The sequence below is a fragment of the Peromyscus eremicus genome, chromosome 16_21 (genome assembly GCF_949786415.1).
Source record: "Peromyscus eremicus chromosome 16_21, PerEre_H2_v1, whole genome shotgun sequence".
Lineage (NCBI taxonomy): Eukaryota > Metazoa > Chordata > Mammalia > Rodentia > Cricetidae > Peromyscus > Peromyscus eremicus.
The window spans coordinates 32,041,648-32,185,826 of record NC_081432.1 but is presented as its reverse complement, the minus strand read 5'-3'; the positions used below and the strand labels follow the sequence as shown (position 1 = coordinate 32,185,826).

The following is a 144,179-nucleotide window of genomic DNA, read 5'->3' as shown; positions in this document are numbered from 1 at the left end:
GGACTACTACAGAAAATTCCATTTCCTAGTCTTCTTTTGACCTCTAAAAGCATTGTCTTTTTTTTTTTTTAAAAAAGATTTCTTTTTTTTATATTTATTAATGTTGGTCTACGTATATGCATGTATACCATGTGTGTGCTGTGGGCATGCGGATGGAGGGAGCTGAGAACTAAACTCAGGCGCTGTGTAAGAGCCGCAAGTGCTCTCCAACACTGAGCCATCTATTCGCCACCACCCTTTTAAGGTCTTTTTTTGTGGACAACATCAGTTGTCTGTGTTTTTAAATTTTAAATAGATGAACATTTTATTTCTTTGTGCTGTAACTTTGTTGACACCGCTTTCCGCTAGAGTTGCCCTGATTTCATATTTTGAATCCTACAGTCGGTAACCATAGAAGAGAAATGGTACGTGAGATAAGGTGTAATTAGATTTCCCCATGATGTGTTTTATTCTTTATTGCAGACTAAGATATGACATAAGTACCGCATGTGGAGGTTGGTGATAATTAAATGGCAAATCTATGTAACTATTTTTAAAAGTACTAAACTGGTTGAACATTAACACATCAGAAATCAAATCATAAGCAGCCTCTCCCGAGCCACAGTCTATACAACTGAGAGCATTCTGGCTGTCTTAGCAGAGCAAAGAAATCACTATGTCTATAGGCAGCTTATTTGGATGAGTGACTTTAATTACATTTTTATAACGAAATAAGATGTAACTAACTTTTATGCTGTTACTTTGCTAGACTGACAAATTGGGTGTCTCTGTGATGGGTTGTTCAAACCCACTTGTGTAGATGAAAGATGTCACTATCATAGGACACTCCATGAGGTGCTGGCATTCACTATGGACTTCCTCAGGAACTGGCATGGGTGGGCAGCTCACTTATATACAGCCTGACATTTAACATAGGGAATTGTGACTACATTGCTAGGCAAACTCCCCTCACAGTCTTTGATGTCATCTTATTTGGGAATTTACATCACTCAAGATGAGAGACTGCCAGTCTTCTGAAGTTTCTGCTGAAATGGTATTTTGAGGATTCAAATAGTAACTGTTTATTATTTTATAAACACGATTCTTAATTTTACAGTTGTATTTTTGAGAATAGCTTTTCTTCTTTCATTGTGCATTCTATACTGTCTGTAGGTGGGTACATTAGTGAAAAGAAGTGTGCACAAAACTCTCTTCACCATCCATATTATAATCAAGCCCACTAAAAAATATACCCCAAATCTCAGAACTTCCACACATCTGTTAATATTATATTTTTAACATGGGTTTTCACACAAGTCCTATTGATTTCTTTGTAACATTTTTATAGGAAAAATGCAACTAAAAATCTCAGTATTTTTGTCCAGGGCTGTTTTTTATTCTTAAATAACCATTTTCCCCTTCTCCCCTGGCTAAGATCTTTGAAAAGTATCAGGTTTGCCTCATAATGATCAAAAGCATTCTGTGATGTACACAAATGAAAGATAGTTTCTATTTCATTGGTTAATTCAGCCACAGAGGCAGCCGATATTGCAAATTTGTAACAAATTGGGCAATCCAAGAAGCTGTATTAATGGATGCTATGAAAGTAAGAATCATTTGTGTCAATTGAGTTGAAAAATGCACCTGTTGTTTGCGGTCAAGGAAATAATCATCCATCTAGGCCATAGGATAAGGCTTGCTTTTAGTTCACGTCCATTAGGAAACAGTACTCCATTGTTACTCTCCACGCAGGCAGCGGCTGCAAGCCTCAGGGATGGCAGGAAATGAGGCTAAGGGAACCTGTTAGTGCAACCCTATCCCGAGACAGGTGCCACTTTTAGACATTTTAATTGATCTCATTTGTTAGTTATACGTGTAAATCACACTGTTATCATCCCTGAACAAGGAATGGAAAACCAGAATCATCATGGACTAGAGATAACAAACCAAGTCCCCAAATGGACTGGCAGATAGACTTCCTGGCCGAGTTTCACAACAGGACATTAGATTGAAATTAGATACCTGGCAAAATCCAAATTACATGGAGGCCTCTTGTTTCTTTATATAACACTGACAGAAAACTGTTTAATATTGGGATAAGGCAAGGTTATGTATCATATACCATGTGTTTGAGTGTGTGTGTGTGTGTGTGTGTGTGTGTGTGTGTGTGTGTGTGTGTGTGTAAAGAAAACTTTTGAAGCTATAAGGGTCATAGTTACAGAACTGTCCAGTATCTAAAGGAGAGATATAGGCCAGGAATGTCAGTGGATGGAGAATAGCAAAGCATTCAGAGACTGTAAATGTCCAGGTTGTCCCCAGACTGGGTGGTGGTAGCTGAGGGGATTCTTCTTTTCTGTGTCATTAATGAATGGACAGGAGACAGCTGATTCTCCTGAGATTCTTGAAGGTGGGTGTTACTGAGAAAGCGCTAGGAGTAACTATGCTTTTAGAAGAGAGTACAATGCCAGAAATATTCAGGGACCTTTACTTAGCATAAAACTTGTCCTTTCAAGTCTAGTAACATGTCTTGGTTTATTGGATTCTTCAGTCACTGTATTGATGAGATCCTTTATCAGGCAATGGAGGTGGATTCCCACTCATGACTTCCAGAAGCACCAACTACCTACCACAACTTTCGTATTCTAGGGTTCAATTTACCTATGACCAACCACAGTCTGAAAATATTAGATAAAAATTATGAAAATAAACAATTCATAAAATTTTAAATAATTTTATTATAATACATACTTTGTTTTCTATTTTATCATTACCTATGACCACTCATCTCTTACTGTAGTTAATTTATAAATTAAACTTTGTCATATGAATGTACATACAAAAACTTTTTATATAGAGAGTTCAGTCCTTTCTTAGTTTTGTATTATTGTAGCAAATTACCTGAGGCAGGCTAACTTAATGGAGCAAGTAAATTTATTTAGTGCACAATATTGGCTGAAAGTCCAAATCTCCTTATAAGTCCCCTGTACCATCTCACGGTGGATCTCAGCGATGGATGAAGAAAGCTCTTCCATACAGCAATCCAGAGAGAGACTAGGGTCCTGAAACCCTTCCAAGACCACACCCTCAGTTGGCCTGAGGACCTCTCACTAAGTATTACCCCTTACACTCCAACTTCACCCAACACCTTGGCCATGGAGGCCATGTATCTGTAACAAGAACCTTGGGGGTGTGGCTAACCTGTAACAGAGGAAGTGGTCTCCAGCATCCATCACATCTTGAGATGTCTCCCCAAGGATAAGCGGGGAACACTCACTTTCTCTCTGTAGTTGAAACTCTGATACAGGACGTCAAATCCGGTTGTTTGAGACTGAACTTAAATAGTTGTGTGAATAAAGTATAGCGTTTGATCAATGTTAATTGGCTGTAGGGACAACTGTAGTTAATGTCATGAAGTCTGTGTTATTAAGTATTTTAAAGCTTTGTGCTGTGATCCCACTTAACAATGGCTGCTACAGAGAGGAAGTGTTAGTGTGACTGGAGTATGAGAAATGGCTAAATTTGTGTCAAGGTAAAGACACACAAAAGATGTTCTTTTGATCCATTCTGAACTTGCAATTATCACCTTGTCATGCTGCTGTTTGTCTCTTTGATTGCCAATTGAAGTAGAAAAAGGTCTGTTGGGCTTTTGAAGTCTTCCCTTATTTAAGGCAAGCTATCCATATTTGTAGATCAGATAAGCTGGACTATGCAAACACTTCACATATATAACTACAAAATCAAGATTTTGGATTATGAGGCCAAGAAACCATGGTGGATGCTAATACCTAAACAACTTGCAAAAAAACTATTAGGTCATCTTCAAACTAAAGATTCTCCATCTTATACTGCCTCAGAGCTGTTGAACAGGTTTTTTTCCCCAGTCTATCACCTCAGAGTGAAACCAACATACTTCCTTACTCATGATTTTATATTTGGCATTTGAATTATAAAAACAAGACGACATGGGGAAGGAGTGGCGTTGGATAGCTGAGATTCGTGTGTGTGTGTGTGTGTGTGTGTGTGTATTATTTAGAGGCAAAGGTAGTGAGTGGGTCAATGATGACAATTCTTCAACAGAAAGCTGTCTGAAGAATAACCTTACCATCTAGGAGTCTTAGATTGGGTTCATTTCTCTACTGATTTGATCAAAAAGAACCATGCAATATAGTACCTGGCACAGTGAAGGAAGAGACAAAGAGATGGCTTCCTGAAATGGGAGGGTTCCTGGTACTGCATGCTCCCCTCTGGAGGGTCTTGGTTTGATGTTTGGGGCTTGAGGGTGAGCACCCTTTTCTTCTCTCCAGCTTTATGGTTTGGGCTGACACAGGGGGTAGGATAACTTGACCAGTGATGGGGAGGTGGATTAATAACTACCCAAAGAAGCCACGGGTGGGAGATTCAAAAGTCCTGCTGAACATGTCTTTCAGGTGGGGGAAACAAAACCACCAGCACCATATTTATCCCCCATATCTTTGTTCTTATGGAGAAGACTCTGTAACATGGACATAAGTTCAACTACCATGGCCTCTTTCCCTGCCTGCCTATCAAGTGCTTTCTGTCTTTATACACATACATTAAATGTGCAGTTTATCTTCCTTTCCCAAAAGAGATGGTTAGTGATAGTTAAACTTGAAAGTTTTATTCAAAACTTTATTATGATAAAGATTTATTATAGTGTAAAGACTTGATTCTATTCCCTATAAAATGAGGAGTATACGTAGTTAGAAGTTAGGGCTTAGGGCTAGATGACTAAGAACACTTTGGCTGTATCTCTTTGAGCCAGAGGTGGTTATGTCTTCATTTCCATAGGGAAGAGGGTACTGTTATGCTTGCTAGGTACTTTTTTGTTCAGACGAGCTATTAATGGAAGAAGAATATGCCTCCTTTGTCACAAATGAAATGTCTTAAGTTATTTGTGTGCACAGCCTAGTTCAGTTTGAGCTACAAAGTGAGACAGTGTCTCAAATAAAGCAAAGAATCAAAACAAAACTAAGATTACTTTTGTATGCATATTTTCACCATGTGGCCCCAACCACATAAACACCTGCTGGCCATAACAAGTAGCAACACTGAAATAAGTCCATACCTCTTCATTGCAGGATGAACCACCATAAATGGCCATTTTGCCAGGCTCCTAGCAGTGTAGGCAACGTCTAGGAGGCATATGATTTCTCACTCTGGATGAAATTTGAACTACTGATACTGTGGAATGGAGAAAGGTTAAAATATACTTATGGTACCTGACTTCCACATATTGCACTCACAAACACCAGGTCCTGGGAAGATCTTAACTGAAAGGCTACTGAGGTACGGACCTGGCCTGTTCCCACTCTATCGTTCACTTTCCCAACTCTTTTGTTAATACTGATGCTGCGGTGTTTGCCAAGGTGTTTAGATTCTGTCCATAAAAACAGGACAGGATCTAATCACCCCTGACTCAAGTAGGAGAATGGACAGCTCTGACTAGACTCCTTGCCTCCCTTCCTTCTTATTTGGTCTTCAGCTTTCTTCCATCATCTTCCCTTTCCTACTTCTATTCTTCCTTCTCCCCTTCCTTTCTTCCTCCTCTTTCTCCTCTTTTTCTCCCAACTCTCTCTCTATTTTAGTTTATAACTAATATAATGGAGTTTCTACTCATAAACACAAAGTAGATCTGATAAGTAACTTCTTTTATTTATTAAACTTTAAAGTCATTCTTTCACCCTCTATTATATTAGTGATAATTAGGAAAGAGCTCCAGTTTGTCTGAGATTCAACCCACATTTTGAGTTGAACAGTTCTAGAAATATGCTTTTTCTTGTCACTTATCCCTTACATATAATCTTTCTGTGTCTTCACAGCCAAATGTACAAGTAGGTTAACAAAGATTATGGCTTCCTGTTAGTCAGTAAAGGTGTGGGGTTTCACTCTTCCAAATATGGAGTCCCATAGATGGGGACAAATATGGCACTGGCAGAGTTAAAATCTTTGAGTGTCTAACAGAAAGCAATGGATGCTGAGGAGAGATGAGGTGAGCAGGTCAGCACTGCAATCCGGCTTCTGAACTCTAAGAATGATTAAATTCTGGGACTTGGATCACCTTTGCTTCTGAAGAAGCTCCAGGAGACTTTGGGGCACAACAGCTTTCTACAGAGGCTTCATTAGGCAGATAGCAGCTCCTCTCTGTGAGAAGTCTCTCCCATCACTTGTGGGAGCACTACAGCTCAGAGTTTCAGAAATCTGGACAGCAACCCACCCCAGGAACAATACAGAGCACAACGTGAGAAGTGGTGCCAGTGGACACACTCTCAGAGCAAAGATCAGTTCTGGAGAGTTGACATAGACTAAGCTGACCATAAAGGAGACATTTTAGAAGTTGAGAACGGATGACTTTCTAGTATCAGTCTCAGCAACAATAAGAAAAGATGAATTTCTTTTCACCCTAGTTAATGGTCTGGGATGCAAATTCACCAAAACAAATCAGTCAGGGAAATATAGAGAGATCCATTGTGAGAGGTGGGCTTATCAGATGATGCAATGGTAGAAGGGGTGGGCAGGCAACTGAATACAGAGCATGTGACTGGAGAATGTTTTAATCAGACTTTTAAAAAGTGGGAAAAATTTACTAGATTTCTATACACACATTTCAGGAAAATTCCCAAGGAAGAACGTGAAACAGACAATGAATAAGGTAGCGATCTATTCAAATTTTATATCCTGTTAGGTAAGAATAAGATGGACTCTTAAGAAAAGGCCAGTGATCCTTGAAACAAAATCACAACCAGTTAGATAATAAGTACAATAAGCTGTTTGAGCAAAACTGAAGAGTTGGCAACTGGGAAGAGGAAATGAAAGTTTTTGAATATCTTTCTCAGGTTGAAGAGAGGGTGCGTCTAGAGAAAGGCAGGGATTTCCACTAATGAACAGATAGATTCTTCACATCTGCTATTCACGTTATAGAGGTATACTAGTCACGTAGGAAGCACTCAAGAAGTGACAACCACTTGGACAATTACAGAATCTTTAAATGAACAGCTGGAGTTCAGGGAACAGAAATGGGTAAAACAAGTAAAAACAGGGACGTGGTATGGAAAAGAGTAAACAGCAACTCTCAGCATTGCTTGTAACAAACCAAGCTATCTACTAGTTAAAATATGTGTGCTGAAATGTAAATATGTGTGCTTGGAAATAAAGGTAGAGAGGAAGGCACTGGGAAGATGAAATCAAGCAAAAGCACAGATGACTATTAATACCAAACAAAGTGAGCTTCAAACTTCTGAAAAAATGAAAAGGAGACACAAAGCAAGTTGAGTCGTATGACCTGAGGCTATGTCCTTCCTGGTGATATCTGGCAGTCTCATATGGAAAAGTTTTTGTTGAAGCTTTATGTATTTGCTCTACTAGTTTATGTCCAAAACATTCTGTATAAAGTATTTATTTAAAAAAGGCTCCCAGATTTGAAACAGGTAGATGATCGATCTTTCCATTCGCACCTTGAATTTGAGAAGAAAAAAAAAGAAAAAAATTTTCAAATACAAAATCATGTCAGTAACACACATAGCAACAGAAGGGAAAGCTCTTTTTAGGTGGGCTGAATACAATGTGCAAGGAACTTGAAAATATCGCTTTCAGAATCGGACAGGTGGAACAGCTAAAACAAATACAAGCGGGATTTGAGTAGCACACAATTGATTACATTGATTATTCATGGCTAAATAATAGTTTTTGTTTATGTCCTGAAACATTCATAAAAAGGAATCAATGTCACATTTGTCCCTGACAGAATTTAATGAACAAAATAGTATAATTGCCACAATATTTTTAATTTTAAACAATTTTCAGAATTTTATAGATGAGTATTGTATTTTCATATTTTCTCCCCCTTCTCCCCTACAATTAATCCAGTGTCTTCTTGCCATGTCCCCCAAGTTCATGGCCTCTTCTTCTGTAATTATTGCTTTACACACACACACACACACACACACACACACACACACACACACACACACACACACACCCCTTCCTGAGTCCATTTGGTGTTACTCATATAAGCGTGTTTTGGGATGACTACTCCAGATTGGATAACCTATTAGGGTGCTTATCCATGAGGAAACTGACTCCTCCTCTTTCAGCAGCCATTGATTGCCTGTTCCTCTTCATCTAGGGATGGTGTCCTGTGAGATTCTCGCCATCTATGTTGGCATATCAGCTGTTGTCATTATGCAAGTCTTGTTTAGGCAAATGCATTGTTGAGATTTCATCGGAACAGTTTCCTTGTTGTGTTTATAAGACACCGTCTCCCAGCAGGTACCATGGTCCTTTGGCTTTTACAGTCTTTCCACTCCTTCTGTGATGCTCCATGAGCCTTAGGTGTAGCACTTGCGTTCTAGATGTCTCAGTGGGGGGTTGGGCACACTGTTCTTCTCTGCACAATGACCACTTGTAGACTTCTCTAATGGTCTCTACCTTCTACAAAAATAAGCTTCATGATGAGAAGTGAGAGCTCTACTTATCTGCGGGTGTAAGTATTAAGAATGCAGTTAGAGATCATATTGGTTTAGGGAAGTGACAGCAGTAGGTTCTCTTCTAGGATCTGTGACTTCTCCAGCCACAGATAGCTGGCTAGCTTTACAGTACCAGCCACAAATTTTCTATTGAGTGGGTGTAGTAGTTAGAAGATTTCCTGTGTCCCGGCCTGCCAGCATTCCGGACAAATCTTTCCCACTCGCATCCCCCAACAAGTAAACACATAGAAGCTTATATTAATTATAACTGTATGGCCATGGCTCAAGCTTCATGCTAGCTAGTTCTTATATCTTAAATTAGCCAATAACTATTAATCTATGTATCGCCACATGTTCCATGGCTTTACCTCCATCCTATTACATGTTGCTCCTTGGGCGGCTAGCTGGTGTCTCTTGACTCAGCCTTCGTCTTCCCAGAATTCTCCTTGCCTGCTTATCCCACCTACACTTCCTGCCTGGTAACTGGCCAATCATCATTTTATTAAACCAGTGTATAAAACCAGTATCCCACAGCAGGGTGTTAAGTCCAATTAGCCCATTAGTCCATTGCTAGTAACCCCCAAGATAACAGTGCCACTATTGTAGTATCTTGCCATGCTGGGTACTGTTGTGTTTTATAGGCTTTGGTTACTGATTCCTTTCATACTTGGCAGCTTTTGATATTATGATAACTAGTTTTCAGGAGAAAGGCTACCAGGTCAACTCCCTTAATTTCTCTTTCTGGTGTGTGGTAGTGTCTTCAGCAATAGGGTCTTATCTTCAAGTTTCAGGAGGTGACCAAGGACAGTAGCAATAATCTTTATTATTTTGAGAGTCTCTTGGACTCCTATGACACCAATAACTCAAAGGAGGTTCCCCATGACTAGCACTGGAATTTTTGCTAGATAGTCTGTGACTCTAGGGGCAAGCATTATCTTGGTTGTCAACTTGACTGTATCTGGAGTCAACTAAAACCCAACCAGCTGAGCATGCCTATGAAGGCTTTACTTTGTTGGATTATTTGAAGTGCAAACAACCACCCTAAAACTGGGTCACACCTTCTGGTTGCAGCTCACATAAAAGGACGTGGAAGAAGGGAACTTGGGCTTTTTACCTGCTTGTCCTCACTCTTATTAGTCCAGTGATGGCCCTGCCAGCAATGGACTGGGTCCTGCCCAATCAAACACTCATTAAGAAAATGCATTATAGGATTGCGTACAGCTGGATCTTATGGAGACATTTTCTCAGTAGAGATTTCCTCCTCATAGATGCCTCTGCTTGTGTCAAGTTGACATAAAAGCTAGTCAGGGTATTCATTCCATCAATTCTGTTCCTTTAGAGAACCCTGAATAACACAGGGGATAAGATGGTAAGCTAGTTTTCACTGTTCACGGGGATGATCATTGAGAAGATAGGAGCTGAGTAGAGAATACAAAGAAAGTTACCAAGAGAGTGCTTGGAAAAAGCCTAGCCAGACTGTGGATAGACTGGGTTTAATAACATCAGCAACAGAAAAAAAACCAAAAACAAAAACATATGACTAATATATAGAAATGAATACTTGGGGACACAAGAAAATTATAGAAGATGAGACTGGGAGGCCATCTAGTCAAACATTTTTTAAATGCTACTAAATTTACATTAATAAATACACTTGATGTGATTATTCAAATTCAAGCAAGGTACTTGCAATTTATAAATAATATAAAATTAGTAGGAAATATGAATGGCTAAGGTCACTAAGAAGTCTATAAAAAGTGACATGGATGGAACAAAACCAGAAAATGCTAAAGGTGTTGTAATCATGGGGTAGCTAAGTAGGATTTGATGAATCAAGTCTAGGTACCAATGTATACGAAATTCAATATTTAATTAAGTTTTTCTTAACACTTATTAATCTTTGTGGATTTCCCATCATGTATCCCGATCCCACCCATCTCTCTGTTCCCCCATCTGTCCTCTACCCTTACAACCTCCCCCCAAAAAACAAAACAAAACAAAAACAAAAAAACAAAAAAGCAAACAAACAAAACAAACTCAACAAAACAAAACAAAATTAAAAGAACAAAAATAGAAGAATATCGTCATCTTCATCTACAAGTGCCATTGCAATGAGTCATTGGCCTTGTTAGAGGCCTCTGGCTTCTGTTACACCACTGATAATGGACTCTCACTGGGGCTCTTCTTGGACATCCTGTTGTTGTCCTGTGTCCTGGAGATCCTGCAGTTTTGGATCTGTAGGTTTGTCCCCTTCACATGCTCCAACTGTTCATAGATGAGGTGGATGTTGGAGTGGGCCAACTCATATAGCCCTGGTTCTGGGCCTGGGTGATAGCTGGGTTGATCAGCCCACCAGCTTTCCCCCATTGTCACGACCAGGTGAGCTCTCCAGCACTGCCTCAGCTAGCTCACCCATCACAGCCTGTAGCAAGGGGCAGGGCCAGTTCTCTTGCTTTCAGGCCCTTGGGTCAGTTCACACTCACACAACCAGGGCCAGCTCCACTGTCTTGCCCAGGCAAGGTGCAGGCTCTCTTTCTGGATTACTATAGGGGAAATCTGGTGGTGCTGGGGGATGGGGAGGCAGGGTCAGCTCTCCTCCTCTCATGCCCTCAGGGCTGACTCACTTGTGTCTCAGACAACTGGTCAGCTCTAGTGTGCTGCCCAGGTGAAGTGCATGCCCATGGTGAGGGGTGGGGCCATCTCTCCTGATTCTGGGGGCCAGCTCTCCTGCTGCAGTATCCAGTGAGGGTTAGAGCCAGCTATCCCCGGGCCAGTGAGGGATAGGGGGTAGAGCATGGTCCTCAGATTTCAACAGGCTTTGTTCCTATGACCCACATGGTAACATGGGCCATGGATATCAACACAGACCCCAGCTGTAGCAGGACCATGGACCCAGAAATGGCCCTTGGCAGCAGCCTGGGCCCAGGCATCACCATGGCCCTGGTGGCAGCCCAGGCCACCCAGATCAGTATGACCCTAGTAGCAACATGGCCCTCAGACATCAACATGGTCTCAGGTAGCTGACCAGACTCTGGGTATCCCCAACGCCCTTGGTGGTAACAGGGGCCATGAATATCAACTTAGACTCTGGCTGCTGTAGAGTCACAGACCCAGATATGGTGCTTGGCAGCAGCTCTGTCCCAGACAGTATCCTGGCCCCCAGATGACAGCTCAGGGCACTCAGATCAGTATGGCCCTGGTGTCCCCATGGCCCCTGGACACCCACATGACCCCAGGTTGCAGTTTAGACCCTGGGAATCCATGTGGCCTTTGGTGGCAGCATGAGCAATGGACATGAATAGACATTGGCTGTGGTAGGACCATGGACCCATACATGGTTCTAAGACACAGCCTTTGTTCAGATATGACTATGGCCCCAGGTGGCAATGTAGGGCACTCAGATTGGCATAGCCCCCATGACAGCAGGGCTCTCAGACACCAACCTGGCCCCAGTTGGCAGTGCAGACTACAAGCCGCTGTGTGGCCTTCAGTGGCTACAGGAGCCACAGACATCAACTCATGCCCCCTCAGCTGCTTCAAAGCCTCAGACCAAGATTGGCCCTTGGCAATAGCCCAGGCCCGATCATCACTATGGACTCAGGTGGCTAACAGGCCATTCACATTAGCTTGTTCCTCACCTCTTTGGATCTGCCTGTCCTCCCAACCCATGAACTGTTCTACCTCTCTCTCTCTCTTTTACTTCCCTACATTGTATTTGCTTACCATAATGGCATTTGGTTGAGTTGTGCCCCTGCCAGCCACATGGCATGACGTGGAGCTGTTGCTGTTGCTATATTTAATTAAGTTTTGAATTGAGTTTAGTAAAATAGAAAAAGATGTGAGAAGTTAATAAAATGGTAAAGGGGATCTTCTTAAGCAAGGTTGGTTACTCAGAAGCTATATAAACATACACAATTGTGTATATACGTGTGTGTATGTATATATGTATTGTTATTATACTATAAATATATATGTATATTTCAGTTGTATTTGTCTAATTGTTGTAGAAATATAACACACAACTATTTGAAGTTCAAATAAAGTGGATATTTGCATATATATACAAACATATTCAAAGACATGCATATAATACATGTATTTTTAAAACTACTATAAACAAAATCATTAGTGAAATAGTTTAATAAAAACCACAGGTCAACAACAGATAGGGGAAAAAAATCAGACATGGGAGCCAAGAAGTTAACATAATTAATCTAATTTTAAAGATGGTCTGTATCACCAAGTTTCAAAGGATGTATATGAAATATATAATTATTAAAAATGACACAGCTCTACCAAGTGTTTTGTTAAATTAAAAGGAAAACAGAAAACAAGATACAATGTGGGTTGGGGGTGAGTGGATAATTCAAAGACAAGATTTAATTTTCCCAAGTTATATGATGTGGAAATTCAAAAAGTACTGTAAATGCAAATTATAGTAACAATGTTTATTTTTTCATAACCATGAAACTGGAAAAATTAAAGCAAACTATTTGGGGCAGAGATGTGTCAAAGACTGTCCCATGATTTTGTTAGTGGAAAATTGAATTGTTAATAACTTTCTGGAAACCAGTATGACTCAAAATTATAAAGGATGGAAACAGATACACTGCTAAGTGCTTCTGGTCTTCTGACTTCACTTCGAAGTCTGCCCCTCCTAATGATAAGTAAAACGCCGAACAAATGCAAGTACCAGTTATTCCCACTTTGTTCAGAGACATGACGTCAGTTCACACTTTTGCCTGTCCTCCCCACTTGAGAGTCACACAAGTAGACACAGAGCCACAGCTTTATAGGGCAGACGTTCTCCAGCAGAGACCTCTATGGGAACCGGTGCTAGGGCAGAAAAATGAACAGATTTGACAGATTGCTTAGAGCTCTGTGTCAACAGGCCAGAGATAGGAAAAAAAAACATATCCTGGAATATTCAGCCATAGGGCAACCTGGTTGCAACCTGCCCAGCTTTAGGGATTGTCTTGATTGGGGCAATGAGGGGATGGAGACATGACAGACACCTGTACAAAAAATTTGGCATGGAGTGGGCTACATGCTCTGGTGGAGCCTCACCAGCAGCCTGGAAACTCGGTATATTCATTTTCTACATCTGAATCAAGGAAGGAAGTTTATTTATATAGCTGAACAAGGAGGCAGGTTTAGCTCATCTTTTTATGGGGCTCTCTGTAAACATCCTGGAGAATGGAGAGACAGTCTACACTTTCTGCATATACTGTCTACACCTGCACAAGGGAACATTGCCATTTTTCTGAGTTTGACCTGGGGTAGGATGAGCAATTCCCATGAATCTGAGAATTCGGGTCCTTGATATAGAGGTGATCATGTTAAATAATACACATTCACTCAGGATATGATCTGCTCCCCACAGAAACCTGACACTTTGATAGAATTATGAGTTTCTGAAACTCTAGCATCTTCTCAAAATTAAGATTGGAGAATTTTTCTCTGCTTTCTGGACAGGAAAGGAGAAGAGAGCACTTTTTAAAAATGGCAGAACACTGTTCCTAACAAAATAACTTCCTTCTGAGAAACTGTTTTACTAGAGCTGGATACACTAGGAAAGGACCTACCTTACGCATTAGGGGAGTGAAGTCTCTATTTGTAGCCCCCATTTTTTTTTAAAAAAGGAAATGAATAACTAGTTCTCACTGGCTACTCTATCTCACCCAAAGGAAGAAATTGAGAAGCTAATTTTGACAGGCTACAATAGATAGAACCAAGACTCTACCTTCCAAATAATGAAAAGGACCTCCACTGTTTGAAGGAAAAACTATCACCAAAGAAAACTCTGTAGCATGAATCTTAACAGGTCTTATTAATGAAATCAAACCTGATGCCAGGTGTTGGGGTGAATGCTGGAAGATCAGAGAAGCAGAACAAGCCACAGCCACCTCACCTTGCCAATCCCTCAGCTGATCCTGTTTCCTCAGGCTGGAAGCCTCTGAGTCCTCATCCAGAATGAATCTCAGCTGAACTGTTGCTCAAAAGCCTGAAAGCTTAAGCAGCCTAGTTCCTGGTTTTCATGCCTTATATGCCTTTCTGCCATTTCTTCCTGGGATTAAAGGCTCACTTCCTAGGATTAAAGGCTCTTGTTACCATGTCTGGCTGTTTCCAGTGTAGCCTTGAACTCACAGAGATCCAGGCAGATCTCGGCCTCTGGAATGCTAGGATTAAAGGTGTGAGTGCCACTATTTTCTGGCCTCTATATCTAGTGGTTGTTCTGTTCTCTGACCCCAGATAAATTTATTAGGGTGCACAATATTTTGGGGAACACAATATCACCCCAAAACTCTACCTCAGTATATATGGCATGATTTGAAATCTATACCCATGGCACATACAAATATTTAAAGAAAATGTAAACATGCATTAATAAAACATATTTCTATACCAGCAATATAAAAACATAATGGTGTAGTAATAGCACTCATAGAGGAAATTTTGAAAAGTTAATCCTTTGTCTATGTTATCTGGTAAGTGAAAATGTTTTACCAAAATAGAGCCTGTCAATGACTTTGACAAGCAAAATTCAGTCTTTTATACTTCAGTCATATTTCCAATTTAAACTATTCATCTTTTTCTGTTCAGACAAGAGTGTGGTTATATCAGTTGGGAATTTGCCATGGAGTTTACAGTGGGACATGGTTTTCTCCCTACTCTGACTTTTCCCTCTTCTAGGATGGCTTTAGCTTTCCTGAAGATGGAATAGAAAGAAGACTCAAGAAATTGGAATCCTTTAAAGATCACCTCTGGATGAATTTTAATACAGCCTTCAGCTTATGCCTGGATGCCATTCCTCACGGAAATCTCTTCCAATTGGCTCTGATGCTCCATTATGTTTTCAACTGCCTGCTCCATGGTATCTGTATATGGTCTAGAGCAAGAATGTCTGACTCCTTCCAGGTCAACCAGGGTATGTCTTTCTGACTCTGCTATCAGTGACTGGTAAGTATTTTGAATCCCTGGTATTATGTTTCTCTGCCAATGCAATAAGCCAAATCAAGCAGAATTAAAAAGACCTGATTTAATCTGAGCAAAGCATTCCCAGGTTATCTCAGGCGGGGGAGTGGGGCAGGAGAGAAATCATGTGGTAGGTCTATGGACTGCAGCTTAAACACCCTGTAGGTGCGGTCTTGAGCAGTTTGGGGAAGGAGCCTCCACTTGGCGGGCTTTCTGAGGTGGGGGGTTTGGGTTTGGAATGGGGGAGAATAAGGCTGGAGCAGATCTTCCAACTTAAACAGTGACCTACCAGAGAAAACTATACTTTTAAAGAAGCGTGACTCTGGGTCTATTGGGCTGGCTCAACAATGAAAGGCTCGTACTTTATCCCTAAGATATATATGGTAGAAGAGAACTGACTCTTACAAGTGACCATGTAACCATCACTTGTGTGCCTTGGTATGTACTTCTCCCTGTCCTAATTTGGCTTTTAATGCTGTGTTTAAATACAGAACAAAAGCAATTTGGAGAGGAATGGGTTTATTTCATCTTATTCTTCCAGATAACAGTCCACCAGTGAAAGAAGTTAGGGCAGGAATCAATCAGGAACATAGAGGCAGGAACTAAAGCAGAGGCGATGAAAGAATGATATTTACTGGCCATCTGAATTTGTTTTCTTGTGCAACCCAGCAGCACCTATCCACAGGCAAGCACAGTGAGTGGGCTGAGTCCCCCACATCAACCCTCAATCAAGAAAACACCTCCATAGAATTGTCTATAGGACAATGTGATGGAGGCAATTTTCAACTGAGGTGTATCTTACTAAACAGCTCTGGTTTGTATCTAGCTGACAAAAAGCTAACTAGAACCCCTGCCCACACTAAATAAATAAATGTAAAAATAAATTCAAAGAGACTTGATGTCTTAGTTAGAGTTTCTATTGCCATGAAGAGACACTATAAACATGAAAACTCTTACAAAGGAAAACATTTAATTGGGGCTGACTTACAGTTTCAGAGGTTTAGTCTATCATCATCATGGCAGGAAGTATGGTGGCATGCAGACAGACATGGTGATGGAGAGGAGCTTTGAGATCTACATCTATCTGGATCTGCAGGTAGCAGGAAGAGAGAGACACTAGGCTTGGCTTGAGCATCTTGAAAACTCAAAACCTATCCCCAGTGACACACTTTCTCCAACAAAGCCACACATACTCCAACAAGACCACATCTCCTAAAGCCACTCTCTAAGCATTCAAATATATGAGCCTATATGGGCCAATCTTATTCAAAGCACCACAACTGGCTGCGTACTTAAGTACCGGCTACTGTATTAAAGTCAGCTGATTGCTGGTCTTACATCTGTAAAACCCATTCTCAGTATCACCCAAATTAGTGGTTTACAGAATGACAGGAGAATTTCATACACAATGACAATTTCATACATTAGAAAAAAGCAATGGCAGAGAAGTAGATCTCAGAATTCATCCTGGTAGAAAAATGTCAAGCATTTTTCAAAACATTTAACAATTTTAATGAAATGAATTCATTTGTAATGACTCAAACTAGCTAAACTCTCACTTATGCCTTATATACGCAGTTCCTTATCTATAAAAATTTTTATGTATGGTTAAGTATTTTTGTCACAAAGAAATCTGCAAGCCTATATCACTTCAATGATAGTTTTTCAGTAATTAAAGAAAAATGCACTCTCTATAAACTTTTCCAAATAACCGTAAAGAAGGATACCTTTCTCATTCTTCTATGTGGGAAGCAATACTTCATTACTCAAACCTGGCAATATTATTCTAAGTTATTAAAACTATTGACCCAGTTGACTTATGAGTATTGATGTAAATATTTGCCAAAAGTTTTATTAAATTAAATTTGACACCCTAATACCAAGTCAACACAGCAAAGTGGATTCTATTGCAGCAACGCAGGACCTCTAATGTTTGAAAATCAGTCAGTGTGACCCCTGGTTCTGGCAAAACTTAAAAAAAAAATGTAACCACACTACAAGGGAAGACCATATATCCCAAAATATTGGGGCAGCACAAACCAGTCATGAAGGATTTAAAAAGAAAACAACAAAGACACAAAGCTGGGTGAGTAAGGAAAGTGGGGGTGGGTCTGAGAAGAGTTGGAGAAGGGAATGGATATGATATAAAACAAGTGTATGAAATCCTCAAACAATTGATAAAATAAAACTACAAGAAAAATGTCATCATGTGATAATCTCAGAGAAAGCATTTGACAGAATCTAACCCTTAGTCCTACTCTTTTTAAAAAGAAGGAAACAAAAACAAAATACTTCAACAATCTATGACTAGAAAGGAAATTCCCCCATCTGTGCATGCTAACTATGAAAAATTTTGATTCACAATAATGATGGACGTGCGTCCAGTATACAATTCACAATAAAACTGAATCTAGAGTTGATCTGGAAACAGTACCCTACTTGTTTGCTTTCACAGTGCTGAAATGTACATGAGGAATGCTGGGGCATGGAGAGACCATGGTAATTTTACCCAGCACTGGACCATGCACGCTACAATACTGACCTGCCAGGCACAATGTACCCACTAGTACAACTGTGGCAAGATTGTAATTGGGATAGAAACTGTTTTCTGATTGGATTTGAGGTCTTCTCAGGAGTTAATTAATGTCTGGTACTGTAAACCCGGAAAAAAACGCATTCCTTGGTAGGTCATTGTAGCAGGAATCTTAGAGAGTCTTATTAATAAAATCAAACCCGGGGCCAGTTATTGGGGTGAAATGCTGGATGGTCAGAGAGACAGAACAAGCCACAGCTAACCTCACCTGGCCAACTTCTCAGCTGGTCTTGTTTCCTCAGAGTGGAAGCCTCTGGGTCCTCATATCTGAATGGCTCTCAGCTGAACTGTGCTGCTAGAAGCCTGAAAGCTTAACCAGCCAAATGCTTAACCAGCCAAATGCTTCTAGTTTCTGGTCCTCATGCCTTATATACCTTTCTGCTTTCTACCATCACTCCCTGGGATTAAAGGCTCACTCCCTGGGATTAAAGGCGTGTGTCACCATGCCTGGCTGTTTCCAATGTTTCTATTCACAAGGACAGTGTTGTCTCTGTAGAAACTCTCAAGGAACACACACACACACACACACACACACACACACACACACACACACACTCAGAGAGCAGCATAAAAGAAGGACAAATACTTAACAGACATTTCATCAAAAATCTGCAGAAAACATAAAAACACATGAAAGAGGTTCAAGACTCTTATCTTTTGGAAACACAAATTATAACACAAGTGGACTCTATTATATATTCCATAGTAATACTTGAAATAAAAAAGATTACCATGGAAAGTGGTTTTGACATTGTGAAACACAACCACCATTTCCACTACTGGTGTGACTGGAAGTGGACACATGTACTCTAAATAGTATTTCCTGCTGTCATAAAACAGGAAAAGCAAGCTAGTCTTGACCTAGAAGTTTCATCCTTGCTGGCTAGCTTTCATAGCGCTGGAAGGTGCTATCCATGTAACTGGGGGAGAGAAGTAATTGACAGTCTTACCCAAATAATGAACCTTGCAAGCTACAACAATGCCTAGCCAGTCAAGATATGCCCACTGGTACAATAGCGGTAGAAAAGTTATGACAGTAACCAACCACTTCCTGGTTACATTTAATTCCTGCTGTATGAGACAGAATTCATGCCTGGTGCCATTAATTGGGCCAGGAACTGTTGGTGGGTGGTTCATAGGCCCTAGGTGAGAACCAACTACTCTTGTTCTACTAAATGGACATAGTGATAAACTGCCTCCTAAATACTTGTCTTTATACTTATAGACTAGTGAACCAACCCTCATCAGAGAAGCTTCTTTTAGCAATAGATAGTGATTAATACAGAGACCCACAACTAGTCTATTAAGAATTTGTGGAGTGTTTAGCCCTACAAGGAGTATCTATATCATATCTCTATCTGCAATGCTCAGGGATCATTGTAAAAATGAAGTTATAAGAGCCAAAACCTGCTGTGGGATGGTCTGTATGTCAAATGTGTTGCTCTGATTGGTCAATAAATAAAACACTGATTGGCCAGTAGCCAGGCAGGAAGTATAGGCAGGACTAACAGAGAGGAGAATTGAGAGAACAGGAAGGCAGAGGGAGAAACTGCCAGCCACTGCCATGACAAGCAGTATGTGAAGATGCCAGTAAGCCACGAGCCCCGTGGCAAGGTATAGATTTATAGAAATGGATTAATTTAAGATCTAAGAACTAGATAGCTAGAAGCCTGAGCCATTAGGCCAAACAGTTTAAATAATATAAGCATCTGTGTGTTTATTTTATAAGTGGGCTGTTGGACTGCCGGGACTTGGCGGAACCCAGAGAGAAAACTCTCCAGCTACAAAAACCCCATCATGGATGGGAGAGGGGCTCATGAAGTCCCACACCAGTTGAGGAACTATTCACAATTGCTTCTTGGGGTGAAAGTCAGTTTTCCTTAGAAATGAAGCCCCTGACAGGCTACCCATTCACTAGATGGCCCCACATCCATATACATACAGGCAGCACTGAGTAGATTCAGTAGATTTAAAAGAGAGAGATGAAATTTGGCAGACATCTTAGTCACTGTTCTGTTGCTGTGAAGAGACACCATCACCAAGACAATTCTTATAAAGGAGCAGTTTTAATTGGGGCTTGCTTACAGTTCCAGAGGCGTATGCCATTGTAATCATGGTGGGGAGCATGGACTCACAGGTGGCTCTGCAGCAGTAACTTAGAGCTCCATCCTCATCCACTGGCCAAGAGGTACACTGGGCCTGATGTGAATGTTTTGAAACATCAAAGCCCACTCCAATGATAAGCTTCCTCCAACAAGGCCACCTGTCTTAATCCTTCTAAGTCTTTCAAATAGTGTTATCCCCTGGTAACTAAGCATTCAAATATAGGAGCCTGTTGGAGTCATTTTCATACAAACTACCATAGGAATTAAAGGTGATAGTGAGAAATAGGGAAATAATTAAAGGAGAGGTAATGAGTATAGATTTGATCAAAACAGATTGCATGAATGCATGAATTCTCAAACAACTAAAGAAGAATATGGCATTAAAAATAATGTAAATGAAAACAAAAGCCCTCCAAAAGAAATGTGCGTATATTAAGACCCATAACATATACATTTTGTGTTTGTGTATGTGTATTAATGTACCATCCCAAAATATTTTTATGTTATGAATCATCTACTCTTTTATAGGTGTTTACCTGAGAGGAATAAAAATATATACCACTACAAAGGATTATAAATGATTGTACTTATGAAGAAATATAAACCATAACTTTACATATAATAGATAAAACCTGAAAATCATCAAATTGTGCATCAATAGATAAATTCATAAAATGATTATATATAGACATGCAAATTTTGTAGCTACTGTTCAGAAATGAAGAGGGAACTGTTGGTACATACTTAACAATGGGGAGATAAAATAACAATAACAACAAAACACTTGGGCAGAGCAAAAGAGCATGCAAAGCAGAGTAGATGGTATATGACTCCATATATCTATATCTATATCTATATCTATATCTGTCTATCTATCTATCTATCTATCTATCTATCTATCTATCTATCTATCTATCTATAACCCTCCAGTGTTTGAAACTGGTCTATAATGACATAAAGCAGATCACTGGTAAGGACACATGAGATGAAAGATGATGTCTATCGTGATGGTAGCCATAGTTTAATTTGGGCTGTATATGTTAAAACTCACCAATAACACACTTTAAAAATGGCCAGTCTGGATAGCGATATGTAGAAGAATGATACTAGATCCTTATCTCTCACCTTGCACAAAACTCAACTCCAGACGCATCAAGGACCTCAACATGAGATGAGATGCTTTGAAACTGCTAAAAGAAACTGTAGGTAGACATTTCAACATACAGGCAGAGGCCAAGACTTTCTGAGTAGGGCTCTCATACTACAGGGAGTATGGCCAACAATTGACAAATGGATTCTCATGAAAGTCAAAAGCCTATGTACAGCAAAGAAAACCGTCATTCTGGTGAAGAAGAAGCCCTCAGAATGGAAGGAAAGCTTGCAAGCAAAAAGAGCTCAAAAAAGTAAACTTCAAGGAAAACAAACGAACAAAAACAAAACAACTGATTAAAAAGTGAGCCATGGATTCTGAGTAGAGATTCTCAAAAGAATATATTCAAGTGGCTAATGAACATTGAGTCTTCAACATTATTAGCCACTAGGGAAGTGGAAATGAAAATTACGTTGGGGGCTGGCAAGATGGATCCGTGGGTAAATGCATTGCTGCCAATCTGGACATGCTGAGTTTGATCCCTAGGACCCACAAGGTAGAAGGAGAGAGCTGACTCCCTTAAGTTGTCCTCTGATCTCCACACACAGTGCTGTGGCATGTATCATATGTGCTCACAAACACAAAACAAATAAATAGTAAAAGTAAATGTCATAAATTTTTCTAGCTGCTTTGAAATTTCTTCTTACCAATGCTGTACATGTATTTTGAGCATATTCGTTCCCCATCCTGCTCCCAAACTTCTCCCAGATACACCCTATGACCTCACCACCCATCCCAACATTATGTCCTTAAAAATTGTGCTATCCATATACTCTTGGGTCTGGGGTTATTATCTATCTATCTATCTATCTATCTATCTATCTATCTATCTACCTACCTACCTACCTACCTGTATGTATGTATGTATGTATGTATGTATGTATGTATCTATCTATCTATCTATCTATCTATCTATCTATCTATCTATCTATCGTGTGTGTGTGCCATGTATGCTATGCTATAATGGCATGTGTGTGTGTGTGTGTGTGTGTGTGTGTGTGTGTGTGTGTGTGTGTAGGGTAGGTAGGTAGGTAGGTAATTAGAGGACAATCCATGGGAGTCTGTTCTCTTCCTCCATCATGTGGGGCTTGGGGATTGAAGTCAGGCTATCAGATTTCAGCCACAAGTGTCTTCACCTGCTCAGTGATTTCACTTGCCCCAATTTTGTTCTATTTTGTACATAATTCTTTTGTTCTTCATTCTCTGCTGTTCTACCTTCTTTTGTATTTAAATGCAAACATCCTGGAGTGCAACTTTACGTTCCTTTTCTTTTCATTTTTCTGCTGTATTTCACTTGTTATTTCCACTTTGGTCCCCAAGGTAAAAATTAACACACTGAGTTATAAAAATATAGTTCAAATCAACAGAAACATTTTATAAACATCAATAATACCATTTTACAAAATCATTGTTCTGTTTTTTTTTCATTGACTTACTTTGTGTCCTGATTTCAAATGGTTAAATATTTATACATGGCTGTGCTTTAAGGCATGTTTATAAATATGAGAGCTATATATCTAGCTCATTATGGTATTTATTGATTAGAAGATTGGGGTAGTGTTTGCAACTTGCAGTTCTTCATATATTCTAGATATTAATCACCTGTCTAATGTATAGTTAGCAAAGAGTCTTTCCCATTCTGCAAACTGTCTCTGCACTGCACTGGTTTTCTATGTTGTGCAGAACCATTTTAATTTCTTGTGATGCCATGAGTCAGCTCTGGAGGTAATCCCCTTTGCAATTGGAGTCCTCTTTGAAAAGACACTGCTTATTCCTGTCTTGGAAGATTTTGTCTATATTTTCTTCTAGCAACATCCACATCTCAGGTCTCTGATCCAGTTTGAGTAGGGTTTTTTTTTTTTGTGCATAGTGAAAGATGGATCTTGTTCTAGTCTTCTGTGTGTGGGAATGCAGTATAACTGGCATAATTTGTTGAAGAGGCTGTCTTTTTTTCAACATATGATTTTGACACTTTTGTCAAAAATTGGGTGACTGTAATTGTGTGCGTTTTAGTATGTTGGTCCATATGTCTATGTTTGTGCTGCTCTTGTGTAACTTTTGTTACTTTGGGTCTACAAAGATTTTGAGATCATGCCTTGTGATATTTCCCACTGTTTTTTTTTTTTTTCTAAACAGGATTGCATGACTGCTTAGGTGATTTGGGATATTAAAGTGTAAACTTTATGCTTACTTTTAGAGTTCTCTTAGGAGTGTTGTTGGGATTTTGATGGGGATAATGTTGAATCTGTGGATCTCTTTTGGTGATATAACCATTTTCACAATATTGATTCTGTTAGTTGCTGAGCATGGGAGAGCTTCCCATCTTCCTTTGTGTTCTTCAGTTTCTTTAGTGTCTTATATTTTTCATTGTAGAGATCTTTTACTTCCTTGGCTAAGTATTCCTAGTTAATTTTTATGCCACTGTGAATGATACATTTTACTAGTTTTTTTATTGGTAAGTAAATTATATTTATGTAGAAAACATACTTACTTCTTGTATGTTGATTTTGTATTTTGTTACTCCTTTGAAGGTGTTTATCAAATGCAATAGCTTCATAATGAGTTCATTAAGATATTTTATATATGGGGCCAGGTTTTCTCTATATAGGAATAAGTTGAACTCTTCATTTCTTATTTATGTTCCCTCTTTGCTTAATTAATTAATTGACTGATTAGTTAATTTTTTTGTGTGTGATGTGTGTGTGTGTATGCATGGGGTGTGAGCATATGTGCATGTGGTATGTGTGGTGTTTGTGTGTGCATGTATAGTGTGGGGTGTGGTTGTGTGTGTGTGTGTGTACTTGCTGGTGTGTTTCAGTGCAGGCATCCACATTCCAAAGTATGTATATGGTTGTCAGAGGAAACCCCTCAGGTATTGGTTCTCATCATGGCCCACTGTTTGAGACAGGATCTCTTCACAATGTGTGCACCAGGCTGCCTGGCTTGGAGCTCCTGGGGATTCTCCTGTATCTGTCTTTCACCAAAGGGATAGATAGATTAGATGTTCTGCTACCTACCACTTCCAGCTTTTATGTGAATTCTAGGCCTTTAAACTCTAAGTGCCAGGCTTGTGTGGCAAGTACATTCACACACTGAACCATCTGCCTTGTCCCTTCTTTTTACATCACTTTTAATTTCTTTTTCTCCTGTCATGTTGCTCTAGCTAATACTTGGAGAACTCTATTGAGCAAGAACTGAGGAAATGTATTCCCTTGTTTCTTTCATGATTTGAGATGAGATGTTTTCATTTTTCCCATTTAGTATGATGTTTGTTCTAGTATAATGACATTAAACAATTATTGTGTTGTGGTTTGTTCCTTCTGCTCCTGGTTTCTTGTGGGTTTTTATTGTGAGGAAATGTTGCAGATTAAAACAGTATTTTTCTGCGTCAATTGAGATGATCAGATGCCTCCCATCCTTACTACTGTTTATTGATATATTTATGTTGAGCCACTCATGCATGCTTACAATGAAACAGACATGGCCATTTATATGACTTTCTTATTGTATTCTTGGATTCATTTTTCAGGAATTTCACTGAGAACTTAGTTTTGTGTCCATCATGGAATTGGTTTCTAGTTTTCCTTCTTTGTAACGTCTTCATCTAGTCATGGTATCCAGGCAATGGTGATTTTGTGGAGTGCTGTGATGGTCCCCCACTTTCTGCTTTATGGGCCAGTTTCAGATGAATTTGTTTCCTCTTTAAAATGTGGGTAGAATTTGGCATGGCTCTGTCTAGTCCTGGCATCTTCTTTGTTAGGAGATGCTTATGTTTCAATGCCATAGCTTGTTATGGATAAATTTAAGCCATTTTTAATTCTCTTGAATTAACTTTTGAAGGTCATGCATCTAGAACTTAATTTGTTTTTCCTAGATTTTCAGTGTTTTTTAAAATATAAATTTTCAAGTTATTACTGAATAATCCTCTGTATTTCACTAGAATTTAATATAACATCTTTTTTTAACCTCCACTTTTATTAACTTGAGTTTTCTGTCTCATTTTGTTATTTTGGTTAGATGTTTGTCAATATTGTTTATCTTTTCTGAGAACAGCTCCTTTGGTTAATTTTATATATTATTTCATTAAGTTCTGCATGCTTGTTATGATTTTTTTTCTGTCTAGTGCTTTTGAGTTTGGAATTCTCTTATTTTTTCCAAGACCTCAAGATACAGGATTAGATTATTTGAGAGTTCTCTGTTTCTTTTTGTTTATTTGTTTGTTTGTTTTTGTGTGTATGCTCTATTTTTTGTTTTTTTTCTTTGTTTCTTTTTTCTGCAAGCACTCATAGATTTTCATAGTTTTCACTTTGACTTTTAGAATCTTCCTCACTGTACCCCAAAGGTTCAGGTAAGTGAGTTTTCATTTTTGTTTGATGATTGGAATATCTAACTTTCCATCCCAATTTGTTGTGTTTATATGTGTACAGGTAAGTATATACATATGTGTGTGTGTTATGTGTATGTATTTATACATATGTGTATGTGTGTATGTCTATGTTTGTGTGTATATGTATGTATGTATGGAGGTGCTGCGACTTCACTTCCTGTTTTTTTATGACCTCACATTTGAGATTTGAGGAGCTTCTTGAGTCTTTTGTGTGCCTACCCACATGCTTATGAATGGGCACATCCCTATTTTTGTATAACATTCTAGCTCTTCATAGGCACGACAATGATATTCAAAGCCCCTATCAGTATCTTACCCTCTAGATCTTCTTTGTGAATTGGTTAGTCTGTTCTCATCACCTCGAGCTCTCATGGCTTTAAACAATGGCTCTGATTATTTTTAAAAACTCATTCCAAGGGAAAAAATCTATCTGTAATAAGTACACTCTTGTGGACTTTCTGTGAGTGCTAGAAACAGCCCAGTGTGATCTATGTGCAAGGTGAGGGAGGGCCGGCTGTATTTTATAAAAGCCTCACTAATGCCCAATCTCTGAGGTGGCTGCATGTCAGGTGGATAGCTTAGTCACTTACCCCCTACAGCATCAAGCCAGAGTTCCTCACTTCAGAATTGACTGTGAGCGCCTTTTCTCTGAGGTATTTTGTCCTTGTAGAAGGACGTCTGTGAGTGGACCATAGGGCTGGTCTTCCCTCTCCTTGGTGAGGCCTTTTGGGGGAACTTCATTCGATGATTCTGAGAACCTGAAAGGGTTGTGCTAGCAGGTGGTGGGAGAGTTGATGACAGAGTGGGTTAGCCTTGGCCTCTCATCTCTGTACCCATCCTCAAATGCAGTCGATATAACTAAAGAAGTATTTTCACCAGCACCTAGCATGCTTCTCCTCCTAGCACACACATCTCAGGCAAATTATCTTCCCAAGTGCCAACATTTGCAGGTTTGTGTGGCCTTCCTTTCCTTTGCAAACCTGGTTTACTGACCAATCCAAGAAAAGCTATTGATTTTTAAAGTTTTCCAGCTATTTTTTTAAATATAAGGATAGCGATAATGAATTGTATTTTTTTAAAATAATATATTGGAGATTAAACAGGAAGTTCCTCTTTTATTTTAATATCTTGGGATTTATTGCGTTAACAGGTATGATAAGGCTCTGAGCATATATCATTTGGCTTAACTTGTATTTTCTGAGAACTAATACTTCCTGGCTTCTAGAATGTTCTTATTTGATGAACTGCCTCTTCCAGCTTCTTGCCCATTTTCTACTCTCTTTCATTTTTTTTCTCTCTGTATTTTAGCCGTTCTTTATATGCATTCTGGATATGAGCCCTCTGCTATTACATATACTGCAACATCTCCTTTCACTTTGTGGTTTCCATTTTTATTCTACTTATGGTGTCTTTGATGAAAATAGAAATTTAATTTTAATGTACTACAACTTATAAATCAACTCATGTATGGTTATTGCTTTTCATATCTTGTTGAAGAAAAATTTTCTACCTCAAACTTTTAAAGAAAATCTCCTAGATTTGTGCTGGGCTCTACAGGTCTGGATGACAAGGAGCTTTTTCATCGGGGGTTCTTTCATTGTTGACCCCCTTTTTTTGAGACAGGGTAGTGATATGCTGTGTAGGTTGGTTCTAAACTCCTGGCAAGTGTTTCTTCTGTCTCACTTCCTGATAGCTGATGACATCAGTTTGTGACACTGCATCTGTCTTTTGACACTCTTCTTATCCAATTGTTTAATGATTGCCACCACATTTTAAAAGTGCTCTTAGAATTGTAAAAAGTGAAATACAGTATTTTTAATATTTGTTTAATTTACATATTTTCAAAGTGCCCACTTTGGTGCGTGAGAAATCAATTTAAATAACGTCAGCTAAACACAGAAGATTCAGTAGTAGGATAAAATTCTCACACAGCATATATTGAACATAACAATGTAATAAATACTTTCAAGTGACTTTTGTAGTAACAGGGGAGTATGCACTTCTAAAACGAGGACAGTTCAAAATTGGCACTAGGGTTTTTGCATGTTTATTAATGACTATTTCCTAATAATTCTCTTGTGTTTTTTATAGAGATGGCAACACACATATGTTGCTATACATATATATATATATATATATATATATATATATATATATATATATACACTAACACTATAAATGTTTCATATTTGTACAGTTTCTTCCTAAATGCAACCAGTTGGTTGATAGCTCAGTCTATGGTTCTTTCTTCAACATCAGGCAAGTAAATGTTCAAGGTGTTCCTTTTCTAGGGGTTCCAGTATAAGGGCATTTCAAGGCTCAGTTTACTTTATGATACTTAATTGACCTTTGGCCAATATCCATCTCACCATCACTTAAGGTGTGACGAAATGCACTCTGCCATTTTGTAAGACTGGCAGCCTTGAATTGCAAAGACTGCAGCCAGTCTGAAGTGATCACTATTTCATTTATGAGTCACAATAGTTCTCAAATCATTTCATTCAGAGAAAACACCAGATAACTATTCACAGCCTTGCTGACTGCCTGGTGGACTGAAAGAATAATGTGTGGAAGAGAGCATTGATCATTTTAATGAAAAAATAACTTTACATAAAACTACTTACTTTTTAAAATATTTATTTTGATGTGTGTGTGTGTGTGTGTGTGTGTGTGTATGTGTGTGTGTGTGTGAGCCAATGTAAGTGTATGCTCATATATGTGCTGGTGCCCTCAGAGGCCAAGAGAGGACATCAGATCCCATAGAACTGGAGTGACAGATGTTCATGAGCCGCCTGATATGTGTGCTAGAAACCAAACTCTTGTCACCTGCAGAACAGCAAATAGTCTTAACAGCTGAACCATATCTCCAGCCCCAACTTTTCTTATATTTTAATTGCTACCTTCAAATGACGACATGCATAAATTTTATGTTATAATCAGTTGCTCTTACTTGAGACTTTAAAATTCAATAAAGCACATCCATATTTTCTATTGGCAAAGTGTTAAAAAATAGAATTCTTAATGGACTTTTGCAGGTTAGAAGTTTTAAACTCAGACATGGTGAGAAAGAAACAACTTCAGCATTTGTTAGTAAGGATAAAAATGGAGGATATAGTATCAACACGAGGATATTTTTTTCTCCCCTGAAAAGGAACAGATAGGCTGGCATATGCTTTTCTAAGTGTGGATCTGCTTGGTGCTGAGCAGAACTAGCACAACAGTGCAATCAGATGACTTAGCTTCAGAAATGCTCCCTACCCACACTTCGCCAAGTCAGGTGGCACAGAATTGAATACTGTGAAAAATATAATCATGGCATTGGATTGGCTTGGGATGACTTTTAATAGTTTGCAGTCAACCTTTTATTTCCCTGTGTGTGTGTATGTGTGTAGTGTGTGTACATGCATATGCATTTGCATGTGTGGACCTGGGTGACCATGCTTGTGTTTGAGCACGTGTGAAGGCCTAAGGTCATGTCAACATCAGGTATCATTGTAGATAGCTCTCTACTTTACTTACTGAGGCAGGGTATCTTTTTGAAATTGGAGCTTTCTATTTCAGCTAGGAGATTTGAACTCCAGTCTTTATGCTTACATGGTGAGACATTTTGGCCCATTAGCATACATGTGTATGCATATGCATCACATGTGTGCAGTGCCTGCAGCAGCCAGAAGAGGGCATCTGAACCACCAAAACTAGAATTACAGAAGGTTGTGAGCCACCATGTAGGTGCTGGGAACAGGACTCAGGTTCTCTGGAAGAGCAGCCAGTGCTCTTAAACACTGAGCCATTTCTCCAGCTCCACTCTAGCCTATTTGGATAGTTGAGTCTAGCCTTTTCGCTAAACAGTCATAGCTGATGTACTTCTGTTCTTGACACAGCAGACCCAGAAATTAGAGGACTCTGTCTTAGCACCTCTCCAGATGCAACAGTTGGTTTAACAAATGATTTATTTCTTCTGGGAAGAGTTATGCTAAGATGGGGGCTCCAGTCTATTTTGTATCCCCAGTGGATCCAGGGTTATCATAAGTAATCTTCATGCATGAGCAGCTGATATCTATAGACAAACGTATGAAAGCTGCCACATGCTTAGGACTCCTTGGTCCCATCATTCGATTTCACAGATTTGGGTACAATTAGCAAGTTCCCTACTTCATGGTAGTGTCCTAATTACTCCTCTTTTCTCTCATCTATCAGCTCTTCTGCCTGGAGGTCAAATGTTGCGATTACTAATCAAGGCCACTGGCACCATTACCATGCTGTGGTGCCATGTTTCCCCTGTCAAGGAGCATCTATCACTCCTCTCTGTGTCAGAAAGTAAATTAAATCAGACCCACACAAATCTCTATTTTTGCCCTGATTAAAGGCCCACATTTTCCCTAGGCGTTGCCAGATGCAATCCTCACTTGAAAGAGACTCAATGTTCTCAAAAACATCATTTGGAAAGAGTGTGCCTGTCTCCTTTGGTCATTATTCTTCAGAGTCACTTGCTTTTTATGGACTATAGGCTGATGACCTAGACCTCCTTTGGGGTGTTAATTAAGAAGTGTCCAAAATTAATCAACAGACTCACTAGGGCGAAGGGGAGCTGTCTGAAGGCCTTGGAATATAGCATGCCCCTGGTGCAGGGAAACCAGCCCTCGGCTATTGACAAGAAGCAAAGAAGTGTACAGACGGCAATGTGACATAAAAATTTATATATATGCAAATATACACTCATTTTTGTTGTCAGCTTGTCAACTTTAATTACAAAGGTTCATTTGCTATTTGGCAGATCTCAACATGGTAGACATTGGCCATTTGAAAAGCATCCTATGGTCAGTGTCCTAGAACAATGGAACGGGAAGACACAGCCTACGAGGCAGCGTGCTTATAATCCACACTGAGCAGAAATGGCTTTTGCCATGGCTCGGCTGCAAGTGTTCAGCTATTTCACCAAGGATGAGAGGATATCTTATCTCCAATACAATATTGACAACTGATGAAAATCATTGATTTAGAAGGAACATTTCCCATCATTATTTTGCCGTATTCATTTTTGTGTTTTAGGTTTTTTTTTAATTTAGTAGATTTCCATTTTATATGAGAAGGTTGAAATTTTAAAGTAAAAGTTATCAGTTTTAGCAAAATCTGGGGGGTTTCAAATGTGAAGTAAATGAGTAATCCCAAATGTTTAACAAGTATTATTTCACTGGTAATAACAGAATCCACTGTTTTTTTTTTATTGTGTTGCGTTGGTTAATAAAAATTTAATTTTCTTAAATGTCTGCTGTTAACCTCCACTTTTACAGTAATCTTTGCTTTAAAACTGAACCAATACAGTTCAATTACCCCATAATTCAGATTTTCATTATCATTTCCAACATTTGGAAAATAAGGGCACATGCTTTTATCCTTCAGTAATCTAAGACAGATTACTGATGGCTAGACACAGAGTTTATAGTCTCTGAGTTTGGAAGTACTGTCAGAGCCCCAGTAGTCTAGAAATGAATAAGCCATTTATTAAGACCATTCATAAATGCTTGGATCCAGTGTTACCTGATTCTGACATCTAAACTTAATCTTCCGTTGATGCAACATTCAAAACAAGAACGACAAACCTTGTGAGTCTGTGAAGTTTTTGTTTTCTACAAAAAAGGGGGGATTTTATTCTAAAACAACTAACAGGCATGTGAAAAGGGGGGAAAAACAAAATAAAGGAGGAAGAGAAGGAGAGAGATGGGAAGAGAGGGAAGAAGATAGGGAGGAGATAGTGAGAGACAGGAGGATGGGGGAGGGAGAAGGGAGAGAGGGAGAGAGGAAGATGGAAAGGGAGGGAGAGAGAAAGGAAAGAAGGGAGGAATGAAGGAAGACAGGAACAGAGGGAGGAAGAGAGAGAGAGGGAAGAGGAAAGGAGAAAGGGATGAAGGATAGAGGGAGAGAGGGAAAGGGAAGGAATTTAACCCTTCTTAAAGATTGTCACACTAATTGGTTGTTTGCAAAAAGAATCTTTCACTAAATTATATTTTTTGACATATCTTTATTTAACATTCATATTCATAAAAGAATTGCAATATGTCCATGGGATTTAACACCAAAATGAGTGATATTATTAAGATAGAAGTTTATTCAAAAGATTTTAAAAAGTTCCAATAATTAAGTTGAGGGAAATCCTACAAGTTTTCCCTTTGGTTTTTCACAAAAGACAGAGTGGTAGAGTAGATTTTAAACTTTTGTGCGTTTGGGTTTACTTAAATTCACTATTGGAAATATTGTCAACAAAAATAATTTTTGTGATAATCTTGTGTCAATTTTCTCTTAGTGTGGTTTAGTGATCTTTTCGATATTCTACCCCCACAGAGCCAAAAAAATTAATTCTTTTTACCTTCATTGTGCAGAAGTTACATTTGACCCAGAATATCTTCTGCTACAATATTACTGTGTGGCTCTCTCCTGGCCAATAGTGGAGACAGTCTCACAACCAAGCAAAATGGCCTGTGAATTCTTCCAGCTCTTACACTCCTTCCTTCAACAAATAGTTAAAAGCCTTCTGATGTATAGGATGTCATAGGAGTTACACTCTTCTGGAAATATTGGTTTCTGGTAGCAATATAAATGATTGTTTGAAGAATACCTTAGTATCAGATCTATAGGCACATGGAATCACACCATAGAGCTGCGAAGACAGATTTTAAGATCTATCTGAGAATAAATCCCACCCTCAGGTCCACTTTGCCATTTCTATAGTTTCTAGTTCATCTAATTTTGATTAGAGGCTGCCCTGTGGATAATTCAGGAGAGCAAAGAATTACATATATTTTTAAAGGTAGTAGAGGTAGAGAGAGAGCATGCATGTGCACACACACACACACACACACACACACACACACACACACACATTGCCTGAAAGCCTCTGAGTTAAGTCCAAAAATATGAGTTACATGACTGTGAATGAGGAATTATCATGACCAAGTATGCCTAGCACATCAGAGTTCATATGTCTAATTAGAACTGGACAAAGGAGATGTGCACTGAAGGCTTATTTACAGGAGTGACAGACACCTTACAGGAAGCATAACAGGGAGAATGCCATTTGCCAACTTCTCCTTATGATGATTGCCATATAAGAATGCAAGCCTCTTGGGTGTATATGGAATGGAACACCAAACAGGGTCAATGATCTGGCCCCATCAATTAGTGACCAGATTTCTCTGAAGATGGTGATGTTCTATCTACTACAGGACTTCCATTGCTACGTACACACATGTGCAGTCCTCGCTTACAGTATCCCCTGCTTTCTCTAAATATAAGATGAGGGTATTTAATGTTCCTGTAGACTTTCCATTCTTCCAGCATGTCTGTTTATCCTGACACCCTGAGACATTACAGATGACGTTATTATTCCCACTGTCTCTACACTTCTTTCAGTTCCTGCAGAGTTAGTCATATAGGCTTTAAAGCAATATCATTGATAACTAATAATAATTTTGACTATGAATTAAAGTTACTCTAAACAGAGAACTGCCATTTAATCTTGGTAAATACATTTAATATCAGGCTAGATGACTCCTTTTGATCCAAAAGTATGATGTAACTATAGAACAAGGTGTTTCACAGATGACTAACAGAGATGGATAAAAAAAATAGAAATTCCAAGTATTCTAAGCAAAAGCAATTCTAGAGTAAATGTGGAGTCTGCCAAAACGTTTACCATTAAGGCCTCGTTTGTTTTTTCTTGACATTTTGTTGATACATTTAAAGGTGGTCATATTTAATATTGCTATTTTGACACTTCTGTTTATAATGATTATTTCCAGAGATAGATCTAGAGAACGATATTTTATATTTATAAAATAGTCATTCCAGACTCCACAACTTCACATGAAATTTACTAGTCAATGATCTGTTGGGATTTCAAACTGGGATTCTGAGTACAGGTTCCCATTGTCCATGATCCTATTCCCCTTCTTGAGAGTGTCTTTCTCTCTCTTCATAAACTGTCTTTATTTTCACTCCTAAAAATAAAAAAAGCACATTATTTAAAATTTCAGAAGCAGTGTTTAACAATTGTTTTGTACTGAGGAAGTAAAGTGACTCTTACAGAATATTCAACCTTGAGAAATAAAACAACAGGAAAATACAAATGGGACAAAAATGGTTAAGTACATTCATTAATTAAAGATGCTTGTTAATGCCTTAATTTATGACATTTTAAAATATTTTTTCACACAAAGCCTACCAAACATAAATTATCTGCTTTGATTTTCACAGTGGGACGGGAACATATTATTAACCTCTTGTGGTTGTAGAACATGGGTTTAGCAAAAATTTCCTTGCCATCATCTTCAAAGAAACGAGCCTAGAAACTAGAGTAGGCCTTCTCTTCTCCCCCGCCGGACTCCAGTGGCAAATTTCTATGGTTAAAGTCAAGTCAGCTATTACGGTTGCCTTGGCAGTACTAGAATGCACAGTCCACCTGCTCCCAAATACATGTGCTACAAGGTGCAAACCTCATTCACAGAAGTGTAAGTAAAATCAGCTCATTTCTCTTGGTTCCAGGAACCCACTTAGATATCAAATTCCCAAGGCATTCAAGTGTCAAAGGAAGTGGCTCAGTGTTTGGGAATCTACACATCCTCCATACACTGTGAATTATGTCCAGATAACTCATCACAGTTAATGTAGTGCAAGTGTTCTGTAAGCAGTACTTACACTGGTTTATTTAGGGACCAGTAGCAACAACAACAAAAAGATGTTAGTACAAGTACAGCAGAAACTCATTCAAATTGTTTTGATCTAGGTTTGTCTCACTCCATGACTGTAGAGCCTGCAGATGTGGAGGCCTATTGACTCCTGCAGTGTGGACACAGCTCCCCACTTAATACCTCAAGGAGTGTTTGCTTGCACTTCCAGTCATCATTCAATTGCTCACTTGTATTTTAGACACCAAATCTGTGCTAGTCTGGAAACACCTGGCAGGATGGCTTAAAATACATTTCAAGATTTGTAAAATGTCAGAATTTACTCATTTATTTAGTGTTCTATGTGTATTTGATACTTTTACAACATATTTTCATGCCACTGTATAATTTAATAGTTTAAGATGGATATTAAGGTTAAAAAAATACCTTATTATCCACTGACATTTCTAAACCAAGATGGTTAGATAAGAAGGCATTAATACCACAAAATAAACTGCCAAGTTGTCTGCAAAATGTTGAACTAGTTTATCACTAGTTTGATAATTTAACACATAAAATGAATGTGAACACAAGTACCAGCATCTTTATTCTCATTTTTTATGGTCACAGATGACTTATTTTCTCTCAATTTTATTAACACATCTGCAAGCTAATTTTAGTGGTGATGCTTCTCATTCACAAAGGCTGTGCTAACTTTAAAAATTTGAGAGTAAATTTGTGAAAACTTATTTGCATTCACATTTGCTTTCAAACTAGACTTTGAACTTAACTAGGGAAAACAACATAGAAACTTTTGGAACTCTTAGAATAATGAGTTTTATATAATTTTCAAATTGGAAATTTTAAACACTAGTATTCTTAAACTCACATATTTCTTCAGGTATTTTTCAATTATGCTATGGAATTTTGTTACATTATAGCTCAAAATTCTGTTGTATGTGTTTATCAGGTAAAATTTGAAGTTTAATCTTATGTTTTGGACTAACAATAAAAATATGTATTTAATCTAGCTATATCATCTACCCACAAGTGAAAAGAATTTGTTAAACTAGATAAAAATGAGAAAACAGGGAAAATTGTAAAAAAGAATTCTTAAAAGTACTTGCAAAATTCTCGTAGGTATCTGTTCCTGCTAAATTTAATATAGAAAAATGCTACTCTGCATAATTAAAATTATCAACCATCAATTTATTTAAAAGCCTAGCATTACCCTGGAAGAGAAATGTGATTCAAATTCAACAACAACAACAAAAATTTAAATGTCAATATTCCTCATGAACATATATACCAAAATCCTCAACAAATTATTAGCCAATTGAATTCAACCATTAACAAGGTTCAGTCACCACAATCAAGGGGAGTCGTTCCATGTCTGAAAGGATGGTTCAACAAAAATATCAGACCACATAGAAAAAGCTGAAACCTTGTCCTCCAAGAACTGAACAAGACAGGGAAATCCACTTTCAGTCTTTCCCTACTAACACACTCAAAATTAAAGACTTGAATACAGGATTTGAGAATGTGAATTTTTTTTTTGATAAAACCTCCAAAGCACAGAAGCAAAAACTCAAACCAACATCTAGGATTGCAACCGATGAAAAACAAAACAAACTCTGAGACAATCTGCGCAGTGGGAGAAAAGAATTGCAAACTATACACTTAACAATTAACAATTCATAAAGAACACAATAACAGAAAAATAATGAAACATGAGCTAAAGAACAGAAAGATATTTTGCCAAAATAAGAAATACAAATGGTTAACAGGTATATGAGAAATTCTGCAATGTCTCTAATCATCAGAGAAATGAAAATGGAACATGCAATGAGGTGTCTCCTCACCCTGTTGGATCAACTACTTCTAGATACAAATAAGTGTTGTTGAAGATATTATGCATGTAGTGTCAATGGCAAAATAAAACAAGCATTACAGAAAATATTATGATTCATTCTCAAAAATTAAATGTGGAAGTACCAGACAATCTAGCAATTCCACTTTAGTGTATTGATCTAAAAATACTAAATTAGTATGTTGAAGAGATGAGCAACACTAATCACAAGAGCTAAGATATACTATTCTTCTAGTATTCAAGAGATGGATGGATGGATGGATGGATGGATGGATGGATGGATGGATGGATGGATATAGACAGTGTAGTAAACATACACACTGGATACTATTCTAATGAACTCATTTGAATTACAAAGGTTCAACATAGATGAATTAAATGTATTAAATGAATTACATCAGGAAAAAAGATAAATACTGCACGATCTTATTCATATAGAATTGAAAAATTTGATCTCACAGAAATTGAGAGCAGAACAGGAGATATTAGCAAATAGGGTGACCGAGAAAGCAGGGAGAAAATGGTCAACAGGTCTAAAGGTAGAGTGAAATTAATAATGCAAGTACTTTTCAAATAATAATAATAATAATGTACTTTTCAAAATAGCCAAGAAAACATTTTAAGTGTTCTTATCAGAAATAAATAATAAATATTTAAATCACTAGATATGTAAATCATCCTGATTTGAACATTATGCAACATATGTATGCATTGAATGAGACATTGTATCCACACATGCACAATTATGTGCCAATCTAACCTTCAAAAAGAAAAATTAAAAGCCAAAATGTATCAACCTGACATTAACTTGTTTTTAAATTCTCCAAGTAAAAATGTGGCTTGACATGGGTATGAGGCAGAAGTAGCTCCAAAAGAGTTCAGGAAATAAGGTGTTTTGATGTATTGATGATTTTAAGCTGAGAACTGGTGGGGATTTTTGAGTGGAGACAGGACCAGCTCAATGCCATATAAAATGGGCTTCAATGGGCAACAAGCATCCTGTTAGTGATCCCAGGTTGGAGAAGAACAAACAGATGAAGAAACAATAATGACAACAAATTCTCAATGTTGAAGTTGTCTTATTGCTATAAACACAGGTCCTCTGAAGGGGACTCAATGTCCATGGACTCCTCCTGGAACCTCATCACTTGAGATGGAAGGACAGGTAGCCAGAGGCAACACCATGACCACACCACCTGCCACCTACTATCTTGAGGTCCCCTTAGAGACAATTTTAGTCACTCTAGCATTTTTAGGTGCATATCAAGGCAGGCTTTAGTTACCTTAGACCCTTCCATATTGTGTGTTACATAGCCCATTTCTATTCTTTTTTTTCGTTTTTGTTTTTTTGTAACTAAGGAAGCCAGACAAACTTCCACCATCTGACCTTTCTCAGTTTCATATTTTGAGTTTTGAGTGGTTCATGAGCATATGCAAGTAATGAATTTGTCTGACTTTCTTTAAAATTTAACTTGTAGTCCAGCCTTGGAATTTGGAAAGATAGAGAATAGCCCTTTACACACATATAAAAACTAATTCATATAGTCATGGATAAGTCAGGGGTAATGGTTTCTTATGTTAGAATGGGATAGGAAGTACAGAAAGTGCTAATGCCACTTGATGACAAGCCTCTCTAAATGTAGAATTACCTTACCATAAAACAAAACCAAACACACACACACACACACACACACACACACACACACACACGCACACGCACACGCACACACACATACACAAGTGTGTAAAAATATCCTATGACCTGAGACCATAGGCTTTCCCCCTCACACTGGTTGCTGTAGTTAAAGCTATATTCTTGTCCTAGCTTGCACTCTTAATTATGAATTGTGTGAATTGCGTTCATTTCATGAGAAATGTGACTGAAGCCTCTATATGGATTGGATATAGTCAATCTGTAATTCCTTTTGAAAACATACATTTAATTTTAAACCAATCATTCTTAAGCAATTTACATATTCTTCCACTTAGCACTGTGCATTTTGCATCCTGCCTAAAACTGTGTGGATGCATGATAATGAAAGCACATTTGTAAAAAAAACAAAAAACAAAAAAACAAAAAAAAACAAAACTTAAATGCTTTAATGCATTTGTGTACATTTGCCTTCTACCTACGTTTCTTTTCAATGAGATTAAAAAGTCTTTGTGGTTCTAATGATTATTTTACATTTAAACACACAGGACCTTGACAGATTCTACATAAACATTATCATAATCTGAAATTAAGTAGGAAATAACCTACTTAGGCAAAAAAAAAAAAAAAAAGTAACTTGAGTAACTTGAATCCTACCGCTGCTCTCTGTTTTTTTATTTTGGGGATAATGTTAACATTAAATTTCATCTTTGAGCAAACAACACTACCCTTTGTCATGTTTAACTAGAAATAAATAAACATAGCGAGACACGATTTCTCTTCCCTACCATTGCAAGCAAAGACTAACTTGTTGCAAAAACAATGTGACCATGAAAGCTTAATGTATGCTTTGAGTAAAGAGGGAACCATCCAGAAAATTGTATTTATATTTCTATTAACCCTTTAATATATAAACAGTTCTGACTTGACAAAATACACCAGTTTTATGAGCTAAATTTCACTCATCAACTTTTCCTGTTTGATTTCCTTTCTGGGGAAAGCTGATGTTTTATTTTATCCAGCCAAAATAATTCTGGTGATAAAAAGTTGTATTCACTGTTTATAGCTAAACTATCTTTCTTTTCTTTTCTATCTTATCTCTCTTTTCCTTCCTCCCTCCCTCCCTTCCCCTCCCCTTCCCCTCCCCCCTCCCCTCTCCTCTCCTTCCTTCCTTCCTTGAGATGCTGATAAAAAACAAAACAAATGTATAATTATTCTGTGTACCAAAACCAAAATTATTTAACTTCTTTCTAAGGGATAGTTATAGACATTAACTTTTTTTTTTTTTTTTTTTACTACTTGTTCATGCAATGCTCTTTATAGTGAAATAAATCAATCAAGGATTATGCAAGGCACCTGTGATGCAGATTTTTCAAGTCTTTTTAAATCCGGGAAAGTTTCTAAATCTTTCCTTAAAGGATTATAGGGCAAACATATTATAGAATACCTACCAGTTTGGTTTGTATGATTTTTTTGATTAGACGAACAGTAATTATTTTAGCCTGGGCCATCAAATATGATTATCCCATGTTCTTACTCACCAGATACTAGTATATTATTTAGATTGTTTTAGATTATTTTGATTGTTTGATTAAAATGGTGTCTACCATATATCTCCATTATTACCTCCCTACTACTTTTATTTGTAACTATGGTTTTTTTGGGGGTACTCCAGTTTTACCACATAAAGTCTCATTTCAAAACAACATCTTTGTCCAATACTTTTACAATAAAAATTTTAAGTATTTTTGAATTAATCTACTGAATGTAAATCTTAAACATCCATGAAACAAAACTCACAAATGGCTTTTACTAGTAATCTTTTACTTAGTATTTGTGAGGATGACAAATTTGTGTTCATATGAAGGTAATAATGAATAAATGAAAACCTGTGGCAATTATTGGCATGTTCTTCTCTAATCCTGGTCTGTGTAACATTTTAATGAATTCATCGTGTATTGTTAATAATATACTCCTGATTTTTTTACAAGGGAGTTGGTATCACTTATTTGGAATCATCTACCTCTAATATCATCTGAAGTTAAGAAAGCTGCTGTGTGTTTGCCACATTGCACTCAGGTAGAGGATGTGACTTCTGCAGGCCTTGCCCTTCACAGTTCAGGAAGTCCTTCTAACACAGTGCATCCAGTGCCACAAATTCCTTGAACCTGGAGCTGCTGGCTAAATATTTATGGAGAGCAACCCTAGTAGACCTTGATTTTCAGTAACTGGATCTGATTGTGAAGCAAAACAAAAGAACAGTCCTTTTGTTCTTTCCAGACAGTTTCTGTTTGGATCCAAGGAATGGTGAGAAAAACTGATCTGGAAGATAAGGAATGGAAATGCAGTCACAACTATATGGGCATCCTCATTAATGTCCAACTCTGCCATCTAGACCATGCTATTGGGTCTGACCACTGTCCTTAGTCCCTTCACTCTGCTAACCTAGAGTGGAAAAGTTTCCACACACACTGAAAATTATCTGTTAGAAAGAAATTCTGTTAGCTTACTTGGTGTTTGTAAATATTACTATAGTTCTGTAAAATATAATAAGCTTATCTGTTTTAAATTCTTCCACACACTCTGTGGCAGCTTTGAGAAAGAGCATCAGGGATGCCTTGTTTGCATATTATGAAATCATAGCCTGCACAGAGGGGAATGTGTCCATCCTTACATGCATTACTCAGACCTCCAGATGCCTTTCTTCTGAGCTCCCATCCCTGTCCTTCACCAACTCCCAGCAGTTTGTCCCCTCACACGGTGACACTGTCAATCTTTGACGTGTCTACTAGTGTAGAGCCCCAAAGAGTTGCAAGAAGTCTTGTTAAAGATGCTGCCTATCTATGTTCCTTGCCCTCTTCTGGGGAAGCCTACAGGATGGCCAGGTTACAGGGTGGGAGGAGGGAGCTAAATGGAGGGTTCTTTTGTGCTGTGTTCTTGAGTGAGCACCTGAGTGGAGGAACCGGCTTCTTGTCATGTGGAAGGGAGAAATTTTCATTGGGTTTTCCAACCTGGGCTCTGCTGTTTGGGGAAAGGACAAGTGCTTTCCCACTCTGGGTGGTTCTAGTCCCCCAGGCTAGGGGTGTATGTTATTGAAATCTCAGTGATAAGGATGTGGGAAGTGGCAAAGGTACCTCAAGGAGAAGTGTCTGGACTGCTGTCATTGTCACCTGTGCTGAGATGTTTCTATTCCTTGGGTCCTCCTAGGGGTCCTCACACTTCCATGCGTGTGCTGGGGTGATGTGTGCAGTGCACAGGACGCAAAGAAGGGGCCTTCTTGTGGTCAAAGGAAGCCACTGACTCCTGGTTATTGTGAAGATATAGATGACAGCTGGGATGAACCATGCAGTGATGGCCTCTTCTGTCACTTATCTGGGAGCACATGCCCATGCATGAGTACACATGATGAATGCCCTGTGGCTTCCTGATGTCCATTTGTGCAGCTGGCTTCCTGACCCAGGGCAGATACTCCTTCACTATAGCTTTACAACAGCCCCACAGCTAGGCACTAGGCGGCTACCAAGAAAGACAGTGAAGTCTACTGATTTGCTGGAGGCAGAACTGGAGAAAAAAAAAATCCAGGTTAGTCTGAGACAATGCCTCAGTTCCCAGATCTACGGCTAGCAGCAAAACTTAACCAGAAGAATCCTTACACTTATTTAGGATTTGGGCCTCTGAAATATGACCCTACTGGTATTATCCTGGCACCTTCAGTCCTGCTTTGCTTTGGAATGCCATGGACCTAGCTCTACTTCGTAGCTGAGAAGACCAAGTTTTGGAGAAGATGTGCCTAGCTTAGGGTAGAGCTGAAGAGGTTCCTGCTTTCAATAAAAGCTTGTTTTCCTTCCTTGTGTTACCCCAACCCAAGAGCATCTCCAGAGGATGTAGTCTTGCTGAAGATCATGCCCTTTGCTTTGTAAACAGACTGTGTGTCAGGGCCAAGTCTCCTCCTCCAGCGGCACTCTTTGTCACTCAGCACCCTTGGAACTTCTGGCATTCTCTGTACTTGCACCTGCTTTTCTAGACACCCACAACACTGATCCTTCCTATTACTATTTCCAGATTTGGGAATATTTTCAGTGCTCCTTTTTTAGTGTGAATATATGATTTATGAGATAGATGTTCTTTGGTTTCTGATAGGCAAATCATTCATTCTTCATTCATTCATTCATGCACTAGAGTGATGAACCCTCATACATACTAGACACTTCAGATAGAGATAAATAACAACTAAGAAAACTCATGTGTTGGAGTTGGGGGAAGGAACATCATTGTTTATCTCCTTTACATTTTTATCAAAATAGAAAGAGAGATGACCATTTTTTTTGAGGATTCATTTCTGTTTTTGGCCCCATATTACAAAAATAAGTCTTTTAAGCTCTTTTTACTGCTCTGGACAAAACTACAGATACCTCTGTGAAGCCCTGGTTAATGGGGGACATAGTTATGTTAGCCTGATGACCACTTTCTGGCATGGTACCCAAAGCCAACCAGGAGTTGAGTTTGCTTGTAGCCATAGCATGAGGCTAGGCATGTTCCTACCTTTCTTGAGAGCATACCCTAAACTGTGAGACAAGGGTTCCCTATATAATTTATTTCAAGATTTTGAACAGTTTGAAGATGGAATCCATACCAAGAATGCTAATTCTTCTTTGTAACTTTAGTATAGTATGCACTAATACAGGTGTGGTTGTTGAATGGGAAATGTCACTCATAGGCTCATGCTTTTAAATACTTGGTAACAGTTTGCTACAGTTATGGGACTTTGGGGAGGATGGGCTTTGAGAATTCATAGCCTCATCGCACTTCCTCACACTCTCTGTTTCCTGTGGGTGGTTGAGATGTGATCTCTCCGCTTCCTGCTGCCAGGCATTCCCCACCATTGTGGACATCTAACCTCTAGAGCTCTGAGTGAAAATAAACTCATCCTTAAACTGCTTTTGGTCATGGTATTTTACCACAGAGACAGAAAGTAATACAATGTGTAAATAAAATTTCCAATAGAATGTTAACGCTATTATCAAGTTAGAGACCAAATAGACCTTTAAAAATGTCAAAGTTTGTAAGACAAACAAACAAAAGAAAATCAGAGTTATCACAAATTCTTGTAGCATTCACCAGTAAAAAAAAAAAAAATACCAATAGCTGCACTGTTTTCATAAATCTGGTGATTATGTCTAAAGAGTGTTTCTTGCGTGCTACAGCTGTCTTATGTACTTAAAGGATGGATTAAGAGAGTGTTAGAGCTAAGTCGCAGAAGCTTCCCAACTTCCTAAAACTCACATTCCCAGTCTCACTTGGCTCTTTATTTTGTAATGAAAGTAAGATGGCGTGTTATCAGTGAAAAGGGCCAAATATTACCCCAACACAGAAGACAACAATGGCTTCCTTTACAATGACATGGCCAGGTAACACATAGGGAAAGTAAGTGTGCATATTCTTCTGTCTCTGAAAAGTTCTTGCCATGAAATGATCATCAAATTAGCTAACCTGCGACTTAAAAGGCTCCCATCATTTTCCTTTCTCAAGGACCTCTCCACTTCTAAAAAATGTGCAAACAACCTGATCTCGAGAAGATACTTTGCTTAACATAAAAGTTAATCTACTTCGTCAGATTCACATCAAGGAAAACACAGAGGACTTTATGAGATTCCATTGCCAAAGACACGGAGCAGGTGATGCAGGTCAGTGGAGTGAAACCTGCCTGCCTGAGGGACAGACTCAGTCTCTCTCCCTCTACTAAGCTGAGCCTGTGACACTGCCTCAGGGTGCACATTTGGTTTTCTAAGTAGGCACATGTTTCCATGCACATCTCATCAGTTATATTTATGAATGAAATAAAATGACAGAGTTTCATGAGATGAAAGAAAGCATTAAAAGAAATCAATACAATAAATCTTTGAACATTTCAATGTTATCACATTTTAAGTATTCTTGACATCAATTCTAAAAGTATGTCTTTTCAGAATATTCACTGTTCCACTTCACATGGAATATCCTTGGGAGAGCAAAGAAGAAACCCTACTCTCAGAAATGCTTGTCATGGTCTACCCACAAGAAAAGAGAACAACTTCAAGAAGTTTATGGACATCTTTTGAAATTAAAAAATGCAAAAAAGATAATGTTAGTTTCTACTTTTAAAATTATGGTTTTATCTAGCATTTGCCGATTTCAAAATGTTAAGATTATTGTTTAAAATCCATTACACTCCAGAAAAATTATTTCTCTAACAACTTGACTTTTGAAATATTTTTAAAATGACATTTATTCATTGTGTGCCTGTGTCTGGTGTGTGCCTGTGGTGTGTGTGTGTGTGTGTGTGTGTGTGTGTGTGTGTGTGTGTGTGTGTGTTTGTAGGCACAAGAGCGTTTCAAAGGACAGCTTCCATGAGTCCGCACAGTGTGGGCCATTTGAGCCCATACTTTATTAGACTTTTTGTTTGTTGATACTTTAAGTTGATTTTGACTCAGTGTGCTAGTGAATTTGTTGTGTCAGAAACACAGCAATCGTCTGATCATGGTATCTTACTGGCCTTACCTGAAAACCAATGTAGTATGCATTGTGTTAAGTGAAGAAACCTGTTAAGGAATTAAATGCAGGAAATTAATGTTCACCTAAAATTTTATTAATTTTCCAAGTTGAGCTTATCTGGAGAAATAAATGTTGTTGACCGAAAGAATTTTTCTCTTTGTTCTCTATTGAATTGTTGCTTTTAAATGTTTGCTTTCACGATCCATCATTTCAATTGAAACTCTTAAGAGATCATTGACAAACATGTTTAATGACATGTATCAGTTTCTGAATTCCTTTAGCAGAGATCAGCGCCTTCCTCACACTCACTGTGTGCTCAGTCTCCAGCATGTGGAATGCTGTAATTGGTATCTATTCTCCACTCAAATAGATAAATTATTAATATGTGTGCTACTGTATTAAACAAGCATCACATTTGCAGCATTGAGATGCTGGTTTGTAAAGTACCGGGGGATGTAACTGTATTAAATAACAAGGCGGCTATGTGAGGGGGAAATATTCTTTCGAAGGGGGATCTTAATCAGTTTCATGCTGAGCAAAAGAAAATTGTAAACTATGCATTAAAAGCAGATTTACTGAAAGTTATTTTTGCAGGATCCACTGCATTCTAATTCACTGCTTCTCGTTCGCAGCTGATAATATAGGTAATCCTCCCGCCACATTCATGAGCGAAGTTTGGTGTGGATTTGCACTTGTAGAGCTACATTACAATGGGTAGACTTAAGGTATTATAAAATGAGTTTTTGGATTTGTTACAGAGGTACGGAGCCCCTCACATCCAGATAGAAAGGTTTCTTCACATATGGCAACCACCTTATTATAAAACAAAACAGTGCTAAGTCAAAGTACCTGATTACGATTCGTGACTGCCACGCAGCTCAGATAGCCAGGCTTATATTTAATACCTCGGAAACAGTATCATTTATTTTTCTGTCTTCTTTTATCCCTACGTTATTGGGTTTGCAGGCTCTGAAACCTTAAGCAAAAGGATAAAACACAAATTATAGAAAACATCGGAGTATGGAGAAATCAAATTACATTCTCTACAATCCTCAAAGGCTGCTTCCCTTTCCTCTTCTGCAGTCCGGGTGAGTCCCAGTCTAGGAAGAGACCTGGGGAATAATTAATAGTCTTGGGGTACAGGGAAAGAATCCACATCTTACAAGGAATGGCTGCTTATACTATTGGGTTAATTTTCAGGTTTGAAATGACAACCATCCATGTTATTTTTAATTAATCCTATTGAGAGTATTCAAGTAACATTTTATCAGTAGGCTGATGGAGTAGTTCTGTTTTACCTTACAAGAGTAGGTGTCCTTATTTTTAGCTGCCTCTACAAATTTCAAATTCATTTTAACATTGTAGAAATTCAGAAGTTGTTCAGGATCTGAACATGAAAAATAATATTTTTCACCACCAAATGGAATAGAAAGAATATTGCTTTAGTAAACTGTTCTAACAAGTCATATCTTGCAGAAACTGAACTGGATGACAAAAGCTATTCTTAGGCAGATATATTTAGTTAGCTGCAATAACTAGTTAGTTTATAACCAATCAAACCTAAAGTCCCATGGACTTGTCTCAGGCTTTGATTCTCATACATTGCTCTCTTATTAACAAGGCTTTAATTCCAATACTGACAGCCCAGAGCCCTGGACTCTAATGAACTGTCGGTTCTATGGAGAGAACCGGTGTTAATGTAGAATGGTAGTTACAATAATGATAATCTTTAGTATTTTTAGCTTGTCAGAACTTGCAAGCTAACAGCAACCAGTCTTTTACTAAAACTCTACCTCATCAAACTAACTTAATTAGCAATTCAGCTCCTTATTTTTGTTTTGGAGTCCCCTCTGGCTACTAATTAAAGCTTAATCGAAACCGCTGAACTGAGGTTGTAAAGAATTCATTAATATTAAAATTAGCCCCAACAATTTTTTTGGGGGCTGGTGCAATTTGTATTTGTTACTGTCAGGGGTTTGAAACTGAGTTGAATTGTTGGTTGGGGGAAAATACTAGGAATTCTCAGTCTGCCATACATATGAACAGAGCGTACATGAGAAATGTCAAGAGTTACACAGACAGATTACTTTTGACCACTCAAATTCAGTGCACTTGGGCCATTTAAAAATATATGTAGCCTAAATATAAATTAGGATTTCTTTTCTTCAGCCTTTCACATTGTTTTATCCTTCTAAGTGGTTTCATATTTTGGATAAAAAAGAGCAGAGAAAGGGCTCTGGAAAAAATTTCAAGGATTGATTTTTATGTATTATCTTGACAAGATTAATATGCTTGAAAAACGAACAGATTTAGCTGTTCACTTTGATTTTTCCATTTTTTTGCAACATCAAAGATCATGCTAGCAGTTGGACTGGTCATTCTGAAAAGTAAAATCAAATGAGTCCCAAAACCCAGGTCCAGGATACACTTTAAAAAAAAAAAAGTGAAATCTGATCTTTTATCAGAAATAGTTGAAAAGGAAATGTAATACATTTTTCTGTAATAAAATGATCATGTTGGTATGTGCTTTCAGTTTTCTTCTTAAGTAGCAAGTTAAAAACTATTAGAAAATTTGAAGCTCACATTAGAGCATCATTTATTCAGTATTTGGGTTTTTGTAAATATGCTCAATTTCAAAGAGATCACATTTTGTTTTGTAGCAGGCGACATGAAAGCGCAAAGTGGAAATATTTCTTGGCTTGGTGAACGAGATGATTTTCATAAATCAAATCCCCTTTTCATTTAAATTTTTGATATTTAAATAATTTTGTAAAAACATGTATATTTATTTTACCCTTTAGGAAAATTCCAAGTATGTAGGAAACAAACTTGTTGGCACTAAAATATGCAACTGATACTATTAGCATATCTTATTAAACCTGAAAATTAAAATGCATTTACAAAATGCAAAACTTTATCAAAATATACAAGAAAATTACTCTTGCATCCAGGTTTCATTTTGATAACATTTGTGACAAAATAATCATGCAAACATTTTAAAAATAAATACATATCCACATTTAAGCCCATGCATTAAATCAACAATGGCATATAAAACACACAATTTTAAATCTTAGCGACAATTTCCGTGAAGTTATTTAAATGCATTTTGACTTCTGACAGGAGGATATAATTTATAAAACAGAACATGCCTATCAGTGGATCCCAAATTAGCATAATGAGGATATTTTCATTTCTGCAAGCGCAGCTTTTGACGTTCCAATATGGAGCACCGAGAAGAAGCCGATAATAACAATTTTAAAAAGGTCAATAGACATCAGCCCAAAATTAGGAATAAACTACCTGGAAACTTTATTTGATCTGAGTAAACAAGACAACATTTACTTTCAAAGGAATTCTTGTTCAGACATCAACCATTTTTTTTTTCCCCTTGAATGCAGAGCGATAGATGACAGCTTGTGGAGGCCGTGGTGGGTTCCTCTTCCCTCATGGAGGGGTTGGAGGTTATGACGGCACAGCGACTCATACTGACATTAAGGGCATGCAAGGTTTTTAAAATCAGCGTTTTGAGTTAATTTCTTACCATATTTCATGTAAAGCCACTCACTGCAATAACAAACGCAACCTTATAAATTATTTTACAAGTTTCGAATCCCCGTGAAATGATGCAGGTTGTTACTGAGTGACTGGGGAGGGGGGAGGTAATCAGCAGAAAGACATCCCAGTGTTAAAAGCAAACAGTTCCTTCAACAATACTAGATTGTGCAGGCATTTGTATGTTTATGTTTATTTTCTTACTTAGTTTTATAATTATATTTTAAAAAGCTTTTTTTTGTAAATATTACTAGTTTATAACTTTGAACACAAGAAAATAGTATAACTTTCCAAATGTATCCTAAAGAATATTAATTGCTGATAATAGTCTTTGGATATGTTAGGGTTTGGCCTTCTCAAGGAAATGGAGACTGTGCAGGTATTTGTGTGTTATAGTACAAGGTTTTATCATCCTTTACCCAGCCATAGGTTGTAAATGTTCCTTCATACGTGAATATCTGTGAAGGAAAATTTTCTGACACTTCTCCCAAAAGGATATAGGGACATGCATGAGTCATTTTGTGAGAGTAAAACATAAGTTCTGTTACGGGGCTGTGGTGGTCTCTTGATGATATAAAAGTGGCATTAAAATGATAAGATCTCTGTGAGTTCAAGGACAGCCTGCTCTACAGAGTGAGTTCCAGGACAGCCAGAGCTGTATGCAGAGAAACCCTGTCTCAAAAACCATCCCCCATTAAAAAAAAAAAAAAAAGAAAAGAAATACTTTAAAATTAAAACAAAATTAGACACACTTGTGCAAGTAACCACGTAAATGTTTTTAATATTTGAATAAAAATAAATAAAGTTTGTTTAGGCCACAGGAACCAGACATTTGCAGCTGTGCTTGGAGAATAACTGAAGTAGAGACTGAGAAGCTGTGTGGACCTTTGCCACCAAGGAGACACAATTTTATCTCATATTCTGATTTGAGAAATCTGAGGGAAGGACTTTGTGCAGCTTTATACCCATCTATACCCTCAGCCAACCATGGAATAAAAAAAAAATGATAAGACACCAAGGAGAGCACACACCAGAACTGTGAGCATTCTGTCTTACAGTGTTCCAGGTGTGCATGCGCTTCTTAATGGATCTGCACTCTTCCTATTTGCTTATGATAATTGTAGAGCAAATTCTTAAACCCAGTGTTATTATTTGGGGACTTATATAATGTTTATATGTAACACATGTTCCAGGCAGATATTTTAATGTATCAGTCTAATTTTATTAGTACTTCATGTTTTTCTTTTCTACCAGTGTGTAGATCAGAAGCACTATTATATTTTAATTTTTGTGAAAGTACAACCATATTTAGATATATAATTTAAGTTTTATATGTACCTTTACTTCTAACTTAACTCTAGCATGAAGGGTCTTGTTATAATGATTTAAAATATAATATAATGATACAAGGAGAAGGAACATGTATATATCATTGACTTATAGGTTCTTTTCTATAGTTCTATTATATGTTTAATCCAAGAAAACAACTTTTTATCTTTCAAGTGTTAGTTACCAAAACAGAATACAAAATCTAACTGATAGAAGTCAAATTCCACTTGAACACATTTATTGGTAGAACTGATGAGTAACTTATTTCAGGAAATTAATAAAAATTTATCATTTGTGAAATGATTTTTTGAATAAAACAAGATATTTTCTGTGCACTTAACTGTGACTTTATTATCAAATAATAACAAAGAAGAAAATTTTGACTTTTACATATTAAGCAGAACTATTCCCTTTCTCTCATAATGTTCCCATGTGAGAGCGGAAGGGAAGAGTGTGTTGGCAGGGGTGGAGTGGGGTATGGGTGGAACGGATAACATGTGGGGCACAATGACCAGGACTTGCACCAGGGACCACCATGTGTTACTTTGCAAATCACCGAGGCCACTGCAAGTGGAGTGGTTCCTTGGAACATCCTTTACTTTCTCTGGCTTGTCTATGCTATAGGAAATTTATCAGTAAGATTCCCTGCACTCCAGCACACAGCGTCATAAGATCAGCAATAGAAAAATATTGAGAAAAGAGGAAACTGGCAGAAAGTAGTTCCCAGGCGCTGAACAATGGTGGAAAGTGTCAGTTGGTGTGTAAGGTATATAATGTTTCCACGTCAGAAAATGAAAGGAGTTCTGTGATTGGCTGGTTGCTGAGCACAGTCAACAGTGTGAAAGTTGGGTAGATATAATGCTACAGATCTGTCCACTGGGTGATGAAGAAGTTAAATGTGAGGCTGGATAGATGGCTCAGTCATTAAGAGCACATACTGCTATTGTAGAAGACCCAAGTTCAGTTCCCAGCACATACTTCAGGCTGCTCATAACTGCCTGAAACATTTAGTTGCAAGGTATCCAGTGACTCAGGTCCCCACGTCACTTGTGCATTCCTGCATGCAAACACCCAGATGCATATGCATATCCATAATTAAAAATAGAAAGCAAATATTTTTAAAAGAAGGTAATGTTACATGCACTTGTCACAACTTATAAACTAAATTAAAGAAAATAAAAAGTGATTTCCCGCCACAGAAAATTGCACACTGTATATAGCTGGCTGAGATTTATTTCTCAGTGACAACTTCAAGAAGTTGCTCCCTTTTCTTAGCATCTGTATTAAGGACACATGCCAGAAAACCCAATGATTCGTTGTCATTGATCTGGAGAAAATGAGGCACAGTCAGACTGTTTCACAGGTAGAAGTGACCTGTGTAATTAAGAAGATCAATTCTACAGCCTTTTCTTATTATTATGAGTGGATGTTTACATGAGCATCGGAACTTACATGGATTTTTGTGGTTGTAATTATAAAGCCTACACAAAATGTCAGCTAAAGCTTGGTCTAATTCCTACCCTACATATATAATTCTTCAGGAGGCACTTATTAGTGTATCAGCTGGGATATTATAGACAACATTCCTTAGATCAGAAATAAGTAAGACTCAAAACCATATTTTATGTTCAAAATTCATTCTCAAAGTGAACCTTTAAAGGCCTGTTGTAGGTGCCTGTTGTAGGACTTCAGCATTCCTTGCACCTGTGCATTGCAATATATTGTCTTCATTTTTCAAAGTAAAAACAAAACTGAGTAATTTTGACACAGATTGCTATTAATGTGTGACACAAATCTAAACTTCTTTGATGGAAATCTGAAGAATGTTATGGAATAATTTTAATGAGTCACCAAAATCAGGAAATTTGTATAATCCTATCTTCTTAAGATCATTATCTCATTTGGATTTGAGAAGGTAGGTTTTTCAAGCCTAATTGAACAAAAAGTATATAGGACTGTACAAATTATGGTAGACTGAGGAGTTACAGAGGTAGTTTATATAGTATTGAAGTTGATAAAGGATGTGCATCCCCTGTCTCTCTCTCTCTCTCTCTCTAATTACATGCAATACTGGTTAAAATTTTTGAAAGCTTAAATAATTTAATGAAAAGTTAAAGGCTTATTTTATATACATAAAAAGTGTTGCACCCCCCTCACATCCTTTCCCACTGGAACTAGTTTCAATTGTATAGAGGCTTAGGATATAGAATTTTGTTCATAAACATGCCCATTGCCCGATGTCTTTGTCCATTACAATTCATAAATGATGTTTACCCATGATGTGTTTATTCACCTGATTGGCTCTGAGCTCATTCATCAATGATTGCTAATTATTCTCAGCACTTCTCAGATCTTCTCTCTACCTAGGTCATGTGCTAGGGACCTCTCTAATCATATCCACTGATTTAGGCTTTTATTTTAAACTTTGTCGATTTCTTTTTTTTTTCAGGCTTAACTATAATATTCTTTCAGAATATTCACAGAGATAAGAAATAAAACATTCATACAGCTCAAAGCTAAGGACAGAATAGTTTGGCCATCTTGATCCCTAAAATGCCGAGGGGTGGATTACAAAGAATTATGGATCCAAAATAAACTTAGAGAAACCAATTATTTGGAAAAATGTAGTTGAAAGCAGATCACCTTGCTCTGAAACTTGCATAGTAGTACACCTGAGCAATTAAGACAACATGGTGTGCTAACAGTGAAGCAGCTAACTGGGAAAGTTCTTCATAGGAATGCATGTTGAGGTTATTTTAACCCAGACTGCTGTGGAGCTAACTCATTCACAGTGTTTCTCAGAGGATGCATTCAGGATAGAAGTTACTCTCATGCCGTGGACTTTTACACATCAAATAGGAGCAAACGCACTAAAAATGAAGGTGCAGATGAAAAGGAAGAAGCTGAGCCGTTTGCCTTAAGAAGCATCCTCATTTCTAAGTGTTTATCACATAGGGATTAGCGGCTAGAGGTGCCCCAAGAAGGGGGCCACACAGCAGCAGACTGAGACCCATTTATCTCATCATTTATAGCTGGAGAACTCCCAAGTTTCATTCTTCTGATATCCAAGTTTTATTACTCCTCAGAATGCATAGTACGTAGGTCAGTTACTTTACTTAACTTTATAAATTTACAGTTACTGATTGTCTCCATGGAGCTAATAGGTAAAATTCTCAAGAGGAAGAAGTAAAAGAAGGGACTTGGACTTAACAGTCTTTTGCAACATAATCAATTGCGTGTCCATAACATCAATATCCCATTGCTTATCAAAATGTTGCCCACTAGCTAAAGCCATGGAATCAGAAACTTGTGTGGAAACAGCAAAGAAAGCATCAGGCGTTTCAGACATGAGGCTGAGAAAAAGTGGAGCAGAATGCTGAACTTCGGATCTGCCTCTGAATATTCATGGCGCACATGGGCAGCGCATGTGCTGATGAACACACCTGGGCTGGAGCACAGGCTGCCTGGATTCCATGGGGTCCCTAATTACAAACATACCATCGGGAGAGAATGCCACAGGTCAGCCAGCAGGGCAGCGGGGTGAGGGGGAAAGTGCCAAATTCTCAAAGGTTCCCAGAGCACAGAAATATCCACCCCTCGCCTAGCACCTTTCATCTGAGATTGAACCAGAACCAGACCTGTCATCAAGGAGAGCAGGCGCCCGCCAGCCTCACACTCACTGGCTGCTCTGATTTCTGCCTGCTCCACTGCTCTCACCTCCTCAGCTAGTCTTCCATTCCATGGCGAGCACAGCAGAGAAATCAAATCACTGCCTGTGGATTTTACACAAAAGCAGTGTTTCCTTGGGACTCCAGTTTTTTTTTCCCCAGTACTTTAAAACATTCCAGCTATAACTCGGAGGTTCTGTCAATGTCAGGGTTATCACGTCCCGTCTCTACACAACTTCATTATGTTCTAGTTTGGAACTAAGTCATAGTGATGCTTTTTCTTTCCCTGTCCCCGTGCCTTGATACATTTCACTCCTTTTTGTGCTGACATTGCCGCCCTCTGATTTGGATCTCCAGTGCTTCTTTGTGGCTCCACAGAGTGTAAGCATTAGCTCTGCCTCAGAGCTGAAGTGATGGGCTGTCTGGTCTTTTAAAAGAGAGACAAAGGGATTGTCTCACTCTAATTTATATAGAATTAAATGTAATTTTCACAAATGGACATAGGTGTGAGATTACATATAAAAACTAAAGATGTAAATAGATGAGATTGTGTTTCCCTGTCAATCTCTGAGCCTTAAATTAAGCACCAATGATCAGCATGCCAATTATTAATATGTTTATTTTCTGTTTCAGATGGGGCTATGAGTTGCAGAAACCAACCCAGAGTGTCTTGTAAAGGACACAGATTATTTACATAATGACCTAGCCTGGGTTGGGAGCCCTGAATTGTCCAGGAAGCTCATTCTTCTGGAGCCCCGGTGTTCTTCCCAGGATAACTCAGGCTAACTTGCCAAATGGCCTTTTTCCTGGAAGCTTCTTGAGTCACTGTGAGAAGACAGGGCCATAGCTAAAGTACCAAAATTAGATGATGGACAGGACATGGATGCTCATATAAACACTTACCAGTGCCCCTTCCCCATACTTCAAAGGCAGAAAAGATTTCTCTCAGCCCATTTCTCCTCTCCTCTAGATTTGAGTCATAGGCACCCTTCTCAGTGACTGAAAATGATTTAACAACTAGTGTGTGTGTGTGCCCCAGAGAATATGTGCAGGTCATAGTACAATTTTAAAGAGTCGGTTTTCTTCTCCTGCTAGTTGAGCTTGGGTCTCTCCCATTGTTCCTTTTGTGCTCTGGCCTCTGGGCTAGCTGGTCTACCAGCTTCCTGGGGATTTTGTTGTCTCTGCCTCTCATCTTGCTATAGGAGCACTGAGGTTTCCTATGCTTCCCGCTACACCTTTTTCACGTGGATCCTGGGGATCAAGCAGCAAGTGCTGTTACAGGCTGAGCCAGCCCATCTGGTGGCTTTTAACCTCTGGTTTTTAGCCTCTTTAAGGGGCCATTACAGTGGAAGCAGGAGCTAAGAATGATGATGAGAAACCAGCTAGGCATTTCTACTCCAGGTCTGCAGATGGATATATAAATAGGGACATGTGGAAATTTATGTACATAGCTGGAAATAGGATAAGTAACACATTTCTTCTAAGGACGCCGTTTTAAACATTTATTTCTTTTCATTTTGTATGTCTTAAGGTTTTATTACTGTGAAGAAACACCATGACCATGGCAACTCTTATAAAAGAGAACATTTTTAATTGGGGCTGGCTTACAGTTCAGAAGTTTAGTCCATTATTGTCATGATGGGAAGCATGGTGGTGTGCAGGCAGACATGGTGCTGGAGAAGTAGCTGTGAGTTCTATATTCAGATCTGCAGGCAGCAGGAAGTAAATGCCACATTAAACCTAGTTTGAGCATCTGAGACTTCAAAACTCATCTCCACAGTGACACACTTCCTCCAACAAGGCACATCTCCTAATAGTGCCATTGCCTATGGGCCAAACATTCAAACACTGTGAGCCTATGGGGCCATTCCTATTCAAACTACCATATTGTGCATGAGTGTTAGTTTGCATGTATGTATGTGTACCACTTGCATGCCTGGTGCCTCAAGAGGCCAGAAGAAGCTGTCTTATCCCTTGGAAATGGATTTGCAGATAGGCATGAGCCATCATATGCAGCTTGAGAACTAAATCAGGGTCCTCTGAGAGAACAATTAGTGCCCCAATGGCTGTAGCATCTCTCCTGCCCAAAAGGTATTTATTTTAAGGTGGAAAGTTTTTTTTTTTTTTTTGGTTTTTTCGAGACACGGTTTCTCTGTGTAGCTTTGCGCCTTTCCTGGGACTCACTTGGTAGCCCAGGCTGGCCTCGAACTCACAGAGATCCGCCTGGCTCTGCCTCCTGAGTGCTGGGATTAAAGGCGTGCGCCGCCACCACCGCCCGGCAAAGGTGGAAAGTATTAATATCAAACAAGATAGCAAGTTTGACAACAATAAAATTGAACTCGAAATGAAACATTGAGGTCATATTTATGTATTTACTTTGTCTCTGGGGTTGGAAGCCAGGTATCAAATGTTCTAGGCATGTGCCCTACCACTGAACTACAGTTCCAGTCCACTTGAGTTACTCTGTAGTGCAGAAGGCTGAGGCTATACATGCATGTGTGTGCATATATGTTTATCACAGTTAGCAAACAGGCTAGTTTCTCAGTTAGATTCACTAAAGAAACTTTAAACAACTAATCTAACTAGAATGTACATCCCCCCTCAATAAAATTACACATACTAAATCACATGTTATCTACATGAAAGTTTATCTCATACTCAAGGAAAATCGGTAAGCTGTCTGAAGTAAAAGCGAGATAATTCTAAGTTTGACCAAATGTTTCCCCTTTTCCCATCATCTTCAGGGTCAAAGGAGAGTGGGTTCTTAGAGAAAAGAACTGGCAGGCAGTGGGCAGAAGGTGAAGATGCAGTGTATCCCCTAGAAAAGCTAGCAACCACAACCCAGGGTCACCAGTCCCAGGTCACAGGTCAGTGAGACCTCTGGTCTCTCAGTATGGTGAGAGTGAGTATGGGCCAGGAGGCTTACCTGTGTGATATGTGGCAGTGCACATGTGAGCCTTCCACCAGCCCAGTTCATGTTCAAGTTTATCTCTGAGAACTTCTTTAGGAGCTTACAAGTCAAGTTCTAAGACAATAGGCATTTCAGCATCCAGCTGGCATTTCTGGTCCTTCAGAATTAACTTGCTCTTGGCTACTTACTGTCCTGCTATTATAAGTTCCGTTAGTCTTTACTGTGGCCACACGGCCACACCACTCACAAAGTCTATGTGTTCATATTTTATTTCTCTAAATCTGTTTCCGATTTTATTTTATTTATTTTTTCATGTCATTTGCTGAGAGTGTGTCAGTCTCTTTGATACACTTAAAATTTTCTGCCTCAGAACCATCTCTCTTGTCTCCTGGAAATCTATACTTAAGGGGCATGAATTTCAGATACAAATGCATTGGGCATTCCCAAACCCATTTACAGATGAGGAACAACAGCAGATCCAGTGAACCAGGATCTGCATGCCAGCGGCCTTGGCCTCAGTTCAAATGTGGAGGATCCTCCAAGGCTGCAAGGCAGCACCTGTTCCAGGAAGCCTTGTGTAGGGTCCCATCAGTGGGCCGTACAGACAGCCCTAGCCTGTGTGTCACCCTGAGCTCACCTATATATTTCCTACAGGCCCCTTGGTGGCATGCTTCTGCCTCTGGGCTTCCTTCCTCATCTCCACCGAAGTTCCAGCCCAAACAATAGCACCAGACTCACTCCACTTGCCCTCCCCACCCGTGACTGCCTCCTCCCAGCACAAGCAGGTTACAACTGCCCCTTCTGGGAGGCGAGCAGAACCAAATGGGGTTTCTCTCTTGATTTCCTTGGGTTTTAATTTGAAGAAAAAGAGAACTGCAGGGGACCAAGTCATCCTTCCAGGGCTCCATCAGCAGCCTTCGTCTCCCGCAGCTGTTCTGATTAATGGCTGCGCCTCCTGCCGAGCCTCTGTAATAGGTGTCAGTAAGGTGTTTACTCAAAGTTTTACACCCAATTGTCATGAAGGTCAAAACAATAGGGCGTCTCCCATGCAGGTTAAATATCTTTCCAGGACTTCTACTTTTCAGGCTGCTAGCTAAACTCTGTAGGGTCCTGTAAGTCCCGAGGCTGATTCAGCGGGTCCTTAGGAAGAAGACCGCTTCTGCCTGCCTAGGCTTCTTCAGAGTGCCTGCGAGACTCCTGGGCTTCGGAAGGGAAGACAACCAGTGAACTGCGGGGAGGGGAGATCTCTGGAGCTCTGAGGTAGGTGAGGTAGGTCTTCCAAGGTCTGAATGGGTTGCGTGCCACATCAAAAAGAAAGACCATAAGGAAGAGATAAGGGAGGATGGGCAGGCTAGCAAGCAAGCATGTAAAACCTGTATGAACACATCACAATGGAATTCATCGTTCTACATAGTTGTACACACTTACAAAAAAAAAAAAATCCCTTCCCCAAGAAAGAACATCACACCACAGAGAACTCACTTGTTCTTTAAAGTTAACTCCACTTTTGCTATGTTCAAGAACAACCACCCTTTTTGGGTTTTCCCCTCACTGTTTCCATCTTCCCCAACGTTCTCCCTTCAGTTCCTTTACCTCCTGCACTAACTCCAAAATAGAGAGAAGAAAAAAAAAAAGTGCCACAACTTGGAAATATTCACTCCCATCTGCTGCCCATGGGTGTTGGGGAGGGGAGTTTTTGACCCTGTTTCTGAGGAAGAGGACATAGGAGTTCAGCATGAACTTCCCCAACATCACATGTTCTCAAGTGATGCCTTATGTGAGTGCAAACCCTCCCTGGCGTGGTCTCTATCTTTGCGTATATATGAACATTTTTCTTTTTCTTTTTTTGCTAGATGGGTCCGCAACAGAAAACAACTGGGGTCCTCCAAGTTTCCTCCTGGGCATGGGGATTCTAACAGCATGAATTAAGCCGAATTGATTCCTTTCAAAACCTCACATGTTCATATGTTTGTTTTAAAGTATAATGAATGGCTGATTGTCTTTGCAGATGGCCTCGTTACACATCCACAAGTGTCTATTTCCACTTCTCCAAATCTGGAGACTAATGTAGCATACTTACAAAGCATTCAGTCCATTGAATTTGTATATGTGTGTATATATAGCACATGACACCTGTTCAGGAGAAAATTATTTCTGCAAGATTTTATTGAAACCCAATAATTTGCTAAAAATCCTTAAACTTAAGAAAGATGCTGCAGAATGAAATAGGAGTAAGGTCTTTTTATTTATTTATTTTATTATTATTATTATTATTATTATCATCATCATCATTATTTAGATATAGTCAGACATGGACAGCTAGAGTTGAGAACAGAGAGTAAAGAAGCCGGAAAGATAGGGTGCCTCTTTCCTGAACCTGAACCTGTAGCATGATCCATGTTCCACTCTCTCATGACATGGAAGTGGGAACTGGGAGAGAGATCAGTTCGGAGCTGATTCTAAGTGTGCCATCTGGGACCTGCTGCGCTAGGGTGTGGGGGCCATCCCAACCCTACTTTTCTCCAGGGTATTTTTGAGCAGGAGCAGCAGGAAATATTAGATAGAAATTTAGAGGGAGAGAAACAGATAGAAAACACAGGACAGCCTTGGGAGGGCCTGGATCCTAATCCATTGGGCCCACAGCTTTATTCCAATGGGCTTTTAAAGGAATGCTAAAGGGTGGAGAAAAAGACTTCCCCCCAGCACAGCCAAGTACAGATCATTTCAAACACCTGGTACTCAGGCCCGTGGTCTGATCATCCTTTTATGCCATCCTGCTGGGTAAAGCCACTAGGAAACCTAGGTAGGCTCCAACACTGGAGCTACATCTAAATCCAGCTCCTGATATACGGTAGATGCACATTTCAGCACAAAGTTCAAGCTTTCACCAAAGGAGTCCTCCAGTACCCAGATCATTGTGAAAGTTAGAATGCCACGCTGCACTCAGCATGTACGTGGTAGTGGGTGAGCAAAGGAATGAGGAAATGAACCAGTGCCTGTGAGAAGTGCTGTGGAGGAAGAATCCACAGGACCCTGTTGAGGAACTTGAATATAAATGAACAATGGTTGGGCCATGTCTAAACATAGAACTCTGACTCACCATTTGCAACAAGCAGGTCATCTAATAACCAGCCTAGGAAGCCAGCCAGCTATCTGTCAGTCAAACATGTAGACACTTAATCCACTATCTCTAGCAACAATCCTCCAAACCAAACAATACCCTTAGTTGCAATCATCCTCAAATGACTAGGACTTTATGAATAATTGATGACTTTTTAATCTCCTACCTTCTATTCCCAGCCAACTTCCAATTTAGGAACAACCAGAAAAAGCCAAAAAATGAATTGCACTCTGCAATGTTGATGTGAGAAACGCAGAAAACCAGTCACATAGGAGATCTTGTTTCTGATGAGTCACTCACAAGCACTTCAGTTCAGGGCACCCTGAAGTCTTCTGTGCTCTCCACTACAAGGGTCTTGGTCTCTTTGGCCTATCTTCATTCTGCCAAAGGCAAATGGTAGTGGGCAACTCTCTGGTTGTGACAAGCTCTGAATAAAAAGCCCTTTCCTGCTCCCTTTTGCTTGGTTCTTATTGATGTTCACACTGTAAATTATAACTCAGGGGATAAAAGGATGTGGCAAGAGGAGGATGTGGTGAACTGGGAGGTGCTGGTAAACCCAGAAGGAGACCAAGTCTCATCACTTGAGCAATGTGAACTAGAATGAACAGAACTTTTGGAGAAACTGAGTCTTCGATAAGGGACCAGTGAGATTTCACGAGACCCAAAATGTAAGGCTCTTTGATTTCGAGACTACCACTTTAGAACTTTTAATTAAGCATGGGGCCTAAGAATGCCATACTTTATCTCATGAAATAGGCAAAAGGAATCTATTATGTGAAGGTTATCTTTCGAACGGAGAAACTGATGCTCAGGGAAATGAAGGTAGAAGCCCAGGTCACAGAGTGGGGAATGTAAGAATTGATAGCTGAGTCCTGCTGATCCCATCCTTGCATTCCCTCACTCCAATGTAACTGCTGTTTCATTGGTTTTGGGGCATGCCTGTCAGGGAAATGGAAGTGAGAAAATAGAGCTTCATATTTAAACATCCAGTCTGAGAATCTCTTTTGCATTCTTTCTTTTTTTGTTTGTTTGTTTGTTTTTGTTTTTCAAAACAAGGTTTTCCTGTGTAGCCATGGCTGTCCTGGAGCTTGCTCTATAGACCACCCTGGCCTCAAACTCAGAGATTTGCCTTCCTCTGCCTTCCAAGCACTAGGGTTAAAGGCTTGCACCCCCCCCCCCCCAGCTGTCTTCTGCAGTCTTAGTGTTAGCTAACACTAACTACCCTCAGCCACAGTAGGTGTCTCTCCATGGTTCTGTAGGGGTAGATGCCATCTGCAAGGCTAATGGGTTTGCATTGGAGTGGGCTGAATAGTGAGTTTTCATTGAGCACAGATCCTTACTATCCATGGGGAAACAGTTTCAGGAACTATGAGGATAGCTGGACCAAAGGTGCTCATCTGACCTGTGCATGCCCTCCTACATGCTTCAGATCATCTCCAAAGTACTCATAATGCTCAAGAGATGCTAACTGAGATGGAAAAATGTGTGATGCTGTGTTGTTTAAGGAACAGTGACAAAAAACAACTGTGTACATGTTTTCAGTACAGAGACAATTATTTCTCTGAATTTTTGAATTTGCTGTGAATTGAATCAACACCATGGAGCTCACATATGAAGAGCAGAAATCAGCACTGCGTTTGTCCTGAACATATTGTTAGCACTTCCCTCTGCCCCTCCTAGCTTAGACAACTTGATCTACTCCATCTCTCCACTCCTGGGTTTTCTTAAGGCTAAGACTAGAATAGTATGCTTGCCATTCTCCCTGATGAGCTATGAAATTCAAGTGGCTCCCTGCACATAAAAGGACTATGAATCTCACACTACAATATCAATGTGAAAAATACATAAAACGCTTACTTTACTTGGTTTTGCATAAATGTTTTAAAGGCCGACAATTTTAGGAAAGTGTTTCTCAGTCATTAGACATATGTGTCCCCCACAGAGCCATTCTGTACTGCTTTTCTGGTTTGCCAAGTGCAATGTGGGAACTGTTGAGAGGCACATGGAGAGGCTGGGCCTATCTCGTACAATGCAGTGGTCTTGGGTACCTGGTCTTCATGAAGGGTAGCTGTTTATCCTACCTCACAGTCCTCTTCAGCATTTCCTGTGATGTAATGTATGCAAAATGCTCTTACTGAGCATGCTCACATCAGTGCAAACTGCTGTAGTATTGGATTTCAATGATGATGCTGAACAACCACTTACTATTATTGTGATGATTACTATAATTGAAGAGCATAATGCATTTCAGGAATTAAAGGTAGACATAAGCTATCTTTGTCTACCTCACTCATTCCCAGGCTGTTTCACTTCAATAAGTATACTCCCTTTCCTTTGGACTTCTATATTGCTATCATTAACCTTTGCCATATTACAAGCTTTGCTTCTAATACTGGATACACAACTCAGAAGTATTTCATTGCATTTTCTCTCCCATTTTAATAGGTCCTATTTTATTTCTAAATTAAATAGCATTAGGAACATGCTACTGGACCCATCATACTTACAGTTTTTAAAACTAGGTTATGCATGGCTTAGTATCATTCAGTATGCCTTGTCTTAGCTATAACTTAATGACGATAGAAATTTATTTTGAGAAAAAGATTCTCAGCAATTTAATAGGGAAGAGAAACAGTCAAAGAATAAAAGTATTCTTTGGTTTATCCATAAAATAGATCAATTATATGTTTAATAATGGGCATTTAAAATTTGTTTTCTGGAGCTCACTTCTCACTTCTGTGAGGTATCTAACAATATCCCGATTTCTCAAAGGTAATTAAAAATTTTTTTGCAAGCTTTATTTACCAATTTCCATAAATATCATGAGATGAAGTTACAAGAACTATATTTCAGGTCATAGACTGTCTGTATGTCCTAAAAATATTTAATCTATTTATTATTCAAACCCAAAGGATTCCTTGGGAACCTCAGTCTGCCAGGGACTATCAGGTTCCTCTAGCAACAAGTGACAAGTTCAGTGCTTTTCTGCTCCATCCTTCTCCCAGCAGCCCCACTGTAGAAGTCCCCTGAGGGCCTGGCTCCCAGCCCTCCACACCTTTGAGATTGTATATTTTACTCTTCAGGACCCTGGAGGAGAGACTTCCATTATGCTCCTGGGTTACATACAAAGATTCGGGCCATGATGCTCACTGACCCCGTTTGACAGAATTACTCAGTTTTGGGTCAACTGACAGAGACAGAGGGTAAAGCCAATAAATAATAGCTGGATTTCATTTACCTGCACAAATAGGGGATGAAGAGGGTTTGATGGGAAAGGTCATATTAGTTGGCCTTTCTGATCACTCTCATTTACATAGGAAATCAACTTCCTATCATTTATGACTGAATACTTGAAATAATCAACTTAAAAGGTGAAAAGATTGACTTTGGCTGTTAATCTATGAGATTTCAGCTCCCATTCGCTTGGCTTAATTGCTTTGGGTCTCTAGTGAGGTAGAACACCTCTGTGGGAAGCAGATGCAGAATGAGGCTGCTCACGTTATGGTGACTAAGGAGCAATAACAGAGGGAAGAAAGGATAAGAACCCAACATCCCTTTCAAGTGCAAGCTCCTAAGGACCTGCTTCCTCCAACTAGGCCCCACTACCTTAAGTTAAGCTTCTACCATTTCCAAATAGTGGCATCAACTGAGGACCAAGTCTTCAATAAATGAGGCTTTGAAGATATTGGTTTATTTTTATTTTTATTTTTCTCACACTGTAGCCCAGGTTCTTCTGGAACACACTATGTAGCCCAAACTGGCCAGAAACTGTCTATGATCCTTCAGCCTCAGCACCCTGAGTTCCAAGATTATAGGTGTGAGCTCCCACAAGGTATGGGAAATTAAGACTCAAACCATAATGGCAGGTACATTGCACTGAATTTAAGTTCATACAATTGCATTCTATTTTGTTAGAAAGGCCTTCATTACCTAACATATGAAGTTCTGGAAAATTCTGTGAAGGAATGACTCTAACATTTAGTTAGTGCTTGATATAGTAAGTACAGTTTGTTTTTTAAAATGCTGGCATAATTTGTTATCATCATTTTATAGCCAAGGAGGCTACAGCTCTGAGGCAAGAGGGAACTGGTTGAACCCAGGGCTATGACCCAAACCACAGATTGCTTAGTAATAAAATCTGTGGCATGTTCACCGCCAACATATCAAAGAACTAAGGAGATAACTAAGTCAGTGGAGTTTCAGCCACACAAATATAAAGATCTAAGTCCGGAGCCCCAGAGACTGGCTAACAATCCAGTGTGGTAGTTCCATCTGAAACTGTGTAACTTGTTAAGTTCCTTCTATAACTTTGTAACTTGTTAGACTTCCATCTGCAACCTTGTAACTTGTTACACTTCCATCTACAACCTTGTAACTTGTTAGAGTTCCACCTATAACTCTGTAACTTGTTAGAGTTCCACCTATAACTCTGTAACTTGTTAGAGTTCCATCTATAACTTTGTAACTTGTTAGGATTACATCTATAACCTTGCTAGAGGAGCAGAGACAGGCGCCTCCCAAGAGCTTACTGGCTAGCCAGTCTAGCCACTGAGGCATGGCTTCAGTGAGGGACCTGTCTCAAAAGATACCTCTACATGAATGAGCCTATATATGTATGGGTGCACATGCACCACACAACACATGCAAACACACACACACACACACACACACACACACACACACACACACCATTTACAAAGTTTTCTTTTCAGAATATTCAGAGAGGAGGGAAACTCAATTGAGAAATTATTTCCATAAGAATGGACTTTATGCAAGCCTATGGAATATTTTCTTAATTATTGATTGATGTGGGAGGGCCCAGCTCCTTTTGGGTGGTGCTATACCTGGGCTGATCCTGGACTCTAAAAGAAAACAGAATAAGCAAGCCAGGAGGAACAAGGCAATAAACAGCACCCCTCCATGCTTCTACCATCAGCTCCTGTCTCCAGGTTCCTACCCTGTTTTGAGTTCCTGTCCTGACTCCTTCAACGATGAACAAAGATATGAAAGCATAAGCCAAGTAAATGTTTTCCTTCCCAACTTGCTTTTGGTCATGGTGTTTCATCACAGCAATAGAAACCCTAAATAAGACACTTAGTTAAGATCCATCTTTATTTTTCATTTCATTGCCTCAGGATTTGTTATAAGGTTAGTCCATCTTAATTGTCCAGTCTTCAGCGACCATGAGAAACAATAGAAGTTGTTTTGCTATTTCAAGAATTTCCTTTGTGATACATTTGCATTTTCATATTTCTTACTAAATTCACAGATTTGGACAAATGATCACGACCTGATATATTAATCCTAAAATCAAAATAGCTATATTGTGAGTTATCACTTAGTGATTACATGTGTAGAATAAAGGAAATATTATAATTTCTTGAGTTTTCCTTTTAAAATTACTTTCTTTCAAAACAAAACTTACATATATGTATATGCACATGTGTGTGTGTATGTACATATTAATTTGAGTGTCATAGAAGCCAGAAGAGGGTGTCAGATCCCCTTCAGCTAGAGTTATGGGTGATTGTGAGCACTGGGATCCAAATTCAAGTCATCTGGAAGAGCAGCCTGTGATTATAACCACTGAGCCATCTCTCCAGCCACTTGTTGCTCTTTCTTTAAGATATGAAACATATTTTATTTTCCCCCAATGTCTGATAATTAAAAGAAATTATGATGAAACTATTTCCTGAAAGTTTTACCTCTTTAATTTACAAGTCAAATAAATATTTCTAATTTATGATATATCATTAGCAGAATAGGAGTGGCATTTAAATTTTTTGAACAAATCAGTATTATGATGCCTCTGATATAAAGTTGAGATGTTCACTTAGCTCATGTATGGAAAAAACCTGAACAGAGTAAGCATCTCTTCAAATGATAAAACCCACAGGCCGTTGGCCACAAATGTTGTAGAGTTGAAAAGGAATAAGCCATGCTTTTGCCTGTTGTAATGGTACTGGCAAGATGCTGCCCAATGGTGGGACAAGCATTCTAGGGTGCTAGACAAGTTCTCTGGGACGACAATCTTACTTTCCCTTTTAATATAGAGTAAGGCCAATCTGTGTGTTTCCTCTCCCACATCTATACCAAAACCATCCAGAGAGCAGACCATACAACCTGCCTCAATTTGAGCCCCATCACCTGGGCACACACATTTATTATGCTCCTTATCTATCCTTCTCATCCCACTCCAGAGACTTGAACCCATGTGGCACTGCCATCTGAAGACAAAAGTCTACTCCAGCATCACCTTTTACTGTATTCAATGGGTACAGTTTATATGTGTACCTCACCCCTGGGTCAGGGAATGTAGTAGAGTGGAAGGTATAACGGCTAGAGATATCAAAGGATCAGTCTGTTCCAGCACTGAATCTACATATTTCTGTCTCTGTGGTTATTTGACAAGTTCTGTGACTTTTCTCAGACTTGGAAACAAGGATACAACAAGGATAGTATCATATACCCAGTAGAGTTGAAGCTAGGTTTATAAAATATTTAAAAAAAGTTTTAAAAATATATACTTAGAAGGATTAAGGGAATGTACATAAGGTTCTTAGCTAGCTTAGTTGGCAGAAAGGGTTTTTTCACACATAATGTATGACCAATTACACACACACACACACACACACACACACACACACACACACACTGTACTTGGCCATGATACCCAGGAGTAAAAGAAACAGGTGAAGTGTCAGACTTTTTGGAGCCTTGAACCCATCAGAGTAATCCACAAACCCAATCACAGAATAACACACATAAACAGCTTTGAGTGAAGTCTGAGGTGGATGCTGGGTGCTGGTGATGCAGAAGCTGCTCCCACCAGGTCTCAGGTGGGTGGCACAGAGCAGCTTTCAGGCTCAGATCCCATGAATGAGAAGGCAGAACAAGGGGTGTGAGGAAAATTAGCTGAACAGCAGGTACAGAGGCCCACACAGGAAAATGAGTTTGGGAACTGAGAGGGATAGACTGAAGAGGAGGAGGGCATTAGACTAGTCAATGACTTGGGAGACTTGACTATGTATCTCAACAACAATGAGACCTTTGGAGCATTTCAGCCACAATACAAGGCATGTGATTTTTACCGAGGTGAACACATGACATGGGCTTGAGTCTGTAGAAGGGTCGAGGGCAGTGATTCTCAACCTTCCAAATTCTGCAACCCTTTAAAACAGTTCTTCCTGTTGTGATGACCCCTAAATGTAAAATTATCTTGTTGCTACTTCATAACTGTAATTTTGGTACTGTTATGAGTCCGTAATGTCAATATCTGATATGCAGGATATCTGGTCCTCGACTCCTGTGAAAGGGTCGTTCAATCCCCAAAAGGGGTTGCAACCCACAGGCTGAATACTGCTGGTCTAGGGGGACAAGCTTCTTGGCATGACAGTGGTCAGTGGACTGATTAGGTAGGCAGCTATTGTGGGTGTTCCAGGAGGAAAGCTGGTAATGTGGACCACTGGAATGGTACTGTAATAGATCAAAGGACTTAAATGGAGGCAGGATCAACCCAACTTGGTGAAGGAGCAGACAGAGTTTTGAAACAAAGAACAAAGATTTAGCCCACGCTCTGGGTCTGCTGCCTAGAGCTATCTGTTGTATACCTCTGCTGCTATCTGTGGTATACCTTTCACTGGCATCAGCATACCTCACAGGAAGACGGCTGACTTCTCAATCCATGAAAATGTAATGCAAATTCATCTGGCAGGGAAATCTGGACTGAACAGATACACAGTTACTTACAGTTTTTATTCTGCTTGCATGGAATATTTTGGTACAAAATTATGTCTGTGTTTTATTACCCCAGACCTCACCAGGGAGGTATATAATATGTAGTGTACATATAATTTTACTTGTGCAGTTTCTGAGTTACTCTAGATTCAAAAATACATCTGCTCCAAGGGTTTAATGGACCTGTAACTGTAGTTTTAAAAATCAGGCTTACAGACATACTTAGCTGAAGTCTCTGAGCAAAGTCAGAGCCCGCCCCTAGGTTTGCTGGGTGCCATTGTGCAGATCACTGGCTACCACCTTCACCTCCCCTGACCACTGCTCGTTTGCCTTTCTTATCATGTGTAAGAAACACACTTATTGGCCAGTTTCCCTCTCTAATTAGGAAATGTAGATGGCAGGGAGGTAAAAGAGAGTAGACTGCAGAGGGGAAAGTTTCCTCCCCGTTGCTGTGTTTCCCTAAGATCCCATAGCACTTTCCCACTAATGTACAGCAAAGCTGCTCACCTTCTTTTTTATCACAAACCTCTTTCAAAACCATCTGTTCCACAAGGCATCTCAGTTACATTAGCCGTGCGCATCTCCAAATGCTGGCACCGCACTGTGTTTTATTGTTCATTGTCTCCTGTGTCCTTGTGTGCATTTATATTGTAATCCCCCAAAAGGAAATGCTTGCTTTGTTCTATCTGCTGTCTGGGCATGCCTACTGCTGAATTGCACCTACACCCATGCCCTGTATAAATAATGGATAAGAATAAAACCACCACCACCACCACCACCAGTCTTGTATCCTTGAGCGTTAAGGATCACTACTTGTCGTATCCCCCAAGACATCATGTAATTCTGTGGGGGAAACTTCAGAAAAAGTGATTGTTTGCTTAAGTAAGAGTGTTCATTAATTTTATAGTAATTCACTCAAGTTGGTGTTGGTCAGAAGAGAAACATCACAGGAGGCATGGGTGCACACGGCACACACCTTTAATCCCAGCACTCAGGAGGCAGAGGCAGGCCATGCAGTTAATGTGTAGTTAAGGTTGTGTACTTGCCACCAGTACTAGGTATGTGATGGCTGGTCAGAAGGAACTATGAAAAGGAAACAGTTATTCTCTGAGGAGAGGAGGAGTCTACACTGCAATTCATCCATCTGTAATAGCGAAAAGAAGATAAAATTGAGCATGGTGGTCATGGCTTTAATCCTAGCACAGAGAGAGGCAGATCTTTGGGAGTTCGAAGCCAGACTAGTCTATATAGTGGAGTTTCAGAGCAACCAGACCTTGTCAAAGAAGGAGGAGGAAGAGGAGAGGGAGAAAAGACAGCAAACTAATATATATCACTAACTTCGTGTAGATACTCAAAGTCAATACCCGTCCTGCAGGCACATTTACATTATCTCAGCTACTTGGGAGACTAAGGCAGAAGGATTTTAAGTGCAAAACCTGCCTGGGATATAAAATAAGTTCAAGGCAACCCTGGGTAACTCAGTGAGACCCCGTCAAAAACAAACAAACAAACAAACAAACAAACAAACAAAAGCAGTTGATAAAGGAGCCTTGGGTATAGACGAGTGGCAGAGCACTTGCTTAGAAAGCGTAAGGACTACGCTGCACCCCCAGCTCTGGAAAGAAAAAAAAAAAAACAGAAAATTATGCAATCAGAAAATGCAAAATGAATACATAACATGCCAGACACACTTTGGCTTCATGAAGATGGTCTCATTTTACCATCCAAATACATCAAGCGAATGACGTGATTATGCACATTCTTTAGATAAGGAAACTGAATCATAGTTGAAGTTGTAAACAGCTAATTAATGATGAAGCAAAAGTTCAAACTGTAGCTGTTGGATTCCAAAGACAATCATATCTTCAGTGTGCTGTGTTTCCATCATTTTAACTGGTCACCATGGAGTTGGCTTTTTTTTTTTTTTTCTAATATGCATTTCTACAACAGTTTGTCTTTCTCCACGGTGTTTTTATTTCTCTTGGTGTGTTAGAGTCACGGCACAATGATAAAAATCAATATTTGCAGAGACGAGGCTACTGACAATGAGAGCTGTAGATGGAATTGGCAGTCGCTGTATTTGGGTTTAAGCTTAGGTCTCAGGTGTTGGTTCCAGGAGCACTTCCCTTGGTTTCTCCTGACAGTTGTACAAATGAGTGCCATCACAGAAGTCTCTCCTTCCAACCTGTCCCTAATTTAAAGCACCATATGTGCTTCCAGGGATAGCTCTGTAAGGCTAAATGATGCACAATGTACACTCAAGAAATGTATGGCCAAATTCAAGGGAGCAGACCTCTCCCTTCTTTTATAAAGTGTGTAGGTAGATACTGGATCTGTGGAAGCAGGAGACAAGTATGGCACAGACTCCCCATTTAATGGTCTCCTGGGCCTCCAAAATTGCATTTGTTGATAAATGCACAGGGATGTTGATGTGCCCCATGTTCTAGTCATCTTTTCATTACTATAAAACATAGCTGAAGTAATCAATTTAAAGATGAAAGGTTTCTTTAGGCTCATGGGTTTGGAGTTCCAATTCATGACTGGGTAGACCCATGGCTTTTGGGTCACTGCTCAACCAAGAAGCAAAAGAGAGGAAAAGCCAGGATCTCACACTCTCACTCAGGAGACATCCCATGAGGACCAAGACCTAGGGGGGACATTCAGCGTTCACAAAGATCTACTTACCCCAGGTAGGGAACCAACTAATAACATACCAACATGAGGATACTGTCAAGTCTAATTTGTTAAACCAATGAGTTTTGTTAGGGCTGCATGCAAGAGCATGGGTGAGGGGTAACTTACAGGAGCAGAAATGCATCAAAGACAGCTGCATCACCAAAGTCTACTCCAGCAGGAGTGATATCTTATCAAAGCTAGGAGCCCGGAGTCACTCTATGACTTGCAAACAGCCCCACAAGTTGGAGTATTTCTCCCAGGAAGTTTATTTGGCCTCTGCCTCTTCAAGATATTTTATACAGTCTGAGTTCTTCTATGCAGTTGAGCTTTTTTGAGAGTGTCTCTCAGCAGTCCTTCCTGCTTATATGCTTAGGAAGGGTTCAGTGGGTCTGGTCGGTTTCAGGGACTTCCTGAAACTTTTGGTTTGTTTACTTCCTGAATTTTAAGTAGCTCCCTTTCAGTGTGGAGTTTGTTTTACCATCCTTTATGTCATCACAAGTTTTGATGATGTTCCCTTGAAGATAGAATACTTTATCTGGGAGCAAATTGCTACATAACAGATGGACTCAAGGTCATGAATTCTTTTGCACTATTAAGTTGTGCAAAGTGTGGAGAAGTTTCTCAGGCTTTCCATAGTCAGGGAGCAAAGCATAGAGCAGAGCAGAAGCCCATGGCTGAGAGTTGTACCAGCCCAAGCAGGGCAATGTCTGAGCAGACATTTTCTCTGCTTTAGCTGATAGAACAAGAGGGATGGGGTGAGAGGCAGGAGACTGACAGTGGCACTCAAGTTGTGCATATCAATCATCTTTCTTCACCTTGGAGAGGGAAAATTAAGTTTACTAGATGTGTATGCCTGTAATCTCAGCATGCCTGGAGACAGAGGCAGGAAGATCAGGAGTTATGTGATGTCTCCTTGTATAATGTAAGACGTGGCCTCAGAAAACAACAACAATAAAGCAAACAAACCAAATGAACATTACGTTAATTTTAATCACCCAGCTTTAATCAAGTTTACTTTGATATTCTGTGGCTTGTTTAAAAATGTTACTCATTTCTTTAATAGGTTCAAAGTTTATTTACATCTCGTTATTTCATTAATTTAGTTATGATACTAGAAAACATGTACTGTATGCTTATTTTGTTCCCGAAATTCTAAGAAACAATTAACACAGATAATTTCTTTTCCTCGGTGAGTCTTCACGGTGGCTCTTCTAGGGGAAAATACACTGCTGTTGATATTTTAGAGATGAGGAACATAAGGCTTGAGGAGGTTGTCACTTATCAAGGTCACGTGGGTCATGCTGGGCTCATGATTCAAGCTCAGGTTTATAAACACAGGGCCATAAAATGCTGCTTTCCAAAAGTATTCTGTGCTTAAGCATACCTTGGAGGCTTGGCTAAAACTCAGAGCACTGCCTTCCCTATGCCAGCTTCAGATTCATTGAGTCTGTACTGAAGGCCAGGTCTGCATTTCTACCAGCTCTCTACAGATGCCGAGCTGCTGATGGGAGGTCCAGATGGCTCAGTGCACTGTATCAGAATGGTATCATGTTCCCCAGTGTTTCTTCTTTTACTCAGTGGAAAGAAGATGCTTTTGGAGTTCTGAGATGACCTAATCATGGAACATTCAGTGACATTGCTTTGTGTGCCTCCCTCCCTCCTCCAGCATGGGACAAAGGATTTTGTACCTATTAGTGGTAGGAACGGGTTCAGCTCTTGAGGCATTTTCTTGTTGGAACTCCAAAGCAGCACATCCATCTTACAAATGATGTTTCAACTCCGCTAAAATATAAATATTTATGAGTGTGAGGTTAGCTGCTTGGCATGCGGTACATATTTTTGTTCAAATTTTCCCATTAGAAGACAGTTCTTTGGGAAATCCTTAGAAACGAATATTGTATTTGTTTCATGATGATTGTGGACAACTCAACAACAGCAAGATGATCCACATTCCAGTTGCTGATTCCAGTTGCTGATGAGAGGATGTATTCCCACAGTCTCCCAGTGCTAATGAGTCAGAGCCTCAACGCTCAGCACAGATTCCTATGGTTACGGGGCCATAATTAAGGAAGGAAAGTTGTGTACAAGGAATGACTGAAGGATCATAAGAAAAAAGAATCAGGGACATGCAGAGGGTAGGGAGCCAGGCTGACCAGAAGAAGAGGAGATCTAGGAAATCACTATAGGCACATCAATATGGACCAGGTTCTGTATCGTAGACTAGACAGCATGGTTACTAAGCCAATTCCACTGTGTCTAAGGATGCTTGGTCTGAAATTATTTTTGATGTGTCTTGTTGCAGTTTGTCACTACAGGGTAAAACACCTGTTCCAGCAAGTTAAAGTCAGGGTGACAGAGATGGAACATTCACAGATGTAGGAGAGCATCCATGTGCAGTCCTTTTTGCAGGCTGTGTGATGGTATATGATGTTTCAACTCTAAAATGCTGTTAAGGCCACAAGCATCCAGCTGAGACTGCAGCCATAGTTTTGAATTTGGGTCTTCTTCTAGGCTAGTGATATGCAGGATGGTCTTTTCTCTAGATGTCAAGAAGCAACAAGTGGCAGTCTTCTAGATGTTGATCTTATCTCCAAAAGATATGATGGGGAAAATTAGAGCATGGAGTCAAACAAACTGAATGGGCCTCTTTTGTCTTTGGCTAAGTTGGTGAATTTGTAAGTGACTTGGTTTTGTTGGTTCTCAGTTTCTTTATCTTTGGATGATATTGGCTTATGGTGTTGGTAGAAGTGCTATATTTCCACAGTGCTTCATACAGTATGCAACTTGTTACAGTATTCCTTAATGATATTGTACCTAGAGCATGGCCTGACATAGTCAACAGAGACATGCCTGTTCAATATTGATGAAGTGGCTGGCTGCTTTTAAGGGATCCCTCTAGAAAGGACATTTCGTTTTAGGCACTCCTTCTGGCTTTCCCAGGCTTTGTTCCTGTTTATGTGTTTGAATGGCAAACGTGTTAGGAATAGGCTTGTGTCATTGTGTAGACACTGCTACGTTCCTTTGAAAGTGGGAGCCACTGTTTTACACGGCTTCCCCTGAATCCAAAGATGACAGAAGAGAAGACAGTAAAAGATGAGGAAGAAACGACACAAGAAGAGAGGAAGGGTAGGAAAGCAAAGGCAGAGAACGAGAGAAGGAAGAAAAAGAAGAGGAGGCTGTCCGAATGTGTACAGTGAGCAACCCAGGTGTCCTAAGTCCTCCACTAACACAGCCCTAAGGGTCTCCTCAGCTGCTGTCTTCCACTCAGTGAGCCTGGGCTTTGGGCTTCCCATGCTTCTGTCTTTTCAGTTAACTCTTGTAACAGTGGAAGAATAAGCATTCTTTCCTATTTTAAAGAAAGGATGTGTGTGTGTGTGTGTGTGTGTGTGTGTGTGTGTGTGTGTGTATAAGTTCATACACACACCTTAAGCATTTTAAGGCTTTGTTTTGTGTAGATTCCCCAATAAACTGAACAGATGATTTAAATGGATCATTGGCTAAAGAAAGATTAGAATGGAAGAATTCTCAAACCCCAAGAATTATTCCATCACTGCTCAGCCAGAGTTATTTCAAGAAGTCTAAAGTTATGTGAATCAATAGTACTGGAATAGTACCAAAACCTAATTGCTTGAAATAATGTAAGGCTCATGCTAAAACTTTTTTGTGGCAATCATTCAACAGCAATGTAAGGAATGATTTTAAGCACTGTCGAATTCTAATGTAGCAGCAGGTCTGGTGGGAACAGGATATATAGAATGTGGCACTGACCACAGCCAACATATCTGGAAGAGAGTTCACATAGCACCTTCTACCCCCACCCCTTCCTAAGATGAAAGTTGTACTAAAATCCTATGTCTTTGAAGTTGCCTTTTTTGTTATTTTTTGTTTTACATATTATTTCCAAATTCCCTAACTTCCCCTGGGTATGCTTCTCAAACCCTTAGAAATTCAGCAGGGCTGGGCCCTACCATCCACCTTGAGCATCTTCTGCCTTATATATTTCTGTCTTTGACCCCCAAATTTGCAGATCAAAAGAGATGAAGGAAATGAGCTGCTGTGTCCCACATTCTCCCCACACTTCTTGTCTTCACTGTGTGTGTGTGTGTGTGTGTGTGTGTGTGTGTGTGTGAGTGTGGAGGTGGGAGGGAGGCATGTGAGGAACGTCATAGTGAAGTGAAACCTTTCTAAAGCTAATAAGAGCCATGCTGTTTGCATCTTGTTTTCAAAAGGACAATTCCTACAACACATGCAGTGTGAGCCTTCCTCCAGTCTATACATTGACTTGATGATGGGAGGAATCAGGGCAGGCAAAACAAAACAAAACAAAACAAAACAAAACCATCACCAACAACAATAATAATTGCTTTCCGCTGAAACATAGACTCAACAGTGATAGCCCCTGTTTGATGAAGGGGCTGGCCACACAGCTAGCACCATCTCAAATTCCTCTCAACATAGTTTCCTATTCATCCTGGGACAACCCAGACCAGAAGAATGGTTTTTAGCTCCGTGTGCATGTATGTGCGGGATTCCTTCCATGCCCCAATTCTAGACGCTAGTCTTCAATTCAGGACTAGTGACAGCATTTTTCAAGGCTGATAATAGTCATCATCCCCTAAGAGCCGGGATTTTGAAAGGATCACTAGAGAACTACTTATGAATTACTCCTGGCCCCTCTGAGAAAACACGGCAGCGATTTGGGGAAGAAGTTAGAGGAAGCCGCCAAAACACAAGCCAGTGTTTGTTATAGTTCGCCTGATGTGGGGATTGCCAAATTTGGACTTTTCTCCCACTCACATCTCCAGTAAATCCAAACACATTACAGCTTCAAATTCTACCGGGCTTAAAAGGCTACTTAGAAAGTGGATCGGAGGGAGTGACAATAGTATTAATGTTTCTAAACCACTCCAGGAGCCACTGGAGCTTCGTGTACAGCAAGCGGAAAAGCCCGTCTTTACAGAAAGACACTTGACTTCAGGAAAAAAAATAACAACAGGTTCTCCCATCCTCAGCACCCTCGAATCAACCTGGGATTTTAGGAATCAATCCCTGACCTAGTGAAGTGGATAGTTTTTAAACACTTTTGGGTACAACATCTTCCCTGCTGCAGAGAACGCTGGTGTAAGAGAAACGCATTTTCTTAGTCCAGCTAGATGATTGGACGGATAAAGGAGCTAGCTGAGCAAGCCCGACCACCTGAGTTTGATCCTGGATGGAGGTGAAAGGAAAGAACTCTACAATGTTGTCCCCTGACCTCCGCGAACATTGGGTAGCACAAGTCCCATGCCTACCCTATCCTAGCCCCTCTTACACACACACACACACACACACACACACACACACACACACAATTGTTTTGCTTTGTTTTGTTTTATTTTCAATGGGAGAAATGCATTTATTTTCCCTCTCATTTCTCCAAAATCCCCATTTGCTAGTCTGGGCTTCCTTCAATCATGTGGGAACCCCGTTGCATGTTTAGATGGATTTTTTTCAATGATTATCAGTGAGATATTGATGTTGTTAATTTGTCTCCAGTTAACGTACTTTCCTTGAAGTTGTAAACTCACTTTACTAAGGAGAAAAACATTTTAATTTATAACAAAGTCAAAGATGCACCAGTGGGTTCCACCATCAACACAAGACTTGCTCCCTTGTTCAGATCCTGATGGATCCTTGCTCCCAAGACCAGGGCATGAAAGGCCTAGAAATTCATGTCTGAACCAGGACTTTCCAGTGAGGATGTTGTGATGATGGCCAGCTTTTGGGTAATGTGCCACAGCGAGGCTTGCAGATTGGATTTCATTTGTCTCATGGACTTAATCTACCAAGCTTAAGGACCAGAGAATGGCAAATCAGTGGCTTCTAGCAGATTCACATTTAATATATATCATAGACTACTGTAGTTTATAAAAGTTGTCACATGAAATGTGAGGTGAACTTTCTGAAATCATGACAACTACCTTGGAGTGGATTTTTTTTTTTCGCGTGTCCTTGAGGAAACTCCCATTTAACAAAAATGAAGCAGCCTGGGTTCCTCCTAAGGAGAGGGTAGAGCATTTTGATTTGCTGAACCCTGACTTTTCTGAGCAATCTGTCCTATCAGCATTGGAGCCCTGAGTAGAAAGATTATATTATGTTCCCTACATTATGAGTAGAAAGTTCTGCCCTGACAGCAGGAACTGGAGGCTTCTTGGCAAGAGTAGTAGAGATAGAGATGGAACAGGGAGAAGCCTCTCCAGTGCATGACTAAGGACCGAATTCTCTGCTTCTCCAGTATTGTTTCCCTATGGAGAACTGAGCATGCCCATGGTTACCAATACAACTTTGTCCTTGCCACTGTCCTGACAGCACCAACCCAGGGACCGTGGGGAGCCTCTGTAAATTGTGAATGTGTACTGTCAAGTACCAGGGGGTCTGTGTTAGTTAGTGACACCTTGTGACAATGGGGGAGCAAGTGTAACTGTTGTCCTAGGTGCCACCGCAGTTAGCTGAATCAGACAGACTTCATCATGGAAGTAATTAGCTCCGGAGACTTGAGCATTATTAGCAAGCCACACATCTTCACCTTCCTAATGGCAGTGTTAGAAAATGGGCTGGTTTTATTGCAGAACTTTTCACACTCAGCCCTTTTAGTAGTCACTAGGCATGGTGGGGTGGTGACATGGAGATTCCAGAAGTCACCCTACACAGCCAAGTTTATAAGTTACCTATAAACTGACATTTGCAACCCTTACTAATGTACTTAACAGTTTCAAAACACAGGTTGTAACTGGGTTAATTTATGGAGTCATTTCCTTTTGGGCTGATGGTCTAAAACAGTGGTTCTCAACATGGGGGTTGTGACCCTTTGGGGGGGTATCGAATGACTTTTTCACAGGGATGGCATATCAGATATCATGGCTATCAGATATTTTCATTACAATTCATAGCAGCAGCAAAATTACAGTTATGAAGTAGCAACGAAATAATTTTATGGTTGGGAGTCACTACAACATGAGGAGCTACATTAAAGGGTTGCAGCATTAGTAAGGTTGAGAACCACTGACTGCAAGCTATGAGCATGCAGTCATATGCAATGCTATGAGCATGCTACCCCATGTGGTGTTGTGAGTGTGTTTGTGTATGTCTGTGTGTTTGTGTGTGTCTGTGTGTCTGTATATGCTCCAATTAATGAAGGAACTATTCAAAGCTGTCTCAGGTCCTCTTATTAAGAGATTGCCTCTGCCCATCCTAAGGAGGCCTTCACATTCACCACAGAGCCCAGAAGAAGCTGAAATTTGACAGAATGTGTTTTGTGGTGTAGCCACAGGAGAAGTCACAGAAACCTTTTATTAGACACAAGTAATATAGAAGCAAAAATACTTTTTCTATGCCTAAACCACTCTCCCTTATTGTGAGTTTTGTGTTGTTGATGTTTGGTTGTATTTTTAGTTTGTTGGGCTTTGTTTTAGAACTGGTCTGGTTCTTTGCCCTTTCATTCTGGATTGGTGCTTTGGGGTAGCTTGGTGTGCCCTTGAATTTGATTAGTTTGCATTCAGTTCACTTTTTACTCACTCTAAAGTTTGGGAAAAGTCAAAGATGTTTAGGGATGATCTTGGGTTGGCTGTGCTCACCTAATGACATATGAATTTGGCAAAGATGGCAAACGGTGGGTCTTTTTAACTTTACAGGCACAATATTGAGAATTCAATAAAAATCACAACAAGTTGGAGTTCTTCTGCCCTTGTTCAGGGCAATTGGACAGCTAAAAAGAAAAGGAGACTGTATGGCTGGTCTTGGATAGTGCCAATACAGATGACAGTGGTTGAGCAATTCACATTCCTGACTTAGTGAATTCCATCACTTGTGCTATACATACAGAAAAAGTTAAAAATGCTGCAAGAATCTCCTCATTGGAACCTTTCTTTACATATGGAATTTTCCTGTAATTTAAGGGATCACATGGCAGAATACTAGGTCGAAGAAAAGAAAGGTTGGAGGAAAAGCAAACTGACAATTAATACATTTATTTCTTTTTGCCTTCCTTATAAGTTAATGGGTGTTAATTAATAGGTACTAAAATTAATCATGGTAGGGTAGGATTATTCAACATTTTTGGGTCCAATACAGTGGCAACAGCTTCAAACAGAGTAGCGTGCCCTCCTACAAGGAGCGCTTAATTACAGGGATTAGCAAGCAGCAACTCTCTTAGTTCCTTTTAATTTTTCTAGACATATTCCAGCTGAAAGCCTTGGTTCTTACATCTCCCTATAGCATAGGTGATACCGGGGATGAAGCTGGTGATGGAAAACATCTGAAGAGAATTGGCTGAAAGAATATCTCCAAGGAGCTGGTCTCTAATCTTGCAAATCAAATGAAAAGCACAAACAAACAATTTTCTTTTAACGGTGACAGAATCCAAATGTCTTTTTGGTATTAAAGAAGCAAAACAGTCCTAATTGTTTATTGATTATTCAGATCATGTAAACCCAAGATGTATTAGCATGGTCTGCCTGCTCCTATTTTTGACATGGGCATCAGGTTCTAATGGGAAGTGATAGGAGCTGTGTTTCTGTGCTGTGTGGCAATGAGCTTTGATGACTTTTCTCTGGGATGGCACGGGATTAGGGCACACATGGAGTGAAGTGGGTGCTTTTATTAATCTGGAAGATGAGGGGGCATCATGAGTGATTTTTCTGGTTGACCGAGAATGTCTAACTTAGATCATTATACGGAAATTTGTTTGGCCTCTCTAGCTATGGAGCCATATGCCAAGTAGCGAGCTGGCAAAAATTAGATGCAGAGAAGGGTGGGTGAATCCCCAAAGATGATCCTTAGCTACTCAAAGGAGTATCTGGTCAAAGTCTTTGAGCACAGTGCAGGATTGAAAAATGGAGTGGGAGGAATTTTTTTCGGCTATTTTGCAATCTAATAATGTCAGCTTTTAGGGTTGAGGAGTGGGAAAATGGGGGGTGGTGTAAGTGGAGTAAGAACATTCTAGGATTAAAATGTTATCTTTAAATATTGTGCTCCCACGGCACAGCGACCCAAGGCTTTCATGCTGGCTGCCAAGAATGACTAAATCTTTTTCATTGTAGAAGTAATTAAATGTTCTCAGGCACCACTAGGTGGAGGTGTAGGTTTACTCAGGGCTCCCTCAGCTGAAGATGGCCCATGGATGGCTGGAAAGTCCTTAACAAAAAATTTAGTGTTCGAGATTGATCAATTATGAATCATGTCAGCCTCACATTCACCCTAATCTTTTAGGGGGATGGGCTTATGGAATTTAGAGTTTTCTTTAAAAAAAAAAATCCTTTGTCATACAACCACAGCAAATGGGCCTCAAAGAGCAGTTTAAAGTTGTCCCCTGTGAATTATTTTTAAGCCATAAGTTTGGATGGTTAAGGCTTAGAGGGTGAGTATATCCTGGTTATAAACTGTGTGCTGCCAGTACACATATTGTCCTTTATATGTCTGGTTCCTATCAGTGGTCAGGAACAAACAAAATGGGGGGGGGGGGGGAGAGAGAGAGAGAGAGAGAGAGAGAGAGCAAACAGTTTCCTTTCCAGCTTTATTAGTGACAATGTGCCAGCCACTGGCAGGAGTTGGGAACTGTGTGTTCGAATGTAATGGGTTGTTTCTAACTGTGGTACTTTTTTGAGAATCTCATTACCTCACATCTCAATGTGTGAAGTGTGATTCACAGCGCTGTGTGCTAAAGGCTAGTTAGCTCTTGTCTCAGCGGTCTTAGGTGTCTAATATCCCATTAATCAAACCTTAGTGAGATGAAGCATTTCAGTTTGTTTTGGCTGAGTCCTCTTCTCTCCACTTAGTTGACCCCTTTTCTTTTATGCAAACTCTTCTGTGCCCATTGGTAGATGGCATGAGCTATCAGATGGCTTCCAGAACAGACAATGGGTACCAATCGTTTTCTGGGAAGGCAGGGAGTCATTTATTATTCTTCCTTTCACACTTGTCTCCCAGATGAAAATGCCCTTGAAGTTCATTTAATCATTCACTCACATTTTCTCACTCCCCCATTCTCTTTGCTTCTTTCAGAGGAAGAATACCTCATAGATTTCATCTATGTTGCCCATGTAACCCTACTCTACAGAGGGGCTATTCCACCTGCCACGGATCCCATTTAAAGACTCGATTTTCTCATGAAGGAAAGCAACTCTCTCCTCATGGCTGGGAAAGTTCAACGAACAATACTATCACTGCCACGCTACAACCATGGAAGTCCAAGCCCCCTCTGTGAGGTACAGTAAAGTAAGAAAATAATATTTGCAGTAAGGAAATTATTATACTAAAAGATAATCAGGGTGTCAGGATGGCCGAGTGGCATAAGGTGCCAAAAGATACCTTTTTTTTTTAAATCAGGAAAATACCTTATCTTTGAATATCAAAATATTTACAATTAGATGACTATCTATATATTAATTGATTAAGACAAATGGAAAACATTTTTAGTAGCCACTAATTACTAGTGGGGAACAACAAGAATTTATATCTAAGACACAAATATCCGTCTCCACACTGATCTCTGACTATTAGAAGTTAATGGTAAGGAAACTTAAATTCCTTTCCCAAATGTACATCTACATCCAGGACCTGATAATTCCAGTCTAGTAAAAACCATGTAAAGAGGAAGTTCTATTTTCTAGGCTCAGCCTTGTACTTTTTTTTTTTGTTTTTTTTTTTTTTTGTTTGTTTTTGTTTTTGTTTTTTTGAGACTAGGTTTCTCTGTGTAGCTTTGCGCCTTTCCTGGAACTCACTTTGTAGCCCAGGCTGGCCTTGAACTCACAGAGATCCACCTGCCTCTGCCTCCAGAGTGCTGGGATTAAAGGCATGCACCACCACCGCCCGGCACTTTTTTTTTTTTTAAAAGCTAATTTTATGGCAGTCTGGGCTACACTGACAGTACCTGACCAAAGCATTGCACTAGAAATTCAGAAAACCCAGAGTCCGCCAGCCTCTGCTAGGCCTTTGGGAATCTGACCTAGGAGCATTTGTTTGAAGAACACCAGCATTAATGTTGCAGGAATATAATCTGTATGACTCTTCTATTCAGCAAACTAAATACCCCAGGAAACGCTAACCTCGTAGAAACATACAATCTTGTCTGCATAGAAAAAAATTAAATGTATCTTTGTAAGATATGGTTTTCTTTAAAACTCTTCAATTGTTTTCCCTGACTATTAGGAATATGTGCTAAAAAGATCAGTGGGTTTAGTGTTACTATTATCCTCATTGTACAGTTTTACAGGAGAAATTCAGTGACAGACAGGTAATGGGACTTGCCCAGGAGCACACAGCTAATGAGTGATGAGGCTAGGATGCAGAACCTGGTGATCAACTGCCAACACACACTTCACAATCATGCTTAATTCATATGCCACATGACAATGTTTCCTTGGATTAGAGATGAGCTTATACCACAGTCGTCCCATTAAATTTGTCCCACAGATTAATTGTAGTTTATAAGTGCATAATGCTCACACAAGGATGAGAAGGGCCATTAGCACATTCCCTAGAACACATCCCATTTGTTAAGGGACCCAAGTCCATATAGATTTGCTTTTAATATAGCACAACTTTAAAAAAAATTTTTTTATAGAAAGCATTTTCTTAGCTAATTTGGACATGTAAATTATCCTCTAAAATATCCGATGGTAGTGTCACTTTCTCCAAGAGATAAATGCAATTTTTCTCAGTTTGCATTCTCTTTTCCCTTGATACCATTTTTAAAATTTAAAAATAACATTTTTAGCATACCACTAGTCCTTCCGAAAGTAATCATAAAATACATGCTTTAAATTTGTTTGTAGTACAATCAGTACACATAGATAGGGATGTTATTGGGGAAGATGTTTTTAAGAAACCAGTCTGCATTATTATTCCATTGTAGAAATAGAAATGATTGAGAAAAATCAAAATACTTTTAGAATAACACTGTATGTTGGTTGATAAAACCTGCTTCAAGCAATACTCATGTGACTCTCATACACGAGTACTTGTGTCCATGAGATTGTGTCTGAACACACTCACACAATCAACATAAGCTTTGCTCAAGGAAGATAGACACCCATGAACCAGGCATATGAATATGAGCCGGCACAATCTAAACATAAAAGTCTAGTTTTTGTCTAACTGAAGGTTAGAGAAATCTGTATCAAGGAAAAACTTCCAATCAGGGGTTCATGGGAACCAGAAAGGACAAGCTTTGTCAACCACCATCCCCTTCTCACTCAGACCCTGGTTCTTTGATCCCAAGGAAGTTTAAAATCCTCATAATCAGTCACAGTTTGTGAAGAGAAATGGAATGCTTGCCTGGGCAGCTACTACATCATAGGAATGATTTGGGAATCTTGTCCCTGATGTGACCTATAAGCTGGCATATGTGGGTTCCCTGTGTGTACACAGAAGTGGAGTATCCAAGAAGTTAAATACTAAGAATCAGTTTAAAAACATCATAGTAAAACAAAAAAGAATTTCCTTGGTGGATGGAGTAGAAAGAGGAACAGGCTATGAAGGAGCTTCACACTAAGCAGTTAGTTATTCAGGCTCAACTTACTCTTGGATGTGATGGGGAGAAAGGCGATTGTTATAGGATTGGTGGGCACAACTGAGCAAGGTTAGTTTTGCCTTCCACTCTTTACCCACCAGGCAAAGGGGACCCACACCTGGTATTTCTGACAAGTCTGTGTAAGAGTTTCTAATCTCTTGCCTTCCATCCTCGCTAACTTCATAGTTGGGATTCAACAGCTCTGTGCTTCCGCTTTTCGCCTTTGGACTCCTTGGTCATCTTGACCAAAGTGTGTTTCCGGAACATTTTCTTTTCAATGATTGTGAATGTTGAGCAGACCAAACAACAACAACAACAGCAAAAAGGAGGTAGGCTACCCTGAGAAGCTCCTCCACTGATAGAACAAATGTGCCAACAAAACACAGTGTCATTTGCCTTGCATGGCTCTGCGTCGATCATGTTTGCTGGAAGGATAAGTGAACTCCACGGAAAGACATTTATCTAAATTATCCTGATAAAGTGCCATCACTCTGGGTAAAGAGAAAAATGATCAGGAAGGCTAGTCTGCACACAAAAACCTTGCACTGGATTAATTGAAGAAAATCATAAAAAGGCATGGCATAGCTTAGTGCTTCAGGAACTTGTTTGTATGTGGGTAAACTCAGTTCTGATACCCCAAAGTTATCTTAGTGGCTAGTTTCATAATTCTTAACAACACAATCCAAACCATTAGAAAACATGAACTTTAATATAAACTGAGACTTCACTGGTTCAGGAAGAGAAAGCCAGTTACCAGATTGTAAACAAATATAAGTAACGTCTGGGAGTCTGTGCTGACAACAGATAAGAAGATAAATGCAGATCTTCTCTTAATTAGCCTTTCTTAATTAAAAACAGCAGCAGCATTGTGATCAAAATGAACTCTGGTGGGAGTGTGGTCACTTGGTCTTCTGGGTATCACTTGAGGAAAATTAGATTTTTTTCCCCCTTTCTAGGATAAATTGTGCACTAAAGAAGGAATAAATGGTGTCTGTGAGCAAGCGTCCCCTTGGTTTTTATCTGCCTGAGATGGATGTGCCTCTTGCCGTTTGCAGAATGGCGTGGGGGCAGACTTAGCCATCATTAGCACCCCGGGATGGATCCAACTCACTAATTACTTATGCTGTCCTGGTTCACTGAGATTTAAGTACCAAGTCAATCCCATTATCTGTAGTCTCCCAAGCTTGCCAGAGTCATCCGTCTTTCATGGAAAAGAAGCACAAGGGTTATCAATTGGGCCCTGCAAGACTTGGGATTTTCCTACTTCGGGAGAAGGCAAGATTAGTGAGACTCAAGTCCAGGCCCTGCTAAGCCGCACTTTGGATGCGATAAAAGTAAATAAGGTGACAATTATCCATAACTATGTGAGGAGGCTGAGAGGGGAAAGGCAGAGCGCGGGTGGGCACGGAAGTAAAAGAAAAGATATAAACTGCGTAGGAGAGGACGGCCTCCCGCTGTGACTCCAGCCTGAGGTTTCAAGCAGTTTTTTACATCACCTTTGAGCTACCAATGATAATTCATCTGTTACACACACATGATAATACACTCAGAAATCAGGAATTAAAGTATTCTGAAGCGCCGTGCCCCCCCGGGAGAGGAGCGATGGCAGCAGAGAAGCGGCCCTGGGAGCGCCCGCTTTGCGAGTGGGCGACATGTTCAGTCTGTGGGCTGTGAGGCCAGGCCTCCTCGGCTGCTTGGGACGGGTGATTGGCACCCGCTCTGCAGAGGGGAAGGGCCCGGCAGCTATTGGCAGCGCTGTCACGTTCATTTGCACACTTTACGGAGCAGCAGTGTGGCTACTAATACAAAAAAGGATCTTCCGAGCAGCGTGACATCTCTTGGAATGGAATATTTGTCTTTACAAATGATTGCTCTGCTGCCAGCTCTTGACACGGTGCTCGCAAACATGTGTAATTGTTGGAAGTGTAATGATGATTATTTGCATATTTAATGTTCAAACAGTACTGGAGAAGCAACCTAGACGAAACCTTCTAGGGGAAGATTTGAATATGTTCTGCATCAGCTCGAGGAGTCCCAGGAAGTAGGGGGGCTGATGCAGGGCAAAGGCAGGGATAATTGGCTTAAAGTTCAACCCACCATCCTGCCTGGGTGCTTTTATTCAGGGACACAATAGCGCTCTCCAGGCTCATGGGGGGGTGGAAGTTCACCAACACCAGAAATGTGCTTTCTCTTGGCTCTGGTTCAAACATAAACTGCAAGACGTTCTGTGTCAGCCTGGTTTTACATTAACCAACTGTGAATCCAAGGATGGGAGCCAGGAAATAGGCAGGCAGGCTTTGCTGCTCTGACTAGAGCAAGTATACAGTGAATTTGTTACACACCGTGTATCCATTGCGAGAGGGAGATGTCCTTTGGGTTCTGACACCCAAGACATCATCACTCCAGGGGAGCTATCTAGCTGGAAAACTAAAAGGGTATCACTTTGGCATGTGTAGGGAAAAGTCTTTATTGTCTTAGGATGGCAGATTCAGTATCAAGAGTCTTCAGGCTTTTATTCAGTGGACCCTTGTTCTATCATGCTCTCTCTCTCTCTCTCTCTCTCTCTCTCTGTTTCCCCCTCCCTCCCTTTAATTTAAGCTCAAATGTGCCCACGAGGGAGGGGCTATAGGTATGAAGTTAAGGGCCTTGCCATTCTGCTGGCTACATGTGACTCTAGGAATTTGCTTGTGTGACGACAGCCCTTCCTGGGAGGGTTTTCCCAGTCCAAGGGTCTCTTGTTGGAAACATTCAGAACTCAGGTTGTTTTGGGTACAAATGATAGCCTGCCACATACTTTTCTAATGGGGGATACAGACACTGGCCCTCAGGACTCAGAACCCTGTTGTCCTGCCAGCCAGCCTGATAGACTCTCCCAGCAGGCAGACCCGTGCTTACCCACACATCCGAACACATCCTGAACAACTTGAAATGTAGAAGCCGTGCCTCCTGTTCCAAATCAGCAGGAAAGGAGGTCTGAGATGGTAGTAATCATCGTGGGGAAGGTGCACCTTGCTGGAATCAATAGAATAATTTTTGATAATGTAGCCACTTGATCCGGTAATTTGGCCTTTCACCTGTAGCGAGCAACTTCACTGGAGACTTTTTGAGCTATTAGATGCCTCTCACTTGGCGGCTATCCTGTTCTTATCTTTCAAAATATGTCGAGTAATTAGCTTTCCTTCCTTTCTCTCCTCCATCTGCCTTGTGTGCCACCTACACTCCCATTTTTTTCTCTTCCCCAACCCCTCCGCCCCCACCCCCACCCCCCAGTCCCACTTCCTTCTCCTCCACTAGGGGTCACTTGGTGATGGCCCTTTTGCTGTCACCAAGCCATGCAGCCAACTGAGGGGCAGCATCATGAACCACTCAACTATGATCCTGAAAACTGGTGAACAGAGACGGCATGTCTCCACTTCTGTCCTGGTGTTTGCAGCCTTGCTTTGAGGGCTGGATCCAAATTGCCAATATTTCTAAGCAGCACTGTACATGGACTCTGGACTGTAAATGATGAGGTTTGGCCATGTTGTCTTTGCATAATCCTTAGATTATTTATTTTTGGGACATCGAATAACACTTGCCATGTACTTCTGAGCGTCAAAGCAGCCAAGCCCTCTGAGGTAAGACAGACATGGGGTTATGCAGATAGGGAGTACTGGTAGCCAACAAGTCTCTAATCCCAGTTCCATTCCTCATGTGATCCAATGAACACTATTAACAGATGGAGAAACTGAGACATGGAGAAAATGTTACAACCGCATTGTCTCATACCACAAAGGTCGAGAGCAGGGACTGAATATACCAGTCTGTGCCTTAAAATGGTGCATACTAACACATGGGATTGTACATTACACTCTCTATCCTGATAATAAGTTTGAGCATGAGATTTGAGTGCAAAAGCAATTCTACTCTCCCTGGACTGCTTTGGAGCATCCTTGCAAGACTCTGCTTGCCATTTACCTGTCACTATAGAAAGAAACTCATCAGAAGTGGAGATGATCTTTTTTGACTCCCTGGACCAGTTCATTGTTGTCCTACAACACAAAGTATAGAAAGCTAAGGGAATTGCTTTTTAATAGAATACTAAAATAGCCCTTGGGAGATAAAGATGAATTCTATTCCTTGTTAAAGTCTTTGAACAGCCAAGTATTTAAAAACACATGACGATAATTAGCACCATTTCCTCAGGGACTTGTTGGTTTGACCTTAGCCTTTTAATCTGTCAAAGTGTGCTGCTCAGCCTGACAGACAGACATACACAATGTAGAGGCATGTGCACTAACAGGGAGTGAGGAAAGGGGGAAATGAAGAGAAAAGAGGGAGGGAGGTGAATCTTGGACGTTGGTCACCAAACAGGTCAGAGCTAGAGGAAGTCTCTGCAGCAAGTCATTATTTTTTTTTTCTAAGCTTGACAAAGGAAGCCAATTCATCTGTGTATGTTCTAGAAGTCTTTCACTGTGAACTGAGAAGCAAACGAATGTGTAGTTTTAAAAGACACAGATGACAGGGAGATTGCATCAAATGTCCTAATTTAAGTTTCAGATACATGGAGATGGCAGTCCCAGTTGAACACCTCATGACATTTTGTAGGCTTAGCAAGGATATTTATTTTCACCTAGTATTCATGTAGTCTCCCTTTTTTCCAGCTGTATTTGGTTTGGGAGGGTTGGGGTTGGGGGATGGGAATGTTGTGTGCCATTTCTGAGTTACAGCACAGATGAGCAGTGATGGTCTACCAGATTTCCTTTCTTCTGAGGCAAATACAGGACCTGGGATTCAGATGGGGGTAGCTATCAGGTAAGGTATAAGAGAGGACCAAGACAAGGTAAAAGATAAACCGAGAGAACAAGAATGAGCCAGTCATGCCTTTATAGCCAGCTGCTTTAATAGGAACTCATCTGCTCCTGCAAGACTTTGCTCACTTTGTCAGACCATTATCAATTCCTGCATCAATTCCCCAGTTGATCCCACCTCTTAAAGGTGATGTCACTTTTTCAGTACAGTTATACTGGGACCTTTCCTAAGATTAGACTATATTTACATATTAGACATAAAGCCTGGTGGTCATTAATCAGTCACATAAAACATTAGTACTATTTTTATTTCTCCCCATTTAACAATATGAAAATAATTCTTTTTCTATAAGTTTCTATTCCAGTCTAACAAATACGTGTGTATTCACATACTCACACAGCTGTATATAACCTCTCCAAGTCACACCTGCCAATATTTGGTGATGGGAGGATCTCAGAAATTCTGGGACAAAAGCATAATGGAAAACTTTTAGAATCTGTGAACAAGAGTTGTATTTTATGGATACAGTTGCATTTAGAACAGAACACTGAGCATATGTGGAGGCCCTAAAGTGGTCCATAATGAACTCAAGACAATATTCAAGGTTAGTCCACCTAGTTAGATTATCTTCTTTACTAAAACTAGCCTAGGCATTTTGCCTTGGTTGGAGGGTAGGGAGATAATGATAACACTCTGGCTTTGTTGAGGATACACTCTCAGGAGATAACTGCTGTCTACTAGCTTTCACTCAGTAACTAATTTTCCTCTTACCTTTCTTCTGTCTTTTCTCAGGATCTAGTTGTCTCCCTCCGGCCATCTGTCATACAGCTTTGTCCTCCAAAGGGGTGCGTGCCTCAGTTTCCATACCTCATTTTCTACGTGGTCCATGATCTATTTTTTTTTTTCATTACTGTCTGTGTGCTAGATGTATCACAACCTACTCAGTGCTTCCTCCTTCAGAAGGCTTCTCTGAGTGTCCATGACTATAATAAGCTTACCAGCTTCATGGCCAATATTACTGTTTTCATACTCTATATGGTCCAAAGTCTGCCTAACTGCTTTATATCATTATTTCCACACATATCTGGTATGAAACTAGTCTTGGTTTGCAATTTGACTTACTTGGGAAGAAGAAACCTTGATTGAGGAATTGCTACCATCAGATTAGCCCTTGGGCATGTCTGTAGAGCATTTTTTTGATTGCTAATTGATGTAGGAGTGCTCAACCCACTGTGGGTGGTGCCATCCCTACTCAAGTAGCTGAACCCAAGCCTGGGATCGAGCTAGTAAGCATTGTTCCTTTGAAGTGTGTGTTCCAGATTCCTGCCTTAATCCTGACTTCCTTCAGTAATTGTCTATTACCTGGAAATCTATGGTGAAATAAACCCTTTCATCACTGAATTGATTTTGGTCAGTGTTTTATCACAGCAACAGAAAGCAAACTAAAACATTTGGAATATGTGAGGGCCAAGACCAAAGCCCATATTTTTCAGTAACTCATAGCCCATTTCTTCAAGAGTGTAGCATTCACTCCACAGGATGTTTACTTCTTAATTATGCATTGTTCAGGCTGCAATTTGATCTCCAGCTTGATGGGATAGAAAGGTGGTGGAGCCTGGAGCCTGGAGAAGGGAGGCTTCATGCAAAGTAACTAAGTCAATGGGAACATTAGCTCTGGGAAGGAATTCATGCTTGTTTTGGGGGGTAAATTAGTTCCTTTCAGACTGGATTGGTACAAAAAGAGCAAACCTGACCCTGCTTACCATTTGGTTACTGTCTCATTAAGTGATCTGCCTCTCTCACGTGTACTCCAACACTGATGCTATCCTCTGGGATGTGAGGTATTGATATTATGTAGCCATCAGAGGCTGCACAAGTGAGAATACTTGATTTAAGATATTCTGTTCCTGAAACCATGAGATCAGAGACTCTCTTACTTTATAAAGTACTACATCTGGGGTATTTTGTGACATCAATGGAAAATAAACTAATATGAAACCCCGCTTACCTTTAGCTATAGAAGAAGCATCATTATTATCTATCCCACCATTTTCATCAGAATGATTACTCAGAGTCATTCACATTCACCAGTCAGCAGAACTTGTAAGACTCATATTCACTAATTGTGCTTGGTTATGCCAATATCCCTCCATTTCCATAGACATTGCCACGCTGGAGGTTTTCATCAGCCGTCCAAACATGGCTTCATCTTTGGCACTGTCTCCCTCAGTTTCACTGTTGACAATGTTACCAGGGAGTTGTTTCTAAGTGAGGACCTAAAAGTAATGTGTCTCCAGTTTGAATACACCACAGATACCTCAAAGCTTGTGAAATCAAGTCCCAACTTACATTTTTGTCCTGAAAAGATAGCCCTTCACCCTGCATTTGCTCCTGACAGCTCCCTTCGGGTCCTGCTCTGCAGACTCCCTCAAGGACTTTACACAAAGTTTCTCTGTTCTTATTCTTGGCTCAGTTTTAAACCCATGTAAGCTCAGCTCAGGTATTAGCAGTTTTTCTGATCACCTGCCCCAACCAACGATTACTATTGGGACTTTCTTTATAGGGTTACATCACAGCCCCACAAAAACTTTCTAATAATTGGAAACTGAGGCTTGAGACATTTAATAGACACATAGGAAACATAGGATAGATGTGAGAGGAAACTCAGGCAGGGCTTAGTGGCACAGGACTGCAATCCCACCCACTCAGAGGCTGACACAGAATAGCATGCTCAGGATCTGCCTGGACAACTTAATGAGACCCCGACTCCACATGAAAAATGTAAGAAGAAGATTGGAGATATTACCCGGGGACAGAGTGCTTTTTTGTCATTCATGAAGTCCTATATTTAAATCCCTACTAGTGTAATGAATGAATAAATAAATACATATTTTCAAAGTGCAGTAAATAGGCCTATGTTTCTCATCCAAGTCTCTTTATATCATCCAGTAGAGATAGGATCTGTTCAGATTCTTCTGTTGTGCTCGGCTGCTTGTTTCTATGCAGGTATGGTGTAGCCATGCTAAGGAGATCTTGGTCTTCCAAATGTTTGATGTATGATTCTGAAGTCACTTCATCACCCTATCATGTACATATTCACACACAAGTACACATAGCTAGTGGGTTTTTTTTTTTTTTTGAAGTCACTTCATGTCTTTGAATTCAGTTTCTAAGTTTGCTAAGTGATTGAGCTGATGAAAGACATGTGAGCTCTGAGGTCTTGTCTTCACAATCTGTATTGCTAATGAAAATAAGCTGAGTTTTAGAATATGTGATCTGACCAATATGTTTTCTCACAATGTTGACATGCTGATCACCTACAAAGAATTTTAAATTCTCAGTTTTATAAATAACCTGTAACTCTTTTTACAACAGAAACTGGGTATTATAAACCACGGGTTTCTATATAACCCAATTTTTAGTTGCAGAGTAGATGCAGGTTTGTTGATTAGAGGGATGTGGATAATAGACCAAGAACTGGGTTCAAATCGTATGTGTGTCTCTGACTAGGAGTGGATATAGAGTACTAGGGCCGCCCCATCTCTTCCTTATTTTGTTAATTCTGAGACAGTAGGCACCTACGCCCTTTGAAAAGTTCTATGTTAATACAGGATGCCAAGTTCCTCTAGCATGACTTAGCACATGTCCTTCTCTATTGTCCTTAGTGTTGGACACTTATGGTGATGATGAAGGGAAACAACTGCCAAAGCCTGGAGAGCTCACCTTGCTTCAGAGAAGTACCCACCCTTTAAAAATTGCAGCTTTCATGCAGGGCTGGCTTTTTGAAGTCAATCATGCCAAATGGGTTTTCGGTTCTTAGGTCCCAGAATTATTAATTGTGGGACAACCCAAATAGAAGGCATACTTGCTTTTAAATCTTTTCCTCACCCTATTTGCTCAAAAGCAAGACAGAGTTCAAACTTAGAATTTTGTGTAATGCATACTTCCTATGTTGTGATTGTGGCCTGAGACATACCTCTCCCCAAACCTGACTATCCATCAGGTCCCCAAGAAGCACACTGATCTCCTTCGTTCCCCCATTCCCCATGGCGTTATCTGTCTTTCCAGTATTTGGCTTTCTCAGGCTTCCCACTCTGAAAATTGCTCTCTTGATCCCGTGATGGAGGTTTATGAGTGTCCCTCTCTTCCAGCTAGTTTGTCAAAAGGTTCCTTAGTCAACATGAATGTCTTTTATTCAGGACCTCTGGACTATCTTGCTACCACTCCTTCGAAAGGTTTTCTTTCTGTTCATGATGATAAACTCTTCCAGGCATTGAGTGTGGCATCTCACAGTCCCTTAGCTAGGTGGGCTTCTGCTTGTGATGGAACTATGTAAGAGGTTTATGGAACAGTGGCTCAGATGATCTGGAAATGCTTGCCAACCGCTCTGCAATTTCTACTTTCTCAAAATAATACATCATAGTTCTACTCTGATGTTCTTTAACCCAACATGCTGCCTATAGTTAGGATAATGCATATAGATGATTAAAATATGAAAGTGTATGAGTTTGGGTTGCTGCTTCCACTAGCCTTCATTATGTAAGGATACATTTATGAGATGATGTTTTGGAGACAATATCTCACTGGGTTCTAACTAGCCTGGGACTTACGTTGACCCTTTTAGCGCTTCTTCCCCAGTGGGATTACAGATGTCAACTGTCTTTTCTAACATCAAAATTCTGAAATCTTGGCTTGATGGTTATCATGAAATATTTTAAAATTCAATTTAGTTCAGCAATGCAGAATTTACTTTGGGGAGGGTTGTGTGGTAGACAGTGGGCAGGTGCAAAGAAGAATATCCCTGACCCTGGCTGGCTTTGGAGGACCAACACTAGACAATATGATTAGTAGTACAGGATAGCTGAAAATAATTGCCATCAGACCCCAAAGTCATGGAGGAGTCTTTTAGACCAGAGGAACTTTTCTTGCCCCATTACACATGGACACAATTCAAAAACACTGAAGATAGGATATACTGAGAAAGCAAAGTACTCTTAACAACTGTGGGGAAAAAAGCCAACTCATTCTGGGGATAATGGAACTGCCTGTTGGCAGTAGAAGGTACATGGGCAGATATAGACAGTGGGATGGAAGCCATTAAGACAAAGTTTGACAGAATTAGAAACAGAGACAAGATGCTAAGATTTGATAAGATAGTGACTAAGAGCTGTGATGGATCCTTGAGTTGAAGATGGAGATGATGGTGGTGCAGATCACGGCTGCTATGCTTTGGATTTGAACTGGCACAGCACACATATGGTTTGGAGAAAGAAAGGTCAACAGTGAATACCAAAGCTACTGGTACTGGTTCAGTCACTTGTATACAAATAGATTGCTCTAGAGATGATTGTACGTAAGCCAAGTATTGACTTCCCCTCACGAAGATCAGGGGTACTGTGTAGAACAGTACTCTTAGTCTGCCTGATAAACACAGTCATATTACTATCCATCTCATGGTTTGAATTTTGAAGGAAAAGTCTGTGAAGTGATGGTATTCAAAATGGTGGTCAAGTCAACAGTGTGCCTGCATTTCTGAAGACACAAAGCTCAGGACATGAATAGACTGTCTGATTTGGTTTGGACCAACCATTTCGCAACTGATTCTGTCCCTCTGGATCCCCTTGTCAGGCCTCACCTCTCATGACAAGGGAACACAATGCCCTTATCCCAGCTTTCTGCACCGCCCAGCCCACAGCTTTTCATTTTTGTTCCAGTCAACAGGCCTTCCTGCCATTCTCCTTTCTTCTCCCCTCAAGCGAAGATACTTGGTAAAGTGCTCTGCTTGCATGCAGAGGAGCAGAGGCGAAGGCAAGATGACAGGGGAAGGAAGTTCCTTTCTTCCAGAAGCAATATCTTGGAGGTGGGCTGTCAGGGAGCCTGAGAGATCTGAAGTTTCAGAGATGAATGAAAGAAACACTCAGATAACAAAACAGAGTGCCGCAGAGGACGCTTCATCTGCTCTGGCCAAATCCCTTCTTTCTTTCTATCCTTTCTCTCCTAATACCAGCTGCCCTCTCATTCCGTGTTACTCTGCTGTGAAGAACAAAACCTCCCTCCGACTATCTGTTTTTCTTTTCTTCCCCAGAGTAGGTCTCATTACTGGTGATTAGCAGATGATTAAAACCAATTCAGCTTCCCCCAGTAGATATTTTCTCCCTGTTTGTGCCTAACGCGTCAGCCTTCAATGAACGTGCTCCTAAGCTTATTAACGGGCTCAGAGGATTAGCTGCCGCCAAAGCTCGGTGGCTCCCATATTGTGATGCAGGGAGTGACATGGAACCATTTGCTGAGTGCAGACAGGACCGCTGGGACCAAACTATCTAAATCACAATTTTATTTTCCATGTAGAGCAAGATAAAAGAAAACCCAACTGTAATTACAAAAACTCAACGTTTGGACAAGTCTGAAAATAGCCTTAGACTTAGTAGCAGAAATAGGCTAAGCCAATCAGGAGGGGCATGGGTGGTGTGTGTCCTTGTGTGTGTGTGTGTGTGTGTGTGTGTGTGTGTGTGTGTCCTTGTGTGTGTGTGTGTGTGTGTGTGTGTGTCCTTGTGTGTGTGTGTGTGTGTGTGTGTGTGTGTGTGTGTGTGTGTTGGCAGCAAGCATGATCTAAACTCATGCAGTTTATCCATGTCTGTCCTGGTGGATAAAACTAAAGGGCTTTGCTTAGCCTCTGCATTTACTGTGATGCCTACACAGCATGTGTTTGTACAAGTCCCTCGCAGACAGATCTTTCTCTTATTGAAGAATATCATCAGTTAGGAGTGTAACAGACTATGAGTGGAGGTATTACTAGAAAGAACATTACATCCTCCAGGCCTGTGAAGCTAGTGACAGATACGAACAAAGGAATTCTAAATAACTGGGTTCACTTCAGTTTAAGACCATAAAAAAATGACATAAGGATTTTTAGGTTTTCCTATGTTCAAGGGATTTCTTTATTGCATAGGTGACTACATGATAATGACCATGATAACCACTAGCATAGCAAGAGACTCACTGGCTAGTATCATAATTAGTACATTAGAACGTACAGAAGGAACACGATTCTAGAAATTTCTGAAAGGACACTGTCTCCAGTTGTAACCATGGTTTGTGATGCATTTAAAAGATTATGTTTGGAGGTCAGGGAGATAACACTGATTCATTCTTTCAAATCATCTCTTATTTTAAATCCCGAAGTTTTTCCCATTTAATTTTTTCCCTCCCTTTCAATGCAGCTTAACTCTGAGAGTGCTGGAGCTTGAAATCTGTTTCTGATTCATAATAGCAACAGGGTTTGTAGAAAATGTCAACAAATCCCCCATCACCAGAGAAAGTAGGAAATGTGAAAGGTAAGCCATGTCAGCCTCATGTGGCTGCATGATGGAGTAAGTCTATAGATGAAGGGAAGCGGGGGTGGGAGTGGGGGGAGCAACTCCTGGCAAACTAGATCTTTCTATCAGGCAGTAGGGACCAGCTATACCAAACAAAACAAAGGAAACTATGATCAAACAATAGGGAAGTAATGAGGAATTAGTGGATGATACTGTCAATCACCAGAAATGGCACAATCATATTTTATTTCATTTCAATCACTTAACATCTAAAAGCAAATAACAGACAAGAGTTCTTATTGGTTTCATTTTACTAGCATTTAAAAATCTCCAGGAACACCCCTGACCTTAGTTGGTCCCACAAGTAGATAATTGCTAAAGGATCAATTCACTTCTCCTTAAACAATAGGTACCAAGCAAATGCAGTATGTGCAATCAAAGGACAGTGGGGCCCAGATGAGGGAAACAGAATACAAAGAAAGCGATAAGAAGAGTGTCCACTAACCCTCTGTGCTCAGTGCAAGAAGTACTTGAAACCACGTGTCTATAATATGTAACTGGAGTGAACAAGGAAGGTTATGGTTTAATAAGTTTCTTAATCATTTTTTAACGTGCCTATGAGACATAATACAGAGGGTGGACATATGGGAGATGATTAGACAAAGGGAAATATTGTTTAATGCAATTAATTCCCTTGGATGTGTTTTTCTGGCACTTGAGAGAGTTTTGGTGTCAGTACAGGGACAAGTTCAGGAGCAGGGCAGTGCCAGCCTCAGCAGATGAATAAAAGAAACTGTGCCTTTGGAAGGGAGTGCTGTTTCTCTTCCCTCCACCGCCGGCTCTGCAGAGCGCAAGGCCAGAGCAGCGTATTGAACTGAGGCCCTTTCACCTGCTGAATTAAACATCATAAAAAGAGAGCCACTTGCTTTTCTACCACAGTCCCTCAAACAGCGAGCTGTAACACAGACACTGTCCTGTAACTCCAGGAATCGAGAATTATTTCGACTCCTGGATACACTGGGTCATCTTTTCAATCATAATTTGCTCTTCCTCTTCTTTGCAGTGTTATGGGATGGAAGGCCACAATACATATGCTGGCATCTTCTGGGAGAGGATGCACAGCACAGACTTCTTTTATCCTAACAGCAGAATAGCAGGGCAGGCAGGAACCACAGAATTCGGTTTGGTCCATCTCTGAAAGCCACTCGGCATTGGTTTGAAAATTCCAGATTAGTGATTTTTTCATTCTTAACTTTGGAATATTTATACGTACATAGTGAAAATATTTGCACACATATCTTAAAACTGGAAACATTATTAAACAAGGGATTAACTAATTTTATGTAGCCCTGTACTATGGAGCTAGGTCATTTTATGTGGTGTTCTCAGTCTCCCTGCACTTTGACTGTGACCTGTACATGAGGTCCGATGTGGAATTTTCATTTGTGTTACCATGCCAGAACTCAAGAAGGTTGAATTTTAGACTTTTGGATTTTGGTTATATATTTCAGATTTTCAAATTATAGATGCTTTAGCTGTATAATGTTGAGACACTTGTATACTTAACAAGTCAACATTTAGTTATGTCATATGTAAGATAGAGGAGAGCACCTTTTCCATGAATGTGACAGGTTAAATAGCATTCAGAGAGTCACTCAATATTCACAAAGCACTTACCTGTCACAGGATGAAATCATAGCAATGCCATTATATGACTCTTGTGGTGAAGAGAGACACAGGTTGTGAAATAATATGAAGACTTGGATGAGCATGTGGATGAGGAAAAGGGAAATCAGCTGAGTGTATGATGACATGTATAGGAAGTGTGTGAGAGAGAAGCTACCACATAAGAGAAAGTTAGAACCAGAGTGAAGCAGAAAGAGAAAAGTGTAGGGATCAGGACACACATCAAAAGATCAGCAATGAAGACCACTGAAATGACTCAGCCAGGGAAGGCTCCTGCTACGAAGTTTGACAACCTGAGTTCAGTTCCTGCATGATGGAAGGACAGAACTGCCTCACGCAAGTTGTCCTCTGACTACTACAATTCCACATCCAAGATGATATATACAACACACGCATACTGCAATACATACGCATACATGCATAATGCACACATACACACATAGGCATTAAATAATTAAAAATGTAATAAAATAGTGATCTAAGCAACAAATAGAAAGTGATAAATGAATGTTATAGATTGCAAATATTATCAGGGAAGGGGAAGAACATGAAAGTATGTGCTCTCATGATCCATTTACCTCCCAACAGGCCCTGTCTTTGATTCTCTTCTATTGCTTGGAGAAAATACCCTGATAAGAAACAACTTAAGGGAAAAACTTTACCCCATAGTTCCTGGTCCATAATGGTGGAGAACACAAGGCAACAGGATCTTGAAGCAGCTATTCACATCATATCCATAATTAAGAGCAAAGAACAATGAAGGCATGCATACTAGTGCACAACTCACATTCTCTACTCCTGTATAGTTCAGGATCATCCGCCTGGGGAATGGTACCACCTACAGTGGCAGGTCTTCCTATGTCTATTAACATAATCATGATAATCTACCCCTAGACTTACCCAGAGGCCCATCTCCAAGGTGATTCTAGGTTTTGTTACATTGACATCTAACACTGTCTTAGTCCCCACCCCCAAATACTTCAGCAGTGGGGAGGAGGTCCACTTAAAAAGATGCAGAGGAGGTGGGAATGGGAGATGGATTGAGGGGAGGGCGGGGGGGGGGGGAGGCAGGAGGAGGAAGGACAGGGGAATCCGTGGCTGATATGTAAAATTAAATTAATTATAAAATTAAAAAGAAGATGCAGAATGGAACTGCTCTACAATATCCAAAATGACTTAGTTACTGTACTTTCATAACCACTGAGATTCTGGAGCTCCTTTTGCTGTCCTTTAAAACTGTCCTTTAAAATATATCATGGAATTTGTGGCATGAAATAATAATATTATTCTAGTAAGTAAACATAACTCCTTTTGTTTTGCATAATGTAAATATTACATCTAGCATAGTTAAGTCTCTAGTTCATAGTCTTGTAGCAGGGCTAAATATGACTAAACAGAGACATTCAGATTCCACTTGAGTAGCTCTCACTTTTGTATGACAAATATAGTGTAAGGAAGTCTCTGGAGGCTTTAGAATTGAATCATCTCATCACTGATACCTTGTTATTAAAGACATCTTAGATTAAGATGAAATGCCACTCGATGCTGAAAGGTAAGCTGATCAACTAATTACTCAACAAGTTTCAGAAGAGAGTCCCAGGAAACAATAGGGGGAGCACTTTGGAAACAGGAATACAAATTATCAAGTAATGAAGATTGTGTTCCACTTAGGGCCTTGAGTGTTGACATTGAACAATCAAGTGTGTGCCAGAGAAATGGTGTGAATTTTCCCAGGATGCTGGTTCCCTTCGTGGCTTCCCGGGACAGTAACTGTGGGTGCAAAGCCATATGGACTTTCTCTACCCACACAGCCAGCCAGGTGTCATTGACTGTTCCACAGTTGCAAACACAGCACTGCTGTTGAAACAACACGTGGAATGCTCTCAGAGTGGGACTGTCCCATCCAGGGCTGGCATCGCTAAGGTGGGAATCCAGGCAGCATCCCAGTCTCCAGATGTACTGGGCAATGCTCTTCCTCTAGGAAGCCGGTCTTCAGCGGGTCAGTTAAGCTCTCGGCATTTCAGGGTCTTTATTTAAATACGGAAAAGATGGTTTCTATTTCATTGATTGATTTTTCAAATTGATAGTATGAATAAAAGAGAAATATTTTGATGGTTGTTGCTCCAGTATAGGGAAAAATAATGAATCAGTAAGGGTGTGTGTGGCCGTGATGGCTACAATGGATCCGGTAAGGTCAAGTAATGAGAAGCCAGAACCTACGGTTTGGGTTGGTAAGGATAGGGTCATTAGAGAATTTATTTATACCGAGATCAGGGCATGAAGGGCACATCCCTATAGAATAGCTATAGGAATGTGACTTAGAACTGAAAAGGCACTGAGGTAGTTCGTCCTTGGAATGTTTGAACAGCAACAGAGAAACCCTGTTCCTAGAATGAAGTGAGGGTGAGAAAGTGAAGAAGTAATAGACATGAAGAGGCAGAAGGGGGCGAGGTCATGTTGCTAAGGAGACACTGGCTCCATAATTCCCAAGCACTTCCCATTCCTAATGATATTTTGGGTACAACACAGGAAAGAATTTGAGGCACGTAAAGAAGATGAACTTTCTAGGATTTCTAACATCTGAAGAATGGCATATTGCAAATTGTTTGATTTATCTTTTTCTCCCATACATCCTGGGTAAGATGCTACAGAAATCCCCTTGTCTCTTACAGATCCACCAACAGACAGCTTCCAAACAAACATATTGACAAACAGTCCTCCTAAACTAGCCTGTTCCTGTACAATTTCAAACACACACACACACACACACACACACACACACACACACACACACACACACATCAATATAGAGGGAAAGAAGCTACATTAGTATACCAAATTCATAGAAAAGGTGCTAGAAGGCCAGGTGGGGTTGACTTTCCCCTTGCCAGCACTCTGTAATAAGGTACTTTTGAATTAATGTAAGATCCTGTGCTTGATTCCAGCCTCACAAGAATGAAGTGAAATACAACAAAATATTTGTTGGTTGGGCCTGGTGGTGTACTTCTGTCATTTAGGACCCCAGGAAGCTAAGGCAGAAAGATTGCAAGTTACAAACCTGCCTGTACTGCATAGCAGGATCTGTCTCACAAAAACAGCTGAGCACAGAGATTAAAGTTAGAGGAATTAACTACCTAGCACCCCATGTTCAATCCCTAGCATAGCAAATGCCAGAATAGGCAAAGTAGATGAGATGTACAGTCTCCAAAGGAAACACCCCAAATATCCAACTTATGAGCAAAAGCTGCACATTATGCAAAGAGTAGATGGTCAACACAGGTGAATGCCAGAATGAACTGTTAGTTAACTCTCAGGGCTCCTAAAGCACTCAACACAGAAATGTTAAATAAACAGTTACAGTAGTTCCTGAAAAAGTTACATATAAAATTTGACCAAGAGATTATACATTCATGCATACATGCACACACACACACACACACACACACACACACACACACGAAGGAAAAAGAAACAAGTCCCTCACAGAATGTACTCAATAATACAAATTGCTGAAGGCAGTATCACTGAATTTGAGGATGGGCTAACAGACACATCAAAAAGAACAGAAACGCTAAGGACATGGCCATAGGCTCAGGAATTTAGGAGACACTAAGAGTCATTTTTTTTTTAATCCAATTTTGGGAAGGAGAAGGCAGTGGCACTGAAAAATATCCTTAAAGCAACAATGTGGTGGTATTGTGTTCCCTGAAATATTGTGTACTCTAATAAACTTATCTGGGGTCAGAGAACAGAACAACCACAATATTAAACATAGAGGTTAGGCAGTGGTAGGTAGCACACGCCTTTAATCCTAGCATTCCAGAGGCAGAGATCTGTCTGGATCTCTGTGTGTTTAAGTATACAGTCAAGTGGTAACTCACGCCTTTAATCCCAGGAAACAATGGCAGGAGACAGAAAGGTATTTAAGGCATGAGGACAAGGAACTACAGCCTGGTTAAACTTTTAGGCTTTTGAGCAGCACAGTTCAGCTGAGAGGCATCCAGTCTGAGGAAACAGGATCACCTGAGGAACTGGCAAGGTGATGAAGCTGTGGCTTGTTCTGCTTCTCTGATCTTCCAGCATTCACTCGAATAACTGGCTCAGGTTTGATTTTATTAATACAACTCTTTAAGATTCATGCTACAAAACAATGTCTGAAAACTTCCAGAATTAGATATGATGTACAACTATGGTGTCTATGGAATGAACTCATCCTAAAGAAAGCTCAGAAAACCCACCAAAAAATCTGACCTCCTTCCATTGGGATCAAACTCTTAAACTGCCAAGCATTTCCTGATAGTGCTACAGGTTGGGGAGCAAGCCTTCATCACTTAGGCTTTTAGGGAACATTCAGGGTCCAAACTACAGCATTCTACCCCTGGAACTCCCATAGCTAATGCCAGTCTCTCAGAGTGAGAATGGTAATGTACTCCATCTCAAAGTTCTTGTATGGATCCAATATCCAAGTCAGAAGTTATCTTCTGGACACAGGCAAAGTCTTAGCTTTAAACTCCTATTTAGATTAAAAAGAAAGTTACATATTTATCACCCTGAAAAAATCTCAACTCCATATGGACCAAAGACCTCAATGTAAAACCTGATACTCTGAACTTGATAGAAGAGGAAGTGGAGAATAGCCTTGAACTCATTGGCACAGGAAAAGACTTTCTGAACAGAACACCATTAGCACAGGCACTAACATCAATAATTAATAAATGGGGCTTCAAGAACCTGAGACTCTTTTGCAGCACAAGGGATACCATCATTTTGACAAAAGCACCCTCAGAATGGGAAAAGTTTTTACCAACTACACATCTGATAGAGGGCTAATATCATAAAGAACTCAAAAAATGAAGTAACAAGAAAGCAAATAACCCAATTTTAAAATGGGGAGGAAACTCAAATAGATGAGAAACACTTAAAGAAATGTTCAACATCCTTAGCAATCAGGGAAATGCAAATCAAAACTACTTTGAGATTTCATCTTACAACTGTCAGAATGGTTAATATCAATAACACAAGTGACATCTCATGCTGACAAGGATATAGAATAAGAGGAACACTCCTTCATTGTTGATGGGACTGCAAACTTATATAGCCAGTATGGAAACTGATGTGGTGGTACCTCAGAAAGATGGGAATTGGCCTACCTCAAGATCCAACTATACCACTTATCGGCATATGCCCAAAAGATGTTTCATCCTACTACAGAGACACTTGTTCAACTATGTTCACTGCTGTTCTATTCATTATAGCCAGAAACCGAAAACAACATAGATGTCATCCAATAAATGAATGCATAAAAGTGTGGTACATTTACACAATGGAATATTACTCAGCCATTAAAAAGAATGAAATCATGAAATTCTCAGGTATATGGATGGAACTAGGAAAAAACATCATTAGGTAACTCAGACCCAGAAAGAGAAATATGGGATGTATTTGGGTATATGTGGATATTAGCTGTTATGATAATGATAACCAAGTTATAGTCCCTAGAACCACAAAGGTTAGGTATAGAGTATGCGACTAGAAAGGAAAGATAGATATCTCTAGGAAAGGGAAATAAAATAGATAATTATGGATGGGCAGTAGAGGACTGGAGTGGAAGGATCTAGTGGGGAGGAGAAGGAAGAAGGGATGAGGGAGGGTCTACTGGTAGAGACAGAATAAAGGGCCAACTGAGGGATAATATGGAAACCTCATACAGTAGAATCTTCCTTATTATATACATGTATGAAGGCAATCTAAATGAAATTGCCAAATAATGGGGAAGACGGAGTCCCCAGATGGACATCTCTTGTCACCAAATGAAGCTTCCAGTATTGAGACTGAGTTAGTTCTAATAAAATTGTTGGCAAGAGGGGTCCCATGGGACTATCCAAGCAATCCAGGCTATTGTCAATACTGGAGGTTACTCTCCACAAACTGATTGCAAGACCCTGTTGCTGAAGACAGTATTTATACAACTCATTGATTATGGAGAAGTTGAGCTGGTGCCAACACAGAGTCTTCACCACTACATTTTAATGCTTTTAGGACAGGAAGGTATTCTACATGCTACCAAAGAAGAAATGTAAATACCAGTCCAGCTATAGACCTTTTGCTCTACATTGATATCTTGCCTGATGGATATGCTAGAGCAATGATGGCTTGTGAGAGGAACCAACCAATATTTGATTAGGCTTAACGTCCACCCCATGAGATGGAACCCATACTGATACTGCTTGCATGGCCAAGAATATGAGACTAGATAGCCCAGGGACCTAGAGTAAAACCAAATACTACCATTCTACTAAAAGAATGCAGCAATTGTAGTCTCCATCAAATTCCTTCCATCGGGGCTCAGGGAACCCTGTTTTGTTTTATCCTATTCTTATATTTTAGTTTTTGTTTTATCTTATTTTATTTTATTATTACCCTTTAAATACCTGTTTGTTTTCTAGTGAGAGACAGGAAGGGGATGGATATAGATGGCAGGGGAGTTGCGGGAGAAACTGGGACCAGCAGAGGGAGGGAACACTAATCAGAATATATTATGTGAGAAAAAAAATCTATTTTTAATGAAAGAAAAATAAGAAAGTTACAGTGGTTGGAAGATGGCTTTCCAAGTACTTACCTCATATGAGAGAAACCCTGTAGAAGCTGGGTGTGATGATAGACACTTCTAATCACAATACCAAGGATTTGCAGACTCTGTGAGCCCTGGGGCTTGATAGCCTGCTTATCTAGCTAAATCAAAGCACCTCAAGGTTTGAGACCTTGTCTCAAAGGATAAAACAAGGTAATAGAGCAATTGAGGAAGAACCCTAACTAACATTGACCTCTGGCATCCACATGCACATGTCTACCCACCTAGGTACTCATGTGCATACACACATACATGGACACTTACATGTAAACACACTAGAAAGTGATGTCCCTGTGAGATAAGATGACACATGGGAAACATTACCATTCCAAAATGGAGGAATAGGAACCCAGTGAGCATGGGTCAGGGAAAGCCATCACCGAGCATTGAAACTATGGGCTCATTGCTGTGGGATGTTCTGTATGGCAAATGTGTTGCTAATTAGTCAATAAATAAAACACTGATTGGCCATTGGCTAGGCAGGAAGTGTAGGCGGGACAAGGAGGAGAATAAAGCTGGGAAGTGGAAGGCTGAGTCAGAGAGACACTGCCAGGCGCCACGATGAGAAACAGCATGTGAAGATGCCGGTAAGCCACGAGCCATGTGGCAAGGTATAGATTAATGGAAATGGATTAATTTAAGCTGTAAGAACAGTTAGCAAGAAGCCTGCCATGGCCATACAGTTTGTAACCAATATAAGTCTCTGTGTTTACTTGGTCGGGTCTGAGCGACTGTGGGACTGACAGGTGAGAGAGATTTGTCCTGACTGTGGGCCAGGCAGGAAAACTCTAGCTACAGCTCATGCTTAGCATCTGGGGCACATTTTAGGATGATGTGAGTGTACATCTTTGTTTAGTTACAACAGCTGCTGTGAGCTCCCCAGTTCAAAGCCATGTCCTGTCTGGAGGCGAACTTTCCACAGTACTCCACTTTGCTTCTGGTCCTTTTAGGTTTTCTGTCCCCTCTTTCATGGTGTTCCATGAGCCTCAGAAGGAGTGATACAAATGCTCTGTGTCAAGCAGAACACTCTACAGTCATTTATTGTCATCACAGTGACTAGTTCTGAATTTCAGCAAAAATTGCTGTCCATTGCAAAAATGAGTTTTCTGACCAATACTGACAGCACCACTAATCTATATGCAAAACAAACAAGAAATCCCCCAAACCCAAAATGTCTCCCCCCACAATAAGAAGCACACATACACATACACCCTACAAAAACACAATAGTGGAAGCTAAAATATACAAGTGAAAGCCAAAAAAAAAAAAAAGCCCAAACCAAGAAATTTGAGACACACACACACACACACACACACACACACACACACACAAATGTCATTTAGTTTATTTGGTGTTGGCTGTCTACTTCTGGGCGTGGGGCCTACCGTCAAGTGTGGTTTATATAGTTAATGGGATTTCATTGGAGAAAACTGATTTTTCATTTGCAAAAGGATGTCAATTACAGATAGTTTCTTGATATTTTAAAAAATTAGGTTGTTTCTTTTCTTGATGTTTAGATTCTTTTGAGTTCTTTGTGTATTCCAGATATATTAATTGTTTGTCAGATTATACCTGGTAAAGACTTTTATTTCCATATCCTGCTTCTTCAATTGATCACCGGTTTTCTGTGCTCTACAGACATGTGTCCTGAGGTTCCACCCACCAATTGTTGACCTTATTTCCTATTGCCTATAGTCCTATGCAGAAAGTTCTTACCTATGTCTATACCTTGAAGCATTTTGTTTATTTATTTTTTCTATCCTTTCCTCTAGCAGTTTCAGAACTTCAGGACTTATATCAGAGCCCTTAATCCATGTCGCGTTGATTTTTGTTCAGGTCAATGAATACGAATCTAGTTTCATTCTTCTACAGATACATAACCTGTTTTCTTGCCATAATTTACTGAGGAGGCTGATTTATTCCAATGAGTGCATGTGTAAATGTCAGGTGGCTGTAGCTGCATGAGTTGAAATCGGTATCTTTTATTGCATTCCACTGATCTACACATCTGTTTCTGGGTCAATGCCATGCTGGTTCTGTAACGATGGCTCTGTGACATACATTGAAATCAGGTATGGTGGTACTTCTAGCTTTATATATTTATTTATTCAGGAGCTCTTTGGTTAGCTGTAGACTTCTGTGCTTCCAAATGAATTTTAGCCATGTTAATCCACTTCTGCGAAGAATGGCTTTGGGATTTTGATGAGGATTACATTGTATATATAGATTGTTTTCAGTAAAATAGCAATTTTCATAATATTGATTTTCCCCCCAATCTGTTAACATGGGAGCTCCTTTATCTCCTAGTGCAGTCTTTACTTTCTCATTTTTCTCTAGAGTGCTCTAAGGTTTTCATTGCAGAAGAAATTTTGATAATTTGTCCAGGTGATTGTGAGTAAGATTGTTTCCCTCAGCATGTTTGACGTGTGTGTGTGTGTGTGTGTGTGTGTGTGTGTGTGTGTGTGAAGACTGATGATTTTTGTGTGTTAATTTTATATCTTATCACTTTGCTCAAAGTATTTCTCTCTGTCCTAGTAGTTTTCTGGTGGCGTTTTAAGCTCTTTTATGTATAGAATAACATCTGCTTTTGTTTCTCTTGTCTCATTGCTCCAGCTAAGACTTGCAGTACTATACTGAAAAAATAGTGGGGAAAGTGGGCAACCTTGTCTTACTTCCATCTTTTTCTGAAATATTTAGAAGTTTTTGCCATTTAGTATAATACTGACTTCTTGTATTTAGACATTATGAGCTTGAGATATGTTTCCATAGTCCTGATTCATCAGGATTTTGTCATGAAGTGGTGTTGGACTTCGTAAAAGTCCTTTTCTGTGTCTATATAACCATGTGGTTTCTGTCCTTGAGTCCATGTATGTGATGTATTACTGTGGTGATGTATTGTGTACCCAAATAAAATTTGCCTGAAGATCAGAGAACAGAACAAGCCACTAGATTAAACATAGATGACAGGCAGTGGTGGCACATACCTTTAATTCCAGTACTTGGGAATCACATGCCTTTTATCCCAGCACTTGAGATCTCATGCCTCTACTACCAGTATTTGGGAAGCACACATGCCTTTAACCCTAGCACTAAGGAGGAAGTAATATGGCTGAGCAGAAAAAGGTATATAAGGTGTGAGGAGACAGGAACTAAAGTCCTTTTGGCTACATGTTTTTCAGCTGAAGCCCCTTTTGGCTGGACCCCTCTCGGCTGAGGACTCAGAGACATTCAGTCAGAGGATTTGCGGAGCTGGCGAGGTCAGAAGTAGCTGTGGCTTGTTCCTTTGTCTCTCTGATCTTTCAGCATTTACCCCAATATCTGGTTCCAGGTTTTTTATTAAAACACCATTTTAGCAATTTGTGTTACATATTACATGTATTGATTGGCACATGTTGAGCTATTGTTACCTCTTTGGGAAGAAACCAAATTGATGACAGTTAGTGATTTTTTTATGTGTCCCTAAATTCAGTTTGCAAATATTTTATTGATAATTTCTGCATTCTATATTCATGGGTATGTTGGATTGTACTTAAGTCCATCCTTCCTTCCTTCCTTCCTTCCTTCCTTCCTTCCTTCCGTCCTTCCTTCCTTCCTTTTTCCTCCCTCCCTCCCTCCTCTCTCTCTCTCTCTCTCTCTCTCTCTCTCTCTCTCTCTCTCTCTCTCTCTCTCTCCTTTTCTCTCTTTCTTTCTTTGCATCTTTATCCATTTTGGGTCCTAGGATGATAAAGGTTTCATAAAAAGAGTTTAGTATTGTTTCTTCCCTTTCTATGGACTAATGGAGAAGCAATGATGTTAGCCTTTCTTTGAAGATCTGGCAAAATTCATCAGTGTTTTCTTCTGGTTCTGGATTGCTTGTAGTCTGGTTAAGTTTTCTTACTGTTTCAAAATCACTGCAAGTACCTCTGCCTAAATTGTTTATTTCATACTGTTTCAATATTGGTATATTGTATATATCTAAAGATTAATACATTTTTGTATTTTCCCATTTATTGCAGTATATATTTTAAGATGTGTCCTTATGACCTGAGTTTCATTGTTATCTGTTCTAATGACCCCTTTTTCACTTCTAATTTTATTGATTTTGGTTTTCTCATTCTTTAGGTTTGGTGAAGAGTTAATCATTCGTGCTTATCCTCACAAAGAACGAACTCTTTGTTTCCTTGATTATTTATATTATTTATTTTTTAATTCACAATTTGATTTGCTTTTGTCTTCCTAAGATCATACAGTGTCTCAATTTTTTTTAAATTTATAATCTCTGGTTTCTTTTAAAGTGATTTTAGGGATGTAAAAGGGGTTCAAGGAAGGAAAGAGAAGAGAAGAAATGATGTACTTATATATTTTATATTTAATAACTCATTTTTTAATTTTACATCCCTACTGCAATTTTTTTCCTCCTTCTTCTCCTCCCATTCCCTCTCTCCACCTCCCTGCCCCCTCCTCCCATCAACCCACTCCTCCTCTGTTTCTGTCCAGAAAGGGGCAGGTTTCCCAGGGGTATCAAAAAAGCATGGCATATCAAGTTGCAGTAGGACTAAGTACCTTCCCTTCCCTTAAGCTGGGAAAGGCCATTCAGTATGAGGAATAGGATCTCAAGAGTTAGCCTAAGTTTAGGGATGGTCCCTGCTCCCACTATTAGAAGTCCCACAAGTAGATCAAGCTACACAACTGTCACATATATGTAGAGGGCCTAGGTCAGTCCAAGGCAGGGTCCCTGATTGTTGGTTCAGACTCTATGAATTCCTATGAACCCATGACAGGTGTTTCTGTGGGTTTTCTTGTGATGTCCTTGGCCACTCTGGTTCCCACAGTCCTTCCCCCTCCTCATTGTCAGCAGGATTCCTAGAGCTTGGCCTAATGTTTGGCTGTGGCTTTCCATCGGTTACTGGATGAAGGTTCTATGATGACAATTGGGGTAGTCACCAATCAGATCACAGGATATGGCTAGTTCAGTCTACATATCCACTATTGCTAGGAATCTTATTTTAGTTAAATTAAAATTTTTTATTAATGTATAACTACATATAATAGTTTTATTGTGTCATTTTTAGACATGTGCATAATGCACTATGGCAGAGGGTAGTCGGCCAGATCTAGTGTGCATTCTCTGAACTCCCAATGCATGTACTTTGCATGGGTGGGCTGGGTGAATGGGGTGACCCCACATCACTTTAATTCTAGCTAATACTTAAAGGTTCTAGTTATTTCAATGAAGTAAGAAACAGATAACACATTCAGATCAGAGGTATATAAGACTATCTTGATGGGCGGTGGTGGCACACGCTTTTAATCCCAGCACTTGGGAGGCAGAGGCAGGTGGATCTCTGTGAGTTCGAGGCCAGCCTGGGCTATCGAGTGAGTTCCAGGAAAGGCGCAAAGCTACACAGAGAAACTCTGTCTTGAAAAATTAAAAAAAAAATACTGTCCTTATCTGCAGATGACATATTTTTACATAAAAACATTAAGAATATAGTAAGTACTTAAAAGAATAATACATAAAAAAGATCTATCTGGCCCCTATCAGAAAGTTCAGGAAAGTTTCAGAGAACCAGAACACACATGAAATTAAAACATACCTTTCACTAACTGACCATCATGGTATGCAAAATTAAAAACACAATGCCATTTATAAACTCTGCAAAATAGTGAAATACTTAGACACAAAATTAACATATACAGAAGCTACATTTCAGAATGCTGAGAAATAAATGAGAAATGCTGTGTTCATAAAAAGGATTCAAGTATTAAATATGTCAATTCCTTTCTAACTTAGCTGTCAATTTAATAGTTCTTTTTCTTCTTTTGATGTAATCTTTATATAGTCATTTTAATGTAGTTCTTATAAAACCCCCAGTATGACTTTTATACACATAGACACACTCATTTGGAATTCATATAAACAGCAGACCTTAAGTTAGCTGAAACCATCTTGAAAAGCAAATAGGAAACAGGAAGAATTTTTGTTAAGGGCTACTCCATACTGGCAGTGCTAAAGGAATATGGCATTACCAGAATGATAAGCACACAGATTAATAAAACAAAACACCTCAAAATAACCCTACACATGTACAGCCAAATGTAAAAAAGCAATTAAATAGGTTTTGGGTAATATGTTTGACTCACTTGTGTCTCCCGTTGACACACACTCTCTCATATACACACATGCACCAGGATGCACAATATACTAGTTAAAGCTCTCATCCTTAATGCGACTTTATCTGCAGATGCAATCTTTACTAGGTTAGTAGGGTTAGATGAGTCTGTGTGGTGGGACCTTATCACTATGCTAGTACCTTTATAGGAAGAGCCAGAGAGAAATTGCTTTCTCCCTATATTGTATAGCGGTTTCCTCTGAGATTGATAGAAACACTCTATCATGTAGGGAAGCTCATGAAGAAAGAAAGCAAACAACTCAAATATCTTCAGGAATTCCCTGAAACTGACCAGGTTCGCTAGGTTCCTCCCTTCTCCAAAATTCATTAACAGTAGAGACTGCTGAGAGTCACGCTAAACTAAGCCCAGCCACCTGGAAAGTGTACAGACCAACCCCAAGGATACTGGAAGAAGCAGAAACCACATGAACTGCCTGGAAGAGCCTCAAAGCAAATGAGCCATCTGGAAAGAACTCTTTCCAACCCGCTGAGCTGCATGAAGGGTGTGCAGTGTGCTCCAGGATTCTCGGTCTTGTGATCTGTCACCTATGTTGGGGTGGGTTTTGGGGATGCAGCTGTCTTTGAGTTATTTCTACTGTTGTAAGTAACACCTCATTCATATTCCTGCCAGTAACCCCAATAAAACTCATTGGTCCACTAAGTTGGACTTTGAGTATATCAGTACTTTGGTCTGTGGTGGGCTTTCAATTGGGAGTAAGTAGACAGTGAGTGTTGTGTCTCCTCACATAAATCTTCCTTAGCATTTTGCAATGCTCAGAGTGTAGCTTTTATACATGTAAATTCTGTCATAATGAGATAGCACCTGACCACAGGCTGGGTAGGAAGCCTGGCCTCAGAAGCTCCTAGGTTGTGTTTAGGATGCTAGACACTCATAGTTTGAGCTCGAGACTCAAACACCCTTGCCTTTTCAACTGAACTCTGATCTCTAGCTCTTTTAAATCCATTGTGTACATGTTATCACTGGACTTCAGCAACTCCCTTGTCCCCTTTGCTATGGCAAATTCATACTAAGTGTTCGGGTCTCAGTTGGAAGTCAATTTGAGGGGGCCTGATGAAATCTTTTGATCATTTCCTTTCATAAAAGAACATCTTATAATGTTTTGAATGTTCAAGCACTCATAGGAGAAATAGAGCTAAGGTCCTGACTTTGATGGGAAAGAATAGTAATATGGCTTAATAGTAGCCGGGTCTGTCTGTGTTCCAGCTACTATGGCAGTCATACTATATATATATATATATATATATATATATATATATATATATATATATATATATATATATATACACACATATATATATATTATATATGTCATATATATATATGACATATAATAGTCCATTAAATTCTCATGATGCATAAAACTATGGGAGAAAAACTGTAGTCAGGAAATCAAGATAGATAATAGAGGCTTATCACATTTTATCTCCTTTCTAACTATTGTAGGAAACTTTTAAAGTCTAGAGTCATTTGGAGTTACTGCCTTGGTTTTCAGAAGTTTTATCAAACATTACACTAGAAAGACATCCCTCTCTGGTCCCTAGGGGTTGGGTCCCAGACTATCTGCACACACCCTAATCCAAGGAGGTTCACATTCACTGTATAAAACTCCAGGATATTCCATAAAACCTATGCTTGTCCTCCAATGCACTTCATGCTATTGTAGATTGTATATTACACTGAGGATACATACTAGGCAACTAGCTGGGACATGTATCCTTTATGAAATGATGACATGGAAAATCTATACATGGTAGAAATAGTTCCAGTTTTATTTTGTTTTGTTTTGTTTCAGACTTCTTGGTCTGCGGCTGATTGCATTGCTGGGTGCAGAACTCATGGACACTGAGGGCTGAATGGAATGAACAGATTGCCACCTATGACATTTAAAAATGTATGGATGACATACTATTTCAATTTTACAGATGTGTAGAGTGCCATTAAAGACTCTCTGAAGATGCCACTAATAAGAAGTGGGACAAGTACTTATAAAAAATAATTGGGACAAATACTTAAAACCTGAAGCTTGAGCACCGGCTCCCCTGAAGCCAAGCTTGAACACATTCTCTAGCCCCTCTATTTGGGGCAGATTCCTCTTGCCAGCCTGCCTCCCCCCACTACTTCTATTGAGCTGTTCATATTCTTTTCTATCTGGGACAAGTTTCCCCCTGGCTCTTTAACATTTCATTCTCTCTTGAATGATCTAGTTCAAGTTTCTTCTCATACATATTTTTATAGAGGCAGCTAGTAACATTAAAGGGTCCCACATTTATTTCTCTCTACTCAGATGAAGAAGGGCTTTTGAAAAATGACGGGAAACAAATGTTTCACGTACATTTTTGGGATGGAACACGTTTGAATTCACATCAACACAAGTTCTCAGAAACATTTGGGATCTCACAGAACATGGTGGGGAGCCAATTTTGGCTTCTCTGCTCTGATCCAGGAATCCCTCTGGAGCTTTCCAAGTGAATACAGAAAGGTACTAAGCCCTACTTGTTGACAGCCATCCACTCAAGCCCCTTGACTTCTATGGGACCCTGGCAGGCAATTCTGGTATGTCTGTATCACAGGTTATGAGAATTACTTGATGCTCTGTACTCACATTACACTAACAGGTGAAGTGCTATCCACAGTTTGTGTGCTGTTGACATGTGAATTCTTTAGATCACAACTCGTCAAGGAAAATGAATAGGACAAACTGATCTGTCTCGGTAGTATTAAGTTTAGTGGGCTTAGAATACTTATGGATAACTTTATCGCTTGCATTTTTTATTGGCTAAGGTCCTGAATATGAGCTCAGTTAGAGGGACTATTTCCATCACCTGCCTGCAGATGTTTCACAAATGATCAACATGTTACATGGTTTTCCACCCTAAAACTCCTATACCTGAGGGAACTGATTATACGGTATTTTTAAAAAAAATCCATCAAATGAATTTCCCTTTTAAAAGGATATTCTGAAAACAACAAACAACTGTGAATCAAAGAACACTGAAGAAAGATGCCACTCAGGGTTTCCCAGAGTGTTGCCAGCTCATGTGCAGAGTATTGGTTCATGCACACACACACACACACACATTTTTATTTGTGACTTTTCAGGTCACAGCCATGGCTATCCACATGGGAAGTTCACCTTCTTCTTCAAATGCTCTAAGGGTTTTGCTCATTTGCCAATAGCCATAAAATCCTACTAGGCACCACTGAGTATCTTTATGGAGAGAGGAGAGTCTATGGAAAGATATGAACTAAATCTCATTTTTCTTCTCCTAACAGCTTGTGATCATTTCCTCAGCTGGCATGCCTCTGAGCATGAATGGGGAGAGAGACAAATGAGTCTCTTCAACAGCTGTTTCATATGAGAACAATTCCACCCTGGAACTTCCTGCTGATATTAAGGACTATTGTCACATCATGTGCTGTAGCCCCTTTCACATAACCTAACTTCTTTCATAAAATGACTGTCTTCAATGAACCTTCAGAAATGACTTAATTCTGTTACTGGCAGCTTTATATAACAGGAACACTGGCAATTGATCCCTCATGCTTGCTAGGTCATCCGCACACAAATCATATTTTAAATAGAGACAAAGACGAGTACAGGGTGTATTCATACCAGGGAAGAATAGATATTGCAATGGAAATGCTGTATAAAGGAGAGTACAGACTCTCAAGAGGCAAGAGGGACTCTTGTGTTCCAAAACTGATACAAAAATGACTGCATTATAGTAACATTATCCAAATTGCCTTTGTTGTTTTGCTTAAAATAAATAAATAAAAAACCTGTCACTTACCATCGCTAAATCATTCATAAATCTGCCAGAGAGAAGTAGTGAGAGAGAAATAGGTAGGGTTTAATATATCATTAATTAAAGAAAAGCACACTTTCAATTACCCATAAATGCTTATATGCATGCTTCCTGGGTATTCGCTTTGGATTTTTCTTGATGGATTGGGTGACTGACAGTTCAAGGCCATTCCCATTTAAACACATTTACTTCATATAGATTTAATTATCTTTTTTTTTTTTTTTGGATATAAGATGCCATTCAAGGATGCAATGCCAAACAAAATGGGTATCATTCCCTTACCTGGAAAGAAGATCTATACTCAACATTATGAAAGGTTACACAAGGAAGTGGAGTGCACGGTACACTCACAGTGAAATTTTTTCTCTAGGCATATTGAAAAGTTGATGATGATTTTCTGTAACCCAAACTTCTGCTACTAATGAAACGTCCATTACCCTCCCATGCAAGACAGGTAGCAAAATGGAAGGCACTCTGAAACCTCCTTTCAAAACCTTCCTGGGAAGCCATTTCCTTTTCTTTTTCTCTTACACAGTTAAAATCTTGTGGGAGACAAAAGTATTGTGTGATACTCGGCATTGTATTGCAATGAGGTGGAAGGGTGAGCCTGGGCTAACACTCCATGCTCTCGGGTTATAGGAGCTGTTGTTTCAGAGGTAGTGATATCGCAAACAACGTGTAAAGTGGCATTGAAGGGCAACCTCAGTCAAGGAATACAGAGTTGCTCAAAAAAATCACAAAAATCATCCATATGACCAACACTTAGCAGTTACATTACCTCCTGAAAATATAATAACTGATATAGTAAAATAAAATATAGTTTAAATGTTGGTGCTAACATAGCACTTAACAAGCCTCATCTTTAAACATTCTGAGGTGCTTCTCAGGGGTTTACTATACATCCGTCTTCCTAAGAGTATCTTAAAGCCTGTTTTAGAAAAAAAAAAGTGTAAGATGCAGATTGTGTTGAAAAACCACTGCAAAGACACCAAGACACACCTCCTAGCATGAAGATAGTTGTAGCAACAGATGTGTCCTTCCTGAAGGAATTTAAAGATACTCTTTGAATTTTATCAAAATTTCTTGCTTTTAAACAAATATGATTGGAGTTATTATCATTGCAACGACACCTACACCAGTTTCACCGTCACTGAAATGGACGAGGAATATACAGGATTATTACAGTAAGTTTAGCATGAGTAAAGAGTTTATCAGGAAAAAAAAATACATGATGCAAATGGTAAGAGAAACCACAGAGAACTACTAACTCCTCTATCTGATGAAAAGTTCTGCATTTCTTTATAGCAAAACCATTCACAAGGACACTGAAGTGCCAAAATAAAAACCAGACCATACCCATGACGGATATAAAGAAAGGTTAACATTCTGGCTAGTCAATTAAAGAATCACTAATCCCTTCAGAAGAAGGGATATGGACCATTAATTCCATTCACTCTTTATTTGGTCTAAATGCTATCATTTGGTCTAGTGCATGCTCGTCATCTTACTGGCTTTCAAAGGCCCCTTTCCCTCCAGTATGAGCTGCAGCTGCAGGATGCCCTTCTTCACCACTCTCAAACATCAAAGCATCAGGGGGGCTACTGTTGGATTTTCCTGAGACAAGAAACCAAGTCAGAGGGATGGCATGGGAGCCTGCACACACATTTATTTAATTCTGTCTCCTATCACATTTTCTTTTATTTTTTTATGTCACATTTTAAAAGTGATTCTTAAGTGATTCATCTTCAAAAAAAAATCTCATTTTGTTTTTAATACAGGTCCTTTACCCATACACTATTGGAATCACACCCATGGACTAATGGAAAGTCACCATGTCCCTTGCCAGCACCTGTAACTCACAAAAGGTCTATCTTTGGTCTGCAGAGTGAGATGAGCTATGGAGCTGTCTGGCTTCCCTTCCTGACGCTGTCCAGCATCCATCTCAGTGTTGTCTCTGTTCATCCAGATCCTCTGGTCCTAGGCATTTTAGCAATTGCTTGTGGATAGGAACAAATATTTTCCTCTGATCAGATGATAGAACATGCCATCTTCTGAAAGGAAGCAGCCTTGACCCATCTGAAGATCCTCTGGCTTCCATTACCTTGTGGCTTCCTCTGGGTAGCATGGTTTTTGCACATCTCACTTTTAATTTTACGTTCCTTCTTTTGTTAGCAAAGTATCTTCTTCTAGCCTTTCCCCCTCTACCTCCAAGCAGCCAATTTGCTTAGAACTCTCTCTGTAAAGTCAATGGAAATTGCATACAATGGTTGAGGGCACAGAGCAACACAAGAAACCAGCCAAGAGTATATGAGTGTGTTATCGATAGCTGTGTGTTTGCTCCTTCCCTCAGCTAAGTGTTTTGCAAAAGCCCACTTGATACAATAGCTTAGAAAATGAACTATAGATATCGCTTGAACATACTTTCTTAAAGTGGTGTATTTTTTTTTTGTAAATAAGAGAATGCAGAAAGACTATCTTTTCCCAGAGAACAATAAGACATTCTTGTTAAGTCTCAAGTGTAAACTACTTAGTATTTACTTGCATGTTTGTACTAAGAAGTTGAATATACGAGTTTTAGAAAGATAGATTGCTTTCATACACTATTCTTTTTATTACTGGTTTCTTCCATTTAGAGTCCAGGTTTTAACCACTCTTTCTTAAGACGTACCTCTGCCAATTGGATAATGCTGGATCCTGGCACGGGATTTTTGTCCAAAGAATGTACCTAGAGTTCTTGCATTTTAGGTACAGAAGTTAGATGTTAAGAGTGCAAGAGCCTGGAGCCAGCCACATACTTTTTAAGCCAATTCTACCATTTTCTGATGCATTACCTTGGGAACGGTGTTTTTCTTCATTTTCGTTCTCCTCATCTCTGTAATGGAGGTGATAATAGCACTTGCGATATGTGTGGGCTAAAGGAGTAGGAACGAGTCAGTCACTTCAAACAGAACTCAAGATATGGCAGAACCCATCATGGCTGTTATGGTTATTGTCTATTGTGTGCATTCCACTTTGACTTTTAAAGATAATTATTATTTTTTATTTTATGTGTATGAGTGTTTTGCCTGCATGTGTGAATATAAATCTTGTATGTGTCTGGTACCTGCAGAAGCCAGAAGAAGGGATCATGTTCTCTGGAACCAGAGTTATGGATGGTTGTGAGCCTTCATGTGAGTGCCAGGTAATAATCCTTGGTCCTAGCAGTAAGTGTTCTTAACCACCCAGCCACCTCTCCAGGCTCTAGATTGACTCTTAAATGTTCAACGAGGACACTGGTGTCAAACACTTAGTCTCCAGTCTGTGGCCTTAATAAGAAGGAGGGAGATTGAGTCTGGAGAGATGGCCCAGTGGTTAAACATACTTGCTGCTCTTCCAGAAGAACAGCAATCAGTTCCCTTACATTCACATTGGAAGGCTCACATACACAGCTCCAGAGGGTCTGATGCCCACTTCTAGCCTCCATGTATACTCACACACATGTGGCATACACTCACATATACAAATATGCATCAATGAAAATCAAAATAGAATCTTCAAAGTAACAAGGTGAAAGTGAGTCCTGGTGGAGGTTAGATAATAGGAGCATGCCCTTGAAGGTGATATGGAGACCTTGGCCCTCCCTGCCATGCTCCCTATTATAGCATCCTGATCACCATGAGATGAGCAGCCTTCTCTGGCATAATTTTTCCTGAGTACTTAAGACAGGTGTTCTTGACAAGGACAATGATTATTTGTGCTATTTCTGATATCTCTTATCTCAAGATGTCCCTCTTTGGAATTGTGAAGTTTCTTGATATGCTCCTCTTTGGATAAAATTGATTTTGTCCAAAGGCTTGTAGTTGATTACATTGTCATTAACCACATTTGAATTCTTGCATCTCAACAACTTCAGCAAGACTGACATTGTCAAACATTGTTTCTTTGTGAGTCATACAGTATTAATTTATTTCACGTTTATCCTCTTCTACTTCTTTTAACCAATATGGGCTTCTCTTTTGCTCAATGATCACTGCTTTCATCACCCATTTCCTTCCCCTTCTACAGAATTTATACAACCACACACAAACTGAAATGAGCTAACTAGAACTCGCTAACATGGAACTGAAATGAGCTAACCTCCAAACTCATTTTCTTCTTCACGGGAACAATAATGACTTAGTTATCTTGGGCATTAAGAGTCATTGCACTCAGAACATGAAAGGCCAAGGAAAGTTTGCAATATTCTGCAAGTGCAAATAAAAGATGTTCAATGAAACCCTTAGTACTTCTGTGATAATAAGAATAAAATCATGCTTGAGTCACCTATTATACTTTCTGCTCAGTCCAATAGGCCTCTGTGGCAAGTGTTCATCTTTGAAGAGACAGACTTTGGAAACACTGATGTGGTGTAATTTTGCCATAACTTCTTCTCCATTAGGGCTTTAAGATCAACAAAGGACACAAGGAATAAGGCAGCTAATGTATTGTTTGGGGGAACTGCCATATTCTTATCACAGCCCGTTTGTTTGACTGTGTCTACTTTTGTATTTTCTAACTTGTCAAGACTGGATTCAAGTGAAATATGTTAAATTCTATAGCAGTGTTTTTCAACCTCTGGGTCATGACCCCTTTGGCAAACCTTTATCTTCAAAAACTCTTTACATTACGACTTATAACAGCAGCACAATTATAGTTAGGAAGTAGAATCAAAATAATTTTATGTTTTGGGGTCACCACAACGTGAGGAACTGTATTAAAGGGCCCCAGCATTAGGAAGAGATGTGAGAATCACTTTTCTAGAGTTTTATGATTCTGTTTGTGGTGGCAAAATACTTAATCACAAAACATAAATTAGTAGTTGATATGTGATATATGTGATTTATCATGATTGCTGAGAAAGTTCAATTATTTTAGTTTGACAGAATTTTATTATCAACTCATAGGAGAGAGATAGACAGACAGACAGAGACAGAGAGAGACACACAGACACAGACACAGATAGAAAGAGAGAGAGAGAGACAGAGACAGAGAGACACAAAGAGTAAGCAATGATTTTTCAGTTAGATTAGCCATGTGGTCAGAATTTAGCTGCATGGTGAATAGAAAAAGGGAACTTTAGACAAAGAGTAAGGCAGTGGTTCTCAACCTTTCCAATACTGCAACCCTTTAATACAGTTCCTCATGCTGTGGTGACCCCAAACCATAAAATTATTTTGTTGCTACTTTATAACTGCAATTTTGCTGCTTTTGTGCATCTTAATGTAAATATCTAATATGTAGGATATGTGATATGTGACCCTCCTCCAAAGGAGTTGTGACCCACAAGCTGAGAGTTGCTGGAAGTTAAAGAATGTAGAGCACCAGAAAACATATGGCTCAGCTCTGATCAGCATCCCAAAGACAACGGCCGAGGAAGAGCTAGAGGAAGCCTTTCCAAGTTCTGACTCAGATGAAAGGTGGACATAAGACAATCTCATGGCCTCACAGGAACTCATAGAGGCTTGTGTTTGAAGCTGCCATGTTTCTTCTCTTCACCTGAGACATGGGCAGTTCTAGAACAGCAGCAGCCATCTCAATCCTAAGAGAACTGGAACATATAATAAATGTTTTGCCATTATTTCTAGCAATACTGTAAAGTCTATTTAGGATACCGCCCAAGAATTATTGCTAGGGGGAAGTGCTCAATGAAGAATTAGAATGCTTGTTCACTGTCTTCTAAAGATTCAAGGTTTACATGGGAATCTCTGCTCTCTCAGCATGCGTGCATGCACACACACATACATACATACACACTTACACATATGCACACACAATGCAATAAAATAATTGTTATTTTTATATAGGACAGTAGTCATTTGCTATTTATTTTACTACCAGGGATTATGTTATTCAGTATAACAAAATGCAATATGTTCATGGCAATAACTGCACTTGCCAAACAGCATTCTGTGTATCACCTTATCTGATTATGGAAGCCCTTTTTATTGTACATATTATTGTCCCTAGTCAACAGCTAGAGATCCAGACTGAGGGAAATGAAGCCATGCATGCAGTGTATTAGCCTGTAATTACTAGAGTCAGGACTTAAACACAGATTAAAACTTTCCAACTTGAAACCTGAGGCATTAGCCATCATCCTATAAACTTCTGCTCGTAAATGCCACGTTTTCTTCTTCTGTGTCTAGCACATGTGCCCCATAAAACTTTCCTTGGCTTGTTTATTCTAGAATGAGACAGTCTCATCCCCAACTCTTTGGATCTGCCCCAGTGTGCATGCTTTTCTAATACCAAAACTCTTACGTCCGTTGGCTTTTGGCAACACTTCCAAATCTAGAAAAACCATCCTCTTTCTGTGTTCTGATTCCACTCACAGTTAAACCTTTCTTTATTTTCGCCTTGGATTATCATGTGAATCTCAGTTTAAAGGATTTGTTTAAAATACAATGAAAATGTTTTCTACAGGTTTAGGCCAAGTTGGCCTAGCTCCTAGAATCCACTCTGGTAAAACCTCCAGGAATATATGTTTGCAGAAAGGTTTGCACTCCGGGATCCCCTCCCACTTGCTTTGACCTGATATTTTGCTTATTCTGCTATGAAATTCCTCTGAGGAGGGAAACAGAAGCTTGCCTCATTAAGACTCATTATTTACAAGATGTTGACAAATGTTGGCATTTATCCTGTTAACATAATAAATGTGAGAAAAATGACCATTTGGCATAGATAGTCCGGTGTAGAATGCAAGCATGGTGAAGAGTGAGGAGGTTTTGTTATATCTAAGCAGCATCGTTCAGGGTACATATTAGGATAAATATGTTTTGGAAATGTAATTATTTCTTCTTTGCCCCACAAATACAATTTCTCTCTCTCTCTCTCTCTCTCTCTCTTTCTCTCTCTCTCTCTCTCTCTCTCTCTCTCTCTCTCTCTCTCTCTCACTCATGGCAGTTGGCAGACAGAGTAGTTTAATACAGAATCAATCCAGAGCTCAGAAAAATGTCTATACAAATCATATTTAGTTATTTACTCTAAGAAAATGTTTGAATTTTTGTCCCTTTGGAAGGAAACTAATTTTTTTTCGCTTGGTCTTTGTAACATTTGGTTATAATTTTAATTCCAAATATAGTTGCTTGATAATAATATAACTGTAATGTTCAAATTTATATACCCATAATAATAAAACAAAATAAGTGAAGGGAATACAAATGTAAAGTAGGAATTACAAAAATTTGGTTTATTCTTGAATGTGCAGGATTGACTGTCTACTAACAAACATATATGAGAATTCAACTTGTTTAAGAAATTTGAACTTGACACTGTACTTCTAGTACACACACACACACCTTACATGTATATACATATACACATACACAAAAATATACATACACACATGCATACATACACACAAAATCACACGTACATACCTGCACATACACAAACACATACATGAACACACACACACACACACACACACACACACACACACACAAGCAAACACACACATACAAGCTTTGGGAAATTGTCTAGACCTAGCCTGATTTTCATAATTGTGTCTTGGTGTACTGAGCAGCATAAACAACATCTGAGGACTTCCGCATTGGAGACCCTTCTGTGAGAGACCAAGATGAGAACCAGTCCTCTGTTTGATCACAATCGAACAAGACAGAAGAAGGAATTGTCCAGATGACATAATAGCCAACATCTCTGTGTTCTGACGACAGCAGGGGCTGCTGCAATGTGAGCAATTGCGAATGTCTTTGGCCTCACTGCAGTCTTCCTTCTCCTGTGGAAGATTATTAGATTTCACAGTCCCAGCATCACCTACCCTTACCAACATGACCCAATCCAGGATAAAACCCTGCTTTCTTACATGACCCCAGCACCACCAAATGCAAACCAAATACCTGCTAGTACTTCATAATGCTCTCCTCCTGAGATAGTCAGGGGGCCTTCTGAGCTGAGCAATGCATCCACTTTCTAGAATTCTGTTCTTCGCTAATAAGCTTGGGCCTGAAGTGTTGACTTGTGTATAGAAAACAGGACAGCACTTTACTTAACACAGGCGTACTATCATGAGAGGCACTTTGGATTTAAGTGCTTATATTTGCAACAGTTTTTTCCTACCTATGTCTTCAATCAATTATTTTTTTTTTAATAATGTGTCAGAGAGGCATATATGTTTTGGCATAGAAAGAAACTAAGATGAAAGAAGTTTAGTGACCCTATGGTTAACATAGAAAATTAACAACATCATAGTCAGAACCCACATTTTTCTGGCTCTTTCCCCCAAGCTTCATCTTAGTACATGAAATTTTATTAAGCTATTTCCAGCTATTTAAAACACAGTGAATGTTATTTATTTGTCTGTATCTCCAATGGCCCAGAGACTCAGAGAAGGCAATAGCTATTTGCATGCAGCTATTCCGTAGTGGCTCTTGAAGGAGCTAACTTATTGACCTCATCTAGGGCATGAATGAGGAGAACCTCTGATTTACTGGCAGGACGGATGGAATTCTAGAGCAGGTGACAATGTGTATCATATTCAAGTTCAAGAATTCAATTGTAGTAGCAAGTTTCTGTGTGTCAGTACCAAGGCAGGCACAATCCGTAGCCAATAATTGTAACACTTAATGAGGATTCCTGCCCTCTTAGTAGGCATCCTAAGGTTATTTCCAAATCAAGATGCTTTTTTTTTTTTGTATTTTGAGATGGAATATCTCATGTAGCTTTTGGAGTATGTCCTAAAACTCACTTTGTAGACCAGGCTGGTCTCAAACTCACAGAGATTCGCCTGCCTCTGCCTCCCAAGTGCTGGGATTAAAGGCATGCGCCACCACTGCCTGGCTTTCAAGATGCTCTTGAGCTATCTGAAGTATTATGTCACTGCTTCTACTTTTCAATTTAAAGAATGGTTGAATACTTTGGTTGTAATGATGTTTCAAAAATTACCACGAGAAAAAAGAGAGATACAAAACATCATATAATATTAACTTACCAGTAATAAAAATAAACCAATTTACAGAATTTTTTGGTTTTCCTTTTAAATATTTGGCCCTAAAAACTAAAACAAAACAAACAACAACAAAAAATAAAGAAAAAAAACCCCAATGACTTCCAGTGTTTGTTGTGTCTTCAGCACTTTAAAAATATTCTAATATATCACCATTTAGATGATGCTACCATTGTTTACAATATTCACAGATTTTGTTAATGATACTTTTATTTGGCATCAACACTTGTAATTTGTTCTCAAATATAATTGATGATGAAATAAATTGGAAGCAATTAAATAATGCTTACTGGTATTATCAGTGGTACTCAGTAGGGATTTAGAATAAATAGGAAAGTTGCTTGGATCTCAGTTCTATTTGATGTTCACATGTGCTCCTTTATGATACTTCCAGCTGCTCCATAGAGCAGATTCAACAAACAGCCATGTTAGATACTATTATTTTGACTATTAAGTTCATTTATCCACTCACTTTTAAATATACCTGACAAAGACTTGGAAGCTCTTGGCTAGGACCAGGTACTTTGCTAGGTGTTTTTGGTCAAACAAACTCCCTCCTTCAGGTTTAAATGATGTGATTCACAGAAAGTAGATATGTGGCTTGCTAATGTCACACACTCATGCTTTAGTCTTTGAAGGAAATGACATGTGGACATTTTTACTTTGAGGATAAGTTAGAACTTTCTGCTGCACAACTCAGTCACCCCTGTACCCACTGTCTCCTCCCAACCCTATTTACTTTCACTCAAGTCACCCTGTGCCACCATTAGAAGGACCTTATGAAACAGTACAATCAAATGTAGTGTTACCATCATATGCTTTCTGCACTCTGCAAGAACGCATTCTTCATGAATTCCAAGGGAATGGTGTAGTGTCGATGTCTCCAGCTTGGGAATGCGTACTCAGCTGCAGCTGTGGGATGCCAGCTTTGTACAGGCCACTTGCAGTTGGCGTAAAACAAAGAAACCTACCCAGTGCCATAGAGCCATTGCCCTTCTGTTAATGTACTGGGCATTTATTAGGTTCTGTGGTTATTCTGAGGGGACTTTTAGGGTTCGTGGTTTACTTGGAAATAGCTAATGTCTACCTGGCTGTCAATCCCTCTTCCCTTGAAACACATCTTGAAAACAGCCTTGTCAAATGGTCCCTGAGCTATGTCTTAAGGAATCTGTTCTCTAAGGGGTTTGGGTTGGAGTTTTCTGGACATGCAACTATTCCCATGTGGTTATTTGAATGATTGTAGCCCAAAGTCAATCCATTCACGCCAGAGGAAATTTAACAGAGAAAGTTAAGGGAAGATTTAGCTTCTACTCACTTTTTTCAATTACTATTATTATTATTATTATTGTATGTAGAGGAAATGAACATTTAAGACAGTTTTTAGCTCAGTTAATATTCTCAGGCACACTTTTAGAGAGAATACGAAAACAAACCTGAAACTACCTTCTTATATTATTTGAACATATTCAGGCACAGTCTCATTATGAACGAGCATTTTCAGAAACAGGGCTTGAGGGCAGTAATCAAAGTTTAACCCACAGAGCAACTGGGTAGAATAATCCATTCACATTTCTGTGGTAAATCTCTAAACAGGATCCTGCTCCTGAATGAATCTTTCTCCTGTAAATTTATCTGGGGAGGAATTAGGGTTTGAGTTCAGAAGACAATCCTTAAATACATCTGAGCAAGCAATTCAGAATGACATGTTGTACCCTTGGGATGGCAATAGAGAATGTAGTCTCCCATCTTGGAAAACTAGAGGCCTTAGATTTGTGCGGGCATCATAATCTCATTTTAGAGATAAGGTGCTTATGGAAATTGATATGTGAATATTTGAAAATTGGAAACTTTGCAGAATAAGGTCACCTTATTTGTATTCTCTGGTATAAATTTGTATTTTCTCTAGTGCTTTGGTTTGTTTTGGGGAGATTGCCAACTTAAAATGAAAGACTAGCTGCTGTATTAGATCAGACAGCTCCAGCATGGGGAAAACTCACCATGTGGCTTGAGAAAGTTCATTCTCTGACTTTAGTCATAGAGAACAAGGTGCCTTCCTGAAATAAAAAACAGACAGACACTTACACCAGGCCCTCACACTGTCTTAGCCAGAACTGTGAGGCTCTGGGTTTTAAGGTAAAGTAATTCAGTCTGTGAGATGAAGGCATCTGGGTAACAAAGACTCATGTTGATAGGAACAACAAGATCTCTCAAGGTACACTCTCCCCTTCTCTGTTTTAACAGTTGGTTTGTAAACATTTGATTACTGATAAATCAAACGCACTAGGGAGTTCAAGTTTCTGCTGATTGGCACATTTGTAGACTCCTTCAGTAGTCAAATTTGAACAAGGCTTAGAATATTCTCCATTAAATTTGAGAAAATCAAGTTAAGTACTTAGCTTTGGATAGTATATGAGTTTTTTGTTTGTTTGTTTGTTTGTTGTTGTTTTTCCCTGAGAGACAAGGAGAAGGCAGGATTGTGGTAACTTGGAAATGCACGTTAACAATGTTGAAGATAGTGTGACTGTTAATGTGGGTTACTTCCTGGCTCATCACAAGATCAACAGTTAAGCTTCTTTAGTTGAGACCTTGGTCACAATGAAGTATAATTCATTTAGGAAATACACTCATTTTTCTAAGTTCATTATTAACTGAAGAAATTTATTAATTCATAAGGAAAACTGCAGATTGCCTAAGAAGATAGTCTCTTTCACTTTCTCTTCTAGGCTATTACATATATGTGAAAAGGCGCTTTGATGGGTGAGCTGATTTGCCAACATAGAATGAGGAACTCGGGTTCCAAACACCACTCTCACCTTGTACGTATCAGGGCATTGTGACTCATTATTTCTTGGTAGTGACATGGTGTGATCATTCCAAATTCTACATTCTGCAAGTCCCTTAGGTGCTGATTCACAGTTCTGATGCAATTTTTGATGTGTAACTTTTTTTTTTGTTTTTGCATAAAATTGTGGAGCGAGCATTGACAGCTGTTTCAAACGTATAGGGTCAGGTCAAGCAGAAGTATTTGTTGGGATATGTACAGAGAAGTTAGTTTTAATGTGCTTCACACAATGTCAGCATTACAAAGGCAGTTTTATTGTCCCAACCACTTCCTCCTGCTTTTACTCCACGTGCCCCTATAATGCCTGTGTCATAGGCAGTTACTGATATATTTTTTTTTCATGTATAATAAACTTTGGTCTGTTTGCCACAGCTTGGCACCTACCAGGATCATAATTTCCTGAGAATAATAGCCAAGTGGCCTCAGTCAACAACAGCACTTGAAAGGGGATGGATATGGTCCACTTACCCTCCTCTATCTCTTTATCCCCTGTTCTTAAAAGGGTCAATTAACAATATTAAATATATTCTTATCTGAAAATGAATTGTCTAGAATTCAACAGCCTATTAGTGACAATTGAACAAAGTCGACCTTTGCTGTCTGCTTGAAGTGGGTACAAAGAAAGTGATTCACAAAAGAGCGAGTTGTTAAGTTATGGGAAACACAGTTAACAAGGTATTTTTAAAAGCCTCGTTATAGCAGAGGCTCTTCAGCTAATTATGCTCAGAAAAAATAGCTGCAGCTCACCTCATAAGATGCAGTACCTCCTTCGAAACAGGTCCAGCTAGGGTCGGATGTTCTTCTCAGCAGAGCTCTCTTAGATATTCTCCTAGCCACTCGGAAGACACCTCCTTAGCTGTTTCCAAATTCTTACCCCATTTCTGGGAGATTGCCTCAAACATCATTGGAGATGCTTAAGCTTTAGAGACTAATCACTTTTAACAGATAGACATTCCTGCAAAGAATGGCATTTTAAGCTGTTACCTGTCTTTTTCATTTGTTGGGAATAGTAAAAATCAAATTACAAGTCGGGAAGTGAAAATAAAAAGATCTATGAAGCTTTTAACTTCTTGTGGGAAAAACGTACTACATTTCTAAAGACACAGCTCTTCGTAAGTCAGGTCAATTGTCAGGGTAGTGCACACTGTGTCCTGGGGCTGACTCCGGGACTTCACAGTCTAGGCTTCTTCTCATCTTTTGCTTCTACTGTCTGACTAGATGGGAGTAGAAGCTTATGAAGAAGAAATACTATTTTAAAGTAGGAGTTAGCAGTCCTGCCTGTTGTGACATGGACAAATGTGGGAGATACTATGCTAGGTGAAGTGAACCAGGTATGGAAAATAATCTGCATGACCACTTACATGTTTGCCTGTATTTATAGATGGAATATAAAAGTGTTGGAACATACAACAATACAGAATTGTTGCCAAGAGTGGAGAGTTGAAGAAATGGAACAATAAGGTTAAATAAAACAAACTTTTGGTCATGTAGGACATACGAGATGAAAAGATCACATGGGTGGTAGAAGTGTGGTTACAAAATACAGTATTGTGTGTTGAAAATTTGCTAAACTGTGAATCATGGATTATGTTAAACCACTTACCATATATATCATAAACCCATGCAGGGCTTAAATTTATACAACTAGGAAATGGTATGAGTTTAGAGCTAAAATGTTACAGAAATTGGGAAAGTTCTTGTAAATTGTACCTCTAAGTTTTTTGGCTGATTGATAGCACATTGACCCCTTCCCTTCTTCTGACTCTACTCTCCCGTTTGGTCACATGACATCCTGTACCACTCTTCTGACTCTCTGTTATCTAAGTTTTACTTTTTCCATTTTCCCAAAGTTGAGTCATGGTCAGAAATAAATGCAACGATAGCAAGATCTTGGCTTGCTTAAGTTAAGACCCTGTGAGATTAATAAAATTTCAGAAAGAATTTTCTGTATCCAACCATGTCATACAGTATCATATACATTTCAAAACATGGATTAGGTTATTTTGCAAGTCAGAGAGACTAAAAGACATGGGGTTTGTTTACAAGAATTTATTGCCAGTATGGGAAAAGACAGACTAGAGGGTTGAAATAATATTACATAAATGAGACAAACCATTTGAAGCAAGCCAGCAAAGGAACATTCCTCCTTGACCTGTGTTTTAGTTCCTGCCCTGTTTGAGTTCCTATCCTGACTTCCCTCATTCGACCTTGATTAGGATGTATAAGCCAAATAAACCCTTCCCCACCCCACTATGCTTTTGGCCATAGTGTTTGTTTCAGCAATAAAGGCAAACTGGGAAAGATTCTCTAAAGACTTTGCTTTTCCAACCAGCACAATCTATTTTTTCTCAATTTGGTTTTGTGTTCTTGTATCAAATCTTTTGAGGAGGTGGGGATACCGGGATCAGAGGAGGAGACCAACACCTGCATTGGGTTCAGTGCTTTATCTAAAGGAATTTCCCTAAACAAAAATCTTCACTGTCAGTGACAGCAGCATGAACATAAAACACCTGTCTTCAAGCTGGGATCGTCAACTCAACCTAAGTGTGTGTTTTTAAAGAGACTATATTTATTTGTGTTTTATGTGTATGAGTGTTTTGACTGTCTGTCTTTAAGTGCACTAGACACATGCAGTGTCCATAGAGGATAGAAGTGGACATCAGATTCTCTGAAACTAGAGTTATATATGATTGTGAGCTGCCCTTTGGGTGCTGGGAATTGAATCTCAATTCTCTGTAAGAGCAGTTAGTGCTTTTAACCACTGAGCCAACTCTCCGGCCCCAATGTCCTATTTTTTTTAAAAGCAGGATTTAAAGAAACGATATAACAGTAAGAATAGAAAGCATGTACCTTAGTGAGTCAAAACAAAGTGGAATAAAATGTATTGAAATAGACACAGTGTCCTTACCTGAAATTCAGTGTTGTTACCTAAAAATGCGTTTCCAGATTACTGTCCTAGATTACCATGGTTCTTTATAATGAGGCTAGGAGTTATTTTTCCTAATTGTGGGTAGAGAGAATGACAAGGGATGGACCTTTTGAGATGATAACCCGACAACACTTCAATCAAGGGGGATCATTCTCTTGGCTAGCATGAAGACTGAACATACTAATGAATCAATGCTCTAGGCCATGCACTCCTGGGAGGCCCAATCGGAGTCCCATCAACAGCAGTCAGATCAAGGAATGATCCTTCAGGTCAGCCTGCAAATCCCTGTTGTGTTGTTTAGAGGCTTGCTTCTCTCTAGAAAAATACTTATGGAGAAAGACCACTCCTCATCATTACATACTTCTCTCAAATCTAAGTCATAAGATCTCTTAAATCAACAAGGTATTTAAAAGTATGACAGCTCTGTGTATCTTATATGTGAGAATAAGTTCCTTCTTATTGTAAATCCATCTTATTTTTAACAGAGAAAATCATATTTCACTCATTTAATGTCCTAACCAATAGGCAGTATCCAATATGCCAATTTCCTTCAGAGTTGTCTCAAAATGCCTTGATCTACCACCAATCAGTGGAAGTTAATGCGCATTTTTTTTAAAAAAAGTTCTTTCCTTTTACATAACAATCCCTGTTCCACCTCCCTCCCCTTCTCCTGCTCCCCCCCACACACCTACCCACATCCCATCCCCTTCCCCTCCTCATAGACGGTAAGGCCTCTCTTAGGTAGTCAACACAGGCTGGAGAGATGGCTCACAACCAAAAATATTAATGCACATTTTAAGAGAAGTAAATCTTAAAGTCTTCACAAGGTCTCAGAGTCATGCCCTTTCTAGCCCTCCCATGGATATCTCTGGATTAATCAGAATTTCTGGTGCAATTCTTTTGAAGTTATTAATTTTATTTGAGACACTGGGATAGACTCAGTGCACAGAGAAGTTTAAATGCAGATTTTTTTTTCCTTCTCCATCAGCCAATATGATCCTGGGGGCAGGGGCAGGGGAGCAGCATGCAAAAATAGCACCGAGTTACAAAGCCAATATTAGATTTTTGTTCTAAAATGAATCTCCATGATGCATATCTTAATGAACAGGAGATAGACATTTCTTTTAATTAAACAATTTATTGTTTCAATTAAACAAGCTTGGTTGTGTTTGGCAGCATCCTTTAAGGATGGGCAACTTTTATCTTCTGCACCTTGCTCTTTGATGTTGCTTCTTTGCTGACAGTTTCTGAGCAAACAGAGAGGTGGCCCAGGCGTTCTCATAGCTCCATGTTAATACAATATTGGTATCTGATCTTTGACTCATTGAATGACAAGACTTGTCATCTTTGCTAGGGTTTAACATTACAAGCCCATCCCCTGTCGTTCTCACACATACTATTCCCTGGAACATTGCTGAGCACTGATTATGATAGGATAGAAATGAGCTTAGGGGGGACAAGAAAAATGATTACCCTTCTAGGCCACAAATATGATGCATTTCTGGATCTTAATTATTTGTACTAAGGGTCACTTTGAACCCTATCAACAGAAATGACTTAATTGGGCTTGGTGGCATACTCCTTTAATCTCCACACTTAAAATGCCAAGGTACATGGATCAGTGTGAGTTTGAAGCCAGCCTGGTCTAGATAACAAGTTCCAGGGCAGCAAGGGCAACATAGTAAGATCCTATTTCAAAACACAAACCCACAATAAACAAACCCAAACAGAAAAACTCCAACATCTATTAACTGTATGATAATATATCTGAGTAGATTGGAATGTAGACATGGAATTTAAGAGTTAAACAGCGTTTAAAATTTGTATCATGGAATTGTATACACTCTCAGGAAAGTGGTGTCTGAAAAACAAGGCAGATTTAATTCAGTGGCCGTCCATGCCAGGCTATGCATTATGTATATAATGCTACAGAAATGTCAAGTAAGGGACCCTGGGCCTTTGCTTGGGAGTAGACGAGCGTGGGGCAGCACAACTCAGCGAGTTAGTGTCTACTCTGAAGGAAACACACATTTAGGGTGGGTTAGCCATCATGAGGAAGGTGATTTATGGTAGGGTCCTAGGATGGGTTGTTGTAGAAAAGCCCAACAAAGACAAGTGTTGAAAGCACATGGACCAGCCTCATTCCCCACCAGGAAGTGCTTGGCATGGCATCGAAGGTAGCTACAGCCTTTTATGTTGTTGCTTGTTTTTCCAGAAGTCGTTCATTCATCATGGATAGTTTTCCTTTTCTTCTGCAACTTCCATTTACTCCAGAGACTGACAAAAGGTTGTGCCCAGTGGAGAACAATGCAGAGCCTGGGCATCTCCAGCACATCTGCTATCTGGGTGCTCCCACTTCCCTGGGTGCTCCTACTTCTCTGGGGCTCCTAGGAGGTGGCTGTCAGTGGCCAGTCCTCATGCAGTGAGATGAGCCATTATGGCTCTGAGCGGTCCTTAGCTTCAGCAAGATGTACTCACCTTGAACTCCAGAGACAGTGTTAACCAGAGTCTGAGTATCCCAGCTCTTCAATGAGCAAATTTTGTCAATGTTTTGTGGGCCTCTTTTCCCTTATGTAATAGTGAGGGATTTAACTGGACCATTCACATTCATCAATTATTTACTATTTTATATTTGTTCCCAAACTGGGACCATTTATGTAATAAGTATTTTTCTCAGAATAATATATAATTTATGAAAAAATGAAAGAAAGTTTTTTTTAAATACTTAAAAAAAAGCCAAATAACTTAAATAATAGCCTCCCTTCCAGGCCTGGAAGCACAGGCCAGTAATTCTAGCTACTTGTGATGCTGAGGCAGGAGGATGACAAGCTCAAAGCCTATCTGGGCAATAGAGTGAATTCAAGATCACTTGAATAGGCACCTTATCTACACTCCTACTCATTAAAAAATCAGGGAGAATTGGGAATAGAATTCCACCACAGAGTACTTACTCAGCATGAACAAGGCCCTGGCTTCAATCTTTAATATATAAAATAAAATACCAAAGCCTAAAACATTAATCTCTTCCCTACTTTCCCCACCATTTCAGCATCAAAGCCTATAAAGTCTATGATAGGGAAGGTACCCAGGCTAGCATCCTTGGCCAGGGCTTTAAACTTGGTCCTGAGGGATAACCAGCCCCCTGGCTAGGTGGCTGGTGATTCATATGAACCAGGAAAAGCACTTCAGTCTCTATTAAGAGGAAAATTGGGAATTTGGATTTGAAGCTCCTGAGAGCACACAAGCCTTGAGATGGGAGTTTAAGAGTCTTAGAAAAATTGGAACTTCGTTGGCCTGACCTTAAAGGCCATCCCCTGATTTCTACCATCTTTCATAGGAAACTGAGTGGTACTCTAGTCCTTAGAAGCTCAGCTTCTTGTTCTTCTGATATGCCCACAGACAGCACTTCCAGTTAATTAGTCAAATTGACTGAAAACTTAATTACACATGTTCCTACTCAAAGGGGAGTTAGAATAATCACACATGCCAGGGTTTAGGGATATCCAGAAGAGGAGGCCAAGTTTGCAACTGCCTAAAGACTATGGAAAACGACAATTTGATGGAAAAGAAAACACTGTCTCCTTTCCCCCTTTTCTTTCACCCCAACAGTTAAGCAAAGCTTGAAGCCAAAGGGTGGAGTTAAAAGAAGCTCCACCTTCATGTTGCTGAAACTTCAAATAGAAACTTGATTTCCAAACTTCAAATGTTAAATTTTATGCTAGAACAATCATTGGTTGTTTTCCTTTCAATATTCCTATGAGTCTGTCATTATAGCACATGGCCTTCTTACTCAATGGTTATAGCTAAAGACTTTTGAGATGGTTAGTATTAATTGCCAACTCAAAGAATTCCAGATTCTAGATTCATGGACTTGCCTGTTGGGAGATTATCTTGACTGACAGATATGGGAGCATTCACAGCAACTGTGGATGTAACCGTTCTTTGAGTGGAGATCCTAGGCTCCCTAAAATGGAGAAAGTCAATCAGCAGCAAGTTTGTATTCATCAGTCTGTTTCCTGATGGTGAGTACATTGTGATGTGGATGTTGCCTTGACTTCCTGCCAGCTAGGCCTGCACCTTTGACTGAGAACTAAAACAATCCCTTGTTTCCTTAAATTGTCTTTGTTGGAGTATTTTGTGAAAGCAACAGAAAAATAAACTAAAAAAATTCAAAAGCAACTAATGGGAAAATTAAGTAATTAAATTACTTTAATTATTGAGTGATGTAATCCCAATAAAACCAAACACATACACAGTCTCTCAAAATTTTTTAATTTTTCTCTCTGTGTCTGTCTGTCTGTCTGTCTCTCTCACACACACATAAACACACAATTTTTTTTACACACATAAAATCTTTTCTTTCACTTTTATAACTATTATACACACATACATATACACATCCCTGTCTTACACACATATAATCCCTCTTTTCCTTTCTTACACAAATATATACATAGTATAGATTAGAGCCCTTGGCTACCTACACTCATTCTATCCACTAAATTTAGTAAAATACATTTGTTTAAGCTTTAAATGTTAATAAAAAAACCCCAATTTTACCAGAATAAAAAAAGATTACACATAAGCTTTTTTTAATTACTGGTTTGTTCATTCTAGAGATAAAAAAATAATTAGAAGTTATAATTTCCCTAAAGTTAAATAAAAAAATGATTAATAAAGATTTAAGTGAAAAAACTAAATATGAATTTAGTTCTCTACAATCCACATCTCATCAAATTCACAGCAGAAATAACTGAATATATCAAAGATTTTTAATTGGATTAGCGTTGATATAATCTCTTGAGTACATTCATTTGTCAGATAAAGGCTTTGTCTGTCAGCTCAAAAGAAAACATTACCCTGAAAAACATCAGGTTGGGAGCATTTCAAGCCTTTCTTATTCACAGTGTAGCAGACTATTTAGACAAAGTACCACACGGAGCATGTGCAGAGAGCACAGGGCCACATCTTTCCCTCTTTGGAAGACAGAGAGAAGTGAGGGAGAATGACTGTAGTTCATCTTCACAGGTATCACTTCTGCCATCAAGACACAGGTCCTCATTAGAACAGAGGCATAAGCTTTGTAAATGTGAAAGGGTTAGGTAATGATGATGTTAGCTGCTATGCTGGGCTGTGCTCTGGCTAGTGAGCTCACCTGAGATCTGTCCTGAAGGTAAGCTATAGTCCTACTTCTATTCTTCTGTATAATATATTGAAGCCCACAGGAGGGCAAATCTGACTCTGTTCCCTTTCTAGTGTTACCAAGACAATTGGAGGTGGACCCAGTGCTGACCATGAGGCAGGGGTCCATCCTTAGTGGCCACTAAAGTTGCTAATCTCGTTTAACACAGCCATGTGGGAAAGCTTTTACATACATTGTTTTCCTGTTACTTGAAATATTCATGCTGTTTCTCCTACGTTAAGTAGGCACAAAGTCCAAGCCCACAAATATTCTCATATAATTGTGGTCCATGCCTGAGTATGTGGGCTGCATTCATGGAAACATGAAGTGAGTCTTTTCAATGAGACACCGGTTTTGTCTTCATAAAAGCTCCCCTATACTCCAAAATTCCATATTGGTTTCTACTCCTATGTAACAAATCACTAAAAATATAGTGACTTAAATAAGACTTGATAATTTTCATAGGTCAGAATTGGCAGAGCACAGCCAGAGGCTTTAGTTGGGTCACATGCATCAGAATTCAAAATGTCAAAAGAGTGCAGTCTCATATGCACCTTGAGGTCCTTTCCTGAATTCATTCATGTTATTTTCTGAGTTCAGTCTCTATAAGCTAAAGAACCAGTGATCAGCAGGTGATGTCTCAGCCAACAGAGGCTGTCCTTGGGTGATAGTCATATGTCACTCTTATAACCCAGAAAAGATTTTTCTTCAGGATGCTAAGCTGGAGTAATAAAATGTACTCAATCACGAGAGAGACTACCCAGTCCTGTTTATAGGTCCCTCACAGTCAACCAGGAATTAGATAGGTGTGTATACCAGGTGGCAAGTTATTGGTGAAATTATTATGGCCATTCCACATAGTTAAAAGGAGATTTATTTAATGGCGTAACTTACAAGTTAAGGGATAGGTAGGTTGAGGGGTCTGGTGAAGGTGTATCGCAGTCCAGCGGTGTTCTCTGGAGCTCTGCTTGGCCCACCTTCACCGTCCAAGGTCCCGGAACCGAGTGAGTGCACCGCCCATCCAGATCTCAGGTCTCCAGGCGTCTCCCTTGGCCCCGCCTTGTAGGCGTGACAGTTGCTAAAGTCTCAATGGGGGTTGGAACTTCCAGATCAAAGCTGGAATGGCTACCCACTACAGCAAGTAATGCTCTCAGGATTTTGAGTTCCACAACCCTGCACTAGTTGAGCTCACCATGGCCTACCTTTTCTGATAAACTTGCCCACACCAATGCTAACTGGGAAGAACTAAAAGAGAGGAGTAGAGATTTCTCCTAAGTCCTTGATGACTTTTTGCTGGATGTTCTCATGCTCACACAATTGCAAGCTAGCCTCTGTTGCTGGCTTGTATGTTTACTTTAAAGTAAGCCTTCTCTCAGTAGTTTCCAGTCTTTGCAGTCTTGGTTTGATGGCCATGTCCATGTGGGATTCCACCATCTCTACAGTTTTAATATATACTAAAGGTCATTCCTTGGGGCAATTCATCAGTCTGCTTCTCCTCTCAGGTCTGTTTCAGTTTGTGACATTCTTAGGAGGAAATCTGTGTTTATTTCATTTGTGTTCTTAGTCTCATTAATAAAAAGAATTCAGAAACAAACTTTTTTTTTGAGACAGGGTTTCTCTGTATAGTTTTGTTGCCTGTTCTGGATCTCACTCTGTAGATCAGGCTAGCTTATAACTCACAGATAACCACTTGCCTCTGCCTCCCTAGTGCTGGGATTAAAGGTATGCGTCACCACCGCCTGGCCAAAAACAAACCTTTAAGGAAGCTCCAGGACAATTTATTAGAGTTAGAGGGAAAATAACATAGCTAGGAAGTTATGGATCTATCTCATCAACTACTAGAAGGATAAAGAGAAAAGGAAGAAGAAAAAAAATGTCCTTTGAGTTCAAGTCCAAGAAAGCTGGGAAGTTCAGTAATGGATATAGGTCACTAGCAGCTGCATAGCAGAGAGATTGGGGAGGAGGAGGGGCAAGACTTCAGAGAATCAGTGAGAAAACCTAGGGTACCAGGGAGAGCATATGTAAGATTTTGCTCCAAAAATAAAAGAAAGTTTTAAAAAGAAGGAAAAGGAAGAATTAGACTTTTCTGTGTAATCCAGAAAAGCAGATAGGCACATGGTAGAGATTCCATAGTGGTTGATGGAGAAGGGAGTTCCAAAGACTATAAATGCATTGTCTCATTAATGGAATAATTATTCCTCCCATTTCTTTAGTGTGTCTCTAGAAGAATCAGATGTCCCAAGGGAGTGAACTCCAGGCCAGGTGGTTGACAAATCCAGATGAATTAACTCTTAAGGGAGGACACAATAGTATGTAGTATTTCAGTCTTTTGAGCAGATTACAATATCATGTCTCCATGCATGGTCAGATATAGATTCAACTATTTTGACAAAAGAGAAGTCATTTTTTAATGGGATTAAACAAATCCCTGCTGTTGCTACCATTTCTTATTGCATTGTATAGTCCAAGGTAGAGCAAACCTTCCTAGTGTTGCAAGGGAAAGAGGAGGTAGCCTACAAATTTGACCATGAAGAAGCTACCTAACAACACCTCTCTAGGAATTTGAGCTCCAAACCTGCTGATTCCTTTAATTCCCTTCAACCAATTCCTAGGTACTGCTCATTTTCATTATAAATACTCATGCAGCCTCCAAATCAAGTTCTTTCTTTTTAAAGTCTTTTTGTCTATGCTTAAGCCAGGTATTCATCAGTTATCTGCATTTCTGCCACATTTACTCTTTTAGTGTTCTCTGCAGTGGAAATACTATGCATTGTCTGTCTAGTTTAGGTGTTAGATCATGGAGCACCCTTACATAGAAACCTTCCTAGTCCCAAATGATGATGGATACATTCCTCTTTAAAATACCAAAGCTTCCAACACCTGTGGTGCCAGCCTCACTTTTCATCCTTGTGTTGTGCACACACACAGCTATCTAACACATTCTGTCTTGTAAAAGTCATGTTATCGGTACTCAATTATCACCTTGAGATGTAGTTTCAGTAATTACTTATAAATATTTATTGGCTCTGAACATGTAATTTTTAAGCTTTTATTATAATTTTTAAAAAGGAGATATTTTATAGCAGCCATTTAACAAGAAAAATTGATTTTATTCTAGAACACAATTCCTTAATCAAATAGGAATAAGCCTTTGAAACAGTATTTATGAGTGGAAAGGAGATATAATTATTTATCCTTAAAAAATAAGAGCAAGTATTGAAAACACCTTGAGATACTCCTGTAATTATTGATATTTTTCACAATTTTGCACCAATCTTTGTAGTGAATGATTTCTGTCTCATAACTATGTCACTAACATAATTAAAATATGTACTAGAGAAACCTTGTTCAAATGCTACAGACTTTATAGCTTACAAACTGTCTCTGCATATATCACACCTTCACAGTAATCATGTACTCTGAAATTCTGCTCAGTTTTTGAAGACTGAACTAAGGAGGGCCATAGGTTTAAGTAATGTGCTCAACTAATTCAACTAGTAAATATTCTAAATTTTTCATACTACATTTGTGACCTTTCTATTTCCAAGGCATGTCAATTCCCAAATCTCATGTAGAAAATTATTAATCATTTGACAACATTTGTTCAGACTGAACCTTGGTCCAAATTACACTTAGCAGGTAAGTGGTGGAGCTTTGCCAAGGTGTGAAAACTTTCTTTTCTCTCTGTAGTAATCCTTGGCCCCTCTCGAGGGATTTAGTATCATGGGTCACTCCCATCAACCACACCTTAGAGGCTCAGTGATTCCTGGCACACCTGGTATTAGGCTCTGGATGATGCTTAAACCTCCAATGACTACCCAGGAGAGATGAGTTTCACCCTGCTCATATTTCAAAGGAGGAGTCAGATAATACTGAGCATCACAAACTGTTCAAAGACACCTTGGAAAAATGGAGGATTAAGCAAAGTGTCCCTGCATAGGCCCCAGATTCCAAACAGCCAGCTCATGCACTAAGGACAGGTCCTGGTCCCACTCCCTGGGGGCCTCCCAAACTGGTCAAGTTAATCAGCTCTCTCACTTATCCAGAGGGCCTGATCCAGTTGGGGGCTTCTTAGCTATTGGTTCATAGTTCATGGGTTTCCACTAGTTTGAGGAGGGGACTGGACCTGCCTCGATTGAATCTCCAGGCTGAGCTGAATCCCCAGGGGAGTCCTTGCCCTGGAGGAGATGGGAATGGGGGGTGGGCTGGGGGGAGGGCGGGGGGGGGCAGCGGCTGGAGGAGGGAGGACAGGGGAATCCGTGGCTGATATGTAAAATTAAATTAAATTATAAAATAAAAAATAAAAATAAAATAAATAGAAAGGCCATTCTTAATGTTGAGTTTCTGATAGGAACTCTCAGTCATTTCTCTTATTAGCAGTCACTCAATTTGTAGTTACAGCTTTATGAATAAAAGCTTTCCCTGGGTTTGCTCCATTTTAAGCAGCACCACACACACACACACACACACACACACACACACACACACACACACATACACAAACACACTGCTTCTTCAATGAAAAATGTGAACCCAAGGCAAGTTTCCTTAAGATATCAGTTACATAACAGTAGGAAATTTCAGCTTTGTTTGTTTGCTCAATCTCAAGGTTTGGAAACGTTGCCTGGTATACAGTAAACCCTCTAATATATTTGTTGAAGAAACATCTCTATTAATTCTGTAATAATCAGGATTGATCTTTGCTCTGGTGATGCCATGACAAACTGGCAAAGTTGGCTTAACAGCTGTGGCATGTACTTTGTAAGAACCTTTCCTTAACTGCTGCTGCTCTTGTTAACCCTTATAAAAAGTCTGATGTTTGGAGACGGACTATTGTCTCCATTTCACAGTAGTGTAAGTGAGATGCAGACTTCATATGCCTGGAAAAGGAAACATCAAAAATGCAGTATGCCTACAGGAATGCAGCGCTCACTTTATACTGGCAAATCTGACATCAGTCTCATCCAATTGGCCTACAGTGCAAAAATAGAGACTATTTTCTTTCTTCTGAGCCAATATCAATTTTACTGGCTTTGCTGAAAAGCCAAGCCCTTAACCAACCATAGCTTCCTGAGCTTTTGGTCCTATGTTAAAAGAAATTTGCTTTTCACAGCCCAGTTCCCTACCTTTACCCCCTGGCTCCCATCTCCTTCAAGGGAAGGGTTCTCTTTGAAGTTAGTTACCACAGCCTGATGCTCCTGAGTGACTCTCATTACCATCATGGCGGGGAAAACAGATGACTAGACTAGTCCTGAGTCATCCAGCCACTCAGATGTGGAACCAGGAAGTCAACCTGGAACATTCCTCCCTGGCAGGCCTTTTCACTGATTTCATTCCTTAGGCAGCTCAGCCTTTCCTTTGTAAAGTTAACCAGAACACATACTTGACCGAAATTGAAATTATAGTAAAAGTCCATCCACAAGGACATCCCGTCTATGGATCTGCAAGCCTATAATTGCAGTGGGCATTGTTGTAAGCAAGTGTCTCAGTAGCTGAGCAGAACACTGTGATAAGCTGTCCACTGTATGGCATCCAAGTGTCAAGGAAGAAAAACGCACCAAAAGCACAGCCATTATGAAGAATAACATTCACCAAAAGAGCTGCTATAAATATAGACTCCATACACACAGCTGGAAACAAAAGTACCACAGGCTAAAATTCTTTGTCAGGTTTATCTGTTTTCTTTTTCTTTTCTCTGCCCTGTAGTGCCCTAAATCCAAGTGTTTGAGCCTCTCAGATATTACAAATGTTCATCCTTATTGATTGCTGTTCTCAGAACCACAGCATCCTACTTCAGACTTCCAGAGAGGAAATAAGTATTTTCTGAAACAAATAAATCCTATCAGGTAATGATAGAGAAGGGGCAGCCCAGTGACAGCTATGGTGAAGGCATAAAACCATCCTGGGTCCCACCTTTCTTTTCTCTTCTTCAATTCAAGATCATTAAGAAGCAGATGGAAATCTGATTGCATTGAAATTCATTTTGAAAAGCAGACTAGAAGAATACCATGGCAGTGCATCATCACTACTGTTGGGACATTGGAGGACCTGGATTAAATTATGAGTCCAGAGTAGTTCAACAGTTCCCAGGTTTCCCCTTTGATTCTACTGAAACAATGATTGTAGGGTATAATTAGCCTTTATATTTCCCCACAGCTCTGCAAGTAAAATTTATAGTTACAACACACAGACTTTTCAAAGAATGGAACATTTATTTGACCTACCTGTATGTCTTGAAATATGTATTTAGCACAGCTGTTCTTTTGTATTAAACTCGTCACAAAACACAGCTTTAATGTAACCCACCATTGATCTGCACTAAGTGGAAACAAAAATCTCTCCTTAATTAGTATCAGCCAATCACTTTTTGCATTTCTACAGAACACACACTGTGAACTGTTTAATGGACTATTATTTAGAAAAGTAGTAAAGAATGCACTGGGGGAAAAAAAAGACACAGTAGAAATAAAAACTCAACATGTCAATGAAAAATATGTTGGGAATAATAGAAAGCCAGATACATGGTTAAGCGATTCCCTAGCAGATTACGGGAGAGATGAACTGTACCCCAATTATTTGCAACGAGAGAGAGAGAGAGAGAGAGAGAGAGTCATTGCCATCAACACACTTAACTGTCTACAGTAAATTTGCTCATTCCTTTTTTATTCTGGACTCTCGGAACCTGCACAGAGCGAGGAGGAGGAGTAAACAAAGAAGGAAGTGGATCGTTGTCTCACAAATTACCACAAACACACTCTGACTCGGTGCACTTTTCATTTTTCTCCTCATTAACTGTGTCTTACTCCGAATGAGCTAGGGGTCCAGACGTAATCAGGTCCCACAGATAACAATTGACTTGGCTGCTCTGGCAGTCACCACCTACTAGCTACTGGGAAATAAATTCAGAAGTAAAATAAGTTAAAAGAAAATTCACTCTGCTCTCTTTTTCCGTGCTTAGATCATTTGAAGGCCATCAAGGCCTACGGAAGCAGTCCATCTTTCTCTGAAGAAGAGGCAGGATGCCACCCGCAATAAGGGCCTCCTTCGGTGCCAGCAGGAGAGTGCTTAATTATACAGCATGGTACGGCAGAGCATCCCGGGTAGGAGCATTTTTATCCCTGAGATCTTCATCCGTAGCGGTGCCTGAACAATAATAAAAATAAAACTACACAAAGGACAGTCAGGGGGGCAGAAGGAAGAAAAACAGAAGCAAAGGCAGAGGAGGTATACTCTCAGACAAGGGCAACCGGGCGCTGGAGTTTCAAAGCTGTCCCGAAAAACTCGCCTTTTGTTTTTGTAAAAGTTTTTGAAACTTAGCCTGTTTGCTTTTGTATTTATTTTGGCTTTATCAAAGCAGATTTTGGGGGGGAATGCTGATGAAGGGACTTCCTGTTGAAGAGGTCACATGCTAGCCAAGATACACCATTTGGCTCCAAACTGGAAGGAAGGGCTTATGAGGACAGTGTCACTTTGGGTCACTGGTGCTTTGCTTCTGAGAGAGACACCAGGGAGGACAACCTTTTCCCTCTTGCGTGCAAGCAATACAGGCAAGTGTGGAGATGGGCTCACACCAAGCTGGACTTTACCGTCATTGTCGTGATACATGGGCATTTTTGTCAGGCTGTTCTGGCACACGCTGGCTGAAAAATCTCACTGCTTAGAAACTTCCCAATCAACAGGCTGAACAATGCTCCCCACTCCCACCACGCTGTGTGGTTGCTTTTCCTTGTGAGTGTGTGTTTTCTATTGCGCTTATGCCCTTGAGTGTATCTCTTCTCCCTCTTCCAGTTCCCCTTGACTATTATCATTATTTCTCTCAACTAGACATTAGCATGAATATGGATGTTGTAAATGGACTCCTAAGTGGTTGATATAAAACAGAAGAGATCAGTGAATCTACATCAAACAGAAGCATTTATGTAGAAAGTAGAAAGGTGCTTTCACCAGGGAAACTGAGTCACTGTTGCTACAGTAACAGGAACCTCTAAGCATAATATACCTCTCAAGTTTATGAGAGAGGGCCACTCTGCAAGGGGCCAGCATCTCATCTACTTTCTGCCTTTGTTATGTCTTATATTTTGGTCCAGGGATGAGATGGGCATGGGAGCTGAAGAGAGAAACTAAAGGTCACCTCTAACTTCAACAGTGGCTCAATCATGAGGACTGTCCAAGTAACCTAGAGAGTAAATAAGGAAGTAGGGGAGGATGCTTGAGGCTCTCAGGTTATGCCCACACCTCTGCAATGAGAGAGTCCCACATTCCAGCAGGTATGGGACAGGAGTCAACCAATTGGTGTGGGGAAAAAAATTACAACCAAATCAGCTTTAGATCTCACTGACTCTCACTTGTGATTCATGAATTGGCAATATCTCACTTTATAAAAGAGAAAGAGTTTTTCCATTGAGCAATAGCAGAGAAGTGGGTTTTGTGAGAGTTAATAGAGAAACACCCAATATTGAATGCTAAGTTACTGCCTGTGGAAGCCAAGTAGACCTCTGTATTACCTAAGCCCAAACCTTTCATTTTCAGGAAACAGCTTCTCTGTTTGGGGACCTGCTTCCTTCAAGTTTCAATCTGTGGGTGCAGTATTTGCCACGAGAGACTCCATTCTGTGTTGAATCTGAACCATTAGGGGTGATTATAAGAGTACAATCAAAATCAGTGGCTACTCATCCCTTCTTTTTTTTTTAATTTTTACTCCCAGAAATTAATTAGATTTGTTTCAGGGGAATAAGACATACATATTACTTAATAAATCTAATTAGTTGGGATTAGGTTAATTTGCTGTGTTTTAGGTTGTATTGCAGACCATGCATTTCTATGTTTATTGTTACAGAATATCCAGTAGAAGGGTTCAAGTTGGGGCCTGTCCCCAACTGGCAGTTGTATTTGGGGATGAGAGTTCCTAGATAGTTTAGGAGATGGGAGATAATCACAGGAAATAGGTTACTGGGCCAGGTCCTCAGGGATAACTGGTCTCAGACCTTTCCTGTCTTTCTCTTCTTAATCTTGATGAGATGAAGATCCTGTACCCACATGTTCCCACAGCCATTATTTTCTGCCATGAAGACAGTGACTGAAGCCTCTGAAAACCTGAATTAACATGAATCTTTCCTTTCTTGGGGGTGTTTCCTCTGGTGCCTTTGTCACAGCTACAGAATACTCACTGTCACCTGTACCCTGCATTAAAACACCCTTTCTTCCAAGTATAGGATTTAGTCGATTATTGAACCACTTTATTGCCAAGTACTAATTTTAAGTCTGCAGGGCTCTGATAGATATCATATGAGAGTAATCCGTTTCCTGTTGATAAATAAAAAATTCTATGTGTAGATAAATATGTTCGTATCTATTTGTACCTATTTCTTTCCTTCAGAATTTTCCATGGACTTAATATTTCTCATGGGTTGAAAAAAATGTAGCATTAACAACCCTTCCTAAATTTGTATGATTACAGAAAACTGTTGAAGGACCACCTTATTCAGTGAGGCTGCACTGAGGGCTCTTTGCATTCAACTACTAAAACTATTGATAGGTCATGAAAAATAATTTTATTAAGGTTTTAAGACAATATATTCTCATTTTCAATCTCAGTCTCTAAGTGGGAAAATCTTGATCATTGGAGAAGGACCAAGTAAGCCTTTATAAAGGGTATAAAGGATGTGATAAAGTGAATGATTACTTTGACGACACAGCATTAATCACCTCAAACTTAGGAATGTTTGTCAGGATAAGCACTGCAGATAATATAGTAAGTGTGCTTAAGAAAAACTTCTCCTGGACAGTCTTTTAAAAATAATTAGAAGGCCAGCTGGGTGTGGAAATGGCTGCGCTTTTCTCTTTAGTTGCTCTGAGGCTCCATATCATGACAAAACCAGTCATCCACTGAATTTGCTGGAACCACTGTCTGCCTAGGCTGGTATTAGTGATTGTAGCAACCCCATGTTTATTCCAACACGCAGTTCATCACAGGCTCTGAAGAACAGGCAGAAGACTGGACAATGGTGGTGAAAACAAACTCTGAGAAGACTAATCTGCCAAACTGGCCGAGGTCAGGCTAGAGTAAGACTTTACACACACGTCATGACCATCTTAAGATACACATCCTGTCTGCTGAAAGGCTACCACATTTGCTCAGCCTTGCATCTACTAAAAATAGATCTTTTTTAAGTTTTTAGTTATGTAATGTTCACAACTACCACCCTTATTAAGCTGTAGATGTGTTAGCAACACATACTTGGCTTCTCCAAGTTACCCAGTTGCTATGTATGGACATGTGGGATATATTTACTTTATAGAAAGCAATACTCAGGACTTGGAAAGAATTTGAAGATATTTGCTTTGTTATATCTCAGTAGAACATTTCAAATAATGCTTCCAGCTCTTTGTTCTCTGCCACCTGTATCAGTTGCCTTCTTCTTCACAACAAAAAGATCTTTTACATTGGCCAAGAATATAACTGGAAAAAAACCTATGGTATTCATAGGGGCCATCTAGAAAAAAGCCAACAAAGTGGACTGTGTCAATATTCCAAAACTCCACTGGAAGTTTGGAGTAGTTTAATTTACGTCCAATAAAGGCACTTTAGAGAGCTTTAATTTTGACAGGGATCTCAATGCTTTGCAGTTCTGTGACATTCTTAGAAGTTCGGCTGGGCATTTGGTGCAGGGGAGGAGGCAAAATCAATTACAGGCAATTTGACTATATTTTTATTCAAGTAAAACAGAAATTTTGAGTAACACTGAAATCTACTGACACACGGTCATAAATCGAGCAGGCTAAGCCATGCTGGTTTTCATTTTACTTCCATTTAATTTTCTAATTAATTTCAGAAAACATTAATTAATTTTGTCTTTTTCACAGGCAGTCTGGCACCCTTGGGCCTGAAACATCGCAAATATTGCTGGCCTCAAGCACTGGTAATCAAAATTTCTAATTCATTTGAGCAATCCAGTTTCTTGCTCCTCATTTCTCTCCCTGGTATATACATTTAACATTCCTTTAACCCTTTGGTTTTGGATAATTTTTTTTTTAAGTTGTAGAGATAGAAACAAGAGAGTCATGTATGCTAGGCAAGCATTCTACTTCTTAGCTTTGTCTACAGCCTTCTTTATTTCTATTGTTGTATCTGGGTCTCATTTTCAGTTTATCCTTTTGAGCTTCCTGAGTAGCACAGGTTGGCCTCAAGTAGCACAGATTGGCCTCAAGTTTGTGATCCTTCTGTTTCAGCTTCCTGTGTAGCTCGATGACAGGCATGCAACATCTTACTTACTTTTAGCCTGAGATTTCCCCTGGATGCAGGACTAAAATGACGAATGGATCTCAGGTTACAGGGAAATGACAAAAGAGAAATAATAAGGGTTGAACTTTTGGTATGGTGACATTTGAACTCTTTTCTGGTAAAGTACTTACCTAAGTTCCAAAAGAATTCAAATGTAGTCTTACTCTGTCTGCTCTCCACCCAGACATCCACAAGGATAGCCTATTTGACTCATCATACAACTTTTACAAGGTTAAACCACAATGAAATAAGCATTTAGAAAAATGGATACTATTAAAAACTAAAGTGTTAGAATTTTGTGTTTCCCTCACATCTTTCTTTTTATCATCAAAAGAACATGCATCTTACGGGCCCACGATCTGTCAAAAATAGTTGATAAATAAACAGTGGACTAAAGATGATTTTATTGAGCCAACTGCCCCATTTTGGAAGCAAGGAGAGATGAGCACATAAGGTAACGATAACCAACAGTAGAGAGTGCAGGGAATGAAGGGTTACAGACATGCCCCTTCAAAATATGCAGAACCCAGACTTCAGGGAAGGCTTGGAGCTTAAGATCACTCGCTGCTTTTTCGGGGGAGCTGGGCTTGGTTCTCAGCACACACAATGGCTCACAAACATCAGCAATTC

The 144,179-nt window shown here is 39.6% G+C and overlaps 1 long non-coding RNA gene across 5 annotated transcripts; it reads right to left on the bottom strand.

Annotated features, from left to right (window-relative positions):
- Positions 1 to 33,475: 33,475 nt before the first annotated feature.
- Positions 33,476 to 133,335, bottom strand: LOC131893758 (uncharacterized). Of its 5 annotated transcripts, XR_009374746.1 has the most exons (9): positions 133,163 to 133,335; positions 123,313 to 123,369; positions 122,125 to 122,227; positions 87,116 to 87,181; positions 85,886 to 85,959; positions 84,824 to 84,940; positions 45,234 to 45,360; positions 44,391 to 44,431; positions 33,476 to 33,666 (listed from the first exon to the last, which is right to left on the bottom strand). It is a non-coding gene; the product is annotated as an uncharacterized LOC131893758 (long non-coding RNA). The 5 variants fall into 5 exon arrangements; XR_009374742.1 differs by lacking the exon at positions 44,391 to 44,431; XR_009374744.1 differs by lacking the exons at positions 44,391 to 44,431; positions 85,886 to 85,959.
- Positions 133,336 to 144,179: the final 10,844 nt, after the last annotated feature.